This window comes from Mustela erminea, chromosome 7 (genome assembly GCF_009829155.1).
Source record: "Mustela erminea isolate mMusErm1 chromosome 7, mMusErm1.Pri, whole genome shotgun sequence".
In the NCBI taxonomy this organism is placed as follows: Eukaryota; Metazoa; Chordata; class Mammalia; order Carnivora; family Mustelidae; genus Mustela; species Mustela erminea.
Window position 1 is genome coordinate 3940934 of NC_045620.1, and position 141811 is coordinate 4082744.

General features: G+C 49.6%; 2 protein-coding genes, 1 long non-coding RNA gene and 1 pseudogene across 8 annotated transcripts; 1 reads left to right on the top strand and 3 right to left on the bottom strand.

Moving 5' to 3' along the window:
* Positions 1-38262: 38262 nt before the first annotated feature.
* LOC116594683 lies at positions 38263-39411 on the bottom strand (annotated as a pseudogene).
* A 7428-nt stretch (positions 39412-46839) lies between these two features.
* Positions 46840-101044, bottom strand: GNAS (GNAS complex locus). 6 transcript variants are annotated; one of them, XM_032350198.1, is made up of 13 exons: positions 98932-101044; positions 61293-61365; positions 58052-58096; positions 53675-53729; positions 53470-53589; positions 51753-51850; positions 48737-48791; positions 48553-48626; positions 48381-48439; positions 48155-48275; positions 47831-47961; positions 47461-47528; positions 46840-47240 (listed from the first exon to the last, which is right to left on the bottom strand). In XM_032350198.1, exons 1-13 carry the CDS (start codon positions 101027-101029, stop codon positions 47094-47096), a joined length of 3144 nt encoding a protein of 1047 aa, XP_032206089.1. In that variant the 5' UTR covers positions 101030-101044; the 3' UTR covers positions 46840-47093. The 6 variants fall into 6 exon arrangements, with proteins under 6 accessions (XP_032206089.1, XP_032206095.1, XP_032206092.1 ...); XM_032350204.1 differs by lacking the exon at positions 98932-101044 and adding an exon at positions 67690-67800; XM_032350201.1 differs by lacking the exon at positions 98932-101044 and adding an exon at positions 65127-65324.
* Positions 101045-103290: 2246 nt separating this feature from the next.
* LOC116594738 lies at positions 103291-112900 on the top strand. Its single transcript, XR_004287390.1, has 3 exons — positions 103291-103784; positions 105126-105304; positions 111947-112900. It is a non-coding gene; the product is annotated as an uncharacterized LOC116594738 (long non-coding RNA).
* Positions 112901-112918: 18 nt separating this feature from the next.
* Positions 112919-114104, bottom strand: LOC116594737 (neuroendocrine secretory protein 55). The gene has a single exon (XM_032350205.1). It carries the CDS (start codon positions 113679-113681, stop codon positions 112938-112940), a length of 744 nt encoding a protein of 247 aa, XP_032206096.1. The 5' UTR covers positions 113682-114104; the 3' UTR covers positions 112919-112937.
* Positions 114105-141811: the final 27707 nt, after the last annotated feature.

The window sequence follows — 141811 nt, forward strand, 5'->3', positions numbered from 1 at the left end:
TGTGTTGGGCTTTCTGTGCCGTCTTCTGCTGTGCTTACTTGTGAGGATGGAGTGGTGACTTCGAACGTCCTTGCAAAGCAGGCCACAGAGCAAGAGTCCCATTTTCTTCTTTTAAAAATTATTTCGCCCCTTCACTGCCTTTGCCTTTATCTGTGCATTTTACAGTCAGCTTGTCTATTTCTACAGAAATCTTTCTAGGATTTTTGATTGGAATCATACTGCACTTCTAGATCGATTTTTGGTGTAATTTACATCTTAACAATATGGAGTCTTCCGAACCATGAATACAAAGTATCTCGGCATCTACCTAGGCCTTATTTGATTTCTTTCATCGGTTTTTCATCTTTTTCAGCATGCAGGTTTTGCACATATTTTGTTAGATTTTAGCCTACACATTTCATTATTTTTTAGTGCCCTTGTAAATGGCATTTCAGAATCTTTCATTTTCTAACAGTTCATTGCTAGTGTATAGAAATGTAATCGATTGAATTGACATTGCATACTGTGACCTTGCTGAAAGCGCTTATTAGTTCTAGAAGCTTTTTACATTTTTTAAAAGAAGATTTTATTTATTTATTTGACAGAGGTTGCAAGTTGGCAGAGACTGGCAGAGAGGGGCGGTAGGGGAAGCAGGCTCCCTGCCAAGCAGAGAGCCCGATGCGGGGCTGGATCCCAGGACCCTGAGATCATGACCTGAGCTGAAGGCAGAGGCTTAACCCACTGAGCCACCCAGGCACCCCTGTTTTTTAATTTTTAAGTAGGCTGGAGGCTCAGTGTGGAGCCCAGGGCCAGGACTGAGCTCCCCACCCTGAGACCAAACCTGCAGCTGAGATCAAGTGTCCCACCCTTAACAGACTGAGCCACCCAGGGGACCCCTAGTTCTAAAAGCTTTTTAAAAGTAGGCTCTTGTATATTCCACATAGATAATCACGTCATCCTTGAATTGTTCTGTTCTTGATTATCAATCGATGTGACTTTTGTTTCTTATTCCCTTATCCCACTGGCTAGGGCCTCGGGTATGATGTTGAATAGAAGTGATGCGAGCAGACAGTCTTGCATTGTTCCTGCTGTTAGGAGAAAGCCTTCAGTTTTTCACAGTTCAGTACGATGTTAGCTGAAGGTTCTTTTGTAATTAAACTTTATCAGGGTGAGGACGTTCCTTCTATTCCTGTTTGTGGGAAGTTTTTATCATGAATTGTTGAAGTTCGTCAAATGCTTTTTTAGTTGTTTTTTTTCCTCTCTCTCTCTTTCTTTCTTGTATTGAGATATTCATGTGGCTTTTCTCCTTTGGTCTACTGATTCCATTAATTGGTTTTTGAATATTGAAACAATTTTGCATTTGCAGGATTACCTACTTTGTCATGATAGATTTTTCCTTTTATGTATTGCTGGATTCACCTTTCCAATATTTTGTTGACCATTTTTGTGTCTATGTTCATGAGAGATAATGACCTGAAGGTTATTTTTTCTTGTAATATTTACTTCAAATATGGATATTGGATAATGGCCTAAAAAAATGAGTTAGGAACTAATTTCTTTGCTTCAATTTTCTGGAAAATTTTGTGAGAATTTGTATTCTTCCTAAATGTTTGGTGGAATCCATCTCTGAAGCCATCCAGGTCTGGAGTTTTGTTTTTAAGATTTTAAACTACAAAATCAATTTCCTATTATCTCCAGGAATATCAGGATCATCTAGTTCCTCTTTGGTGAACTCAGGAAGTTTGTCTTTCGGAGGATTTTTCCATTTCATCAAATTTGTCAAATTTATAAGTATGCTGTTGTTTAAATATTACCTGATGCTTTTAATGTCTGAGATCTAGAAGTGTAAGTCTTTCATTCTTTCTTGATATTGGTCGTCTATAGCTTCTCTCTCTCTTTTCCCCCTTAATCGGTTTTGAGTAGGTGTCTTGCAGGGATGTGGGGACAGAAGGGCTTCGTGAAGGGGGAGGTTTATAAATTTTATTGATCTTTCTGAGGAATCAGTTTCTTTCTCTATAATTTTTCTGTTTTCATTCACTGATTTCTGCTTTCATCTTTATTTTTTGAAGTTTTTATTTATTTATGTGTTTGTCAGAGACAGAGAGCACAAGCAGGGGAGCGGCAGGCAGAGGGAGATGCAGACTCCCTGCTGAGCAAGGAGCCCAATGGGGGACTTGATCCCAGAACCTTGGGATCATGACCTGAGCTGAAGGCAGATGCTTGACTGACTGAGCCACCCAGGCACCGCTCTGCTTTTATCTTTATTACTTGCTTCTTTCTGCTTTGAGCTTAAGCTAATCTTCCAACTTTTTTTTTTTTAATATTTTATTTATTTGACGGAGGGAGAGCACAGGCAGGGGGAGTGGCAGAGGGAGAGGGAGAAGCAGACTCCTCACTGAGCAGAGACATCCCCCCCACCCACAAAGCCCAAGTTCCATCCCATGACCCCGGGATCATGACCTGAGCCAAAGGCAGATGTTTAACTGACTGAGCCACACAGGAGACCCCAATTTTTTAAGGTAGTAGCTCAGATCACTGAGTTGATACCTTCTGGGGTTTCTTGTTTTGTTTTTAGATTTTATTTATTTATTGGAAAGAGAGGAAGAGAGTGAGAGAAAGAGCACAAACAGGAGGGAGGGGGAGACGGAGAAGCAGACTCCCCGCTGAGCAGCGAGCCCAACGTGGGGCTCGATCCCGGGACCACGATCTGAGGTCAAGGCAGACACTTAAGTCACTGAGCCACCCAGGCGCCCCTGATAACTTTTTTTTCCTAGTATAAGTATTTAATGCTATATTTTTTTTTTCTCTAAGTACTGCTTTAGCTTCATCCTACAGATTTTGTGTTCATTTCATTTACTTCAAAATAGTTTTAATTGCCCTTGTGACTTTTCCTTGACCCGTGGGTTATTTAGAAGTGTGTTAATTTCCAAATAGTTGAGAATATTTCAGATGTCTTTTGTTCTTGGTTTTTTAGTTTAATTGTTTTGTGGTCAGAAAATATACTTTGTATGATCTAATTCTTTTCAATTTGGTGAGGCTTGCTTTATTTCCCAGAATACGGTCTAGCTTGGTCAATATCCCATGTGTTCTTAAAAAAAAAAAAAAAAAGCGCATTCCTCTGTGTAGTGTATCCATGCACTTGGGTGTCCTTCATTCAAAAGACGTTTTAATTGAGTTTTCTGCGTCTTGCCACTTGAAATGTTCCCACCAGTAAGGAATTACGATTGCCCAGTCATGTGACCACAGGAGCAAGCTTTCCTGTTTGGCACCCCCTTCGGTACCATACGATTGGAGGCAGGAGCCCTTGTTCCCCAAAGGCACTGGGGGTGCCAACCTGGCAAAAACAGTAAATATTACTGCCGTCCCCCTCCCCATGGCTTTTGTGGGTGCGTGCACAGACACAAGCTCAAAGTGCCCATGTGGACGATGTTATATCTCCTGCGTAACTCAAACATTTCCTTGGTTTTCCCGAACGAGAGAATGCGAGGTCGTGTCCAGTGAAAACGCAGCTCCCAGCCCGGGTCTCTGGTGAGCTCCATATGCATTTGGTAATGTCTGAATATCACTCCTGCTTCAGGAACCATGTGCTAGATGATGAACGAACACACTCCCAGCCCTCCAAGGATCTGTCGGTGCAGAAAAGCCATAGAAAAGGAGCCCGCAGCGCAGCCGTTACTGCTTGTCTTCGCGGTCTGCCAATAGGATGCTTTCTGCGAGCTGGTGTGTGAGGTGTCCGAGGGGACCCATTTATGTGAGGTGACTTTGCGGAAGGACTGGAAAGGGATAAAGGAGGACATCTGGTAGACGTGCCGGGTCAGAGGTGCTCACCAGGCACCGTGCGGGGTTTCTCCAGTAAGGAGAAAGGGGGGTTTCTGTGCTGTCCGAGAAACCACCCCATGAACCCCGTGCTCACTCACTGACATTTTGTGCAGTGGCTGCACTGTGCGCCCCGTGGGGATGTCCTAGGAGTCACCAGGCACACCCCTCCCAAGTGCCCAGTGATAAGGATGATCTGCGTTTTCCTCAGAGAGACAGTACTGCTTTTGATTGTGATTTTTGGAGGCAAGGGGAAGTTTCATCCTTTCCCTCTTGGCCTGTCAACCTGGTGCGACTCAGTACATACCTGTCTTAGTAAGCCAGCGAGGGGGTTCTGATGCTGAGGAGACCCCTGCCTGCTGCTTACACGGGAACAGAAAAGAGCCTTAGCATGGGCCTGATCACAAGCCCACTGATACCTGGAGCACATGACCTTCACCGCGAACGGCAGGTACTGGTAATGCTCAAGGTTCTTAGGATCCCAGTAGTGAGCACTGACTTAGAATAAACACCCGGAGGCCAGAGATTTGGGTGTGTCTGTTCTCCTAGGGCACATTTCTCTTTGGGGCCTGTGAGGAGGACCACCTACGTTGGCCTTGGTGCTTACCCAGATCTCACAGCTCCCTGGCGTCTACTTTATTCTTCTGGTCCAGAGACTCAGAGTCGATGGAGAGACTTGATGTTCAGAATAGGTTTAAGGCCTTGACTTTCTCGTGTCTTGATTGTGTTGATGTCCCAAAGCGAGGCCTGTTGTCCTCAGACCTGGGTCTATTTTAATTTATGAAGAAGAAAAAAGGCTCTTCTGTCACTTCAGTGCCTGAGACCCTTATAGTTAATTAACCACCACGAAAGCTCTCCGGGCTTCGCAGGGTTTTGTAGAATTGCATAACGCCTGCCTCGTTGCTTGTTAGGGTAACTGGAACCCGTAAGTAGAACCTGCTTCGGGCCGGTTAACTGCGGTCACCTTGGGACCAAGCTGCCTCTGGCTCTCCCCATCACCGCAGCAGCTGATCAGATCCCACTACCGCCCTCACTGCCCGCGCTTCCAGGCTGGGAGACCAGGTCCCTAGAGTCCAGCTTACAAGGCTGCCGTCTTCCTCACCAGCCCACTCCTCAAGGCGGAGGTAAATGTGGTCCTTCTGGGCCTAATGGGAGTACGAGACGGCCGGGTGGGGTGGGGGAGGGGTCCTGGTGCGTGGGAAGCCTTGGCTGGTTCCAATTCGGCATTCCTGTCTCCTGAAGTCTCTGAATTCTTTCCTCGATCTTTTGCCAAAGTGTTTCTGGCCTCTCCATTTCATTTTGCACAGAGCAGCGTTCAGAACGTTGGTCAAAACAGCAGACGGCTCCAGCAGCCGCGTGCGCCTCCTGGAAGATGCCCTTGAATCCATGACCTCATGCCCATGGGAACGTGACCCGCCGGCTCTTCCCTGCCCACGTTGCCGGAGGTCCGTGCTCCCAAACGCACCGAGTGTGTGCCCGTCGGTGTTGGCTCCTTCCGGCCGTTCTTCGAAGCTGGCGTTCTGTTCCCGCCCTGGTTCTGCCCTTCACTCGCGGAGCACGTGGAGTCTGGATTCTGGTTCCCAGCCCAGCCCGCCTGGGAGGGAGGAGGTGGGAGAGAAAGGATGCTCTTTCCCAGGAGGGGCAGGGTCTTCCCTTAGGGAGCGGAGGCCCCGCAGGGCTGGGGAGTCTCGGGCTGTGTCTGGGTCTCTTTATCCCGTTTCCAGCCCGTCCGCTCTTCTCTTTCCCCCGTTCCTGCAACTTCCAGGCAAGAGTACGAAGAGTCAGCAGTGGAAGGAGCGGTCTCGGACGGGCTTGGGTTTTAGGGGTTTGGGCCTCCTGATAGCCTATTCTGGAGTCTTTGAACACAGCTGTAGAAAGGCTCTCTGGTTTTATGCCCTTCCTGGAGGAAAGCGTTTTGGGATTTAACCAGCTGGAAGGTTGGTTCTCAGTGAACCGCACGGGCAAAAGCAACGCCTTGATTTCCGTGTTTCTGCGCTTCCTCTTCTCCCTTAAATTGGCTCCTGGATAAAGTTAAGGGGGAAAGGTGAGGTGTATGTACAGTCTGGTACCTTTTCTTTTGGAGACCTAGTTCTCACACCCTATAATTTACCCTTTTAAAGCATACAATTCTGCGGGTTTTCGTATACTCACAAGATTGAACCGTCATCGCCACAACTTAGTTTCGGAGCATTTTCATCATGTCCAAAAGCAGCCGTGTTCCCTTTAGCAGTCACTCCCCATTCCCTTCCACTGGCCCCCGACAACCACTAATTTACTTTCTGTCCCTGTGGATTTACCTGTTCTGGGCCCTTCATCTAAATGCCGTCACACAATGTGTTGCCTTATGTGACTGATTTTTTTTTTTTTTCACTTCGCCTTCACTGTGAAAATGTGTTCAAGATTTAGTCTTGTTGTGGCCCAGATCGGTCCTGCGTTCCTTTTGCTGGCTAAGTACTATTCCGTTGTGTGGATGGAACATATTTGTGAATGAACGTTGGCTTGGTTTACAGTTTGTCTATGAGCAGTAGTGCGGCTGTGAACAGTTGTGTGCAAACCTTTGTATGAACACGTTTTCATTTCTCTCGGGTATATGCTAGGGGTAGAATTGCTGGGTCATGTAGTAACTCTACGTTTAACTTTTCGAGGAACTGCCAGACTGTATTTTTTTTTTCAAGATTTTATTTATTTATTTGACAGAGATCACAAGTAGGCAGAGAGGCAGGCAGAGAGAGAGAGAGAGGAGGAAGCAGACTCCCTGCTGAGCAGAGAGCCCGATGCGGGACTCGATCCCAGGACCCTGAGATCATGATCTGAGCCGAAGGCAGCGGCTCAACTCACTGAGCCACCCAGGCGCCCTGCCAGACTGTTTCTTAAGTGGCCGCCCCATTTACTTTCCCATGAGCGATGTGAGCCGGTCCTGGGTCCTCCGAATCCTTGCCCATTTTTTATTATAGTCTCATTAGTGGGTATGATGTAGGGTATGTTATGTAAACATGAAGAGGAAAGAAGAGTCTAACTTCATGTGATTGCTTATTATTTTTACAGAATAGCTCTGAGACATTATATGCAAAACTAGCGGTGTGGGGGGGGGAATAGGGGCTCCTGGGAGTTGGGGGCATCAGGGGCGGGGGGCTGGATGGGAAGGAGATGTCCTACTCTGCTCCCTTCTCTGAGTCCTTCCGTTTCAGACATGTGGACGTGTTACTGAGACAACTAACTACATTCATTTCAACTTTCTTTTTTTTAATTATTTTATTAAATATTTTATTTACTTATTTGAGAGAAAGAACAAGCAGGGGGAGGGGCAGAGGGAGAGGGAAAAAGAGGGAGCCCGACATGGGGCTTGATCCTGGGACCCCGAGATCATGACCTGAGCCAAAGGCAGAAGCTTAACTATCTAAGCCGCCCCGGTGTCCCTAATTTGAACTTTAAAGGTATTAAAACATTTCTTGACTTAGAGCAGGGCTGAACAGCTCTGACCTGTGGACAGAATATGACCGGCCCCCTGTTTCCATGTGCCCGTGTGAGCTCATTTGTTTTTACATTTTGAAAATGGTTGAAAACAATGAAAGGAGGCTCTTTTGTAGCACATGAAAATTATTGGAAATTCAAATGTCAGTGTCCCCAAATAAGATCTTATGGGAACACAGCCGTGCTCGTTTGTGTACATAGTTCCTGTGGGTGTTTTCCTGCTTCCCTGGGGGGCGGGGACCCTGTGCGGTGCTTTCACCACCCCGCGCCCCCCAGAACATTCACGGTGCAGTGACACAGCCATAACCCAGCGGCTCTCTGAGTCTGCATCCTGTGAATTCCTTAGGCTTTCTTGCTTTATTTTTGTCAGTAAGCCCTCTGCACAACCTGGGGCTCAAACTCACAACCCCAAGATCAAGAGTGCACGCTCCACCAGTGGCGCCGGCCACATGCACCCCTACTGACATCTACCCCCCCAAATTACCAATGCATATCTTTGGTGTTAAAACAAGAAGGACAAGAGGGGACAAAGGTGAACTGTGAATGTCATGCTGGTAAGGCGTCACGGAGTGTGGACTGTGTTGCTCTCCAGTTACAGACCAAGACCTTGGTGGGGGGTGGGGGGTGGCGGGATGGCCCGCAGCTGCGTCACGGGGTCCGACATGTATCGCCCGGCCAAGCGTTCCTCAAAGTCTTCCCAATGCCCGGGAAAGAGATAGGCAGGAAAACCGGAAAAATGTAAAACCTTGTCATGGCAGAATTTCCTCCCGCACATAAAAAATAAAAGGATCTGCTACCAAAATAAATTATAAAGCGTCTCCTTTGTTAGCTGAGCAACAGAGCTGCTTATCACTGATGGCTTCATTAAATGGTGTTTGATTGCAACAGCTGAAAAGTGCGGCCGGGGGGGAAAAAGAACAAACAAGCTTGTTTAAGAAAATGAGCCCTGCATGGAGAATAGTTGCTGGGAGAATCAGGACACGGGGAGCGACGGCGGCTTCGAAACAAGGTAGAGGTTCCCACCGGGTCGTTGTTGAATCGAGGAGTCGATGCAAAGTTAGAAAGTGACCAAAGAATGAGCGTCTATGAATAGTCGGTGAGAATACCTTTAAGGATGTTCAAGAGAGGGCACCTGGATAGCTCAGTTGGTTAAGCATCTGGCTCTTGATCTCAGCTTAAGTCTTGACCACAAGGTTGTGAATTCAAGCCCCACACTGGGCTCCACACCCAGCATGAAGTGGGGGGCTGGTGATAAAGACTTGCGAAAACACAATTCAGCGCTATGAAGTTGGGTTAAGGGTGGCGGGTTACGGGTTGGGTTACGGCACGCGTGGAGTAGCAATTGGCTGAGCCGAACATATGCGCGAGGCTTGTAGACCTGGAAGGTGTCGAGACCTGTGGTCAGGTACAGGTGTATTTGTTTGTAGGTACTTGGAAGAAAATCTTGGAATCTGTCCTGTTTTATTGAACCCGTAGCGTCAATGGTGAACTTCATTTGGTCTTGTAGGGACAAATGTAGACCAATGATGTTCTGTCAGAAAGACAGGAGGAAGAGTCTGACTTGGCCTCACACAGAAACTTGAAGGCCCATCTGTGGGGACATGTTCTCGAGATGTTTTGAGCTTAGGGCCAGGACTGAAGTTTTCCCGAGCTGAAAGAACCTCCTTCAGCTTCTACTATGATACGTTGAGTGACTTTGGAAATTGCATTTTGCTGTGGACTTGAAAATGTTATTTAATGAGTTCAGACTAATGTTAGCAGGCAATACGGTGCTTCTATGCAAAACTTCTATTGTGGGAAAGTCTTTTCCACTTGGCTTATAGCGTAGGAGTCTCAGGGAATGTCAAGCAGCTCTGGGTGCTTCCCATGCTGTCAAAAGTTGAAATAAGAAGGAAGAGCCCAAAAAAAAAAGAAAAAAAAAAAAAAAGAAGGAAGAGCCCATTCCCGTAAAGACCTGCGGTGCCTTAATGCTTTGAGCTCGCACTACATTTCAAGCAGCGTTTCTTAGAACTTGATGCGAGCTCAGAGGAAATCTAATATTTCAAAATCCACTTAACTGTGCAACAGAGAAGTTTCCACACAGTTGCCAACTGGAAGTGATTAATCTGTTATGGAATGACATGCTAAAAGACAAATACCAAGAGAAGAACCTGGTAGAATTTTGTAATCACCTCATACGTGATGAATTTGCTCAATTAAGATCACAGGCTTATGGACTGATGCCAGTCTTGGCAGCGCCTGTCTGTGCAGAGAGGCATTTTCAAAGGTGAAGCACACAAAATCTCATTGCAGTAAGAGACAAGAGCTTCTGTGATCGGCTTTGATTCCAGCGGACACTCACTTTGACCACCCGTTCAACGAATGCGAGTCCAAGTGTTGGGCTCACCAGGGTTAGTGAAGGGTATTCTGTTCTTCTCCTGAGTAGACCTATATAATAAAAAATTTATATTATTATATTTTTAACTTCCTTGATTAAACATCTTCAAAGTTTATTTCCTCTCTTGCTATCAAAATGCCCACATTACTGAGTTTCCCCGTTCTTTTGCAGAGTCGGCAATATTTACTATCCGGTGTTTTCTTCAAAGCTTCCCTGTTGGGGGCATCTAGGTGGCTCAGTCTGTTAAGCGTCCGACTCTTGACTTTGGCTCAGGTTGTGATCTCAGAGTCATGAGATCGAGCCCAGTGTTGACTCTGCTCTGGATGTGGGGTCTACGTGGGAGTCTCTCTCTCTCTCTCCCTTTACCCCTCCCCCTCACCAAAAAAAGCCTGCAAGTTAGACTGATGAACTTAAGAGGTATGTGGGACATTTTCCATGATAGACCATATATTAAGCCACAAATAAGGCCTCAAAAGATTTAAAAAGATAGATATCATACAAAATACCTTCTCCAACCACAATGGGATGAAGTTCGAAGTCAGTAACGGAAGGAAAACTGGAAAATGCACAGATTTGTGCAAATTAAACAACACTCTTCACGAGTGGCTGAAAGAAGAAATCCTATAGGAAATTAAAATATTTAGAGATAAGTGAAAACAGAAACACAACAGACCCAAGTGTATGGGGTTGCAGTTGAAAGCAGTGCTAATGAGGAAATTTATAGCTACAAACACAGTAAAAAACAAGAAAGATCTCACATCAGCAACCTAAATTTACAACTTGAAGAGCGAAAAAGGAGAGAACACCAAACGCAAGGCTTGGCAGAAAGAAAATAAACATGAGAGCCGGGGCGCGGGCCTGGGTAGCTCAGGTCCTGGGATCAAGCCCTGAGTGAGGATCCCTGCTCAGTGGGGAGTCTGCTTCTCCCTCTCCCTCTGCCTCTCCTCCCCGCTTGTGCTCTCTCTAGCGTCGATGAATAAGGTCTTTTTAAAAAACAAAAATTAAAAGCTTAGGGCAGAGATAAAATAGAGAAGAGGAAAACAGGAGAGAAAACGAACGAAACCAGAAGTTGATCCTTTGAAAAATCCCCCAAACTGGCAAACGTGGAGCCATGTGAACTAAGAAGAGAGAAGACTCAAATTACTAAAATTGGAAATGAAAGTGGGGCCGTTTCTACCGATTCTACAGGTATAGACGGAGTATAAGAGATGACGGTGAAAAACCGGACGCCGACCAATTGGATCAGCCAGATGAAGTGGACACATTCCCAGAAAGTTCAAACCTAACGAGACGGAATCATGGGGTAGAAGATCTGGATAGACACCACCAGTAAAGAGACCGAGTCAGGAATCACTAATCTCCCCAGAAAGAAAAGGCCTGGACCCAGCGGCTTCATTGCTGGATTCTACCAGATGCTAAACGGAGAACCAATACCAGTCCTTTTCAGGTGTTTCCAGACGAGTGAAGCAGAGAAAACACTTCCTAACTCGTTTCTTCCACGCCCGACAGTGTTTTTTATCTTTTATTTTTTTAGAAGGTTTATTTTAGAGCGAGGGAGAGACAGAGCACAAGCAGGGCGAGAGGCAGAGAAGCAGACTCCCTGCTGAGTCCAGAGCCGGACGCGGGGCCTGAAACCGTGACCCTGAGATCATGACCTGAGCCAAAATCAACAGTTGGACTTTCAACCGGTAAAGACGTCCAGGCGCCCCAAAAAGGTGTTTTTTATTAAAGCACAGGGACAGGACCTGTGGGCAGAAAGAGCTGCCCTGGGACTGTGAGGAGTGATTGGTTTTTCTGAGTCTACCATGACTCTGATACCAAAGCCCGGTAAAGATGCTACAGTCAAATGAAGCTACACACCGATGTAACACCCACAGCAACAGAACGAAGGGAGGGAAACCCCACATGATTATTGCAGCTGATGCAGAAAAAGCATTGGAAAATTCAATACCTTTTCATGACAAAAACACTCAACACACTAGGAAGGAAACTACCTCCCCTAAAAGCCATCTGTGAAGACCTCAGGGAACCTCATAGTCAATGATGAAAAACTGAAAAATTTCCTCTTAAGCAGGCCTGGGGGATGCAGTTGGTTAAGTGTCTGCCTTGGGCTCAGGTCATGATCCCAGGGTCCTGGGATAGAGTCCTTCATTGGGCTCCCTGCTCAGCGGGGAGTCTGCTTTTCCCTCCCCCTGCTGCTCCCCCTGCTTGAGCTTCCTCTTTCTGACAAATAAATAAATAAAATCTTTAAAAAGTAAGAAATAAAATTTCCTCTAAGATCAGGAAGAAGGGAAGGGTGGATGCCACACTCCCCACTTCTGTTCAACATTGTACGGTAAATTCTAGCCAGAGTAATTAGGCAAGAAAAAGAAAAGGCATCCAAATTGGAAAGGAAAAAGTATAATTGTCTCTGTTGCCAGATGATGTGATCTCCTAGATAGAAAAACCTGAAGATCTCTCTATCTCTCTCTCTCTCTCTCTCTGTCTCTCTCTCACACACACACACACACACACACACACACACACAATTAGAATGTTAGAACTATTGATTAAACTCAGCAAAGTAGCAGGACACAAAGTCAATATGAAAGTGAACTATATTTATATCCAAAAACAATGGGCAACTGCAAAGGAAATTACAAAAGCAATTTCATTTATAATGGCATAAAAAATAATTAAAAAAAGAATGTAATCAAGAAGGTGAGAGATGCATAGTGAAAATTACAGAGTATTGCTGAAAAGGAATTAAAGGAGACACCCGTGTGCGGGAACAAATGCTACTGTCACAGAAGACATAATATTGCTAAGATGTCCACACTACCCAAAGCTATTGACAGATTCAGTGTAATCCCTACCAAAATCACATTTAAAAATCCTGTGTTTTACAGAATAGGAAAGCCCCATCCTAAAATTCATATGGGATCCCAAAAACCCTGAATAACCAAAACAATTCTGAAAAAGAACCAAAGAACAGCTGAAGGACTTAAATGTCTTGATTTCAAGCCACATTACAAAGCTCCAGTAGTCAAAATATTGTCGTACCAATGTAAGGACAGACAGACAGACCAGTGGAACAGAATAAAGAGGCATGGAATAAACCCTTGCATGTGTGGTCCAGTGATGCTTGACAAGAGGGGCTAAGGCCATTTGGTTGGGAAAGTATAGTCTTTTCAATAAATGATACTAGGAAAACTATGTAGCCCCATGCAAAAGAATGAAGTTAGATCCTTACCAAACACTATCTACAAAAATTTACCCCAGGTGGATGAAAGATCTACCTATAACACTTAAAACTATAAAAACCTTGGAAGAAAACAGGGCAAGAACTTCACAACATTAAATCTGGCAGTGATTTTTTGGGATATAGCCCCAAACACACAGGCAACAAAAGAAAAAAAAAAAACACGGAAAAATTAGATTCCCTGAAAATTTAATGATTTTGTTAATCAAGACAGTATCAACGGAGTAAAAAGGTAACCTCCAGAATGGGAGAAAATATCTGAATATCAGTAAGGGATGAATATCTAGAACATTGAGAGAGCTCCTGAAGATGACAAATCAAACAACCCCTTTTTAAAAATGGATAAAAGACCTTATTAGACATTTCTCCAAAAACGATACACTAATGGCCAATATGCCTGTGAAGGGTGCGCTGCCTCACTCATCATTAGGAAAAGCAAATTAAAGCTGCCATGAGATAGCACCTTACGCCCATCAGGATGGCAACTATGAAAAGAAAGAATAAGAACTAGTGTTGGCAAAGGTGTGGAGAACTTGGAACCCTCGTGCACTATTGGTGGGAAGGCACACTGCTCCAGCCACCGTGGAAAACAGGATGGCGGTTCCTCAAACAATTAAAAATAAAACTACCAAATGATCTATAATTCCGTTTCTGGATACATGTCCATAGAAATGAAAGCAGGATCCTGGGGTGTATATTTCTACACCCCATTTGTACCTAAAGTATTCATAGCAGCTAAAACCTGGAGGCAACCCAAGAGTCCCTCAATGGGAATGATATATACATACAATGGAATATTAGCACGAAAAAGGAAATTCTGACACAGGCTACAGCATGGATAAGCCTGAAGGGTATTAGGCTAAGTGAACTAAGCTAGTTGCAAAAAGACAAATACTGTATGAGTCAGTGTAGACAAAAGTCAGAGTTGGACAGTAGAAAGGTGGGTGCCAGGGGTTAGGGAGAAAGGTAAATGGAGAGTTATGGTTTAAAGAGCATAGAGTTTTTTAAAAAAAGAGTTTATTTGAGAGAGAAGAGAGCATGAGCAGAGGGGAGAGGCAGAGGGTCATGGAGACTCCCTTCTAAACAGGGACCTTGACATGAGGTTCCATCCCAGTACCCCAAGGACCACCCCAAGGTTCCATCCCAGGAGCCTGAGCGGAAGGCAGATGCCTAACTGGCTGAGCCACCCAGGAGTCCCTTGTTTTGTTTCTTACGTAAGCTCCATGCCCATGTGGAGCCCAACACGGGGCTTGAACTCATCATGACCCTGAGATCAAGACCCTGAGATCAGGACCTGAGCTGAGATCGGGAGTCAGTTGTTTAATTGATGGAACCCCCCAGGCGCCCTTAGAGCTTCGGTTTGCAAAGATAAGAATTACGGGGACAGACGGCCGTGAAGGTTGCACCGCATTTGGGAGTATTTAATACCCCCAAACAGCATGCTTAAAACTAGCCGAGACAGGGGCGCCTGGGTGGCTCAGTGGGTTAAGCCGCTGCCTTCGGCTCAGGTCATGATCTCAGGGTCCTGGGATCGAGCCTCACATCGGGCTCTCTGCTCAGCAGGGAGCCTGCTTCCCTCTCTCTCTCTCTCTCTCTCTCTCTGCCTGCCTCTCCATCTACTTGTGATCTCTGTCTGTCAAATAAATAAAATCTTAAAAAAAAAAAAAAAAAAAAAACTAGCCGAGACAGTAGAAGAGGAGGGGAGAGGGAGCAGGATTTGCTTGGTGGGCCTGAGAGCTACTTGCTGTGCCTTCTACATGCGCGCGCGGCCTCTGCTCTCCTTTCCCTGGGCTTGTCCGTCTGACATTTGGAAATCCAGTCAACCCTAGAACAGCAAGGCTTTGCACCGTGCAGGTCCACTTACCCGTGGGTTGGTTATTTTTTTTTTTTTTTTCAGTAAATGCAATAAATGTCTTTTCCTCTTGTTATGATTTTCTTAATAACATTTTCTTTTCTCAACCTGACTTTCTTGTGAGGCTATTATATGATACGTATCACATACAGAATACGTGTGGACTCTGTTCTTTGTAAGGCTCCCAGGCAACAGGCTCTTTGTAGTTAAGCTTTGCAGGGAGTCAAAAGTTAGAGGCAGATTTTTTTTTTTTACATTAAATAGGCAGATTTTTGACTGTATTGTTTGAGAGTCAACAGTAATCACCCTGAGTCCTCTTTCAGAATAAGGTCTTTAATTCCTTTGAAAAAGATGTTAATATGATACTAAATAGATTAGAATTAATGTTGATAATAAGATTAGAAACAGAAACATAATTGGCCACAGATGGAAGATGTTGGAGGATGAACAAGTTATTCTGAACACTACGAAATCAAGACACTTACTAGTCTCTATCTACCTGCCTGTCCTATGCACACTGTATATTTGGGTAACCAAATAGTAGATGAGAGAAGATTTCTTTTTTAAAAAATTTATTTATTTATAATATATAATATAATATATAATTCATATATAATAATATATAATATTATATACAATATATTGTGTATAATATATATTATGTATATGACATATATATAATATAATGAGAGAGAGAGAGAGAGGGAGCAAGAGAGAGAGAAAGTGAGCACAAGCAGGGTGAGGGGCAGAGGGAGAAGCAGGCTTCCTGCCGAGCGGGGGGCCCAGTGTGAGGCTCTGTCCCAGAACCCCGGGATCATGAACTGAGCCAAAGGCAGATACTTAACTGAGCCACCCAGGTGCCTGGAAGTTTCTTTTCAAAGAAACATTCCAGCTAATATATGGGAAAGGAATGTTATTATTAGTTTTTGACCATATCACAGCCGCTGATGACTAGGAATTGGACAATGTATAATGGTGTGTATCCATAATTATGGTATCAGAGTAGTTTCTCTGCCCTCAGAATCCGCTGCGTTCCACTTACTGGTCGCTCCCCCAGCGATGCCTGGCAACCACTGATTTTTTTTTTTTTAACTGTCTCCATAGTTTTGCCTTGTCCAGAATGCCATATAGTTGGAGTCACACAATATGTAGCCTTTTGGCTTAGTTATAAGCATTTCTGTTTCCCTTGTCTTTTTATAGCTTGATAGCTTATTTCTTTTTAGCACCGAATAATATTTCATTGTCTGGGTGGACCACAGTTTATTTACATATTCACCCGGTGAAGAATGTCTCAGATGCTTCCAGCACTTGTCCACTATGTGTAAAGCTGCTATGAAGATTTGTGTACGGATTTTGGGGTAGACAGAAGTTTTCACCTCCTTTGTTAAATACCAAGGAGTGTGACGGGGGGATCGTATAGTAAGAGTAGGTTTCATTTTGGAGGAAACAGGCCAACCGTGCTGCAGAAAGCTGCACCATTTTGCTTTCCCGTCTGGCTGTGGACTGCAGGGCCTTGCCTTCCGGTGTGCGTTTGCCTGACCACGGAGGACACGGAGCATCTCTCCGTGTGCTCATCTGCCGTCTGCACATCTCTGCTGAGGTCTTAAGCCCAATTTTTATTATTTTTTTTTCTTATTGTTGAGTTTTAAGGGTTCTTGGTATATTCTGGATAACAGCCCATTATCAGATGTGTTCTTTTGGTGTTTTGATGTGTTTTTTAAGGATTTTACTTATTTATTCATGAGAGACAGAGAGAGAGGGGCAGAGGGAGAAGCAGGCCCCCCACAGAGCTGGGAGCCCAATGAGGGACTCAATCCCAGGACCCCAAGATCATGACCCAACGGCAGACGTGTAACTGACAGAGCCACCCAGGTGCCCCCAGATGTCTTTTTTTTTTTTAATATTTTATTTATTTATTTGACAGAGAGAGCTCACAAGTAGACAGAGAGGCAAGTGGGCAGGTTGGCGGGGAGAAGTTGCCTCCCCACTGAGCAGAGAGCATGATGTGGGGCTCGATCCCAGGACCCTGGGATCATGATCTGAGCCGAAAGTGGAGGCTTTAACCCACTGAGCCACTCAGGCGCCCCCAGACGTGTCTTTTGAAGACATTTTCTCCTGTCCTGTCTTGTCTTCTCATTCTAATGCCACTTTTAATTTTAGTCAAGTGCAGCTTATCAGTTCTTTCTTTCATGGATCATGTCTTTGGTCTTTTACCTAAAACTGCATCCGCATTTTACAGTTTCACAGTTTCTTGTTTTACGTTAAGATCTGTGATCCATTTTGAGTCCGTTTTTGTGGAGGTGTAATGTCTGTGTCTAGATTCATTTTTTTCTACATGTGGATGTCCAGTCGTTCTAGCATCATTGGTTGAATAAACTGTCTTTACTCCTTTGTCTTGCCTTTGCTCTTCTGGCAAAGATTTTTTTTTTTTACTATATTGATGTGGGTCTACTTCTCAGCTTCCTCTTTGTCTCTGTGTTTGCCACTACTCCCCCGTCTTGGTTACTGTAGCTTCATAGCAAGTCTCAAGGTCATGCAACACCAGCCCTCCAACTTTGGTCTTCACCTTTAATACAGGCTTGGCTCTTCTGGGTCTTTCGCCCCTCCACATAAATTTCGGAATTCGTTTGTTGATACCCGTGAAATAATGGCTGAGGTTCTGATTCAGACCGCAACAAATGGAGACCAAGTGGGGAGCAACGGACCATCTGACAATACGGAGTCTTTCTGTTCATGAACATGGAGATCTCTCCATTTATGTCGTTCTTTGATTCTGACCGCCAAGAGTTCTGTAGTTCTCCTCATACAGACCTTGGACATATTTTGTTAAATTTATACCTAAGTATTTTATTGTGGAGTACTAATGTAAATGGTATTGCGTGCGTGTGTGCGTGCGTGCGTGCGTGTGCGTGATGTTCCACTCATTCATTGCTGGTATACAGGAAAAGCAATTTACTTTTGTATTTTAAAATTGTATCCTGCAGGGGCACCTGGGTGGCTCAGTTGATCAAACATCTGCCTTCAGCTCAGGTCATGATCCCTGGGTCCTGGGATCCAGCCCCACACCAGGCTCCCTGCTGAGCGAGGGAATCTACTTCTCCCTCTCCCTCTGCCTTCTGCTCCCCCTGCTTGTGCTCGTTCTCTCCCCCTTTGTCAAATAAATAAAATCTTAAAATAAAATAATAATTGTATGCTACAAACTTGCTATGATTACTTATTACCTCTCAGAGGTCCCCCCACCCGCCCATTCTTTTGGATTTCCTACAGGCATGATCATATCATCTGCAAACAAAGACAATTTTATGTCTTCCTTCCCAATCTATATACATTTTATTTCCTTTTCTCATCTTACTGCATTAACTGGAAATTCCAGTACAGTGTTGAAAAGCAGTGGTGAGAGGGGCCATCCCTCCCTTGGACTCAATCTTACTGGAAAAGCTTTGAGTTTCTTGCCGTTCAGTATAAGGTCAGCTGTGGGAGGGGAGTGCTGCTGATATTCTTTATAGAGTTGAGGAAATTCTTACTAAGAGTGTTTATCATGAATAGGTATTGGATTTTGACAAATGCCTCTTCTGCATCTGTTAATATAATCATGTGGTTTTTCTTTTTTAGCCTATTGATGTGATGCAACACAGTAATTGATTTTCAAATGATGAGCCAACCTCTCTTGCACTCCTGGGATAAATCCCCTGGGGTCATTGTGTCTAATTCTTTTTATCCATCATTGGATTCCTATGCTATTTTTAATATTTGACCTAGAGTTTGCACCGGGCAATTACAACTAATCCAAATCTACTTTCAAATAACGCTATGCTATTATACCGTGTCTAATAGGAAAAAATTCCTTATTCTTTCCTCCCATTCTCGTATTTCTGATGCCACTCATCTCACTCATACATAACCCTGCATAAGTACGTGTGTGTACATTAGCATACAGAATTGAATACATTGTTGCTGTTACTATTTTGAACAAAGTATTACTGGTGAGATTTATTAAAAGCATAAAGTTAGGGGCGCCTGGGTGGCTCAGTGGGTTAAAGCCTCTGCCTTTGGCTCAGGTCATGATCCCAGGGTCCTGGGATCGAGCCCCGCATCGGGCTCTCTGCTCAGCAGGGAGCCTGCTTCCCTTCCTCTCTCTCTGCCTGCCTCTCTGCCTACTTGTGATCTCTGTCTGTCAAATAAATAAATAAAATCTCAAAAAAAAAAAAAAGTATAAAGTTAATGGGGTGCCCGAGTGGCTCAGTTGTTAAACATCTGCCTTCGGCTCGAGTCATGATCCCGGGGTCCTGGGATAGAGCCCCACATCGGGCTCCCTGCTCAGTGGGAAGCCTGCTTCTCCCTCTCCCACTCCCCCTGCTTGTGTTCCCTCTCTCTCTATCTTTCTCTCTGTCAAATAAATAAATAAAATCTTTTTTTAAAAAAGAATATAAGTTTTAAAAAAATAAAAATTTTATTTCATCTTCACTTCTCCTACTCTGATGCTTTACCTTCCCTCGAGTCGATCTGGTTTTTGACTACATTATATTTCCTCTCCCTAAAGAACTTTTAACATTTCTTCAAGGCAGATCTACGAGCAACGAATTTCCTCAATATTTGCCTGAGAAGATCTTTATTTCTCCTTCACAAGGTAGAAAATTGTAGATTGGCAGGGATTTTTTCCTCTCAACAATTTGTAAATTTTCATTTTAGTGTCTTCTTGCTTGTGTGGTTTCTGAGGAGAAGTCCAATATAATTCTCATCTTTATCCTCTATAGGTGAGGTGGGTTTTCCCCACCTCTAGCTCCTTTAAGGCCATTTTTCTCTTCATCTTTGATTTTCTGTAGTTTGAAACGAAATGCCTAAGTGTAGTTTTGTTTGCTTAGTGTTTATCCTTCTCCATGTTCTCAACGCTTCCCGAATGTGTGGTTTTCCGTCTGACATTAATCTGGCAGACTTCTCAGTCACTATTGCTTCAAGTGTTTTTTCTGATTCTTCCCCTCTTCTCCGTCTGGAATTCCCATCACACATAGGTCACACTCTTAGTTCTCTTTGGTTTTCCACTTTTGAGGATTCTGTTGAGATGTCCTCGAGCACAGAGCCTCTGTCCTCAGTCAGGCCCAGTCACTTAGGAAGCCCATCAAAGTCATTCTTTGTTGCTTGAGCCCTAGCATTTCTTTTGGCTCTTCCTTAGGATTTCCATCTCTCTGTCACACTGTGCACCTGTTCTTGATCTGTTAGCGCCCATAGCACGGACGTGAGTCGGAGGCTTCGTGGGTCAGGGTTCAGACCCCCACAATAAAGCAAATATTGCAATAACACAAGTGAAATGAATTCTTTGGCTTCCCAGCACATATATAAAAGATATTTATACTACATTGTATTCTATTCAGTGTGCACTAGCATTATGTCTAAGAAAAAAGCAATTCATGGACCTTAATTTAACTACTTCATACTAAAAATGCTGACCATACTATGATCTTTCAGCAAGTTGCGATCATAGATAATCCTAGCAAATATAATAATAATGAAAAAGCTCAGAATATTGCAAGAGTTACCAACAAGGAACACGGAGACCTAAAGAGAGCAAATGTTGTTGGAAAAATGGTGCTGACAATGGTGCTTGCTCAATGAAGGATGGCCGTAAAATTTCAATGCATGGGGAAACGAAAAAACCCGCAGTATCTGAAAAGTGTAAGAAAACCAGGTATACCTGCATATTTTCATAAAATTTTCAATTATAAATTTCCAGTCTGATAGTTGCTACATCCCTGCTGTGTCAGATTCTGATGCTCTGTCTCTTCCAATGGTGTGGTAGGTTTGGTTGTCTTTTTTCTCTCAAGAGCCACACATGATGTCCTGGGTGCAGAGAGTGCTGTAAATCAGCCTTTGGTAATATGGTGGTGAGGGTTAGAGTTGGTGGGGGAACGTGCTATGGCCCATCATTGCCTTTGGTCTTTCAGTGAGCTTACATCTCTGGACTGGGACCTTCTGGTTGTTTCTCCAATGGCGGGGGACAGAATGGCTATAATGGGCTACCTTGGGGTATTTGCCTTCCCCAGGTCGGTTGACTCTGGGGATCTACTTTTCTCTAGGGCAGGCCTTGTTCAGAACAGGTTGACCTGGGGTGTTTAGAAATGAGATTTTTCTCAGATATTTATTATGGGAAACTGGCTAAGCTCCTGCCGTTAAATCTCACCATACTGGGGGGACCTCTCCAGAACTGGGTTTTTACCTGGGGGGCGTTGTCAGGCTCAGGTCAGAATTTCCTCCCCAAGCCGGTTCCCCCTGTGGTGGTTCTCCCGTGGCCCCTGCATTTGCTTGCCCGTCTCTCCAGCCTGAGGGCAGCACTTGGCCCCATGTCCTGCCTCTTCGAGACCCAAGAAGAGTTCTTGCTCAACTTTCTCCTGGGTGTTAGGATGCAACGGCGATTTCCGAGCTCCTTGGATATGGTGGACCAGGAAACTAGCCCACACGACGCTCTCTCTCAGATAAATTCCTAGAAGTGGATGCGCTGACTGTGCAACCCATGATGATTTCCCTCCTTCTCCCTCGCCTTCGAGGTCCATCACGAAAGTATTCCCTTGCTGGCGCCCTAATTCCATTGCCCCGTCTTCCTTTCAGTGCATACGGTCCTAACCCTTGGTGTCCATTCCTGTGTGCCTACATCTGTGTGCCTATGGCTTGCAGAGAAAAAAAAAGCACCCAACAGGTTAACCTGTTTCCTAGAAATCCCTCATCACCAACATCAGCCAAATGGTTTGTCCTTATATCCTGCTTCTTCCTTCCGGTCAACGCATTCTCCCTCTCTCTGCAAAGATGTTTCGGACTTTCTATTTCCCTCACCAAATCTCTGACTTCCCCACACTCCAACCAGTCACCTTCCACTGCAGAGAGACCCTCACGTGGCGGCCTGGGGCCCCTCTGCCCCAGCTTCCCCGCTCTGCGCACATGGCTAGCGTCCCACTGGTGCCCGCGGCCCTCTCCACTATGCCTCTCGGGAGCTTCACGTGAAGGATCCACCCTCCTTCAGCAGCAGATTCAGTGTCTCCTTCTCTAAGTAATATTTCCCCCTTCATCACTGAAACATACTCAGCTGCAGCTTAAGCATTAACCCAGTGAAACAGAAACCATCTTCCCTTGACCTCACCTCCTTTGGTCACTACCCCAGTTTTCTCCTCTGCTGGACAGACCACCTGTCCCAGTTACTATGACTGCACACGAATGACTCCCCCAGCCCGAGTGACATTTACTATTCTAGTGGTTTCTTTGGCTCAGGAATTCAGAAATTCAGACAGAACACAGTGGGGATGACTTATTTCTGCTCTGTAGCCTCTGAGTCCCGCTGGTTGTCCCCCGGGCTGGTGTTCCTCAAAGCCTTGTTGACTCACACGGCGGCGGACAGTTGGCTTCTGCCGGGGACCTTGGAGGCCTCTCCACATGGTCTCTTCATGGACCACTTTGGGCTTCTGGAGTCCAAAGATGCAAGTACTCCTGAAAAGAACCAGAGTCCAAGTCCTGAAGTCAGAAAGACGGGGGTGCCCAGGGCTGGAGAGAGAGGGCGGAAAGGGGAGTCCGTGTTTCCTGGGGTCACAGCTTCGGTTTCGCGGGTTGACAAGAGCTCTGGAGATGGGTTGCATGAGTGTGAATGTACTTAATACTACCGAAAGGCACCGTGGAAAGTGGTCAAAACGACAAGTTTCATGTTACGTGTATTTGACCATAACTCAAGAGAGAGAACCCGAGAGAAACTGTGTCCTTTCACGGCCCAGACTCCCCAACCCCACAGCACCGCAGCCTCTGTTCTCCGTTGATCAGAGAAGTCACAGGCGCACCCAAGTTCAGGGGCTTGGGGATGGGCTCCCTCTCCTGAGGAGGAAAAGAAGGTTCTGGAAGAGTATGCGGAATGGAAGGTGTTGCTGTGGCGTTTGTGGAAACACAGGCCGCCACACGCTCCATGCCCTCGGCCCCCACGAATCTCTTTTCCCTCCTGGCTGGCTTCAGCTGTGCAGCTGCTCATGGGAACGCCATGGGAACGTGATTTCCACGTTGATAAATCAACTAGATTGTTTTATTGTGATGTATGGAAACATTCCACCATCTTTAAAAGTAGAGTAGCATAAAGAGCCGCCCGGCATCACCCAACTTCAGTGAGTACCGAGCTTGGCAAAGCGGGTCTCCTTGCTTTCCACCACCCTCCGCCCAGTGATTCTGTTGAAAAGCTCATCTCTCTTGACCCCCCAGCAGCACTGGACGGAGTAGCCTCTCCCTCTGCCTGAAACGTTGGCTTCCCGTGGCTTCCCGGGCACAGATAGCCTCGGTTCCCCTGTCCTGGCAGCCTTTCTGTGTCAGCGCCTTTCTGTATCGTCGTCTCTCTGAAAGCGCCCCATGGGGAAGGACTTCCGTGCACGGCCTGGGCCTTCTTCTCGGTCACCTGTCCCTGCCACGCCCTCGGTGTCCATTACCACCCACGTGCATGTGACTCCTGGGGCCGAGACCAGCCCCTCCATGCCAGCATCCATCTATTCCTTCTCCGGAGCCCCGGCTTCTAGCTGGCCATCAGGCTGCCCAGGGAAAGGCCACTGTCCCCAGTCTCTCTCTCAGCGAGGAGCACCGTTCGACAAAGTGGCAGCCACTGGGAGGCGAGGGGAAAGGACCTGTGGGAACTCAGGGTGGTGTCTTCACAGAAGGAGCGCAGCCGCTCCTTTCTCTTTGCCCCGCCCCCATGCTTGGAGGCTGCCATGGTGATGGGCCTTGGGGACCCCTGTGGATGAGAGCCACCACCCGGAAGCAGCCTGGACTCTGGGACACCCGCTCTGGCTCCTGCATGGGGCAGAGACGAAGCGCTACCCTGCTGGGCTCCTGTCCCTCCAGCCCGCGGCAAGAAGCCAGACTTACATCCTAACTATCCTGTTTCATCGATTCTCAGATGCAACTTTGTTTTTTGGGTTTTTGTTTTTATTGTTTTAATTTAGTGTTAGGTTTGTGGATTTTCTTTAAGATTTTATTTATTTATTTATTTGACAGATCAAAAGCAGGCAGAGAGGCAGGCAGAGAGAGAGGGGGAAGCGGGCTCCCCAGTGAGCGAGATCCTGATGCAGGGCTCTATCCCAGGACCCTGGGATCCTGACCTGAGCCAAAGGCAGAGGCTTAACCCACTGAGCCACCCAGGCGCCCCTCTTGTCCACTGGATTTTAACATTCACCTTTCCCCATAGGATGTAGACTCCAAGTGGGGACTGTGTCTGCTCGTTCACACGTTTACTCCATCGCTGGGAGTAATGTCCAGCGTGCACTGAGCCCTCCGGCAATTATTTGCTGAATGAACCAATAACTCTCTCTGATACGTTGAACCAAACTTTCTTCTCAAAAGGTCAGACCAACTGACACTCCAAACGACCATGACGTCTGACCATGCTGATTTCTCTACTGGGAATTCACAGTCTTTTAAAATGTTTATTAGTCGCGTTTTTCATCCGTGGGGTGCACGTCCATTGTCCTACTTTCTCAGAATTGCTCGTGTCATTTTTTTTTTTTTCAGACTTCCATCGAGGTGGCCATCCTGTGTTAATCTCTAAGAGCTCTTTGGCATAAAGAGGTACCAAATGTTTGGTCTGACGTGCAGGTTACAAGTGCCCCCCGTCATGTGTCATTAGTCCTCCGATCTTGCTTGTAGAGATTCTGGTTGGTTTGTTTTGTTTTTGTGCTGTGGAAGCTCAGTATGCTTCGGTGTTTTTATTTATGACATTTAATTTTAGTGTCATGGTTGGAAACGCATTTGCCAAGGCTCCGGTGCTTTCAGTCACCAGTACTTTTTGCCATCTCTTGAATGGTCTCTTTTTTCCCCCTTAAGTGGTAGTCCCTACAGAATACATCTTGACATCAGGAACGAGGTAGAAATCTGGCATTTCTGGGTTCTGCCTGTCGTTGTATTTTCTCTCTCTCACCCCAGTGGAGCAACTTCTCACCGTGCCTGGAGGTGGGCTGAGCCCATCTCCTACCCCTGCTTGAGCCAGGTCTGAGCAGTCAGACGACTCCGGCTCTCTGGCCACAGCGATTGGTCCAGGGAAGGGCACGTGATATAGGTCGAGCCAATCAGAATTTTTCCCTACATCTTTTTTCTTCCCTAAGGATGGAGGAAAGAACCACTTTCCTTAAGCTGCTGTTGTTAAGGTACGATGCGTGTTTGGTTATTGGAGGCTGCCCTGTGCACGCTGGGGAGAGCTGCTGGGAGATGGAAGGAATGACGGAGATCCGATGACATTATCTGAGCACCTAGATCCACCTGGCCTGCTTCCCACAGGACTCTTGAGTTACTGGAACCAATATGTTACCCCCCACCCCCCAATAAAGCAAAAAAGCCTCCACTGAGTTTCTGTTACTTGCAATCAAAAGCATCCTGGAGGGCGCCTGGGTGGCTCAGTGTGTTAAGCCTCTACCTTCGGCTCAGGTCATGACCCCAGAGTCTTGGGATCGAGCCCCGTGTCAGACTTTCTGCTCAGCAGGGAGTCTGCTTCCCTTCCTCTCTCTCTGCCTGCCTCTCTGCCTCCTTGTGATCTCTGTCTGTCAAATAAATAAATAAAATCTTTAAAAAAAAAAAAAAGCATCCTGGATGTCTGACCTTACTTTTTACATCAACAGGAATCTAGGGATCATCTGTTGCTTTGCCCAAAAGAGCATCCGACCCGTCCTCTCCACCTCCCCCACCCCGCCCCCTCCCACGTGTTCTAGGAAAGTTTCTTCATCTGTTCCTGCTTTGTGATTTAAACAGAAGCTGTCATTTTACAGACCCACCTTCCCAGCCACTTTTTATTTAAATTCAATTTAATTAACATATAGTACATTATTAGTTTCAGAGTAAAGTTTAGTGCTTTATCACTTGCATGCAACACCCAGTGCTCATGCCATCATGTTTCCCCTCATGCCCATTCTTCCAGTTACCCCCCCACCCTCTTCCCTCCAGCAACCCTCAGTTTGTTTCCTATACTTGAGAGTCTCTTATGCCTCCCTCTCAGTTCTCATCTTATTTTTCCTTATGATATTTATCTTTCTTTGACTGACTTATTTTGCTCAGCATAATACCCTCTAGTTCCATCCACATCATTGCAAATGGTAAGATTTCATTCTTTTTGATGGCTGCATAGTATTCCATCATAGTCATACACACACACACACACACACACACACACACCACATATTCTTAATTTTTTTTTAAAGATTTTATTTATTTGATACAGAGAGAGCGCAGGAGAGCACAAGCAGGGAGAGTGTCAGAGGGAGAGAGAGAAGCAGGTTCCCTGGTGAGGAGGGAGGCTGACATGGGGCTTGATCCCAGGACTCCAGGATCACGATCTGAGCCAAAGGCAGATGCTTAACCAACCAAGCTACCCAGGCGCCCTACACTGCATCTTTTTTATTCATTCATCTACCAGTGGACATCTGGGCTCTTTCCATAGTTTGGCTATTGTGGACATTGCTGCTATAAACATTGGGGTGCAGGATCCCCTATGAATCACTATGTTTGTATTCTTAGGATAAATACCGAGTAGTGAAAATTCTGGGTCATAGGGTAGCTCTATTTTTAACTTTTTGAGGATCCTCCATCCCAGTCACCTTTGATTGGCCCAGGAATATCTCCTGATTTAAGCTTGGCTGATCTTTCTTTCTTGAGATTTCCCTCCCCCAAAGAGTTGGGAGATGAGATACAGTCCATTAAAATAGATAACCTTGTAGGGGAACAGGAATATATCCATATTCATATTAGTCTACATCTAAAAGACACTAAATGACACAAAGCAAAAATCTCTACAAGCAACTGTTGAAAATCAGTAGGAAAATATAGACACCCTAATAGAAAAAAAAATGAACAAGCAACTTACAGAAGAAGAAATCTACGCATACGAAGAAATACTTAAACTCATTAGATATCAGAGAACTACAATTTAGAGCAATAATTGCTATCATTTTACACCTATTTGGCAAAATTTTAAAAACTCATTATTGTCAAACATTGGCAAGATGGGTGAATACATGCCCTTTTGTGCCGGCTTGGAGCATACACCGGAGCAGCCACTCTGGAGAACGATCTGGTGCTCTTAGTGAAATTGAATACACACCCACCTGTCCAGAAATCCCACTCCTGGGTGATGTTCAAAGCAATGGTCCAGGGGCCCGCGGGGGACATACACAGGATTGCTCATCATACCATCGTCTGGGGGGCAGGGAGATGAAGGCAACGTGAGGGTGTTTGATCCTCACTGCGACGGTCCTATTCCAACCCCTCCTATCGTTGTGTGGTAGGACTGGACTTCCCTGCCGTGGACGGTTAGCCAGAAGCCCGTGACATGCTCTGGCCATCAGATATGGGCAGAAGGTAGGGGTCTCACTGCCAGATGACGATCAAGTCAGGGCATGCTTTGCCACATCCTTTTTTTCTGTGGCATGGCACCGGCAGCCATCGAGATGAGGCACGGATCGCTGGGTGGTTACAGTGAGCAAGGCCCTCTTGCCAAACTCTAGCGGACAGGGAGCATGAGTGAGAAAGAAGCCTTCGTGACTTTAAGCCATTTCTGTGTGGGGCAGTCTGTGGTGCGCACACTGACTGCTGCAGTGGCCACATGTGGACATCGGAAGTGGCGACAGAGGCACATACGGAGCGCGCAGACTCAGAGCGTCTGGGTGGGGGAAAACTGAACGAGACCTACATCATGATACCTCTTATGTCAATTAAAAATAAGGTGCCTCAAAAAACTCCTGCATTCTTTCCAAGAACGCATACACACAAAAGGATACCTCAAATGTACTAGAATTGCCATTGATGGTGGGAAAGGAAATGAAGCTCAAGGGGATAAATAAATCAATGAAACTTGTGACCGTTTCCCATGGCCAGGCCAGAGGTCTGGGGATGACCATGAACTCTTTTCCTGAGGTCCAGTAAAAGGAAAAAATTCCCCCCCTGCCAGGATCCCCTCCCTGGAAGCATCTAATCATACTGGTTGACTATTATCCTGCTAGGGAGTTTCTAGTTACATAATATATAATCTGGTGTAGTATAAGTTCTCTATAATTGAATATGTAATATATCACCTTTTTCCTGTATCATTACATGAAATATACAAATATATGCCATAAAATAAGCATATAACTCACTATTAATCTACAATAAAATTTATAATCTATGGCATAGCAATTATATATAATTTAATATATATTTCCCATGTATGTATAAGAAATAGATACGGAATAACATATATATGTTATGAAGAATTCACTCTATCCCGCAGTATGGCACGAATAGTATCCAAAGTCTCTTACAATTGATAAGAGTATTAAAAACTATCCGACAGATCCTGGCCCATCACCAGCACCCATCAGGTGTGAAGACTTCCTGTTAACCATGGCATGTGTGTGAGTACCGACGTATGAAACAGTACCCACGTGCGGTACGTACCCCGTCAGTGCTGGCTTTTATCCTCGCGGAACACATGTGTGAGTGGCACAGTGGGGACGGGGCTGGCACTCAGAAAGGGTTAAATTCAGGTACAATGCACACAGAGGCTCTTCTCTGGGGTTTTCCAAAGCCAGCCGATCGTATCATCCACAGGTAATGACAAGGTTTACATTCTACTTTCGCAGGTTTTTGATTCCAGTAGTAATGATTGATTTTTTTTTTTTTTTTTTTTGTCGTCTCATTGTGCTGGAAGTGTGACCAGAACTTCCAGAGTGAAATTTAGTAGTAGCGATGGGCACAGGCACTGTTGTCCTTGTTCCTGACTTCAAGGACGTTGAGAGTATCGCGGACCGTTGGTCCCATGTCCGCTTGGCAGACACACATGTGATGTCAGGAAGTGTCCTTTTTTTACTGTTCTGCCCCGGGCTTAGAAAACCACCAGGAAGGGACCCAGAGGTTTCAAGTCCCCTTTGAACCCTTACGGAGCAGTGCCATGTGCCTTCTCCTTGGACCCGGTAACGTGGAGAATCACGTTGGCCGATTTTGCGGGGCTCGTGCCCTGCCTTCCTGCGGTCCCCCTCCGGCTGCCGTCTGGATGCTGTTTGCTGTGACGGGGTTCTTCTCTCCCTCTGTGAAGTGTGTCAAGCACCAGGGTCAGAAAACAAAGCATCAGTATCGTTTCAGGAAGAACCAAATGAACAAGAAGCAGTCCTAACAGGACAACCCTCTTCGGAATGTCGCCCCGCTGCGAGCCAGCTTTGACAAAACCACGGTGGCCGTGGAAAGACAAGGGGTCAGAAAGGGTCAGAAGGGCTTGTTCTGGGAGCAGGGCCCGAAGCCGGGTGTCAGAACTCATCTGAGTTTAAACACTTCTGCTGAGGGTTTGGGTTCAGAAGACACACTGAATTGTATCTGAAAAAGCTCTTGCCTTGGTCGGATGTGTCAATGACGTAGTTCTGTGTCCAAACTTAAAATTCCCGATTGAAGAAGAAGTAGGTGATGTATAAGTTGAATTTTCATATAAGGCAGGTAGGTGTAAAGCAAGAAACAGAAAACCTGGGTTTTTGTTTTCTTGGTTTTCTCTTCCTCCTTTCCTCTGTTCCTTCCATCCTTTTGTTCTTCCTTCCACACAGAAAGAAGTACAAGACTCTGAGCGTTTACTTTCAACACATCAGCGCGTTTCACTGAGGGCTGAACCTTGATCGAGGGAACTCCTACTGTCACAGGCACACCGGGGGACTCCGATGGTTTCTGTACTAGTGTTACTACTTAATAAAAGTAAGAGCCTTAAGGCAAGTGATAAGCTACTATTACAAATTCAATTTATCGCTAAAACTATTACAAGAATATTTGAACTCTATATGAAGATAATGGAAATGTTTATAGTCGTGGATGGAAGCAATTTTAGGATTCTACATGGGGTAATTTTTCAGTTGGCTCGCACCATAAGCTATAATTTTATGGGTAAAGGTTTAATGCTTTGTTATCATACACTGTCATTTTGAATTTAACCTGTAGGACCTGCTGATTTTTAGATTTTCACTTACTAATTGAGGAAAGTCCTCTTCCTTTTTGTGAAATGTATTCATCTCTATGTTGGATTCTTGTTCCCGGAGACACAGAAGAGTCATTCCAGCTATTCCAGTGGCGATGATCCCCCTCTGTGTGAAGGCAAGAAAACCTGAATTTTTCCTTAAAACTTGGTGTTCGAGGGGCACCTGGATGGCTCAGTGGGTTAAAGCCTCTGACTTTGGCTCATGTCATGACCTCAGGGTCCTGGGATCGAGCCCCACATCGGGCTCTCTGCTCAGCAGGGAGCCTGCTGCCCCCTCTCTCTCTGCCTGCCTCTCTGCCTACTTGTGATCTCTGTCAAATAAATACATAAAATATTAAAAAACAAAACAAAACAAAAAACCTTGGTGTTCGAGCACTCTGGTTTCTTCCTTATCTGGCACCATTTTTCTTTAGGGATTCTTCTTCTTCGATCTACATCTTTTTATGGCCAATGTGTTTGAGATGTGGTACTTAAAAAGTTTTCAGTTCGAAACTAGGAAAGAAATTGTAACACCAAATTACCCAAATGGAACTACATCGAAGCGTTCCTCAAACCCTAGGAGCCCAAGACATTTCACACTTGAAAGGCATCGGAAAAATGTTTTCATTGTGGACACTACCAACAAAGGCTACTTCATAATTGGGAAAGACAAAACAGAGAGAGAAATATTGGATAATTGCGGATTTACCAAATACACTGTGATTTTTAATTTTTTTTTTTTTTGCAGTGTGACTTCTTTTTTTGATGGGTCTTCAGATGTTTGCTAAGCACTATTAAATTAGAAAACCCTAAGAACATAGTCTAGAATGCCCGAGCTGGCCAGTTATTACAATGTCCAGGGATCCCCAGTTTGCTGGTGATCTATAAAATTCTAAAGCAAGGACCAGGCAATCAGGGAGTGAATGATGAGAAAACACAAAAACATTCTTAGCCTTTGTCTGAGGGGCTGTTTGGCAATCCCAACCCCATGTACAATTATCCGTTGCTTGAAGTCCTTTTTCACTGAAACCCAATTTAATGGAGACTCCCTCTTTCCTCTGAGTTTCCCTACCTCGGGGAACAGGGTCACAGTATTTTTTTTCCTTGACTGTTTCTTTCCTTTTGGAAAAAAAGTGAGGAAACGATTCTCGTCTCCGGCTCGTGGATCCTCCTTTCCAGCAGCTGATTTCGGTTTTTTCAGACTTGGATTTCATCCCTGAAGCAGCAACAAGTGTGTAGAACAGTCTAGGCAGGCGGGGGTCGGGGAGGTCCTATGCTCACCTCTGCAGTTTCAAGAGAGCCTCTTGATGAGCTCACTCAACGCACCGGGAAGTCGATGGAAATGGCCTCCTGATGCTCCAGGGGGTTCGTTCTACTACTCTGCTTCTGATAGCGGAGTCTTCCCATCATTCACCCTCTTCCTGTCCCCACCCTCAGGTCCACCTGGCCAGGCCGAACTCTTCACTTTTGGTTGGTGTTTCCGTAGAACCTTGCTTTGGAAAGGAAAGACCTGGCAGGCAGGGCCAGAAATCCCCAGGGAGCGTCGTGGAAGTCCTGAATTATAAGCACTCGTTCGTGTCTCAGAATGTGTGCTTTGGTGGTGTGGACTGCACCGGGGTCCTTCCTCAGGGCTGTGCCCCATGCCTCAGCTCCTGCCTCTTCTCACATTTCCAGTCTCAGGCCAATGTCACCTCCTGAGATAGACCTTCCTTGATCACAACTTCTGCAGCGATGCCACTGGCACCACATCCCATTGTTGTAGATGGAGCTTGTAATGCTCTGAGTTACTTTGGTAATTTCTTCTCTTCTTCTTCTTTTTTTTTTTTTTAAGATTTTATTTATTTGACAGAGAGAGAGTAGGCAGAAAGTCAGGCAGAGAGAGGAGGAAGCAGCCTCCCCACTGAGCAGCGAGCCCGATGCGGGGCTCCATCCCAAGACCCTAGGAACATGATCTGAGCCAAAGGCAGAGGCTTTAACCCACTGAGCCACCCAGGCGCCCCTACTTTGATGATTTCTTAGGTTAACACTTCACTGTCTTAGTCTCCCTCTAGAACACGAGGGCTCTCCTGCGCTCTTCGTAGCTGTCCCTTTGGTGCCCAGCACAGCGCTTATGGCGTCGTGAGTGTCCCGGTGACTAGTTACTGAGTGGGTAGAATAGTCTATGCGATGACAAAAAAGTGAAAACATTCAGATTTCATTTTTTAAGTTTTCATTTAAACTCCAGTTAGCTAACCTACACGTGCACAACACAGACATGCAGCGCTTCCATCCGTCACCCGGTGCTCGTCGCGACAAGGACCACCTTCATCCCATGCCCCTCCCGTCGCCACCACCCCCTGCCCGCCCCTCTGGGGACCAGCAGCGAGTTCTCTACGGTGAAGAGTCTGTTTTTTGGTTTGCTTCTCTTTCTTTTCTTCCCCTTTGCTTATTTGTTTTCTTTCCTAAGTTCCATATGTGAATGAAATCACATGGTATCTGTCTTTCTCTGACTTGTCTCACTTAGCATAATACTCTCTAGCCCCATCCACGTCATTGTAAGTGGGGAGATTTCATTCTTTTTGATGGCCAAGTAGTGTTCCCATATATACATATATATATATATCTCCCATCTTGTTTATGTGATTGATTAATATAATATAATATAATATATATCACCACCTCTGTGTCCAATATATAATGTTATATAATATAATATAATATAATATAGTATAGTATAGTATAACATTATATACAATATATATCTCCATCTCTATGTCCATCTATCACTGGACACGGGCTGCTTCCATACTTTGGCTGTTACAAATAATGCTGCAATAAACATAGGGGCGCATGTATCCCTTTAAATAACTGTGGGTTTTTGAAGGTTTATTTATTTATTTGAGAGAGAGAGAGAGCAGGCAAGCAGGGTGGGGAGGGACAGAGGGAGAATCTCAAGCAGACTCCGTGCTGAGCACAGAGCCCAATGCAGGGCTCGGTCTCATGCATTCCTGTTTTTGTATCTTTGAGTGAATACCCAGTAGTGCGATTGCTGGGTCACAAGGTAGCTCTATTTTTAACTTTTTGAGGACCCTCCGTGCTGTTTTCCACAGTGGCTGCACCAGCTTGCATTCCCACCAACAGTGCACACGAGTTCCCTTTTCTCTGCATCCTCGCCAACACTTGTTTCTTGTGTTTGTAAAATAGAGAAAAAATCACTCTTAACAGATGAATGCAGAGAAACTACCAGAACACCATGTTGATAAAAGACTAACCCCAAACTGTATACATCAACAGTCCTCTCCATCCCGCTTCACTTGGCCTCATGGCAATGAAATCATGTTTTGGAAATAAATGTGCTTGCCTCCCAGCGGGGACATGGTGCCCAAAGACAGGGGCCACATCCGCCTTGGTGACCACCACGCAGGTTAGCTCTCATGCGACGGAGGCACTCACCAGATCGGTGATGAGAAGACGGTTCTCCTAAAGAGCTGCCAGTGCGCTGCATCGCCAGGTTTATTTCCAATCGAGCCATTTGGGGTGTTTTTTAAAAAATTCAATGGGGCGCCTGGCTGACTCTGTTCTTGGAGCGTGTGACTCTTGGCCTCGGGTACATGAGTTAGACTCCCGTGATCCTCGTAGAGATGACTCAAGGAAAGAACAAAATTATAAATAAAAAACAAAATAAAGTAAAATTAAGTGTCTTGGGCCAGAGTTTAAAATCATAGACTCTGGGGCCTGACGACCTGGATTTGAATTCCGACTCAGCCACTTTTGGCTGTGTGAGTGTAAACCAAGGAAATTGCATGGCTTTCTCCTCGATGTCTTCATCTGTGAGGCAAGGATGATGACAGAGCCCCTTGCATTATCTTTGGCAAAGCACCTCGTTATACCAGAGTCAAGCGGGTAGGAGCGCTTGGTGATGCTCTGTGTCACGCCCCACGGACGGGGTCATGCGATGTCTATTTGTAATTATCTGCCCTGATCAGCCGTAACATAAAAAGGTCTAAAAATTTTAATCTTGCAATTCAGGGTTCTTCTTTTTAAATTTTTAGTTAAAAAGTCAAGCAAGACGGGGCTGAAATGCACAGCCCAGTGAGGGTAGTTACCAGGGCTCCACTGGATGTCTGAAAGTTACGAAGAGAGTAGCTCTTCAAAGTGGTCACTTCAAGAAAGAAAAAAGGTTTCTTTTTTCTAACTAAACTGATTGTGGTGACCATCTGGGAATACATATGTGCATCAGATCATTCCATTGTGCACCTGAGACTACTAAGATGTTATGTCGATTACACCTCAATGAAAACATTAGCGCAGCAGGATGAACCCCCTTGGACACATCACTCCATTTCAGCAAAGACCAACTCACACCAGTGTCCTGTCTCTGTTCCGTGGCTATGTTGATGCTGGGTCTGCAGGGCTGCCCATACTCCTTTCCTCCCCACTCCCTGCTCAGTGACGTCCCACTGGGAGTTGAACTGAACTGGGATGCGCACATTCACATCCTGGAAACGGGCAAATAAGGCAAATCAGGGCTCCCCTCCCCCCACCTCTGAGCTAGAGAGCCTGCTCTTGGGCCATTAAGAGCACAGCCTTGCTGGGACTGCCACGTGTCCCTCCGCCCAGCTGGTTTACTTGGGAACGTCCCATTATGTTTCAGTGGGTACACCTAAAACATGAGAATTCTTTAAAAAACATAATTCCCTGTCAAAGTTCACACAACTTTTTAAAATATTGTTGAATACCACTTACTGCTTCAGTTTCCCTGATAATTTTATGATTTTTTAAAAAAATAGTTGGTTTGAGGGTAGCTGGGAGGCTCCTGGTGAAGGGTTTGCCTTCTGTGGGGAGTCTGCTTTTCCCTCTCCCTGCCCCCCTACCCCTGCTCTCTCTCTCTCTCAAATAAATAAAACCTTAAAAAAAAAAATAGTTGGTTTGTTCAAACCAGAATTCCAAATGGGTCCATACTATGAGGATGCCATCAGAAAAATCTAAAATGTGGAAAACTCTATGGGACAAAGAACCTGGTTCCTTCAACAGGGAAATCGTAAGGGGGGCTTACACTTGACAAATTAAACGAGACACGTAAGCAGGATACAGCGCGGTACCCTCTCCAGCAAGTGGTCTCTTGCATCTTCTAAAAGCTTTACTGTTTTACTTGCCACACGTTATCGACCCCCCTCCCCATCTTTATTGAGGTATAATTGACCATTTAAGAGTATATATTTAAAACAAACACAAAAACAGAAGAATATATATTTGATGGTATAGCTTGGTGTTTGGATACATGTCTGCTTGTGAAACAGTCATCATAGCTGGATTAGTCCGCATACCCGTCGCCTCACTCGGAACCACTCTCCCCTTCGTGGCCAGAACATTCACCACCTGCTCTCTCAGCAAATTTCAAGTATGCAACGCACTGTTAACCGCGGTCACGTGGCTGTGCTTTAGATCTGCAGAACGTATTCGTATAACCGGAGCTTTACCTCTGACCCACATTTCCCCTTTCCCCTTCCTCCGAGCACCTGGTAACCACCTTTCTCCCTGCCTCTATGAGCCTACTTTAGATTCCACGTATGAGGTCGGTCATGCAATGTTTTTCCTTCTGTTTCAAGCTTATTTCACTTGGCATAATGTCGTCCAGATTCATCTGTATTATCCTAAGTGGCAGGATTTCCTTCTGTGTTAAGACTGAATAATATTCCAGTGTGTGCGTGCGTGTGTGTGTGTGTGTGTGTCTGCAGCATTTTCTTTGTCCATTCATCTATAGACAGGTTGTTCCCTTAGCTTAGCTGTTGCGAATAATGCTGCACTGAACACAGGAGAGCAAATATCTCTTCAAGGTATTGACTGTGTTTCTCTTGGTTCTATACCCAGAAGTGGGTTCACGGGATCGTGAGTTTGTTCTGTTTTCATTTTTGAGGAACCTATGGAAAACCTTTGTTTTCCATAGCAGCAGAACCAATGTACATTCCTATCAGCAGTGTGCAAGAGTTTTCTATTAATCACATCCTCTCCAATACTTGTCTCTTGCCTTTATGCCGGTGGCCATTCTAGTAGGTGCAAGGTGATACCTCATGGTAGTTTGGGTTTGCATGTCCCTGGTGATGAGTGATGTTGAGCACCTTTTACGTACCTGTTGGTCATCTGTAGGTCTTCTTTTGAGAAATACCTATTCAGGCCCTTTGTCCATGTTATAATTGAGTTATTGGTTTCTTTTGGATGTATATTTTGGGTATTAACCCCTTCTCAGATATATGGCTTATTATGCATATATTCTTCCATTCCACAGATTGCCTTTCACTCTGTTCGTTGTTCCTGTTGCCATGCAGAAGGCTTCTGGTTTGATTTTGGTAACCCCTTGTCTACGTTTTGCTGTTGTTGCATGTGCTTTTGGTGACATCTAAAAAATCATTGTCCAAACCAATGAAGGAGCTTTTCCTTATGTTTTCTTTTCTTCCTTCCTTCCTTCTTTTTTTCTTTCCCCTTCCTTCCTTCCTTCTTTCCTTTCTTTCTTTCTTTCTCCCTCTCTCTCTTTCTTTCTTTCTTTCTTTCTTTCTTTCTTTCTTTCTTTCTTTCTTTCTTTCTTTCTTTCTTTCTTTCCTTCTTTCAGTAGTCTTCACACCCAGAACAAAACCCAAAGCAGAACTTGAACTCACAACTCTGAGATCAAAACCTGAGGTAAAATCAAGAGTCGGATACTCAACTGACTGAACCACCGATGTACCTCTCTCCTATGTTATCTTCTCTTAGTGTTATGGTTTCGGGTCTTACATTTACATCTTCAATCCATTTTGACTTGATTTGTGTGTATGGTGTGAGATAAGGGTCCAGTTTCATCCTTCTGTTGAAGATATCCAATGTTCCCTATATCTTTTCCCTCATTAGTATTTTTGTCAAAAATCAATTGACTATAGATGTGTGGATTTGGGGGGGCTCTCTATTCCATTCCATTGATCTATATCTCCATTCTTAGGCTAGTACCATACTGTTTTGATTACTATAGCTTTGCAATATATTTTGAATTACATTTCAGTGTGATGCCTCTAGCTTTGTTCCTCTTATTCAAGATGGCTTTGATCATTTGGGGTCTTTTGTTTCATAATAATGTTAAAATCTTTTTCTATTTCTGTAAAAAATATCTTGGGGATTTTGATAGAGATTACATTGAATTTATAGATAATTTTGGGTATTATGGACATTTTATCAACATTAATTTTTCCAATCCATGAACATGGGATATCTTTCCATTCATCCAAGTCTTCTTTAATTTCCTCCATTTTATAATTTCAGCCTGTCAGTCTTTTACCTCTTTGGTTAAGTTTATACATAAGTATTTTATTCTTTTTGTTGCTGTTGTGAATGGGATTGGTTTTCCTTTTCTTTCTTTTCTTTTATCTTCTCTTCTTTCCTTGTCTTTTTTCCCCAAGGTAACATTTTTAATACCCAACTTTTTAAACATAAGGTAAAACGATCTTATACAGGCAACCCCTGGAAATTTTTTTTTACAGATCTAATTTATTTATTTGACAGACAGAGATCACAAGTAGGCAGAGAGGCAGGCAGTGAGGGAGAGAAGAAGAAGCAGGCTCCCTGCTGAGCAGAGAGCCCGATGCAGGGTTTGATCCCAGGACCCTGAGATCATGACCTGAGCTAAAGGCAGAGGCTTTAACCCACTGAGCCACCCAGGTGCCCCCCACCCGGGAATTTTTTAAATTTTCATGGCAATTACACTGGCATGGATCATATTCAGTATTTACTGTATAAATGAGTTAATTAAAAAAAAGTCAAAAACAAAGTTAAAGTTAAGAACCAATATATCTTTGAAAAGCTTCTGATGTTAATTTCCTTCTGGACAAATAAGTGGGAAGAGCCGTCAGTGTAACTCTATTTTAATTTTAGTCTCTATCTTTAAAATGGCCTAAAAGTTCTTAGAACATAGAAAAACTAAATTTTAATGCATTTGTAATAGCTTAACAATTTATGTGCCTTATTAGGATCTTCTAATGGAATGTTTTGAAACCAATCATAATTTGCTGGAAGGATAAATCAGATAAATCAGAAAAAGAAAACATATTTTTGAATAGTATATTACAATATTCTAGACAAAAGGAATTATTGACTAGTCATAATTACCAAACGCAACAGACTGAGAAATTAAATCCTCTGGTTGGCACCTTTAAGTATTTTGTCAGACATGAAGAATGTTTCTATCAATGACGTTCCTCTCCCGTGGCTCCTGGGTGGCTCAGTCGGTTGAGCATCTGCCTTCAGCTCAGGTCGGGATGCCAGGGGTCGGGATCCAGCCCCTCCGGGGTTCCTGCTCAGGGGGGAGCCTGCTTCTCCCTCTCTCTGCCTTACTTCACCCCCTGCCACTCCCAGCTCTTGCTCACTTTCTCTATCTCAAATAAATAAATAAAATCTTTAAAAAGAAATAGCATACATCTCCCCACAAATTCAATTTTATTTTAAACAAGAAAACAGTTCTTTCTCTCCAGATTTTTATGTTTATCCGCGCAAAGCAAAACAAAGCAGTCTCAGTAGAAACAGTTTATTACAATGTTATTTTAGAAAGGTTTATTCCTCAAAATGGACTAAAAGAAGTCCAGATTGTGAGAACGATCAACCTCAGCGGCCTCTGTGTCCAACTCAGCCTCTGCATGGCTTTCCAAGGGAGCGTCAAGAGAGGCCAGTGCCTCGTTCATGTCATTTGCAAAAGTTTCTCGTGATGCATTGTCATCCTGAACATTTAGATTTTTAATAGCTTCTTTCCTGTTTGTTCCCCAACACCTATGTTCTCTTCCTAGCAGCCTTTCTCTATGCACACTTGTTTTGATTTGCAGTGTAGAAAATGTCCTTCATTTGTTCCTCGCTGACACTAGGAGTGTTTTTCAGGGGATCCAGGAAAACCCCACCTGGTGTCTCTCTCCGACTAGCATTCATTATGGAAAGACAAGCATTTTCCTCAACTTCGGCAGTTCCCATCAGAAGTTCAGTTGCCTTTTTGTTCCCAATTAACCTTACCACTTGTGCTATCAGATCTTCCTCTAAAAAGATCTGCATCCTGAAAGAAACTTCCTACAACCTGAAAGAAATTTCATGAGCCAGTTCCTGCTGGGAATCGTCCTCTGTGATCTGCTACCAGCCTTTAGGGTTCATTTCTATTCTGTCCTTGGCCTGTCTTTAACAGGTCAGTTCTGGATGCGATGACCTCACCCACTTTCCTCTTCCTTAGTTCCCACTCTTTTGCCACCGAGCCTATATTCATCTAGGGCTTTGTCTAATGCCGTTGTATGTTCCTGAGATTTCCTCTAGCAAGCAAATGACAGTTGGTCTCCCATTGTCTGCTTCTGTCAATAGCGCCCTCCATTCCCAGAATACCAAGTTCAGTGGCCACTGCACCTTGATTCTATTCTTGTAGCTCAGCACCCCATATGTTGTTAACCTTCTCCAGGAACAGGTGGTTTCTTGCTACTCTGGTTTGGAAGGAGAGTTAAAACTTTTCTGTTGCTTGCAATTCCAAAGAGAGCTATTATCATCAGTATCCGAAAAACTCTCTTCCCTTGAATCCACACTTTTAACAGTTCGATAATGTGATGCCAGCGTTGCTGTACCCTGGAAGGGCCTCCGTGCTGTCCCCACCTAGTGTTTTCGGTCCCTGCAGCCGCCTATCAGTGGAGGCCACTGTCATGTCAGAATCCGAGTCGGAAAGCTCCTGTCCTGTCACCAGCCTCCTGCGCCATCTTCCCACGGCCTGGGTTGTTTTCTTAACCTCCCGTTTGGATCGTTTGTTGTTGTGGCTTATTTTTATACGTTGGTTTTTTAATTTTGCAACTTGATTGGATTCATGTATTAGTTCTAAGAGCTGTTGGTGAGCCTTCAGAGTGTCCTGGGTGTATGATCATGGTCATCTGCAAACAGAGATAATTTTACTTCTTCCTCTCCAATTTAGTTGACTTCTATTTCTTTTTCTTGTCTAATTGTTCTGGCTACAAATTCCAGTACTACGTTGAACAGAAGTGGCAAGAGTTAGCATCCTTGCCTTGTACTGGATCTTAGAGGAAAAGCTTTCAGGTTTTCCCCATCGATTTTGGTATTAGCTGTGGATTTTTTTCCCCACTGGCCTTTATTAGTTGATGAAAGTTCCTTCTATACCTATTTTGTTGAGAGTTTTTATCATGAGTGGATATTGAGCTTTGTCAAATGTTTTTCTGCATCAACTGAGATGATCATGTACGTTCTATCCTTTGTTTTGTTAATGTGTTTTACCATATTGATTGATTTGCCAATGTTGAGCCATCTTGGCATCTTAGGGTTAAATCCCTCTGGGTCATGGTGTATGATCTTTAATGTGCTATTAAATTTTGTTAGTATTTTATCAAGGATTTTTGCATCTGTGTTTATCAAGGATGTTGGCCTATGGTTTTCTTTTCTTGTGGTCCCTTTATTTGGCTTTGGTGTCAGGTTGGTACTGGCCTCATAATATGAGTTTGGAAGTGTTCCCTCTTTTTCTATTATTTTGGAAGAGTTTAAGAAGAATTGGTATTAATTCTTCTTTGAATGTTTGACAGAATTCACTTATGAAGCCATCTGGTCATGGGCTTTTCTTTGTTGGCAGGGTTTTGATTACAAATATAATCTCCTTTTGTTCAGTGTTGCTAGATTGTATGTTTCTAAGAATTTATCTACTTCTTCTAGGTTATCCAATTTGTTGGCATTTAATTGTTCATAATATTCCCTTATCCTTTTTATTTCTGAAGCATCTGTTGTAATGTCTCCTCTTTCATCTCTGATTTTAAAAATTTGAGACTTCGCTCTCTTTTTTAAAAAAGATTTTATTTTTAAGCAATCTCTACACCCAGTGTGGGACTCGAGTCCATGACCCCAAGATCAAGAGTCACAAGCTCCACCAACTGAGCCAGGCAGGCACCCTGAGTCTGCTCTCTTTTTTACTTAGGCTAGCTAAGGGTTTCTTGATTTTGTTTATCTTCTCAAAATACCAACTTGTAGGTTTTTTTTTTTCCCTATTGTTTTTCTATTTCATATATGTCTGCCTGAATCTTTATTATTTCCTCTCTTTTACTAGCTTTATGCTTAGTTTGTTCTTTTCTAGTGCTTTGAGATACAAAGTCAGGTTGTTTATTTGAGATCTTTCCTCTTTTTTTGTTGTAGGTGTTTATTCCCTCTCAGTACTGCTTTTGCTGCATCCTTTAGGTTTTGGTAAGTTGTATTTTCATTTTTGTTTGTCTCAAGATACTTTAAAAATTTCTTTTAATTTTCTCTTTGACCCAATAGTCATTTAAGAATGTATTGTTTAGTTTCCACATATTTGAATTTTTTCATTTCTTACTGTTATTGATTTCTAGTTTTATTTTATTTTGGATGGCAAAGACACTTGGAATAATTTTGATCTTCTTAAATTTGTTAAAACTTGCTTTATGACTTAACATTAATGTATCCTATTTCTGCTGAGAAGAAAGTTCTGTATCTATCTGTTAGGTCCACTTGGTTTATAGTACTGTTCAACTCAGCTGTTTATTGATTTTTCAGATGGCCAGATGTTCTATCCATTATTGAAAGGCTATTGATTTTTCATGTTGATCTCATAAACTTGTTCTTGACTAAATTCTTATTTTTAGTAATTATTTTTCTGTGGATTTAGTGGGGGAAATCATGATAGGTATATCATTTTCAGTGCAAGATAAAAGTTTTACTTTTTCCTTTCAAATTCTCAGGCCTCTAATTGCTTTCTTTTGTCTAATTGAATTGGTGTATATTTCCAATACAATAATAAACTGTGTTGATAGGACATCCTTGTCCTTTCTGTTTCTTGATCCTGACATTAATGGGAAACTTTTAGAGGTTTCTCATTAGGAAAAATGTTGGTTTGGGGAGAAAAAATTTGTATACCTATTTAACATATCTATATTAATTGATTACTTTATCATCAGTTATTAGTATAACTAATCTATAATTAAGTTATGAGTTATTACTATAACTAAAATTTAAATACATTTATAGTTAAGTATATTTAATATACTTATAATTAATATATGTAATATACTTGTAATGAATATATATATAATTTACATATAAAACATATAGGAAAGTACATTTTAGATATATATGCGTATATAGACAGTGTACTTTATATATTATATATAGTATACATACAGTCATTAAGAAAGCACCCATTAATTATTGTCTTATTGGATTTCCAAAATACAAATGGACATTAAATTTTGCAAATATTACTATTGTGCTAGTATTGAACCAACCTTGAATTCATAGAATAAATCTCATGTAGGCATGTTGTAGTATTTTTTAAATGTAATATTGAACTGTGTTTGCTTGTATTTTAAAATTTTCACCCTGATATTATAAGCGAGATTGGCCCATAATTTTATTCTTGGATGCAATCTTTGGCACATTTTTTTTTTTTTAAGATTTTATTTATTTGACAGAGAGAGAGTAGGCAGAGAGGCAGGCAGAGAGAGAGGAGGAAGTAGGCTCCCTGCTGAGCCCGATGCAGGGCTTGATCCCAGGACCCTGAGATCATCACCTGAGCCAAAGTCAGACGCTTTAACCCACTGAGCCACCCAGGCACCCTAATCTTTGGCACATTTTAAAATCAATGTTACATTATACCTGCTTTAAAAAAACAAATTTGAAATTTTCCTTTGGTTATACTCTGGAATAGTTTAAGTAGTATTGGAATTATTTGATCTTTAAAGGTTTAGTAGAATTTTCTGTAAAAGTACTGTGTCTAGTGCCGTCTTCCTTTCTCTCATTTAAAAAAACTTTTTTTGAAGTATAGTATACAGACTGAAATCTGAATGAATTATGGATTTATAACCCAATGAATTTTCTAAAATGAATCTGTTTAATCAGCATTTAGGTCAAGAAACAGCCACTCCATAAGCCTCCCTCATATCTCCTCCCATTTCCTAGCTTCCCACTCCAACAAGAGTCCGAATTCATCTTGTCGTGGTGGTCACTATGGTGATGTGAGGGTTCCCCCACCCCGACCCATGGTAATTTGATTTGCTTCGATTTTTTTTTTTTTTTTTTGCCTCCACAGGGTCAGCACTGGATAGATCTTTCTAGATGTTCCTTCAAGGTCTGTGCAACAGAAAATTATAAATCCTTCTGTGTGTGTGTGTGAGTGTGTGCATGTTTGTGTGTGTGATAGTGTTATTAAACCTACATTTTTCTGTCTGTCCAGCTAGTTATCTAGGCATCGAAGTATTTATCTTGCTATCTAGGTATCTGTGTCTTTCACGTGGTTGAGAAGATGGAAGGGTGGCTGCAGAGCGTTTGCATTCCTGATCAAAGAGACAGTCGCTGGGCTGCCTTGCCCTCTCCTCTCTGCCTTGGGCTAAGATGTGATACCATCTCACAACGAAGAGAATGAAGCCAAGAGACTTGTTGGAGCCCAGCTATTGATGAACTGCTTAAGAAACCCTAGGAGCCACTTGGAGAATTCCTCAGGATTCCGGTGAAGTGAGTTACGAGCCTCTGTCTGTGTCACGCCAAGTCAAGGCTCTGTCCCGTGCAGCTGAGCACATTCCTAACTGATAGAACACGTTAGACAAAACCAGAAAACTTCAGCTGTTCACAGTATATGTGCGTTTAAACACAGGAAAATTATCACAGACACACCAAATCCCTAACTCTATTTCTAGGAACCTGGGCAGCAATTATCAAATTAAGTGCTTACCGCAGTGGCCTTTTTAGTGTAGCCATTGTTTATAAGCATAATGGGCATAAATTATTCACCATGTTTCAGATATCACTTTTTAAAAATTCTGGATCATGGGGCACCACTTGGGTACGTCAATAGGCTTCATCCTCAAAGGGTTTCAAAGGGATTAAATGAGATAATTCCACAAAAGGGCCTAGGACAGCCCCTATCACATGTTAAAATAGTCCATAAATATTAAGTATAATGTTTTAATAATCAATAAAAAAATATTGACGTTAGCCGCTCACATCTCCTTCTCATCTTTTGCTTTCCCTTAAGAAAAGTCACCTCCCCTGGGAGGCCCTCCCTGACTCTTCTATGTAGCGTGGAGTCCCTCCCCAAATATCTCCCATTCCCCCATTGCCCCATTTTTTTTTTTTTTTTTTGCTTGGAGACCTTGTCGCCATCTGCAATTCTTTTGATTATTTATTTGGTAAGTGTATGTCTCCCGTGATAGAATATAAGTCCCATGAGAGCAAAACTTTCAGTAGCTGGCTGAGTCCTGCACACTCTACATTCGTTGCATGCAAAGATGGCCAGTCGTGTCCAAGGCCATTAAAATAGAATGCCACTTGACACCCACGGGTTTTGCAGAGGTGGCCATTTTGGGGGGGTACAATTTTGCCCATCTTTAAATAAAAATGAAAGTAGATAAAGATTCTGCTCAATTCTAGACCCTCCTCATACTAGACTTTATTGGGGGAGCTTAGTGGTTTATTATTATTATTTTTATTTATTCTCTAAAAGGTCAACACATAGTAATATATGGTCTATACACCTTTAGAAAGTGTGGCATAAGTTGTTACCTTTAGAAAAATGTTTTGCATTCAGACAGAGAGGTAAAATTCAGCTGAAATTTTAAAAACTAATGGCTACTGGTAATCCAAGATTTAGATGAAATTCCTCATAGTTTTTTGGCTTTCTGAAGATCCCAGAATTTAGATTTTAAAGTAGCCCTATACAAGTTATGTTTGGGACCAGGCCAGAGGGAAAATAGAAATGGGAATGCTTACAATAGAAGGGATAAGTCCTAAGGAACAGAAGGAACCCTCAAACACATTTGAGTGCCTGGAGGTGGCCCCAAGCAACCCTCTGAACTGGTGGGGGGGCAGGAGTATGTTCAATGACCCTCCCTGCTCCACCACGACCCCAGCCACCCCACCCACCCCACCCACCCCACCACAACTGGCTCCCAAATCCAGAAGAACCCTGCAGGACTTCCCCTCGGGGTCAGAGGTCGTGGAATCCTGACAACTGGCATCCTGGGAAGAACAACAGGAGACCTTTCCCTGTTTGTTCTGAGTCTTCCAGAAGGACAATATGGTGTGGTGGTCAGGCAGTGGTCTTTGGCTACCTGACTTTGAAGCCCGTTTTCCCCTTTACCAGCCTTGTCTCTTACCCCTCTCTAGGCCTGAGTTGACTCATTGGTAAAATGGTGTTGATGGCCGAGTGGTCTCACTGGGTAGTGGTAGGCACATAACAGCTGCTGGGTAACTGTGACCCTCCTTCTGGAGGTTACTGTGAAGTCTGCCAGTTTTGACTGGCAAGGGGCAGGGGTGGGGGTGTTCTGGGGTATCATTTTCTTGGTGTAACTTCTCTAGGGCCTGAGAATTTGTTCCCTAATTGTGATGGAGATGTAGCTAGTGCTGTGGTAATCACCTGTGGATTCTTCAGAGAAGGTTCCAGAATTTCTATGTAGGGGGGGGCATGCAGGCAGCCATCTTGGAAGAGCTGGTCATTCGGGTGGGCTGGTCTTGATAGCTGGTACCCAGGTTTTAATTAGCTGTTTATTTGGAGTACTTTGGAGGATTATGAGGACTGGTGGGCTGGTCTTTTGGCTATATTTGCATAATAAGCACTTACGTAGATTGATGTTAATTGGGGGGTGCTTTGGAGGGTTGTTTTGCAACAAAACCTACAGAGCACGCCCTCCATTTTTATGTGGACTGAGTATTGATGGGGAAAGGTATTTGCTACTTTTTCTGCCCTCATTGGGGCTTATTTTGCTCACCTCTGGGGAGCTATACTAGAGGATTAATTTGGCTGGGATTAATTTTATCTGGAAACTAGACCCGTAAGTGGATTTGGGGGCTGAATTACAGAATCCACCTAATGTTTCATTCAGCCACTTTCAGAGGCTGCAGTGGTTGATGCTGAAGACAAGCTGGTCTCTTTCTCCCCCGTCTCCGGGAAGCCAACTCAGGGGTGACCACAAGCTTAAGGTACGACCCTGAGGATGAAGATCAGGGAGTCCAATTGGACCTCAACCCCAAGCTATAGTTCACTACAGCTTTTAGAGGAGTTTCATGTGGGGCCTACAATGCTGACCACGCCCCCAACCCCCCCCCATGAGTTTATAGTGCATTTCATTAGGAGACTCCCCATTTCCCCCCCCCCCGTTATTTGTATTTTTTTTTCAGGTGAATGGTGTCTTCATGAATTCTGCATTTTTATTATTTATTTTTATGAGCACTTTATTAGGGAAATCAACCCTTTGTTATAGATTTTTACCCCATCTCCACCCCATTCATATTTTGTTTCATGTAATCTTTTAACTTTCTATAGCCCACCCCAACCCCATGGCTTGTGCAGGTTAGATCATATAGAAGAGGCCTTGTGTGAATCAGTATTTTAATTGTTAAAATAGCCATTTTCAAGTACTTTTTTGTATTTAAACATGTGATCGATCCACATGAAATTCCTTTGTGTATGGAGTGAGGTAGGGATCCAGTTTAAGTTTATCCCCAGATGTTTAGCCATCTGTTTCAAAACTATTTGATAGCTCTTGTTCAGTTTTGACACCCCCCCCCCAGCTCTGAGGGTAACAGACAAAATTCTGAGATACTTATTATACAATGTGATGATGTGATAAAGGTCTACATTATACACCATTTGTTGAGTAACCCCACTTCTCCACTTTTGAAACACTGCATTCCTGAAATCCAACCCCCCCCATATCCTAAAGCAAGAAGAGAGCCCCAAACCTAACACCTATTTTGGGGGGAGATTCTAGGTTAAAACAGGCACACTGTGATGACCTATATAAGGTAAGTTGGTAGAATGGATAGGGTGCCAACAACAAATTCAGAAGTCTTTATGTGGGTTAATGCTTTCCTATGGAGCGTGGGCTTAGGCAAAGGACAGGGGTAGACTTTTGAATTATCTGCAAATTGTTTCCAGACACACAAATTATGGGGACCTGTCACTTCAACATGGGGCTTCCCAACTTCTGCGGCATTCCAAACCATGAACAACGTGTGTGTGCTCGAAGCCGCAAGTAATTCACAGGACTCACGTCCTTTGCTCACATTTAATTTTTATTTTGATTTTTTTAATGCTGCACAAGACAATATTTATTTCATTTATTTCTTTTATTTCATTTATTTCTTTTATTTCATTATTTCTGTTTGCTGCTGTTATTTTTTTTTACTGAAAGAGAGAGGGAACTTTTGTGGCCTTTTTATCTTTTTCTTTTTCTCTGTAGGCCGCCTTAAGCTTTCTAAATTTGGAATATTTAAGCAAGCGGAAGGGAAAAGAGGGTTTCGCAAAATCACTTGGGGGGAAAAGGAAAGGTTGCGTTGTTAATCATGCCCTATGGTGGGTGATCAACTGCGTGTACAATTACGTTTCACTCTTAATTAATTGTGCTTAAGGCTTTAATTAAATTTGGGCGTTCCCTTCTTAGAGCAGCTCATACTGACGGAGGTGCATGCGCTGAATGATGTCACGGCAGTCATTGAACACACGGCGGATGTTCTCGGTGTCCACGGCGCAAGTGAAGTGGGGGTAGCAGTAGTGGCGCCCATCTCCACTAGCAGTGCTGATTCTCTGTGGGACAGACACAAGGAAACAGAGTCAGCGCCGCCTCTCCAGCATCCTCGGCGGGGAAGCCGCCAAGGACGAGCCCACCAGCTCCTGAGGTTACATCAAAGCTAAAATTCTCACCGGCTCCCAGTGCAGTAGCATGGAGACAGCGAAGAGCTGAATCCCCAAATGTTTAAGAGAAAAAGAACCAGCCAACAGAGGATGGAAGATAGTTCCTACTCACCAGAAATTCGTCACGGATGAAGTACTTGGCCCGGGTCACGCGTGGGTCCTCTCCGGGCTCGGGAGTAGCTACAAGGAACAGAAATATTTTGGTGAGGTCATTAAAAGGTAAGAGCAGAGCCAGGGAGTTAGCTGGGCCCCCTCACTTAGACGCGGCAGGGCAGGGAGTTCTTGCTTCCCTGCAGACCCTTCCAGTCTGCCGGCGGGAGGAAGGGCGATTTCATTCTGAGAGGCTGTTCATTTAGAGGCTGTGCAACTCCCCCACACGAAGAACCTCCCGGAATGGAAGCCTGTGGCGCAGTCGTGGATATACAGGCCCAGGGAGCGAAGAACGGAAACGGGCCGATGCAACGGCAGAAGCCCCCACGTACCGTCCTCAGGAGTAGTGTAGCGAGCAAATTCTGGAAAGTAGTCCTCAATCTTCGATTTTCCAGCAAGGACTTTCTCCGCGAGCAGGTCTTGCTTGTTGAGGAACAGAATCACGGAGATGGTGCGCAGCCATCTAGCAGGGAGGAAGGTGAGGTGAGTGTCCAGGAAGAGAAGACATTCTTTCTGCAAGGGGTCTCATGTGCTTGCAAAGGCTCTTTTTAAGAAGAGCGCAAGTACAGGGCCTCGGGTCGGTCCCAGGACCCCTGTGTGTGTGTTGGGGGGGGCTGGGGGGGACTGGCAGGAAGCCAGGGGGATGCCCCACCGACCTGTTGTTCCAGATGCTTTTGAAGAGGTTCAGGGCCTCCTGCAGGCGGTTGGTCTGGTTGTCCTCCCGAATGACCATGTTGTAGCTGCTGCTGGCCACCACGAAGATAATGGCAGTCACATCTGCGGCACAAGGAAGCAAAAGCAATGCATGTCAGAGGTGACCACGGCCCTCACCGAGTCAGAGCAAAACGTGCTTACAGAGAAGAGGCGGCTGCGGCTCCGTACCATTGAAGCACTGGATCCACTTGCGGCGCTCGTCGCGCTGGCCGCCCACGTCAAACATGCTGTAGGAGACAGAGGACACGGGTCACTCCCAGCGGCTAACCCCTTCCAGCACTCTGCCGGTGGGAACTGAAGGAAACCAGTCTCTATCTTAAGAAGAGAACTGTTCACTTACTGGAAGTTGACTTTGTCCACCTGGAACTTGGTCTCAAAGATTCCAGAAGTCAGGACGCGGCAGCGAAGCAGATCCTAAAACAAGATCTCAGTCAATGGCTCTCACCCAAACCCACTGGAGGCAAAAGTCTTGAGTGGCTTGGAAAGGGGGCTGCGAGTCCCTGACTGTGAGAACGTTTGCGTACCTGATCGCTGGGCACATAGTCAGCCTGCTTGATGACATCAATCTTGTCCAGGAAGCTGGGAGGAACGAAACACACGCACAGGTGTTCAAAGAGCTCATGCCAATTTGCCCCCATTCCTGTCTCCCTACAAAGCTGAGCTCGATGGAAATGACAGTGTCAAAGTTATATGGCGTTTAGTCAGCAGGAGTTTTGCCTGTGTTGGTTACATTTAGGACTTAGAGCCTAAGCTTTAGAAAGGTCAGTGTGAGTAGCACTTCAGGTAAGCGTGTTTGGCGGACAAGGAGATGCGGAACCAGGAAGCAGGCATGGGCTCTCGAGGCCCCTGGCATACAGGTACAGCGCAGGTCTCAGGGGGTGGGGGACCCCCCCCCCACCAGGCCTACCTGATCTGGTGTCATCTGAAAGTGACTATTAAAAATTTAAAAGTTGTGTGCCTTTGACTAAAATGGCAAGTGATTTAAAAATTCTGTATTTCCACCCCATTCCTTTTTCTTTCTTTCTTTCTTTTTTTTTAAAGTAAAAGGACACACTTAAAAGCAAGGATTTTCCCCTCAAGGGACTTGTGAAAATGAGATTGTTTGAATTACTCAGAATGGGTAACCCTTCCTCCTACTTTTTAAGAATCTCACTTATTAAAAGAGAACAAAAGAGGTTGTCACGAAGGGGCCCTTTCTGGCCTAACCACACCGAGCAGGAAACAAACACAAAGTTCCCTTCCGTTCTGTTTGGTCCATGAAATAGAACCCTCCAGATAGGAGGCTCTGAGTTTTTGTTTTTTTTTAAAATCCCCCAGCCACGCAGGTTAGGGATCCTCCTATGGCTGGGCTCCTGCACAAGAGAGGGGCCGGGGGCCTGAGACACCATCCTCCACCGTGAGGAAGGTTCCCTCCAGAGCTGGCCATGACCTTCCCAAAGCAAGGAGGACCTCCCTGGGGGTGCTGGGCAGGACGCACCATTAGGAAAATGAACTTTGGAAAGACTGGGGTCATTTAATTAATATGGAAAGTGAATATTAAAACTGGGGTGGGGGGAGTTTTTCCTGGGGCAGGGAGTTTGGAAGGATTTCAAAACTGAAAAAGAAAAATCACTAAGGGAGAAGAGTCTAGTTTGAAGAAATTCTGAAGTCGTCCCCCCCCCCCCTTCCTCTTGACCAGTTTAGAGAGTTAGTCTGGCTTAGAGGATACACTAACTTGCCCAATCAGTCCCACATTACAGCACCGGGCCAGAAATAGCTCCCCAACCGCCCTGGCCGCCAGCGCGTTGCCATGGCAACAGAACCACAGTTCTATAAATAGACCAGCCGCACCAAATCTTGTGAGAGAGACATCTGGAGCCGGGCCAGCCAAACCCGGCTCCACAAATAAAAATAGGCAGCGTAAGAAATGGGCAAGACACCAGTATGGCAACTTCACCATCAAGGCCGGCGGCCGGAAGCGCGCTGGGGGGTGCGCGGGGCGGGGCCGCCGCGGTCGGACCGCCCGGAGAGGCCATTTTAAAAAGTTGTAAACTGTGTTCTTGCCCACCCCCCCCCCGCCCCCCAGCAAGTTTCCTTAAAACTTTCCATGAACTGTGCAAAGGCTGCCATTTGCAGATAAAGTTGCAGGAGCAACTTATAAATGGTGTGAAATTAAAAAAAAAAAAAACCCCAAACCAAAACAAGACCCAACCCCAGAAAGCTGCTCAATTACGGTTCCTGACATTGTCACACCCGCCCCCTCCTAATCTGTACCTGTACTTCTGACTTGGGTCCAAGATACAAAACGCAAACAATTCCAGGATTTCCATTTGTTTTGAGTTACTATAATTAGCACTTCCAGCTTTTCGTTCAAACTTTTGAGAAAATCAGGGACTTTGCTGCAGAAGTGGTAGGGGGTTGGGGTCCCCGGGACTGGCCAGGGGGGGCTGTTTTTCTGCTCCTTGGGAAAATGCAGGCCCGGGGGTGTGCGGTGCCCGAGGACACAGCCCGGCCGGCTGCGGGAGGTGCTGTCCTGCAGACTTCCTACCCCGAGGGGGTAAGGGCAGGTGCCCGGACCCGCCATTCTCAGAGAACAGGAGTGGAGGGAACTTGCTGTTTGTTTGCTGTTACCTCCCCCCCCCCCATTTATTCCACAGTATTCACAATAAATCCCACCAGTTTGGGGCTCCTGAGCCACTCAACAGTAGCTTTTTAGCCAGCCAGGAACCCTGGTCGTGAGGACTTGATATTTTCTATAGCAAAGTCGCTTCTGAGTTTCAGCGACCTCCAGAAGGAAAGCTGGAATGTCGCCAACATCCATCACCCCCCCCCCCCCCACCCAACCACCACCAAGTCATAAGACATCCCAAGTTTTCACTGAGACCACTTAGCAGGTAAACCAAGGCTGCCTTCAGAAACAATTTCTCTAGGGCTCTGATCAGCCTATCTTTGACTCCAGCAGGTGCAGTGGGACGGAACTTGTAGTATGCTGTTGGCTCCCCACGAGGGGAAGCATCCTGGACGTACAGCCCGGTGAATAAAGGCAGGACATGGAACTCAACAAAACCTAACTAGAGAGGAAGAGCATCCAGTAACCTTGGGCCCTGGCACCTAGTGTCGTCACCTACCTGATGGCAGAGATGCCAAGGCAATTCTCAGCTACCAAGGAGAGGGTGGGGTAGGGTTTTGTGCTGGCCATTTTGGTTAGGTTTTTACATGACAGCAATAAAATAAAATATTTTTAACATTATTCAAAGCTTGAGAGCTGCCCCATCTTCCTAAAAGCTTGCAGGTCAATCCAATTAATTTCCCTCAAGCTAATTAATTATGCACATCACTTTACTGCAAGTAATTATCATTTTGCTCTAACAGGCATTAATTGTTTATATAAAATAATGTCACTGCACTAAAAAAGTGCAATTAAGGGCTTTCTGAAACAAATGAATCAGACCAGAACTTTCTAAGTGCAGATGGGACTATGAGCGGAAGCCCTCAAGCTCGACGGAGATGTCTAGTGTCTTCTACGTTTGTGCCTGTGCTGTGTGCGGGGCGGTTACTCACTACTGGGCACAGTCGATGAGCTGGTACTCGTTGGAGCGCTCGTAGCAGGCGCGCACTCCTTCATCCTCCCACAGAGCCTTGGCGTGCTCGTAGAACTCCTGCAAGGGACCACGGGAGAGGACACACATGAGCTGGAGCCCAGGCAGCCACGCTGTCCCTACAACCCAGACGCCACAGTTCGCTGTGACCAGCGCAAGTGGCATTCCCACTTGTGAGCCACATTAATGACTTTGTGCTCAAAAGAACTTTCATCCAATTTGTGAAACGTAATTAAAAGCCAAAGTAATTAATTCCTGCTGTTCTCTTATGGTGAATTAACGGGTTTTGGGTAGTGTTCCTCCTATGTGTTTTGTTTTTGGGGTTTTTTTTTTGGGGGGGGGGGGGGGGGGGGGGTGGTACTGGAGGGCCAGGACAGAGTGAACTACTGAATCATTTTGTTTCTCCACACAATTACTTTTCCAGGAAAGATATACATTAATCTGCATTAGAATACGCCAAGGAATGATTCAGTGTTGTGAAAACACGGTATTTCGTTTGTAAGATGTGCTGGGATGAAATTTCCCTTCCAGGAAAATTTGAATTTTACCCAAAAAATATGATGGTTAGGAATTGCTGGCGAATCGGACCTTGTCAGTGCCTGTCCCTTGGGAAGGGTCACAGTAGGGAGAAACAAAGGAGCAGAGACCCTCTGTTGTCCTAAATTGCAGGAGGTTATAAGTCACATCTCATCTGAATATACAAACATTTTTAATTACATGGGGGCAACCTCCCCTTCCGAGGAAAGACAAAGTTTTTCTTCAGATGTGAATTCAGCAAGAGAAGGATTACAGGCAGGTAGGGACACAAGGCTCAGCTATCAGCTCCACTAACAGAAGGTTCCTGTTTGGTGCATTTTCAACCCGCTGCCATTTTCTCTTTTATCAGAAATATACATTATGTATAGCATGCTGATGGCTTGAATTTTGTTTTCAAACAAATGCTTTAAAAAAAAAAAAATTCACCTAGCCCTACTTATTAATACTGCTTCCCTGCTAGTAGAAGTTTGCAGCCAAGCCCACTTAAAATACAAACACAAATTCCCAGGAAAGCCTGACAAAAGGCCACAATAACTCATTGTTCTAACTGTAGACAAGTCTTTTCCTTCTGGGCCTTATAAACTTGTGCATCTTTCCACCTTGTTTCCCATTCCTCTCTCAGAAATCACTCTTCCCCTACAACGGGGTCAAAATGTATATACATTTGGAAACGGGCAGTTTTATGTCACCTAAAAATAGTTGTTTATGGGACAAAGAATCTTCGTAAACAGGGTCCCGCACGCCAAGGAGGACGCCCAGGAGAAAATCTCCAAGTTATAATTTAGGTTCAAGTCCTTTCTTTTAACTTGGGTCAGCCAAAGACGGGGACGAGGGAATAATTAAGGCTGCGACACAACTCGTGCCGATTTCCCTCACGAAGATTTACAATCTACTAAGGCAAGGATTAAAGTGGGGTGTTTACTTGGGGGGATGGGTGAGCCAAGATGGACAAGGGGTGATCCAAGTTTGCTCACCCATCTTGAGCAAAAACCCTACTGATTATTAAGGTTTGGGTTTGGCACATTAAGGACCCTAGTGGAATTCATCTATTCTCAAAGTGTGGCTGACACAGGTGACCAGTGGCCAGAACGCATCTAGGGGCCAGGGTTGGGGGGTAAGGACAACCCAAGAGCTTAGCTTACAGGAGGGAAATCGAAGTCAGGCACGTTCATCACGCTCAGAATATAGTCCACTCTGAACTGGTTCTCAGGGTTGGCCAGCTCCACGGGGGGCACGAGGTTGCTCATGGCGGCCACGATGGTCTGAAAAGGAGTTAGCAAAGCAGTCAGGGGGACAGCATTGCCTGAGGTGGGGGCTAAGAGAAGAGAAAGGACCCAAACAACGTACTTCGATCGCCTCCTTCAGGTTGTTTTTGATGTCCTGCACTTTGGTCGCCTTCTCACTACAGTGGGATTGAAAAGAGAGAGATCATATGGCATCATACTGACCGACAGGGTCTCTTTAGTCAAGACAGTCCAACTAAAAGCATAGTATTCTGTTCTTGCAAGAGCGGTGGGTTCGAATCCCTGCGGACTGGAGGCTCCTGAATGAGGGCGGTTTCAAATGATGACCTCTCAGGACACGCCCGATTGGGGCCGATCAGTGAATTGGCATCAAGATAAGGACCACGTCTACTGTACCAGAAGTCAGACCTAGTTCATGGGCTGTTCCATTTCGTGAAGGTCCCACTGCATGTCAACGCTTCCTAAAAGGTTTCTACTGGCCCTTATCAATACCCGTGTGTGTGTGTGTGTGTGTGTGTGTGTGTGTATTGGGGGGGGTGTGGGGGGTATTAGGTCAATCATATTGGGGAGGAGAAAAAATTCCATGGTTCCACTTGGGGCTTACTGGGTTGGTATACAGAGGACCAGTGAATGCAGTGGTGTTAGGACACATTTTAAGGCTTTGAGGCCATTTTTATTAAGTCACAGTGTCAGCCACTCAGCTAGCAGCAATGACGTTTCTAGGTGATGTCACTATACAGTGATCCCTCAATGTGAATAGGGATGAAATAAGATTATGCCCCCGGGAGTCTTTATGAGCTGGGACTTGCGTGCTGGGGGCCGGGAGAGGGGCACCGGTTAGGTAGAAGTCAGAAGTTTAAATGCCTTTTAATTATGACTCGAACCCAAGTCATGGAAGATCTTCAGAGTCACTGGGGCCACAGGTAATGACCACACCCTCTGGTTGGGGCGGGGCAGGGGGCACGGATGGAATACTTGCTCCGATCCCATGGATAATGGGTACCGGATAATGGGTACCGATCAGGTGTTTTTCAGCAGCTGTCGTTCATTAGAGACACGACCAAAGAAGATTCTCTAGAGTTTGTGTCTTCAGGGGATGAAAAAGACCTCTTGCTTGGGGTAAATCTTATCACACCTATTGCCTCAACCTTGTGGTTTTGGGTGGGGGGAGTGGAGCCCGTGTGCAGGACACACCTACTGTGCTTTAGGCCCTGGGACAGGACGGCAGCGTCACGTGGAAAGAGGGTGCCGCCCCCTCACAGAGGAAACTTAAGGCTCAGAGGAAAAGTGAGTCACGGACGCAGGAGGGACAGAGCCCATCTTTTTCTTGCTATGTAGGATTTTTAAAGGCAATCTCAGGATTCCTAATTTTTGCAGCTTCCACTTGGTTGATTGACCAAGAGTCCTGGAACGGAGGGAGGTAGCGATCAAGCTGGGGACCCCTCAGGAGTGGGGGAAACACAGAGAAGGGGGGTGTTAGTGGCTGGCGCAGGCCAGCAGGAAGGTCAGAGGAGGGGAGAGCGCGGGGTGCAGGCTCAGGTGCTCGCCTGTCAAACCCCGGCCCCCCGGCCAGATCCCGGGCCTGAGTTTTCCCCAGAATTGTGGCAGCTAATGCTTCCTGCCCGGTTCAGTCTTATCAAAAGATCTGCACGCTGATGTGAGGAAGGAGTGCCCCTGACACCGACTTCACTGCGTCCCTAACCCAGCAGTGGCCCTCTTTCTGGGGAACCAGCCTCGAAGAAACGAGACTGCTTTTCCTACCAGAGTAAGAAGCTAGTTCAGAAGTATTCCCAGCGGGGGAGGGGCGGTAGGTTTGGGGGTATGTGGTGGCGGGGGGAGTAGTTTGTGGCACCAGGAACCCCCTCAGGGCCACTTCAAAGTGCTAGAAGTCAGGAGAGCTTGAACAGACATGATGGCAAGAGGTGTCCTGCAAACCATGGGTGGTATCTGCACCCTGATCGGAAGTCCAGCTCTGTGCCACCCCCCCTCCCCGGCCAACTCTTTGTGCAGCCACCCTACAATGAAAAGGGACCAAGAGAGCCCTGACCCTTCTGTGGGACTTTTCTACATTGTACGTGCACCACTGAGACTCATTTCTGAAATTAGGAACCATGTCCAGAGTCAGGGCTGGAGTCCCAATCAGTTCCTCAGACAGGAGCAAGTTCGTAAAGGACGCGTTTGCCCCTAACGTTCCCTCACGGGACTCAAATCTACCTAAAACCCCACAGGACAAATCTATCTCCATTCATTAAAAACAGGCTCCATTTCCATGGTAATGAGAGCCATTAACCTTCAGTTTCAAGGTCCTACAGTAGTTAAAATTAGAGATGTCGGGGTATTAAATACCCAAATGTACGTACACCAAGAGGAAAGAACTTCCAGAAACTAGGTTCTTTCATTCAGTTTGATATTTTGGTCTAAGTAGTAGTATGATAATTGGAAAACTTCCAGTCTTAAATACGGATATTTTGAGAACGTGTTCAGTATTCATCTACGTATGTGAATAGGTGTGGGAGTATATCAAGTATAAAACAGCTAAAATAGAAATCTAAAATCTAATTCGGGTGTGTAATACTAAAACATAAAATTCTTCCATTGAAGCAATTACTATGTAGATGGAGATATTATACTGGGGCTGGCAAGTTTATCATCATTTTTACTATCGCTTAATGAATTTAACATTGATTGTGAAATTCAGAGAAAATCCCTCGGATGTCTCTCAACTACTTAACAAAGCCAAATTATGTACCAACTACTACAATCTGGGCTGACTAAAATATCGGGGCTGGGGGCTAGAAGTGCTTTTAGCACACGGCCCCCTTCCCCCTCTCCCCGATGTAAATAAAGCCTACGGTCTGGGTCTGAATTTTAAGAGCCCCTCCTCTCCCCCCCAATCAGCTGTCTACGTGGTTGCTGGGGTGGGGTGGGGGGTGCTGCATTGTACCAAGGGTCTTTTTCGGTCCTATACCTTATCTTTGTGCTTTTATGGGAAAGGACAGACAAAAGAAGGAAGACAGAAGACAGACGCAAGATACCGGGATTGCTGAGACATGCAGAGAATTTTTATTTATCACATATGTTAATTCTTCTATTTACTTGCAGAACAGAGTCACAGAGAGAAGTGCAGGCAAGGTATTAGTAGGGTTCAAGGGTCTAGCACAGCTTCTAGTACACAGGAGGTGGTTCGGTAAGGGCTTGTCATAGTCCTCAAATGCCAACTTTTGGTACAGTAAACTGTCAGTCACTTCTACGGAGATGCCTTTTTTGGACTACTAGTAAACTACATTTTTGCCAATTAAGGATTTCATTCCACATTTTTTTTTTTTTGCGTGTTTTTTTGTAATTTTTTGTATTTTTTTTGTATTTTTTAATCTTTTGAGGTTAGGTGGTGGGGCCCCCTCCCCCTCCCCCCCACAACAGAATAGTATTCTTATTAGAAGTTCCTAAGACCAGGCAATTCCAGCATGCAAAGTGTGATAGGACATAGCCGGGAAGATGAGAAACTGTAGCCATCATCTAGGGATAATATATTCTAAAAGAAACAGATGAACAAACATGTGTAAGTTACTTTGTCCCCCGACCCCAGGATCCTTTGCCCCACCCCACCCCGCCACCGAAGCTACTTCTTTGAGATGCCCTAGGCTAGGTCAGTGGGCTCTGCGTGTTCTCATGGGAACAGCGGCGTCGGCGCTGCATGCTCAATGTGCAAGCGGGCCTCCGGCGGCTACCTGGCATGCGGGTGCGTGTCAGCGTGTAATGGGGAGCGGGATGTAGGAAGTGCAGAAAAACAAAATTGATAATGAATGCAGGGAAAAAAGCGGATGCCATCGTGAACTTCCTATCCACTAGCTAATACAATATGCATCCAATTAAAAATACACTCGAAAATTTTAAAAAGATCAGAGGCTTGGAGATCATTCTTAACTATGACCTCCCGCAAGGTGCTGAGGCACTTTTTTTTTTTTTTCCCCTCCTTCTCCAAGTTACAGACAGTGCAGCACCATGTATTTTGATAAGGGGAAAAGATTTTCTCTACCCCCACCCCCACCAAAGTCTGAAATTTTAAAATCAGACCAAGCACTGGGTGGAGGGGAATATAGCAGATAGCTTGGAAAACAAGTTGCCAATTCGAATGGACAGCTGGGGTAGGGGTAGGGGCTGGGGAAAACAGAAACCATATGGGGGGGGGGGTCAATACTTGAAATCCTCAACTGATCGTCTAAAGCTGACGTCTGTAACTTTTCCCCAGCTGGATTTAGTTAACGTGTAAAGGATGGCTCCCAAAAATTATGTTTTGCACTACACTTGCTCGAAAATGTTGAGAGACTGCGGAGGGGTCCCGTGCAAACAGATAGCAAGATGGCTGATGGCCCTGAAATGAGTTCTGCTTCCTCCCCGGGGGCTCGGCCCTCAGTTTCCCAGTATGATCTTCATGTCTGTTTGTTTGTTAAAAAGTTTTTCTGTTTTCGAATGTGCCTACCCATCGCTGTTGCTCCTGGCAGCCTGCGGATCCTCTTCGCCGCCCCTTTTAAAGAGAGATTGAAAGCTCACCTAATCTGCAAGGCACCGCAATTTCCCAAAAACCCCACAAGCCTCTCTACATTCCTCAGCACACGGCCGCCATCCTCCCGTTCCGTCCTGGTCGCCTTTCTGGCTAAGCTGGAAGGTCTACGGAGACGGCAGGCCGTGGAGGGAGCGCCACACTCCGCCACTGAATTAGCCGAGCCCTCTGGAGACTCTCCCGTCGGGTATACAGAAGGGACGGATAATTATTTTCTTGTGCTTTCACTAAATGTACATGCATCAGGGAGATAAAGCCGTGATTTATCTCACAATTCTTTGGAGAATATAGCAGCGCGTTAAGGCTCCCGGGTTCTCCCAGAGCTCCGTCTTTACCATGTTGTATCTGAACACACAAAGGCCCAGACACGGGTGATTTTTGCCCATGATTTCCTGGTGCAGGACTAATGTCCTCCCTGCTTGCGGTCGGGGAAACGATGTATGACGTGTGTTTTCTTTGTATGTAACTGTTCCCAATAAACTGTCATCAATTAAAACTGTGTGCACCGTGAGGCAGCGTGGGGGGTGGGGGGTGGGGGGTGGGGGAGGAAAAAAAAAAAAGGGAAAAAACCCTACTTAAACCCCACTTTTCCTAAATGGTAGGAATTCCTCCTTGGAAGTGGGAAGGGCAGGACGGCTAAGCGTTCTACGTGGTTTTGTAATTGATTAGCTTATTAGCTCAACCAATATTAATGGCACTTTTTTCTGCTGATACTAAAGGTAAGAAGTTAGCTTTGAGTTAGGAAAATCGGCACTTGACCTCTGTATTTCTCAAGGTCAGATTAATATTACACCTCACTCTACAAATGTAATCGGCACGGCAGTCTGCGGATAGTTAAGGCAAATTTAATAGCTCAGCCCAGCCCTGACAAAGCGCACATTTACAGGAGTGAGGAGGAAAGGCCCTGCACCGCGCAGACACCCTTTAGTGGACGGAAGTCACCGTGCCTTCACAGGGAATTCCTAGTGAAGAAGGTGACCGCTTCTGTTGCAATACCGCACTGAGGAAAAAGAAAAAAGGAGGCTCACTTGAAGGAGACAAAAATAAGGTTTCTAGACTCACACGAATTCCCCTGTATGTCACTTCCACAGGCTAAATTTAACACCCTGAGAGATTACCTATGGCTTCCTCTACGAGGCAGGCGAACTGGGAATGTCGCTTCCTCTTTTTAAAAAGAAAATAGAAAAGAGAAGTTCTGGTTTAAATGCCTCGTGTGCATTACAGACTGGCTCGCCAAGGGAGGAGAATCCTTTCTCTAAAAATTAAAAAACTGTAGGGCCGTCTGGAGAGTGATAAAACCTTAAGTCAACTGCTCCAAGGCTGTCCTACCTTCTGCTAGACTCGAGCTAAGGTAAACAGCGGCGGCCGCATCCTTTTAAAAATGCTCGCCATGTCCAGTTTTAATCAAAATATTTATCTAGAGGGTACATGGTCAAATTATTTTTGCTTAACTAGATCATGAAGAAGCACGCCCCACCCAGCAAGTTATGGGGGGAGTAATTATGCAAGATTGGTCTTTAAATTACAAATTATAAATTCACATAGCTCAAAGTCGATTTCTGGCTTTTTGTTTATCAACTGTTGGCAATCTCTGGGAATACAGTTTTATTGAAGGGTGTGTCAGGAATTAAGAATTTCAGAATTGCTTTGTGACAAGTGAAAGTGAGTAGTTAATTAGCCACACGTATGTGCGTCTATTGATAACTCACTGAGCCACTCCTAAAATTGGTAAAATAGCCCATCCTAAGGATGAGCTATTTATGAGCACATGAATTTGTGCTTAAAGAAAGCATCCTAAACTGAAACACCCATTTATTTGTACGCATGACATCATCCTCAGCCCTGATTATCTGACCAAAGAAATTCTAGAATGTTCCATGAAGAGCTGCCTTCAAGTGCAGTCCTGTTACCTCTGAAAGGTGAGAAAATTCATCTTTGTGTCCCCAGTGCTTGGTGCATAGTAGGCATCTGGAAATGGCTCTTTACTGGTTTGTTTTGTGGGGTTCTGGTGCCTAACAGAGGCCATGCGGCCTTGACTCAATGCACCCCTTGGAAAGAGAAGGTGATGCAACGGGAGAAGCAAGTTTTCAGCTGAATCCAGGTTTAGGGAAGGGAATGGGATTGCTAACCAGCTAGTAACTGTTAACTAGTACCTTCAGGTGTTTACAATCCAGTGTGGCCAACGGCCATCACCCCAGAGAAAGCCGAGGCTGGTAGATTTAGCAGTTTTCTGTTTCACAAGTGGGCGGGGGGGGGGGGGGTGGCATTTGGGGTCTGGGGAGAAAAGCGAATGCCCTGATTATGTTCAACGCTCCCCTCTATTTGCATTCTTCATGGCGTACAGAACCCACATTTCTCTTCCATCCCTAGTACACGCACACTCTCTTTTAATCTTTATTCTCAATGCGGTATCGTCCCCTTGTCCTCAAACAAGATGCCTGCAAGGACTTTTCAAAGGCAAAAATGCCCCTTGACCTGGCCGGAAGTACCTAACTCCCAGTCTCCATCACTTAAATGCCTCCTTTTTCTTTAGGCAAGACTACTGATTTTTAGAAAGGGAAACCGTGATTTGCCCATAATATTAATTCCAAAGAGGGTGGTGGTGGTGGAGGGCATGAGGAATTATTAACAGGGGCTGCTGCCTCTTTCCAACTTTGTTTTTCGTGAGAACATTACTAAAACAGTGTTTTTCCCCCTAACAGTTTCAAACACCCTGCATTGGTGCATTGCGCTGACATCTGCAGGGTGGGGCGGGGGGGCTTCTCTGCAGCGGTCAGGTTGCCTGCAAAGTGGTGGCCACGGCAGGTGTCGGCCATGTTCGAGACCCACTGCACCAAAATCTGCGGGCAGGTCTGCGGCAGACGTGCCATGGGGCCAACCAGGTGCTATTTTCCTGGTGTGTATAGGGGGGAATGGCGGGGGGGGGGGGTGTATTTTTATAATTCCGGTGCTTTATTATTACTATTCTTATTTATTGCTGCACCAAAGATTAAAAGGGGGGGGGGATTCTCAAAGAGCTCTTCCCTGGATTTTCTATTATGCAGGCTGAAAAAATTAAGTGGAAATCAGCTGCCCAGCCCCCAAAATCTACCTAAACTTCCTAAAGATTAGTATACAACGTGTTACTTTTCCTGTGCCCGTGCACAGAGTTGACACTTACTCTCCATTAAACCCATTAACATGCAGGATCCTCATTTGCTTCACAATGGTGCTTTTACCAGATTCTCCGGCACCTAGAAAATGAAAGTAAGTGTGAGGTTATGAAGGAGGTATTTGACACACACTGGGCACGGAAGGGGACTGCTGTCTGCCACAGAAGCAGTGCGCAGAAAACACACACAACAACACATCTGCAATTTTCCTTGACATTTCGACGCAGAGAAAACAAAACACATGTCCAACTCGGTCTACCTGCGGCATTCACCACCACAGTCGCGAGAATTAAAGGGTTTCATGTTTTCAGGGTCCCCCCCCCCTGGGTTGTGTTAGAATCTGTGGGGTGGGGAAGCCAGGGGGCAAAGAGAAGGAAGGTCGCAATTTTGTCATTTGAGGGGGAGAAAATCGAAGTTAAAACTGAAACTGAATCCTCGGAATAGAGCACTGGCGGGTGAAACGCACATATCAACGGAGGCAGCCACAGAATTCACTGTTTGTCGGAGGTTTCATGGTTAAAATACCCAGGATTCACAAACAATGCCCAGACACCGCAGTCTCCTTCAGCTCACGGACTGACGCAGCATTTCCCTCCCGCAAATGCTCACAATGCAGCTTCTTTCCGGGTAGCTTTCTCTCCCCTTGGGCTACTCAAACATCAACCCTGACCCACAAGGTTACATGTGTCCTCTTTTCCCGCAAAGGGTATTTTCCTAAAGGTAAATGCTCTCTGGATACAACCACCATGTTGCGGGGGGAGACAGTGGGGGGGAGTGGGAGCCCATCAACTGTATGTCATCTTCTCGAAAAATCACATTTTAATATCAAATGTAATGCTTGAGAACAATCATAATCACATGTAGCAACAACTGTAAAAAGTATTAAAAGGACACGACTTTAATCAGGAGGGAAGATATTCCTGGGAGCTACTGAATTTTCAGATTCTTTAAGACCTTCTCAAAGTAAGAAGGAACACACGCCTCCATTTTAAATCACCTTTCATTTGTAAACATTTATTTTATGGAAAAAGCACATTTCCAACCAGCTAGAAGGAGGACTGCTATTTTTTCATTTTCTTTTTTGTAAATGTACACTCACTTCAACAAATACTCTTTGTGTGAAAAATTTTTTGCCCTCCTCCCACACAAACCTGTTTGGTTTTTTTTTTTTTTTTTTTTACCATTTTTCTCTGCCCCCCCCACCGCCACTTTTAATTTTATTAAATTGCTTTTGTTTTTACTGCCCAGAGAGCAAAGCATTCCTCCTTCTCTTGCCTTTTCACAAGGTTGTAATCAATATCTGTAAAAGTTAAAATTAGTTTCCACAGAAACATTGATTTCAAAGCAAACACTGTATCTTAATGAGCCCAACTCTAATAAGTTAAAATATTAAAGGCACTTTTCAGAGACTGCACACAGAGAATACATGACATTAATCAGAATCTCCAAATTCTTTCGTCAGAAGTGTTAAGATGTTTAACACCTCTCTCTAACAGACACAAACAGATCTGTGCCTCAGTTTCCACATTTATGAAATTAGAGAACTGGACTGAAAAACTACTGCAAGATCTTTTGTGGCACTGTAATTTACTCAATTTTTTGTCATTAAATTCAGATGCAGTTAAAAAGAGGATTTGGGGTATCATTAGGTTTCCTCTTTGGGGGGGCATTATTTGGTGAGAACCACCATTTAAAAATGCAGAATCTGTGGCACTGAGTGGGGCTTCAGACCCTCATGCCAGAGGCTATCAATAAATCATGATAAAATGTGGCCATATAAAGGAGGACACCTGGGGAAAATGAGCCCACAGGGATGCAAGGTGTGTTCAGAGTAACAGTCTCAATTAACTAGAGACTTTGTGATTACTGAGCAAAGGTGTTAGAAATTTAAGGCACCCTTAGTATCACATTTGCTTCAAATTAGTATTCAGGTAGCAAGATGGCATTCCTAGGAAAGATTCTAGACTTTTCCAGGCTTATACTTTGAAATCAAGTTATATGCATATTAATAATTCACATAGCATAATTCCACCTTTACAAGTTTTAGGCAAGACTTCAACGTATCATTTAATTACTGAAATTGCAAATGCATAAACACCAGACTTACTTCCACTTAATTAATAATTTTCTGCTTTACATAAATCTGGACCCAGGAGAACAAAGAGGTGACCCATCCAAAGAAAAGCAAACCAAACACCACCACAAAGGAAATTCAGCCTTTTACATTTTTATTCTTTATAATGAAGCTGTTTTGTTGAAATGTGACCATGAACTAGGTTTTAACCTAGCAAATTCACAAATTAACTCAGCCAAATTACTGAGGAAGTGGAAAACTTCCACACTAATTAATGCTTGTGTAATTCTTCTGGTCATTTCAACAATTTCTTTTATGCTTATGTTTTATTTTGTCCCTCCACCCCCCCTTAAGAAAAAAGGAGGAAAGGCCATCTCCTTATAGTTAACAATCCCCCCCCACCCCGCCTTTTTTAAATTTTTTGGCCAAAGAGGAAAAACCGCAATCAAGAGAAAACCCAAAACCAAACAACCAAATGTCACTTGACAAACAACTAATTAACGTCTTTTCATCTCCTTCCACCTGGAAAAAAGTCGTCTCCTTAAAGCGCTCTCAATGCCCCCCCCACCTTGAAAAGGACATAAAACAAAACAAAACAAAACAAAAAAACCCACGCCATTTCCAGACCAAGAAGCCATTTACAGACAAATGTCATTTTCCAGTTCTGATTTGTGAATGTCTTTTTTTTTTCTTTCACAAAGCAGTCTCAATGTGGCCGACTAACAGGAAAATGTGTGTGTGTGTGTGTGTGTGTGTGTGTGTTAATGGTTTGGTGGTGGGGTGTGGGGGGGGCTACAATTAATTCTCTCTGCTTTTCAAAAAGCCTGCATGTCTGGAAGGGGATAAAAAGGTCATACTGTAAAAATGACGTGTCATTTGGCTTCACTGGGCACTTAGCGTACTAACTCCATTTTTTCTGGTGGGGGGGGGGGTGTCTTATTTTATTTGATTCTCCTTGTCTTCCTTCCACGGCCCGACCCGGCCCGGGACACGTCTGCTCCGCGCACACAGTGTGTCCTGCCCGAAACGCACCGAGTCGCGCCCAGCGGCGGCCGCGCTCCCCCCCCCCCCACTCCGGCGCCACGACTCGCCCGCGCCCCCTCCCCCTCACTGCACCACCTTTACCACTCCGATCCCTTCCGAGGGGCTGATGTCACCCGCCCCCCCTCCATTCTCCTCGGCCACTTCCCCCGCCAAAGCCTCCCCTTGGCGAGGTCCCCTTGGCCACAGCGGCGCCCCCCCCGCGCGTCACCCCCTCTTCTCTGGCCCCTCTTTCTTCTCCCTCTCCCAACAAATCACACACCCCACGGAGGCGGGTCCCCCTCCCTCTGCCCGCCACCCCATTTCCTGTCCCCGAAACCCTCTTTTTGTCGCAGTCTCCCGAGCCCTGTGGGGCTCCCCCTCCCCCTCCCCAACAAGCACCCAAACCCCTGGCGTCGTGTAGGCCTCGCGGAAAACAGAGAGAAGAAAAAAAGAGCGAAGGGGAGGGCGAAAGAGAGAGAGAGACAGAGAACGGGCGGACCAGGGGAGGGGGCCCCGCGCCCGCGCCGCCGCGGCCCCCCGCCCCATTTTGAGCCCCCGCCCGGCCGAATCTGCGCCCCGGGGTCCCCCTTCCGGCCTCGCCCCCCAGAGACAGAGCCCGCGAGCGGGCGGCGGGCTCGGGAGCGCGCGCCCGGGGCGGGGGGCGGGCTCGGCGCGCGCGGCCTGCGGGGCGCCCCGAGGGGCCCCCGAGCCGGGCCGGGGCCGGCGCCCCCCGCCCCGCCCTTACCCAGCAGCAGCAGGCGGTGCGTGGCCCGGTAGACCTGCTTGTCCTTCTGCAGCTGCTTCTCGATCTTTTTGTTGGCCTCGCGCTGCGCCTTCTCCTCGTTGCGCTGGTCCTCGGTCTTACTGTTTCCGAGGCAGCCCATGGCGGCGGCGGCGGGGCGCGGGGCGCGGCCGGGCTGCGGCGGCGGCGGCGGGGCCGGGCGCGGGCGGCCTCACGCGGGCCGGGAGGGCCGGGACAGCGCCGGGCGGGCGGGCCGGGCGCGGGCTCGGCTCCTCGGGGAGGAGCGCGCGGGGCGGACTGCGGGCCGCGGGGCGCGCGGGGAAGGGAGGTTGGCGGTCGGACCGAGGGGAGCGCGGAGCTCCCCGCCCCTCGAGCCGAGGCCGAGGGGGCTGATGGCCGCCGCCGGGCCGAGGCGGACCAGAGCAGGAGCTGCGGGAGCTGCTGCCGCCGCTGCCGCCGCCGCCGCTCTTATTGCCTCGGCCCGGGCCCGCCGCCGCCCCGACCCAAAGCTTTGCAGCGGGCGGGGGGAGGCGGGGGGAGGAGGAGGAGGCGGCGGCGGCGAGGGGGGGTGGAAGGAGGAGGAGGAGGAGGAGGAGGAGGGATGAGGAGCAGCCGCGGCAGCGGCCGCGGCGGCGGGGAGGGCGGGAGCTGGCGGAGGGAGGCGCCCCCCTCCCGGGTGCCCGGGAAGGTAGGGGGGGGTCCCTCCGCCCGCGCCCGGCCCGGGACAGGACGGGACGGGGAGCCGCCCCCTCGCCCCCCTGACTCGGGCCCCACTCGGGCCCGGCCGCGGGGGGAGAGGGGGCGGCCCCGAGCCAGTGACGACCCCTCGCACGACGCCAACGCTCCACCCCCCGGGCCGCGTAGCCCTGCGGCCCCCGAGGCCGAGCGCCCCCCCCTCCCCTCCCGCGGGCGCCGCCGAGGGGCCGGGGTGGGCGGAAGGGGAGGGAGCGCGAGCCCGAGCCCGGACTTCGGAAAATTTTCGAAAAGAAGAGAGAGAGACACAGAGAGAGCCAGAGAGCAGGGAGAGTGTGGAAAAAGCGAGGCGAGCACGAACCAAAGGACAGAGCAACCGAAAAGGAAAATGTGTCCAAACACACACACAAATACTTAATAAAAATCCACACTACACAGCGATGGTGGTGTCTGGTGGTGGTGGCGGTGGCGGGGGGCGGGGGGCAGGGGGCGGACTAGATGAGCCGCTCGTCGCGCCCCCGGCGCCGGGCGCCATGGCCCGAGCCGAAGGCACCGCTGCCCCCGGAGCGCCCGCGGCCCCTGCGCTTGGCACGGCCGCCCAAGTAGGAGAAGAAGGCGCAGCCCAGGAACACTCGGAAGCAGCAGGTCGCCCCGAACACGAAGCCGCAGCCGCGGCCCTGCTCCGTGCGCTTCTGCAGCAGGAAGTTGAGCACCCACGAGGGGCTGCGCACCGAGAAGACCAGGAAGACCACGAGCGGCAGGTGGGCGCTCAGCGCGCCAGCCTTCAGCGGCCCGGGCCGCCACACGACGCCCCCCACGCGCGGCGCCGTGTAGTAGGCGTCGTCCTCGTCGCCCGAGTCCGTGTCCCACGCGGCCCAAGCCCTACTCGTGCCCCCGCCGCCGGCGCCCTCGCCGCCCCCGCCGGCGCCCTCCGCGGCGCCCTCGTCGTCGTCGGCGGCGGCGGCAGCGGCGGCGGCCTCCGGGCCGCGGGCCTCCTCCCGGGCTTCGGGCGCCTTCTTCTTCTTCTTCTGCATCTTCTCCAACTTCTTCCTCTCCTTCTCCTTCTTCTTCTCTTCTTTTCTTCTCTGCTCCAGCAGCTTCTTCTCCATCTTCCGCCGCTCCTTGTCGGTCAGGAACTTCTCGGGGGGCGCTTCCCGCGCCGTCTTCGGGGTCTTCTCGGCGTCCCCGCTCTTCCGCGGCGCGAGCGGCTCTGTCGGCTCGGCCAGCGCTGCAGCCGCCGCCGCAGCTTCGGCAGCCACCTCGGCCGCAGCCGCCGCCGTCTTCTTCTCGCTCTCCGCCGCTCGGGCTTTGATCTTCATGGCCATCTTCAGCATGGTGGCTCGGCCACTTCGGGGTGCCCGGCTCTCGCCTGGCCCGGGCGCCCTGCTTGCCCCCGGCCTCGGCCTGGCCGGACCCCGTGCGCCCCGTGTCGGGGGGAGTCGGCTGCGATCCCCGCCGCGCTGCCCCGGGGCCGCGGAGCGCGGCTGCCCGGGTTTCGGGCTGCTGGGCTGGCTGCCTAAGAGTTAGCGCCAAAAGAGGATGAGCAAACGAAAAAAGGGGTGAGAACAAACCAAAAAGCACCCAACAACAGCAAGAAACCAAAAAGCACCGAGAAATGTCAAACAACTCAAAAAAGAAAAGTGCAGAGGCGCGATGGCACGAGTTTGCTGTTACCCTCAGGCGCTCCTCGGTTTGGCTCTTGGGCACGCCAATGGAGAGGAGAAAAGAGAAAAGAGAGAATTGGGGGGTGCCCGGGAGGCACGGGGCAGGGCGGCAGCGCCGGGGCGCCCCTGCCCTGTCCCGGCCCCGGTGGCTCTTGCCCGCGCCGGGCGACTCGCACTTCCGCGGGAGGCCACGGTGCACCCGGACTTACATGTGAGTGAGGTGCACTCACACGCAAGGCAGTGCCTGCCTGCCTGCCGGCTGCCCGCCGCCGCCGCCGCCGCCGCCGCCGCCGCCGCCCCGCGCCGGGACAGGGGTTCGCTCCCGCCGGCGCCGCAGCCCCGAGCCGGAGAGCCAGCGAGCGAGCGAGCGCCGCGCCGGGCCAGCCACCTGACGCAGCCCGCTCCGCGGTGCCGACGCAACTGAGTGTCCCCGCCGAAGACGGCGCTCCTAAGCAGCCCGATGACGCCCCAGCCTCTTCAGAGGACGGACCCACAGCGGCGGCCCCTATAAACCGAAGGGGAAGCCGAAAAATCGGCCCGCCGGGGACGCGCCCAAACGGGCCGCCGCGCACGCAGGGGGTGCGGGCCATTGTGCGGGGGGCGCGGGAGTGGGTAGGGGGCGCCGGGGGCGCGCTGGCGAGGGGCGCGGGGCCGTCCAAGGCGGTGGGCGCCGGACCCCGCCTCCCAGACCTGCCTCCCAATTTTCGGTGAGTGGTGTAGCCCTGGGCGGCGTGCAAAGTGTGCGACGGCGGCGCTTTCACCCCCGCCGCGCCTCCTTACCTCCAGGTTCCCGGGCAGCGCACGCGGGGCCCGCCGCCCACCCCCCCTTCCCCGGCGGCGCGTGCCCGCGGAGGTAGGTGTCGGCAAGACAGATTAGTCGCGACGCCTGCGAGGGGTTTCGGAGCTGGCGGCGAGAGGCGCGACGCGAGCGCACAGCCGGCAGCGGCCGCGAGGAGCAGCGAGCGGGCGACGCGAGGGCCCGGCGCCGGCGGCCCAGGCTGTGGACTCGGTGCCCGCCGCGTCTTCCCAGGCGGGAGAGGTGGCCTGCCGGGCTGTCCTGGTTCTCCGTGGTCCGGCCTGGGCACCGCGGAAGCCTCTGGAACAGACGGGAAAGTAGTTTATTGAACATGCGTTTGTCCGAGAGTTGTTGAAAAACAAAACCAAACTCTGAAGGGTCCCCACACTAGGACGTGGAAGAGGGCACTGGGCGGAGGGCGGTGATGCCCAACTTCTCAAACTCCGAGGCGGCTCACTTTTCTGGGACCCCAGAGGGGTCCCGTGTGCCACCCGGGTTTCTGCCTGCGTGTCGTTCATTCATTCATTCATTCAATACACGTGGTCCCTGCGGCCCACCTGTGCCCTGGTGAGTCCCAGCCGTAGCCCAGGTGATCAGGCCAAGACCTGGCGACTGCCTTTGATGGGTGAACCCTGGTGGTCAAAGTGGTCGTGAGGTCTTTGCCACCTTTGACCTCATCTGACTCCTCCACAGTCCCTCACACTTCCGACGCCTCGGGATAGAGGGAGGAAGGAAGCCTGCTTGGAAATAGAAACACACCTGTCCCACCTGGGGGTATGAGGCGATGGATACTTCCAGAGGCCTCGAGCAAACTCGCATACAGTTCTGAGTTTTCTTTGAAAACAGACACTGGTAACCATTCAACAGAACGGCCGGCATCCCCTTTCCCAAAAGTAAGAAAAGCTGTGACAGATGGAGATGTCACATACTATTTTTCTTGGCCCCATCAAGTACACCTCTAACCCTGTTCTACAAGGCCTCTTTTTTAATGGATCTAAAAGACAACAGAGGGCAATTCAAAGTCACAAAAGAACACTGGGAATTAAGAACAGGAAGCAGAAGCCGAAGAGGCCAGACACCCACAACCTGCAGCTTCTGGTCGCCGAGGGCCTCCGACTTTCTCCAGAGCCTGTCCCTGCGCAAACCTAGCCAGGCCTTTATCACACTTCGGATTCTGGCCTCTCTTCCACACAAAAATACACCTTCCTTTGAAAAGAGCTCTAAAGAACTACTATTCTAGGTTGACACTTTTTACCTAACCCAGAACGGATAAAAATAGTGAGCTCCCTGACCCAAAGGGGGCCCGGCCGGTAAGCCACCTCGGCAGCATGGCCCTCGGAGCAAGGGTTCTGTGGCCGGCTCTTTGCACAGATCATGACTCGCAATCGCTCACCAACTAGATTAGAAACTCGTTGAAGACAAGGCCCCAGTTTTCTATCTTCCTATATTAAATAAAAACTTCTCGGTTGAATCTGATTCATTGATTGTCGTTTTCAAAAATTGGCGAAGACTTATAAGGAGGGGGAACAGGCCAGAAATTTCTGTTAAGCTCCATTTGTTCAAAAGCATCTTCCTTCCTGCTTCTAATGTGGCAAAACACCAACACACTGTATTTAAGAGGAACAAGGTAAATAGTAACCAGTACAACCTTGATACTTCTGTCAGTAGCTACACATTACTACAGTGGATATAATGTCCCCTCTCCTTATTTGGAAATCCTTGAGGTGGGTTACCATCCCCTCCCCCCTTTGGATAAACATCACACCTGAACTTTGAAAGGGGCGAAGTTGTCCCATGTCACAGAGACACATATTCCAGGCAAGGCACAATCGGGACTATTGTCCCGGAAATGTATTGAGCAAGGTCAGACTTGAGTTGTTCCAGCTTCTAACCTAGCAGGCCATCCTTCAGAGGATTTCACTTGTCTCTGTATGGCTTTCACCTATATGTCGTGATGACCACTGAGGGACAAATACAGCATTTACTTTGTAAACAGGTGACAGCAGGTGGAACCAAGGGTTTAAGGGTAAGCAGATGACACCAAGCACTCTGGAACACAAGCTCGTTTGTGGTCTGTTGGGCTTTCTGTTTTCACCCGACACAAACTGAAAGACGAGATTTTACTTAATTGGTGTGGTGAGCCGACACTGTCTAGAGTTTTCGGTCTAGCATTTGACCTGCCCAGGCCTTAAAAGTTTTAATTTTTAAAAAAGGCTTTCACATTTGGAGGCCACCATGCGTGACCTTTTCATTATGAATCAGTAATTTATTCTAATAGATCGCTGCCGTTTTAAGTACCTGGCTTTCGCTCTGAAAGTACAGAAATCCATTAGCATAATTCTTGGAACAGTTCAACTAGAGTTTTCTAATGGAAGGGGCCTCTCGTTTGGCTCAGGGAGAGATGTAAGTCGTGGAAACTTCAGGCTCCAGAAGGGGGCAGAGGGCCAGAATGTCCTGGGTATAAAATGTCTAGGGAGGGCACAGGTCCCTGGCTCAGGTGACCTGCTTCCTGCCAAAGCCAGCAAGCTGGGATAACACACCCTTAACCTAAAACACTAGGTCCCCTAATGATACAACTTGGTTAAAAACAGATGGTGTCACACACACTGCCCAGAGGGACTCGCAACAGTTCTTTCCAACACGACATTTTACGACAATGAGTCCACATGTCCGGGTTTGAATTGTGTGGTCTTGTAAGCTTCATATTTGTGGATGGATGTGTCTGAGTAAGAAGGCCTTGTCTGCTTTCAGAAGCAACAGACTCGCTACAGCTTGGAATCTTGAAAATATTGTTACACTTAATGATGTAATTCAGGTTTTGGACAAGGGTGTTCTTCCTGGTCTTTCATATGCTGGGGTCATGGAAAGAGCCCAGAGAAAATATAATAATATTTTAATAGCCTAGGAAACAATAAATAGGTTTCCACTGAAACAGAAACCCCAGCTATAAGATTTTAACAGTATTTAGTGCTTCCATGGTGTTTTCAAAGCACATTCTGCACTTTAAGTAGAATGACCAAAATTGTTGCAAATGAACGTGACCTGAAACCCGTGCTATATAGACTACGAGACCAAGAATTAACACCTAGTACATCCCTGGTAAAGAGATCCTATTACTTAGGACCATAAAGTTCTTAAAATCTAATATAGTGATTACCCGGGACATACATACATAAAACATAAATATAAATAAAAATATATATATATATTTTTTTTGTCCTATTCCCTAGTTAGTAACTTCAATCACAAAGTACTTCTAAACTTACATTCTACACTAAACACGATGTTCAAGTTAGGAAACCTTCATTTCAGATCTGAAGTCAAAGAATTAACTACATGCCGTATGAAATTTCCCTATTTAATTGCCATCAACTAATTTCAAAACAATTTGTTTCAAATTCAAAGCACAGCTGATCCAAATGGAATGTAGGAGCACCCTGGCCCATGTGTTTGGACCCAATTTCTCGGGCCAGTGCTGTGAGGGCCCATTCGCGCAGCCACTTGAAACAAGGGTGCACAATGTGAGGCAACCAGGACTTGGTGCCCCTTTACTGATCTTTCTTGAATCTGATGAGTGGGCACCACGTATGAGGGAAACTTTCTGGTGTCTGTGGATGCCCGGGTTCCAGGGCCCTGCGTGTCTTTCCTTCCTTACCACAACCCCAAGAGCCCCAGAGTGGGTAGGAGTAGACTTTTAACAAAGCCACCATCTACCTTAAAAGGGGGAAATAATCAAAAAGAGACTATGTGCTTAACTCCGTTCCCTTTAAAACTTAAACCTAAACAATACAATACACATGTTAGCCTTGACTTGAGACTCTCAACGGACAAACACTTTGGATTAGGGGCACAATGACATCATAGATCCATGGATCCACTTACTGGAGATCATAACTGGGTTTGAAGGAAAAAAAGCTATACAACTGTCACGGTCCTAAAGCAGGAAGATTAACTCTCATTAACGTAAAATATTTTTAACTCCTTTTGTGGGAAAAATGTTTCATGTGGGCTAAGGTAATAGCAAAACCTCTTGTTTAGAACTTTTAAGTTGGCCTTGAGGACGGAAACTCATCCAGGATGGGGGCTGGTGGAGGGAAGGCCAGCTAACTTCTATTTTCATTTACAGGGTGCCTTATTTAAATGACATTTTGATCCAACATCTTACTAAAAGAGTAACAACAGGGGAAAAAAACAAAACCCAAGTTGGCGCAATCAATAGAATGCTGAAGTCCTTGTAAGACCTCCTCAGATTAAAGCGGCCCTTTAATTGCTCTGATTTGAAAGATTTTAGTTTTTTTCCCCTGTTGCATTCAATTCTTCAAATTCAGCCCCCTATAATTAAGAGTTTAGAGAGTTAAACACTCCGGATTAATCAGGCAATAAATTTCCTTTCACTAAATGTTGCTGTGTGTACACACATATACACATGCAACAGCTTCTAGATACGAGTTTTACGTCCTGGGTTTTACTTTATTTACCCACTAACTCAATGTGGGTGATCATTTTCAAATAGCCTTTTGGTTAGTTACTAGCCTGTCTCCCATCCCCCAGAATCCGGCCAGGCAGGGGTGTCCTCTGCCTTCCTGGCCAGAGCCCCCTCCCTAGTCCCATTTCTATCTGCTGTTGGCAAACCCTGAGGGAAGCAATGCATGTGACATAACTAGTCACAAGCCTACTTCATCTAGACATGGATCTACCTTTTCATCTTTTTGTGTTTGCCCACACACGTTTAGACTGAAATAGAAAAATGTGGAATTACAGTGGGGCTTTACCTATTTCCCTGGGTCTTTGTTTTCAGGGGGAACAAACCATTGGAGGCACAAAGAGCGTGGCCCCCAGATGGGGAAGGCAGCCTCCTGCTTTCCACTGAGGTTCCACAGAAGCCTGAGCTCTCCTGGTTGTCCTGTCCCCCTGCCCTAAAAGCTCCATTCAGCCACCATTTGATGAAATTCAGGGTTTCCTGGGAGCCCTAAGGCTGCACTCCCCCCACTCCCCTGCCCTCAGCTGGCAGGATCAGCAGCGGGCACGACCCTGGCCAGCCTGTCAGGAATCCCACTCGACAGCAGCAGAACCCCACTGGTGCTGTGGCTTCTTCCTGAGGTCTTTGCAGACCTCTAGAAGTTAGGAGGAGAAAATCATCCAGCCTAAGCATCAAGCATTTTGCCACCAGTCTGGGGATCAGATGAAAAGGAGATGTTTCCATGAGCTCCAGACCTCAGCCGTAGCCACAGCCGCGTCTCAGGGTCTCTGCACGCTGCCCAGGACTGGGAAAGCTGCCTCTGCCGTTTTCTTGAACATTCCTGCCTCTCAGTTGCCTTAGTCTCTACTACCTTCTCAGATTACGGCTCCTTTTGTGTTAATTACACTGAAAAAATGGAAAGAATGTCGCTGACTTTACAAAGAACACAAAGCAGGGTTGCCTTAAAGCCTAAATAGAGCCAGTTTCTTTCAGAAGGCAGACAACTCAGCTTTCAAACGATCTGTACTACGTGGCTTAATTGTAGATGGCCAATTCATTTATTAAGACCTAGGTGACAGAAGGGCCCAGTGACTGAGAGGACAAATTAAAAATGTATGTTGCTTTTGGGGGCCCCTTACATACAATGAGAAGATCTGATTAATGATGAGCCCCCCCGCCCCCCCCACCAACCCCATCCCAGCGCTTATTTGTAAATCACGACTCGCCGGCCACAGTAGGCTAATGTAGTGACCAAGGGGACAGGGCAGAAACCAAAGCCGCAGCCAGGCAGAAAGCAGTACCTGTACTATGTAGGTAAAGACACACATGAAATGCAAGCCCAACTTCTCCCCCGCCCGGAGAAGGCTGTGGCTGCCCTCCACGATGGGAGAAGCCAGCTCCGGGAGAAACAGCCCTGGGAAGGATGAGCTACTCCTGCAAGCCAGACAAACAAACTATGGATAGTACCACCCCTCCTTCTCCGAAATCCTCTAAGGGTTAATAGGTGAACGGTAGCAGCTTGGAATGATTTATTTTTCTAAGGAACATTAAATACCGAATTGCTCATGCTGAAATAATACCACAGCTGTGACCCGTAGGGCTGAATTTTGGACACCGGCTCGAGTGACAGGTGGACTAGATGTATGCCCAGCTTGGCTGAAGTTGTGATGCCCCACTCAAATTCTGCTCCCCCTTACCCCCCGCCTAATTAATGGGTGGGGACTCTGGAGTGGGCCAGGAAAGCAAAGCATGTTTTGCCACAGGCACAGAAGACCATGTGTGCTCGGCTGTCAACAAAACGGCAGCCTCAGGGGAGAATGGAGGCATTGCTCCCTGAAAGTAAAAGGAGAAAATCCAGACAGACCCTGGAAGGTGGGGGAAAGACAAAGGTGGGAGCAGAGACAACGGATCGGGACCAAACCCTTCCAGGTTTTAAAGCAAACAGGTCTGTCCTATAATCGCCTCTTGGAGGATTTTAGCAATTGAAGCGAGCCCAGGATTCTAGGAAATGTGTCACCAAAATTGGTATTATTAGAGGAAGTGGCACAAAGCTAGAAAGGCAGTCTAATCTGTAACATACTAATTATAGCTGTTTTTATCCCAGGGTTGCAGTGACCTAACACCAAGATGGAAGATCTCTAGAAGACTAGCCCTTCACATATATAAGACACGAAGACCTTGGGGGTGGGCGTCATGGGGCAATGGCTTCACTGGGTCCCTTGGTCCTCTCTGGGGTGAGAAATCAGCAGTGACCCATGAAGGCAGCTGATTTTCGTGGGAACTTGGAATCAGTGAAAGAAGTCAAGTGAGAAGCCAAGACCAATCCTTGGGAGTTCTGGGGGCGATGTCAACAGGCTGGGAACAGGGCAGCTCTGAAATGTCCGTCTGGCCTGGGAAACTGGATGATGCCCACGGGGTGTCCTGGTCTACAGAGAGAAGGAAGAAGGCTAGGCTGTGTCTTGTCAAGCCAAGACGGATCCTACATAAGGCGTTCCTTGGTCGGTCCCACTGACTGCAAGGCCCTGGGTCCCTATCTTCCGGCAAGAATGGCAGCCAGCTGAGGGATGGAGGGCCAGCTCCAGAGGCTGCCACATCTCCCACTCTGGAGACTGGTTCCAGAAAGTTCCAGTAAGTGCTTCTCACTAAGATGACAGCTGAAGGTGTCGACCAATTTAAAGCTATGTTAGAAACATTTTTTGCTTTTTATTCTTAAAAGATAATCTCTGCCTTCTGAGTTCCAGGATTTCTTTAATAATTGGATACCTAGAGCTGCTTCCAAAGCACAACTATGAAAGAACTTGCAAAGGAAGTTGATACAAAACTTAATTGGGACCCAAAGACACAGATCTACAATAAATGGGGGTACTCCACTTACTTCCACCATTAGAAGCATCCCCAAGTCTAGGAAAACCTAACTGAGCCCAAATTCCTACCATGTTGTTATCAACTCAGGCCTCAGGGGGGCGCCCCAGAGCAGGGTAATTAAAAATCACGCTCAGCCTTTAAAAAAAGTGAGTTTCTTAGATGGCTTTCTTTTAATTAAGTCAGTAAGTACTGGAAATATATCATCTCAATGAGCTGCTACGCGTTGGCTGGATGCAAAATGTGAAAAAAAAAAAAAAAAAGAACTGTTGACTAACTAGCGTTATCCCCAAGGACACTTAACGCTTCAATCTTCAATATAAAATACCTTGATATTTCATTTTCCTTGCACATTCTTAAACGTGTTAAACAAATGTGTTTTCCCAGCCTGGCGTAGCTATGTATCTGCTAGACCTACCGAGGTTACGGAGGGCAGAGAGGGGAGTTCTGGAAAAAGGTGGAGGAGGACAATCCTGGAACGGAAGGAAGGAATTTTGCAACGAACAGCTAGTTTCTAAAATGGACGCCGAAGGCAGGAGATTTGGGGAGAAAAATATACACGTCCTTTCTACAACGTGCAAAGCAAAACAGCACGTCTCGCAAATGAAAAATTTTTTAAAAAGCTCCTCGCGGCACGCAGACCCCAGGGAAACAAATGAAAAAAATCACTCTAATTTATCGTAATGGAACCCTTGCTTAACCTTCCTCCCGATACCTGGTAATTCTGTGAAATCACTCAGCTGTCACTCTCTTCCTTTTAGGAACGTGACATTGATTTGTCTGGCAAAGACCCATTATTAGAATTCCGAGGTCTGCCTAATGGAGCTACTAATAAAATCTAAGTCATCACTTCTTGACCTTCCTCTCCTGAAATTCTTGGTATGGGGTAAATCGCTGAAAACACATTTCCCAGGTTCCGTAACTGTAACATAAAAATAAAGGATCAAGGCTGGGCGGTTTCGGAGGTCTGAGCACATCTAGGCTCTGCCCTGCCTGCGCCCCGGAGGAAAAGTAAGACGGGTCAGAGACAGCATCTGGGGGTAATATCAATGCTCTGCTTTGGGCTGAGCTGTTTGCACATAGACATGAAATGCACAAGACTGGAGGGCAGGAGGGAGGTGTGCCAAGGGAGCCCGGACCTCTCTCTTGCCTCCCTTCCTTACCCCCTTCCTCTTCCACCTGCCTGGCTGCTGACCGCATGGAAACAGCAGGAGAAATGTAGCCCGGAGAGTCGATACTGGCTATCCACATAGGAAAGAAAAAAAAAAAGAGAGAGAGAGAGAAAAGACTGATGATCTAGTTCTAGTTTTGGTGACTCTGAGATAAAAGGTGGTCGTGGTGGGGGTTTAATCAGCTTTTTCTGAGAACCTGAATCGTGGATATTTTTTCTTTTTCTGTAAAAGCTACAATTTCTCTTCCCTAGTTTTTACTGATGGGTCTGAGCTGGTTGTAACCTAAGACAGAACAAGGGCCGGTGGCTTTGGCTGCCTCTAAATTCTAAGATGGCTTCAGGCACCAGATGAATCTTGACCCTGCTGATGATGTTGCCAAGAGAGCCAAGCCGTAAAGATGTCTCTTGGCACCGTTCTGCCTCCCTGCGCCTGCCTGTAGGGACCCGCTTGCTACTTCATCCGCACCATCCCTCTGCAGACTTCTGGTGGCCACTGCAGAGAAAGCAAGAGACTCCAGCGTCTTGTTCATTGTCCTCCCTTCCCCATCCCTCAGAGCACAGCCTGGCTCCTACGTCTGTTCCCTCTGGTTCCAAAAAATAAGTTTATCTACGGCTTTGGGTCTGTGTTGGGGTGATGTCAGGGTAGGTGGCTGGATGAGCTGTTCTTCTGAAATATTCGGGCAAACTATCTCTCTCTGTAGACAAAACAACCAAATGCTTTTTCACGATTACATTTTGGACCAAATTGATGGGAGGCTTCGGTGGGAAGGAGACAAAAAACTCAAGTCAAGAAGGTCACCAGAACAGGAAATTTGTGGGCAACGAGAAGCAAGAGGAACAGCGGAAAGCATTACGTTTTTCTAGCAATGAAAATCTGAGTTTTCAGATGGTGTTAAATGACTCAAAATTTGCCAGAACAAAGCCATGGCAGAAAGAATGGATATTTTCAAAGGTTATATTGTTCCTATTTATTTGGCGATGCTGCTGCCCCAGACTGGCCTGAGCCCTCCTTTTTAGCACTGTATAAAATGTAAATGGTCTAAATTAAGAAGCCATCTAATCTTAACCAATATTAATTCTGACATGAAAAATGAGACCAATTCTCGAACAGGATTGTGACCACCGCTGCCTGGCAGTACCCGATCGCCTCACTGTGTTTCTCAAAGAACGGGGTATTTTCCGTTCTCCGAGGTGCCTTTTTCTTTCAAAAAGGGAATGCAGTCCTTATTCTGTCCTTATTCTGGCATCAGAAAGGCACCATCTCCTAAGGTGGTCGAGCCCTGACCGCACCCCCCCACACACTCTGCCAGCTTCTGTATCTTATTTGTCTGGTTTTTTTGTTCCTCCGAACTATAAAATCACTATAAAATAAAATACTCAAGTACCCTGAGAGTTGTAAGTCGGGATGTTGTCTTCCCATGTTTCTCCCTGCGGACGAACTGCCGGCTCCTAATATTATTTTCCAAGTGGAAAGGGAGGGGAAGGGGCTTAAGCCTATTTTCCTAATGTTTCCCCCTCAACCGATTCACTGAACTCCGCACAATCATGGAGCTCCCACCTCTGCAGCACGCAGAACTGCCGTGTATCTGGTTAGAGCAAGAATCTGCATCTCGGCTTGGCTCAGACGGGGAGACTGCAGCGGTTCCGGGGAACCGGGGAACGAGGCATCTCAGCCCAGCCTGCAGCCCGAACCGCAGCACCCCCCCCCCCCCAGGATTCTACAGATGTGGCATTCTGCTCATTAATCCCCTTGTTAAGTGCGAGAAATAAAGTGGTTTTAGTTGTAAATGTCCATAATTCATCTACCACAAAGCCCTAAGTCCCCGCTGTTTCATTAGCCGCTGCCCGTTAATAATCAAAAATTAGAAGTGTCTCCAGCAGCATGCCAATTTAGTGAGGGGAAGAAGGAGCCCCAGAAAAATCGCAAATTGTTCGGGGGAAGTTGCCACAGAGTGCTTCCTTGGAGGGAAATAATGCCCATCGGTGTTTAATTCAAGGCCGCGGGGCGCTCGGCAGCGGCGGCGACATCACTTTTAACAGAGACATTGTGTAATTCAGTTACACAAAAGCAGCCGAGATGAGCAGGTTCAAATCATGTCTCCTGCTCTGTGTAATTCCGTGCTGGAGGCTTTGGAAACAGCCGGCACTGTATGTTGCATGGCATGGAAGAGCCCTAAAACAGAGCAGGGAGGTGAAAGGGAGCAGCGAATCACGCCCCCTCCCAGGTCTGGGGTCTCCCCCTCGGCTCCCTGCATCCCTGCGGACCCCAAGCTAACCTGGACGCTTCCTGCCCTCTCTGGCTTACGTTCCCATTCACGGCAGCTAAGGCTCTCTTCAGCTGGGAGAGAGTCTAGTAGCCACTTCTGCATTTCTCTCTAAATGCTGCCAGACGGGGGTCCCAGGCCCCCGTCAGGGGTGGTACAAACACCCCCCTCCCCAGGCTTCCCGGGGGCCCGATGCCTAAGGTCAGGGCAGCGACCGCAGACAAGCCCAGGAGGGTTGCAGGGGGACAAGGGGATGCTTTTCCTGATGCTTGCCCTAGCTGAATGAGGTCTACCAACATCTGCCTCTCTGACCTTCTTCCTCCTCTAAAACATGGCCTCTGCCCATCAGAACCTCAGTGCCCTGCTCTCCCTGCAGCTCCGAGGCCCCTGGACGTCCATCTGGCTCAGGCACCTGAGTTTAAGGAAAAAAACATCATTTTCAACAACGGGCTGTGTGATCACTCGAAACCCCGCCGCCGCTTTCAAAGCCGGTGGAGCAGAACGCAGGCTGGCCTCCTCCTCGGGGTTAAAGTCCCCGCTCACCCCCACACCAGGGAAGGGAGAGGCCGACACGCAGCAGCTTGCTGACTTCTGTCCTGTGGGCCCTTCCGAGTCACACCGCACCCCTGGCGACTAACAGTGAGGCACGCCAGACCGAGCTGGGGCCGGGACCCCGGGCTGCCGTGGGGCGGGGCGGCTGGGCCGGGGGGGCCTCGCTCCCCCTCCCCGAGTATCCATCACCCTGGTGACGGGCGCGCTGCAGCTCGCGCCTCCTCCAGAGGTCCCTTCCCTTCCCCCGCCACAAGCCTCCTCTGTAAAAACCAAAAAACATCTTGTTCTTTCATCATAATTAAAGTGCTGTCAGGGAAAATGGCACGGCTGATTTTTGCTGCAGTTGAAATGACCCTCTCGTTCCACTTCTCTCATTTGCTAAAGTGGTCCTTTCTCCGCCTGAAATCAGGCCCTTTGGGGATGGAAATTTTAGCTGGAAGCAGAGAGTTCTAAGCAGAATCCTAACCTTGAGAGGGTTGGGGGCAGGGGGTGGGTGCGGAAATCAATGTTTCCAGCGGCCTCTCTCTGCGGCAAGGTGCGGGCGAAGCCGTGTCCACGGGCAGGACTGGTGGCGACAGCCACCTCCGGGCTCGGCTCCACACACGGCCCCTAATTACCAGTCATTGTCAGGGTGCACAATTCAGCCGCATGGGGAGGCCGATGCTCCCCGTGGACTTAGCAGAGGGGCAGGAGGAAGCCGTTGGGAGGAACTCAATAGGTTCTGGAACCGGGAAGATAAAATCCGAATGCCGTTCACGCTCCCAGGGCGAGCGTGACTGTGTATGTAATACCGGCAGCGGCCTGCGTGTTTGTGTTTGAAATAAAGCTCACACTTACACGCATAATAAAATGCCCTCCTGTCCCCCTGCCGAGCATGGCCGAACCACTGGGGGACACCCCCCACCACCATCAGGGACACTGCAGCGTTTCAGGCTCCTGTCCTGGCCATGGCATCGCCTCTTGTTTTGTGCAAACATCACCGCAATCCCCTTGGCCACCGCAGAACTTTCTGCAAAGAGCCTTGCCGGCGGGGCGCGCATCAACGTTTGAAGAAAACAAAGGGCAGAAAAGAGGAAAAAACCGGGAAGGAAAGCAAAAAGAAGAAAGAGGGAGCCCACCGCCCTGAGCAGCACCGAGCTCTGCCGCAGGAATCTCTGACATATGTTCAAATACGCATCATGTGAGGAATCATAATATTCATCCTAGCCTTCCACTGCGTGCGTTCCAAGGAAACTCGTATGTCAGGAGCTTTCAAAATTAGCTTAATTTCCTTTTCCTAAAGATCACACATCTTGGAAAGGCCCCTTCTGAGTTACACTGGGGAGCTTAATTGGCAGGCTTGCGGGTTTCTGGGAGGGTATGCTAATACCGAGCGAGTCAAAATGGCAATCCAGGCCTCCCTCAATTGAATCATTAGCTGTTAATGCAGCTCTAAGTACCTGGAAGCGAAGGTGTGAAATCCACTGAGTGTCACTAAGCACCCGGTCCTCCCGGGGCTGCGACGCAGGGCAGTTGGGGGCTGTTTATGTAACATCCGGGCAGCAAGACCGCTCGGCCGCTGGGTTATTGCCGGCCTGGCCTCCCACCTCCTCCCTCCTTCCCCCCCACCACCCCCGACATGGGTTTTTTTTTCTTTTTTAAAAAAAGCAAAGCAACCATCTAGCACTCGAGCCCGTCATTTCCTGACTGTTCTGTGTGTCATCACTGAGGACGCTGGAGGAAAACATGGGGCTTGTTATTATCGACCCGAGCCGGAATGAGTCAGGCACCTGAAGGCTTCAATCTGGACCTGACTTGGCCACTCAGATGCCCACCCACGACCCCCCACTGCCAAGCGGAAGCCGGGAAGGCACCCTGATAGCACCTGGAGAACTGGGGGAGGGGAGGGAGGGACCCCAAGTCCTGCAGGGTCACAAGGGAAAAAAGCCGATTCCATGAATTCGCTGCACTGGAGGGGGGGGTGTGGGGCAGGGAGAATGGGGGGGGAGCCTGGGACAGGGGGTGGGGAGGGGAGTCCTCTGCTCAGTTGCCCCCTCCCCTATCCTTTCCCTAGGCCTCCAGTTAGAATTCCGACCGTTAAAAATGTGACTCCCCGCCTTTTTGTTTTCCACCGGCCTCGCCGAGCTCTTTATTAAAATGCAAATTTCCCTTAAGGGCAGCCCTGTAAGCCTTCGCCAGCTAATGGGATTAACTGAACCGAACACAGCCACCTGCGGGGAGGTAAGGGGGCCCGAGGTCAAGTCTCCGCTTCTCAAATAAGCCGGAGGCTCATCTCAGAGGGCCCAGCACACGAAACACAGGAACCCCTGTTTCAGATCTCTTTCAAGGGGACTCTGAAGCCAGGGCTCGAGTCCCAGCTGGGGGAGCACCTGCTCACTGCCTTCTCGTAGCCTTCATGCCTCATCTCTGCCCATCATTTCTCTGGGGGTGGACCACACTTGACTCGTGCCCTGGTAAGGTGGTGGGCTGGACAGGGCAACAGCAGGCCAGCGCAGGAAAGCGACGGCCCGTGAACTCCTGCATTTACAGAGCTGGCGACTTGTCACAAGGGATGCTTTCAAAGTAACCTGGGCGACTGATTTTTCTGAGCGGGCAAGCAAGCTTCGGCTGGAGTCCTGCAACGGATTTTCAGTCACACTGATGGCTCCGGCTGCCTCTCGGGTGCAAAGCGTTCAATGTTACAAACAGCGGGGGCCGAAACTCAACTCTGTGAATCTGAACTTTACTCCTGGAACAAAGACCAGTCCCTGTCATCTCGAGTTGCTGCCGTTCAGTCCTCCACGCAAAAGCGTGTCCCTGGTCTTACAGCTAAAAGCAAAGAATCTCTATCTGTAGACACACATGAAAAAACTGTGTTTTTATAAAAAGATCCGGTAGGTGCTGAGCATTACAGGAGGCCTACAGGTAAGATGCTCTTCCAAGAGTAACGCACAGATGAAAGCATTTGTTAAGGGAAAGCAGGAAATTAGTTCTGGAATTTGAGGTGTGTTTTCTTTCTACAGTGACTGGGAACTAACTGTACTACTTGCATACAGAATCTATCTGCATCAGAGAACAGGGAAAAGAGGCCCGAGCTCAGGGGCTAAGATGGAGGCTGCAGCTAAGATGGAGGGCAGTTCAGGGCCCAAAATGGAGGTCTAGAGCTAAGATGGAGGGCAGCTCAGGGCCTAAGATGGAGGATGCAGCTAAGATGGAGGGCAGCTCAGGGCCCAAAATGGAGGTCTAGAGCTAAGATGGAGGGCAGCTCAGGGCCTAAGATGGAGGATGCAGCTAAGATGGAGGGCAGCTCAGGGCCCAAAATGGAGGTCTAGAGCTAAGATGGAGGGCAGCTCAGGGCCTAAGATGGAGGATGCAGCTAAGATGGAGGGCAGCTCAGGGCCCAAAATGGAGGTCTAGAGCTAAGATGGAGGGCAGCTCAGGGCCTAAGATGGAGGCTGCAGCTAAGATGGAGGGCAGCTCAGGAGGTAAGATGGAGGCTTGAAACTAAGATGGAGACCTGCAGCTAAAATAAAGGACAGCCTAGAAGCTGAGATAAAAGCACTCTGCCTCCACCAGGACCTCTGGTAGCAAACTACGAGCACTTCCCCATCCCACCCTCAGAACAGGAATCCCACAAAAGATTCTAAGATTGGGTGGAAGAATTTAAGCCCATCCCCTGACAGTGTTCTGAGTCCTAGATCCCCGGCAGCACCGCCTGGCTCCAGACAGACCAGAGGGGAGAGGGCAGTTGTTTACACCAGCCCTGGCCAGGCCTCTGCAGGCCCCTGGGTTACACCACAGGAGAAAGGGCTCTTGGAGTCCCAGAGAGGAAGCCTTGTCACCCCACTACAACGGGGCTCCATCCCGGCCCACTGACAAAGTTGCGGCCTCAGACTGACATGGAAATCCACATGGTTGTACCTGTCCAACATGGACATGCCATTGTTTGCTCTGACCCAGGTCGTTCTGGCGGGTTCTCTGTGACTTAACGATTAGGGTGCAATGATTTCATGGAAGCCCTGATTTGGCTTGCCCCACCAGCTTGGAGAAGTGTAGAAAGGTTTCTGAAGTCAGTTTTTTTGACCGTCTTTCCATCTGCTCTGAGCTGTTCTCTCTCTCTGCCCTATTTCATTCCTCAGCAGAGACTTCCTGGGTTCGTTCTGATCGTAAGACCATCAAAGGAAGCCGCCAGTCTTATACCTTTGTCTTCCCCATGGGGAAGGGCACATATTAGGCACTCGATACGTGGACAGTGAACACGTCAATGAATGAATAAATGAATGAAAAAGGCCAAGTGAAGGCAGACTCACCGACCCGGCAAGGATTTCATCCTTCTGAGAGGCTTGGCAGACACACTGACGGCTACCGCAAGCTAAGAGATGCTACTAAAAAGGCAAAAAAGGAAACAAAGCTATTTGGACATTCAATTTAACACCCCAATTAGGAAAAAACTTATCAGTGAGGGAAAATGGGTACATATGTACCAAGAACCAGGCCATATTCCATGCTCTTTGCCAAGTTGGACATAACTCTGCATATGAGGTAAACCTCAGATCTGCCAATAGTCAAGAATTTGAAAAATTAATTTGTGACAACTGTTTTCATTTGGAACCGTGATTTTCCTCTGCCAGGCGTGTCATTTTATGCTAAATTCCCATTAAACACTTCCCAGCTACCTTTCCCTTTCTCTGAAGAACAACCACGACACCCTGTCCCCCTCAAGAATTCCTTAATGTCACAGAAGGCCCGTTTTATAAACATAGCTGTGGTGAGTCTCTTCTCTTGGCCAGGGGGACAGCCGCTGTTGCCCCCCACCCCACCTCTGGCCCCTAACTGACCATTTGCTAAGTCTCGGAGCAATACAAATTTAGGTCAAATCAATTAGTAACACATTTCTAACTCTTGGCACTTGGGAAGAGTGAGGACTTTTCCTCATGGAAAGAAGCTAAGCCTTGAGAGCAAACTGAAGTGCGCCGAACCCAGCAAACCCCCTTCTGCCTCTGTGGGCTGTGCTTTTTTCAACAAACAAACCAACAAGGGCAAAAATTTGGGAGAACCGGGGTCTCACCACAACAAATTAGGACAAGACTTTGATTTTTTTTTTTTTTCCCTTTTCACTGGGTTAATGAATAAAAGCTCAGGACAGAGAGGCAGCTGACGAAATATTTTCCCCACTAACTCCAGGAAGCTGAAGGTCTGCTCTGCTGTGTTGTTCCTCGTTGGAGCCCGAGAGATTTTCATCTGGGTGTGCTGGTCGCTCTCCACCCGCCAGCACAAAGTCATCAATCTTGTGTCTCCTCCCGCAGAAGCCTGCCCCCCCTTCTTCCTCGCTGAATAGAACGTCTCCCCTCTCTAATGAACATACCCAGGAGAATAAAACTTGTTTTTCCAAAAGGGGGGTGGTGGGGGCAGAAGAAAGGAAGGAAGGGAGGAAGGAAGAACAAAAAAGAAAACAATGCCTATATTGGGTCTGGCCGGAGCCAAATTCTCGAGGACACCAACCTGTAAACTTCTAAGGGTTTCCTCAACATCTGAGATGTATACGTAACGTACAGGGTGTTTGCTTTTAACTTTAGGATTGCCTTTGTTTTGCTTTGAGTAATTATCGAATCAAAGAACTCACGAAGACTGGATTTTTTTGAAGGATGAAAAGATCCACTGGGTGCCAGATTTCTTAAAGCAAAACTGCCCCACTGAGTGGGGCAAGGCATAGGAAACCGGCTTGGGAAATCGGGTTGTGCTAGAAGGGGCTTAATGACTGATTTCAAAAGAAGAGTCCAGAAATCGAACAATCACTGCAGGACTGGGAGAATAATGTGGGGCGGCATAAAGGGCCCACTGTGGGTGAGAGAAGGCAGTGGTCAGAACTCGGGCTCGCTCTCTGGCATGCGCTCCCAGGTTCCCAGGCCCTGCCCTACTCAGTGGGCTCCTGGCACCAACATCGGGTGGAGGACGATACCTCCCCGTCCCAGCCCTCAGCTGTGCTGGAAGCTCCCGGGAGCCTGGCAGCCCTCCAAGGGCCTGTGGCCACTGCCTTGACTTGCAACCTGATCCTCCTCCTCCTCCCTTGCCGACTGGAAGTTCCCACAGGGCAGGCACTCTGTCTTAGAGTTAAATTTACCCAAAGTGCCTTTTCTTTCTCTTTTTAAGACTTTCACTTGGTCTTGGTGTTTACGTCTTCACTGCCTTCTGCGCCTTCTTTCCTTCTGTCTCTCTTTCAACAATAAAGACCTGGCTAAGGGAAGTTGGTTTTAACTTTGGGGTGGGGGGGATCGTTCTCAAGCACTCGGGCATTTCAAAAGCTCGGAGTAAAAACAAAGGAACGGGATTCAGTTTTCTTTTCCCCTTTTCCCACCCCAGTGGGAGGACAGAGCAAGCAGACGTGGAAGGCACAATGGAGGATGTGGGAAAACCTCTAAGGAAGTGTGCGTGTGCGTGTGCGTGTGTGTGTTGGGGGGTGGGGGACAAGCACAGAGTAGTTTGTATGCTGTGGTTCATTCCCTCTTTAGAAACATCCATACATCTGGCCGAAGAACAGGAGATAAGGAGATGTAAAATCAGGGCAGGATAAGGGTGGGGTAGGGGGATTTCCTGTCATACTATAAAGTCATTTTAACAACCTTCTGGAAGAAAAGGGGAAAGGGAAAGGGGCCAGGGAAAGTATGGGGCTCAGATTCCCAGTCCTGTGGGCAACCTGAGTGGGGAGTTTGGTCACATGTGGGAGGGTCCGAGGTCCCCTGTCAGGAAAAGGGGTGTCTGTGTGCGTGTATGTGTTGGGGGGCTGGGGACACAGGCAAAGAAACCCATCAAATGAAAAGACAGAAGGCCCCCCGGGCCCTTAATGCACAGAATGGCAGGAATGGTGTCAGAACTAACCCTCCTAGGGAACCAGGACAAAAGGAGACCCCAACCTAAGATATCCCTGAAAGGTGGGGTTTTTTTCCGTTTGCACTTCCACATTCCATCTAGAGAATTCTAAGTGATCCCACTTCCTGCGAGCGGGTAAAGCCATTTTGAGCTCTCTGCTGACCTCTGGTGGGAGAGGAGCTCTTCGGGTCCCCAAAAGGTGTTCTGAACAGGGGCAGCCCACCTGTCCTGTTCCCCAGTACCCCCCAAAATCCTGAGTAACACCCCCGGGGCTGCCATGGTCACGTGCCTTGGCCAAGGTTCAGGGCTGGAAGTTGGGAGGTGTGGGGAGAAAAAAAGAGCAAGAAAAGCTTTCAAGAAGCCCCAGAAGATTACGGGCTTAAGACAGGAATGTCGGAATAAACTTTGCTAACTTAAAAGAATTTTAATAGCAGGGTGGGGGAAGCTTTTGCCTGAAACTAACACATTTTATTCATTTCTTTGGACTCTTCAACTATAAAAGAGGAGACCATATCTAGGAATGGTGTGTGGAAGATAAGTTCTGCTGGAAAGGAATGAATTCCCATTGTAGGGATCAGTAGGGCCTCCCATGAGAAGCTCACAGATGGATGACCTCAAGACTTATGATGAGGTGGAAAGAAATGGCCAGAGGGTGCCTATTCTTTTTAGAACCAAGGAACATGGCCCCAGACGTTGTCAGCACTAGCTTCCCCTCCACAGAAACTTGGCCTAAAGAAGGCAGGGGTGGCCTGCCCCACATCCTGAGGGGAAAGGTGGCGGGGGCAGGGCGGTGGTGTCCCACCCACAGGCACAGAAGCCTCTTTCTTCATCAGCAAGAGTGTCTTCAGTGCACTGTGGGTTTGTGGCACTGAGGAGTAGAGAAGGGTGGAAAGGGGAAAAAACTAAAGTTAGCCCTGAAATCTCAGAGACCCTGACAAACCCAAGGATGCCCTTGTAAGTAGGGAAAAAAAAAACAAAAACAAAAAACCAAACCAAAGCAAAACCATAGGAATTCATCCTCAGCTAGCACCTTCTCTCCTAAGAAAGCACTGAGCTTCCATCCCAAATTCTACTCCCTCATCTCCTTGTATCTTCCCATATTGTCTGAAATGCTAACTCCTCCAGGAAGGCTCCTTGGGTTTCCCTGGTAGAAAAGGGACCTCTGCCCACTTGTGAACCTCTTTTCTAGCCCTTGACTGGGGTGGGAAAGATGCACCACTCACCTCTCCTTCTTGCAAGCATTTCCCAGAAGTGGGTATTCAAAAATTATTATTTACCCAAGGACAACAAATAGATCTAAAATTTCCTCTACAGTCCGCCATTTTGAAAAGGACCCCTTCAAGGTTGCTTGTGGGGGTGGGGGGGGGCAGCGTACCTGTGCTAACCGAACTTTGAGAACTAAAGTTTTAAAATGAGGAGGACATCCCTCTCATTTTTCAGATGAGGGAAACTGGGTCCCAGGACATTTGCCCAAGGTCCCAGAGATGGTTCCCAGAACCATGGCGCGTACCTGGGTTAGGAATTTGGAGGTCACTGTGATTGTGTTTTTCTGCCCTGGCTCAGGTCTTCAGAGCCACTAGTTAAAAGTGACAGGATTTGTCCCCAGAAACCAACTGTTCAACTGAAAATCTTTAAAACTATCCCCGAGGCCTTGGGGGTGGAGCCTGTGTCCCTGAGAAAGGGGATTAGGGGAGGGGGATGCCCAGTGGTGCCTCGGGCGCAGCCAGGGAGTTTCGCAGAGGCAGGCTCCCAACAGTAAGAGCCGAGCGCCATCTGCCAGCCAGCCTGGAGCAGTCTTGCTTTATTTCACTCTTTTCATTTCCCAGCCCCAAACAGTTGGGGAATCCCACCTCTTTCCCTAAAAACAAGCTATCTCCTGAGCCAAAGTCCCCCTAAAATAAGAATATAATTGTTTAAAAAAATCTCAAAATTGAGGGGAAAGAAAAGGAAAGCCAGAAGGGAATAAAAATTCCCTAGGAGGCTGATTTCTGCCCCCACTTCTGAGCTGTGCGGACCTCTGCGGGGACAGGAAAGCCCTGATGGTCTTCTCCTTGACTTCTTCCTGCAGCATGAAAGTTCAACTCCCAGTTTGGAGCCTGCCTTCACATCTGAAGTCAACCCCCCACTCTCACCTCAGGGGAATCATGGTTTTAGGGCCAGAAAGAAAAAGAAAAATGAGTTCTCCTGTCACCTGTCAACTTAAGTCTCAGGATAAGACATCTACCAGGGTTTTGATGTGCTCTACCCAGAATTCTTTTCTCAAGCCCTGCCCCACCTTGCCATCTGGGGTCATTCATTACCTCTTCATACCTCAGGTTGGACAAAGAGATACCGCGGGGCTTTCTCTTGAACCACCCAACAAATTTAAGTCTCTCCCTTGACCATGGTGGGACCCCAGGACTACTCCTGCAGAATCATCACAAAATGAAGGCTTGTCAACACTTCTAAGAATCAAACTTTGGCCTTTTCTGGATATTACTTGGCAAATTCATGGGATCCTTGAATAGAGCCCTAGAAACCACAAATGTTCCAGGAATGAGAATCTCCCACTAACCCCTAAACCAGTGCTGTCTTTCCACTGTCCTAGGAACCCCCAGGAAAGTTGGGGATCCTCTGCCCACCCCTCCCCCATCATATCAGACTCTCTCCCCCATCAGGGCAATGTGGGAAGACAGCAAGGAATCATCACCATTAGCGCATTCCATGCCAAACTACCCCACTAGGAACGATTTCCTAAGAGTGCTCCAGAATGACTGGATCCCATCAGGAAAATTTCCAAAGATTCCCACTTGGAAAGGGGAACCTTCCTTCAAGTGTCCATCTTAAAACCAGCCCTGGCCATTTGTGAAACAAAATGATCTAATATGCTTCCTTTTTAGCAGCAAGAAGGAAGAAATGAAAGCACACGCAAATGTTTAATTATAAATAGCTATTAGTTTTCTGGCAACCAAACTTTAAAAAAATTTTCCCCCTCATGTCTGGCATCTGTTTTTGGGTTCTGTCTGGAGTCTTCTAAGTATTTCCTTGGAAGGATGTTGTACTTGGTCTCAGGCAAAATGTCAAAATCAACATTCAAAAAACACGCCTTGGGTAATTTCGAGGATTCTGCAGTAAGGATGTGTTAGTTAGGGGCACTGCACTCAGCTAAAGTCGAAACAGATTAAAAAATAGTATTTTTTAAAAATTTACATATCCGATGTGCACTTTATCGAACTAGTAATCACTTTCTACCCCTCACCCTAAAGTAATCCTAATAGCAAAAGCAAAAGTGTTTAAATTCATATAGATGGCTGTGGGTGGAAACTAGTTTATTCTCTTAATTTTTCTTTTCCTTCTAGATTTTGTGATTAACTTAAAGATCACAAATTCCAAACGCTTTAAGAAAAAAAAAAAAACTTCACTTACGTATCTTATACGGAGAATGTATAAGATCTAACAGCTCTAGCAGAAGACCAGATAGGGACGAAAATATAAATATGTTGGGCTTAAAATACAATAAAGAAGCAATGACGTCTTCTATAACGATTAACTGGGGGAGAGGCTGTTTAGGTGCAAGGGCTGGGGGGCGGGTCAGGCCACGGTTTAAAAATGAAATCATGATTTAGTCTTGTTATGATTATTACAAGAGATGCTGGTTACAGACTCTGCCCTCGGATGGAGGAGGGGGTGTTGACAATCTTACCCAAGACCAAGTACAAGACTCTTGATCGGGGAATGTCCTTGGATCATGACTTCTACTGGCACAACTATGTTTTATTTCCCAAAGATCTTATTTTACCTTTCTCAGGTAGTCATTGAGAGGCATTCCTTCCATGGGCGCCCACCAGCCCACAAGGTCACTTCCTGCCTTGAAATACCAGTTGCTAAAGGTTACGAGTCACTTGCATGCAGTTGGGTTGGCCCCTGTGGCCCTGGGACTCAGGTGACCCCGCTAAGAGCCTACATCCTTGTGTGTGTGCAGACACTACCAATTAAAGGCTCCATTACTGTTTTGTGGGATTCGTGCAAAGTAGGGCCCAGCCATCCCAGTGCGGCTGTATTTATAGCCACCTGAGTCCTAGCCCGATTAGCCTGGCATCCTACTCTCCACGGCAGAATGACTTAATTTAGTACACACCAGACAGAGGGAGAATCCGCAGCCTGCTACAAAGGCTCCTAAAAGAACCTCTAAGTGGTAGAGACGATCATGTAAGGGTTAAAATCTATTTAAGCCTTGATTTATCTTGGCCCATTGATTAGCTATGAGACTGACTTCGTTAATCAGAGTCTGAGACCAATTCATTACTTACTTCCCTGGGATAATTCCCTTTTCTATTCTATTTAGGGTCATCTGGGTCACCTTCTTTTCCACAATTTTTCAAAAATTACTTCTACCCAAGAATGCAGGGTCACCACCACAGTGGCAAACATTTCTGACTGGTCCTTAGTAACTGGAGTCAGGAACCTTCTCTCTGAAGGTATCTTTTCTTTTAAGGGGCTCAAGTTACGACACGTGTGATCTCTACCTTTCGCAGAATTTGATATTGATGTGTTAGGGCAGTATGTTATCAACAGGGATGATGCTGTCCCCCAGGGGACACAGTTCTGATTGTCACACTGTGTAGGTACCTAGTGGTGGTGGTGGTGCGTGTGTGTGTGTGTGTGTGTGTGTGTGTGAGAGAGAGAGAGAGAGAGAGAGAGAGAGAGAGTTGGAGGGACAGAGATGGGGAGAGAGAGAGAGGGAGTTGGAGGAGAAAGAGATGGGCATCCAATAGGCAGAGGTCAGCGATGCTGCTAGACATCCTTTAGAGCCCATATGACAAAGTATCAGTAGACCTATTATGGAGGACCCTTGTGTTAGATATGGCCCCCTATAATCCCACCACCTAGCCAACAGGGAGATGTCACCACTTAAAAAAAAAAAAAAAGAGGCCGGGTCTGACTAAAGCTTCGGGGCCTATAGATTGTGGGCTCTGTCCTGGCGTGGGGGTGCAAGTGGAGCAGGACCCTCCCCACCCCTGCTCCCTGGGCCCTTCCCCTCTGATTTAATCACAGATACGACACCTTTTTTCTGCCTTACGCTGTCTCACCATCTAGTGGCCAACCTGAAGTAACAACTTACCTTCACCATCTCTGGGCCCCACTACAGTCAGTCACCCTCAAATCCACACTTGTGGGGGGCCATGGGTGGGAGGACCCCAGAGTGACAGATTTGATGTTCTCACTGTGTTCCTTACACATCTTGTAGGCCTATGGGACCCACAGAGTCAGAAGCTGTCAGGAATTAAGATGGCCACTTTCCACGATGTGAGAAGCCCAAGAAGGCCAGAAAAACTCAAGGGACTGATACAAATGAGGTTTCACTTTTTATAAACAAGGACCTCACAGGCGTTTGCTTAAGTCCTTTGGACACTAAGGAATTACCACAGACGAGAAGACTGAAGGGGACATGCTCACATGGTCCCAGGGAATTAAGTGCCCAGACTCTTCCCAAGTGACACCATCAACTCTCTGTCACTTTCAATTGGACCCATTCTGCAGAAACAGGCCTTCTCGGCCCGGACTCTAGCATTGCCACCTGACTTCAGTTTGGGCATTAACTAGGATGAGCGTTAGACCTTCTTTCCAAAAATCCTACAAACTTACCTGAACGCAGGTTCCCTGTTTAAAAAAAAAAAAAATCCCCTCATAGTCATCTGCACACTAGTCATTGGTCTGACGAAAGGAAAAACTGTTCTATTTAATAATTAGGAACGAGGAGGGAGGTGACAGAATCTGTTGACTGGGAGAGGCGAGAGCTGTGTCAGTCAAGTGCCTCTAGGCACCCCTGGCCTCCCTGGGAGAGCCGCTGCTGTCTAGTGGGGACGGATCACAGCGCTCCTTTGGAAGTGGGTACACGAGATCTTTCTTCCCATTATCAGCTCATTAAAGGCAGTTTAAGGTACTTACTCTGTCCCACACACCAAATGTGTGTGACAATGTCGGAAACGCTGACTCATAAGTCTGGGATCAGATAACAATTTATACACCTCTCTCCTCACCCCAAACTGAATCATTAAGAAGCATTTAGTAAGATCTAATGTTCAAGTTAGCATGTGGGCAGAGCTCCACAAGTCTAAGGCTCCCAAAGTCTCCTGAGGTTTAACAAATTACCCTGTAGTTCAACTTGGGGTTTTCCCTCTAAGTGAGTACAACAGAAGCACACTCCCTTCGTTTTAGTGACTCTGTCACAGATCTGTTCCCGTGGTCCAGCCCCCAGTTCCTGCCCCGGCCACAACTGGCTCTGGTAATTCTAACGTGGAAAGGGGGCACCGTGTGCTCACTGCCTGTCCGAGACCCAACTGACCATGAGAGGATCAACAATCATTAAACATCAAACATTGCTTTTTCTTGTTGTTCTTACCTCATTCTTGGAGGGCTCATCTTCAGTTCCCACTGGCTGGACTGCTTCACCGTCTGGCTGCTGGGAAGGGAAACTAAAGACAACTTTTTTTTTTTTTTTTGCATGTACAGTAAACATAGAACAATTTGCGCTCAGGTCCCTGGGTTCAACCACGGTACAGAGTTGGTTTACAGACTGGAGGATAATATAAATAATAAAAAGAGAAGGAGGTAGAGGGGGTGGAGGATAGGAAAGGGGGGTGGGGGAAACTTTTCTAGGACAAGTAAAAACAAGGTCTCTCTCCTCATCTTCTCTTGGCCACGTCACTCCCCTGAGAGGGGCTTCGCACAAACATAAATTTGGCACGGTGTCCTCTGTCTGCTGTTAGAGCTGACCCTTATCTACATAGTATGTACGAAGAGTGTACTCTGAAACGTAGAGAAAGAACGGGTGCCTAGTACTTTGAGAATTTACAAGTTAACAGTCTCATGGGGAATACAGAAAACAAAGAAACACAAACCCCACATTCTTACTTGGAGCACGGAGACAAAAGTCTAAGAGAGTTTCTAGAAACAATGGTAACCAGATTTTGGACCCGGGCCTGTGCCAGATACAGGGTTGAGGATTTCTAGAGGGTAACTTCACTTCTGGCCCTCTTTTTAGAGGAATTGTGGAAAAACGAAGTCTCTTTCTCTGATTCTTCTGGAAATGCCCCTCCTCGCCCTCATTCAGAGGCTTCCTGGCCTGGCCCTATGGTAGTTTTTATCTGGAGCCTCCCACCTGTCCCTTTCACTTTTAGAAAGGCTGCTGAGGATTTGCTGATCCTCCAGCAGGACTCTCCAAGACAGACAGAAACTGGCTGATTCCCCACCCTCCCTAAAGAGGTCAAGGTCTCACGCCCAGGGTGACCACAGGCCAGGCCAGGAACCTGAGGCGATAAAACCCCTTTCCAGTCTAATTCAAGGAAATTTGTCAAGGAGGATGTCAGCAGAGGCATAGTCTCAGAGTCCTTGTTGTTGGGGGACACCAGGGCTGGAGAGGGCTAATTATTAGACTGACTAATGCTTGAGGGTTTCACCTGGGGGATGGCGGCAACCTTGTCCTATCTATTGGCCCAGCCCTTCCTATGTTGAAAATTGTGAATCTTCCTGAGAAATTTGATTCTGAAATGGACAAGCGGCTTGTTAATTTCACATTCCACTAGGAACCCCAGGAGGCACAAGATGGAGGTTTGGAAAGAACCCCTTTGCCACCCGCTCAAGAAATCAAGAAGTGTGGAAACCAATTTTAATGCTACTGAATGAAAGGCTATTTCTGTGTCTTCTGAAAGTTACTTTATGTAGAAGCATTGGGGTGCCACGGTTTTGCTAGGGGTGACAGTGAGTTCTATTTGGTAGGGAAACTGACTCTGGAAAATAGCAGAGGCGTGACAGCATGAGGAATTTCAAATCTAGACAATCAGACTACCTTCTCTTTAAAAATACACCTTTTTCTTTTTTTTTTTTTGCTTAATACCAACGTTCCTGCATAAAATCAAAGGTGATTTCTAAGACTATGCGCTAACTCTTGCTAAGCTAAGGAGGAATTAAGCCCCAACAAAAAGTAAGGAATACTTTAAAAAAAAAATCATTATGAAGAATATCAAAACATGAGTGATTTTAATAGGGTTACTAGATCCAGGCCGGGATTTTAAGCCGTCTCCTCCTCTAACACTGCAAGTATAGGGAGCCAGGCACTGAAGCCCACTTTTTAGTATTATTGTCAATTATTATTATTATTATTATTATTATTACTATTATTATTTTAGTGGAACACTGAGTAAGGAAAGGTTTAGACCCCACTGAAGAAAACCACAGAGGTTCCCTAAAGGAAACCTGCAGCTGAAAAAGAACAAAACCCAATAAACAAACTAAGACTACAGCGTTGGCAGATGAGTTCAAGCAAATGTGGAAACCAAATATCCCCCTAGCCATGACAGGTTATGTCAGAAACGGGGGGCTCACGCGTTAGGTATGCTCAATGGACATTTCTAACCGCAGATCGGCTGGGTCTGGCTGTCCTTCAGAAAGCAGAAGATGGCGAGACGCCCGTCACTTGACAAGGGATTTGAAGAGCACGCAGCACACTCACCATCATGCGTTACACTTAAATAATGCTTTGTGGCCCATTACCACATTTTCTGTTAAGCACGGTCTTATCTGAGTTAGAAACTTTTGATTCCTTCACTTACCTCGAAGTCTTTGAGCAAAAGTCCCTGACATTTAATCTCTGAGCTCTCGGTTTATTTGCCTATGACATGGGGTTCTACCACATTTTTATTGCCCAAGGCTGTTTCAAAGGACAAATGTGACTTAGATGAAAGGCTTTTAAAACTACAATAAGAATGTGGTATCATTATGCGTGATCATTACTATTACTGGTTACTATACCTGAAGGCAGTGAGGCCATCCCTTTCAAGTCAGGAGGGGGTGAGCAAAAAGCCCAGGGACCCCACTTTTCTTTGCCTAATACCAATTTCCCATGATAGACATAATGTGGGAAAATTATAAAAATGAACCTACTTGTATAGAAAACATTTTTTTTTTTTTGAGAGAAATCTATGGGAAATTGGATTTTAAAAGGCAGGGAAGAATTTCGGCCTTCAAGAGGCATAAAATACTACTGGGGGAACAGAGAGGGAAAATCATAAAAGTCTCTCTTAATTCTAAAGATTTGGTGGCCTGATAAGCTATGCCTTTCCCACTGCACCACAAAGCTCAGTGGAGGCATTCTGAATATGGAAAAAATTGCTGTACTAAAGAAGAATTAGGAAAAAAAAAAGCGCCTCTTCTGCATGATGGAATGCAATGCATCACTATTGTACCTGGTGGCATAAATAAATTATCATACAATTAATTGCAATTCACTGTATAAATAAAGTATCATGGCAAGCTGGCCATTATTATCTATAGCATTTGCCTGCACAGTTTTAATAAAATGTAGCAGATACTAAAAAATTCCAATCTGCCTGCCCCCGCAAGTCTTAAAAAAAAAGGGGGGGGGGAGAATCATACCCAAATTGGGTTTCCAAAAACATGGAAACAGTCTATTCTTGAACAGAAAAAGGCTTCATCTCTTACAAATTCTAGAATTTTAGTCATGTTATTGATTACCTATCTATCTCCTTAAAAAAAAATTCCCTATAATGTGGTTAAACTGGGCAATAAAAATGGAAACAGCACACACACACACACACACACACACACACACACAGCTGTAAAGCAACAGATGAGCATGCATGTCACAAATTGGTGACCATATGAAAGGATGTTCTTTTGACCTGCATTTTCAGTGGTAGAAATATATGGATGTCTTGTTTTGTGTCAGAAGCGGACTGTTAGCTGGAGGTCTTGTCCTAACTGTAAGTCCTCATTCTTCTCCCCCCCCTCCCCGTCAGTAGCTCAGACCGCTACCTTCCTTGTCACTTTGCCAAATGAAGGCTGGTCGGAAATGAACCGTTTTCCCAAACCGCATTACGGCAGCAGGTAATGCTGGCTGTCCTAACTCAGGCTCGTGTCTCAGATGCCTGGGTTTTGGTCTTCTTGACCAGAGACTCCCTGAGACTCCCTGAGAGCAGAATCAGGGCAACTGCAGGATGACCCCAGCAAATTTCCTTTTATTGAGGTTAATTTTGCACTCTGTATAGAAAACAAGGGTGAGCAAGGTAAACTTCTAGTATTCTCAAGGCTTGGCCCCAGTCATGGACTGACAGTTTGTTGCAGGGTGGGCATAATCTGTGGTTTAAGTCCCCAGTCCTGATTTAAGTGGACGGTGCTTTCCAAAACCACCCACCCCCCAGAATAGAGGACCCGAGACACGGCAAAGAAGACTAGTGGAGATCTGCTGGGAAAGCCTCATGTCCCAAATGAGACAACAGAGACTCCAGCAAGTAAGGGACACTGCCAACTAGGGGGCGAGTGGACACTGTCACCTGCCTGTATTCCTGTCTGTATCCATTTGTGTCCCTTCCCCATCAGAGGTCAGCATTCTAGAACTAAGCTCAGAATATTGAAATGGGACTGTTATGGCAAAAGCAGTTCCCTGCAGGAAAACAGTGCATTGTCATCTAAGGCTCTGGCTATAGTAGGGTTGGGACATCCCAAATTTAAAACTGCTTCCCTTCTATACGTGATTAGGAAAGCGATGACGTCATTATTTCCCCGGGTGGGTGTCACTAAAACGAGCGCCATGTTTTAAACTGATTTGTGAAAGACACACATGTCACAGAAGCCAAAGGTTATTGTCCATAATGTCATTACTAAAAAGCATCACACATTATAAAATATTTAGCGAAAAAATGTAGCCCAGCTTTAGAAATTGTGATCTTTAAATCCCTTGAAAGGTTTTAGAGAGTAAAATAAAGAAATTAAGATTGTGGAGGTTCACTTTTGAAATTTTCATTCAAGCCACACATTTAGACTCTTGTTAATTGCTGCTTTGATGGACTGTGGCACAAGGAGCCAAAGCCTCGGATGGGAGCCAAGGCCAGGCTGGAGGAGGAGCAGTGGGGGGAGTGGGAAGGGCCAGAGAGGCAGGGAGATGGAGAGAAGGAGGGGCTGGGTGGGTGGGGGGAGAGAGTCCTAGAGGGGCCAGAGGACACCTAAAGGTGGGAAAGATGAAGACAGAAGGAGGGAAGGTGGAGGGCCGCCAAACGTACCAGATGTGGTTATGAACACAAGACCATTTTAATTTCTTGGTATCCCAAGTCCATTCGAAGAGGATCTTACCTTTGATCCTCTCTGCCCCAGCTAAAGCTGCTTGAAAAGATTCACATGCAAACATTTACATGTTTCACAAGTCATGGTCAACAGTTTTACCACATTTCGTCCATATACTTAAAATACACTGGAAACATTTTTAAAAATTTTTTTATTTTAATTGCATTTCGAAGACAAGACAGCATTCCACTCCCAACGCATAACAGTCTTTTTAAACCAAGCCCCTCCTACTGTACTCTTTGTAAAAGAGGAAATGATTGGCTTACCTCGGGCTCTTCCCTAGGAAAAAAATTATTTCATATTTTTTAAACACAGCCACGCCCACCCTCTTGGAACCAGCCCCGTGTAGGTTTGGATCCAGACCTGCCTGTAGCAGATTAAGAGGGTTTTTTCCCCCCTCCTCCCACCATCCCCCCACCAGGTGAGCTGAGTGTGTGCAGAATACTGAACGCATGTGTGTAGCCCCGACGCCCCAGATACCTGAGTGTCTGGTTTTTCAGCCGTAAAGGCGGGAGGGTTTGGCGAACGAATGAGAAGTGAGGAAACGCTTAGCGCAAAGGGAAAAAAGAGAGAAAGACATACAGAAAAAAGGTTATGGAGGCCAGCGAGAGGCGGCCCCCTCTCCCCCGCGCCAGCAGCCCAACACACTCCCCGAGATGTCCCACCACCTTCTCCTCCGCATTTTTCGCGCTGCCCGCTGCAGAGCGCCCGCGCACAGGTACCACCAGAGTGTGCAAAACACGGAAAGTTTTTGCCCGCGCCATGGCGCAAAACACAAGACAGCCCGTTCCCCAGTACGAGTACACAGTCGGCGGGTAATCTGGGGGTGCCAGGGATGCGAATTGGGGGACACTTGAGCATATCATGCACAGGCGGACACAATATGGACACCAACACACACCAACGACAAGCTGTCTGAGTCCAAGCAGCAGTGCCAGGCGAGGCGGGGGCGCACCTTCCCCAACGACCCCAGCCCACCACGGCCCCAACCGGCCTAGCCTGGGGAACCCCGGGGCCCCTCCCCGGCAGTTCCTGGCTCACCTGAAGCCCCCTTCTTTCTTGCCGGCCCCCACCCCAGGACTGGGGGCATCTTACGGTCGCTGACGCTGGCTTGTCCAGCCGGAAACGACCCTCAGTGTTGCTCGGCACCACTTTTCTCCCTGGAGGGCATATACTTCGACCACCCAAGCCCAACCGAGGCCCCCTCCCGCTCCCAGGGCAAAGTTAGGGCCCCTCACTGGAACTTTCTAGCAGTCTCTTCCCACCTCGGCCTGGACCCCCTCCTCCCGCCGCCAGGCCCTGAGCTCCACCGGGCAGCCCTGCCACCCCCTCCCGGGGTCCCCCGGCGGCCCTGCTCCCCGCGGGCAGAGTCCGCCGCATTACCTAGAAGCAGCAGGCGGTGCGTACACATGTACCCCATCTTTTCCTCCTGGAGTTGTTTGTCGATGAGCTTGCTGCGTTTCTTCTCTGCGCGCTTCTGGGCGCGCTTCTCCAGGGCTTCCTTGCGCATCTGTCTGCGCTTCTCCGCCAGAGGAATCTTCTTGACCTTGGGGCTGTGCGAGGCTTTGGGCTGGGGGCTCTCAGATCGGCCGAAGCAGCCCCCGAAGGCCTGCATGAGGAAGTTGCGGAGCAAGTTGCGCCGGGGCTTTCGGCGGCGGCGATTTCGCCGGGGCTGCAGCCAGCGGCGGCATCCGGAGGTCCCATCGTCGGACTCATCGCTGCTGTGGTCGTCGCTGCTGACCGACCCCTCGTCGTCGTCGCGGCTGCGGCCAGACCTGCCCCGCCAGGCAAATGCGCGAGTAGGCTGCGGAGTAGGCGGATCGGCAGCCTGGATCTCGGGGCTGGGGGGTCTAAGGAAGCGGAGCTTGGGTCGGGCTCCAGACGCAGGGGCGGCAGGGGCTGCCCGGGCGGCAGGAGCAGCTGCCCCGGCGGCTGGAGCGGCTGGGGCGGCTGGGGCGGCTGGAGCGGCTGGGGCGGCTGGAGCGGCTGGAGCGGTTGGAGCGGCTGGAGCGTCAGGGGCGGCTGGGGCGGCTGGAGCGGCTGGGGCTGCCCCGGCGGCTGGAGCGTCAGGGGCGGCTGGGGCTGCCCCGGCGGCGGGAGCGTCAGGGGCGGCTGGGGCTGCCCCGGCGGCGGGAGCGTCAGGGGCGGCTGGGGCTGCCCCGGCGGCGGGAGCGTCAGGGGCGGCTGGGGCTGCCCCGGCGGCGGGAGCGTCAGGGGCGGCAGGAGCGGCTGCCCCGGCGGCTGGAGTGTCAGGGGCAGCCGCGGCTGCCCCGGCGGCTGGAGCAGCAGGCTTGGCCCCGGCGTCCGGGGCTCCGTCCCCCGGAGAGGGGACTTTTCCTCCTTCCGCAGCAGCTGCGGCTGAGCCTCCTTCCATCTCGGCTGCTTCTCCCTCAACTGGGGGTCTCTCTCCCTCTGCTCGCTCTCTCTTAACTGGGGCTCGGGAGACCTCGATGGGCGGGCCGTCAAGCGCGATTGGGGGGCTGTCCATGTTGACGGGAGCGTCGTCGACCCCAACGGGGGCGCTACCAATCTCGAGCGGGGGTCCGGAGATCTCCATCGGGGGGCTGTCGCCCGCGAAGTGTGGAGGAGATCTGACAGCCTCTCGGGATGGGCTGCCGATGGCGGCTGGGACCCAGAGGGGGGGCTCGTTCGCGGCGGGAGCGAGGCGGACCGCACTCGAGACCGCAGCTGCCGCGGACTGGCCGCCGCTGCCGCCGCCGCCGCCGCCAACGCCGTCGATTTGTGGGATAGCTCGGGGGAGCCCAGGGGGTGGGCTGTCGTCCCCAAAGGCTGCTCCATCAAACTCAAATGGCATAGCCTCCTCAGGGGGAGGGCTGCGGTCTCCTCCAAAGCCTGCGTTTGCAGGTCTGAGAGCTTGGGGCTCCTGGGGAGGCGTGCTAAAGACCCCCGCACCTGGGCCTCCTGGAGCGAGGTCTGAGACCTGCAGGAGAGGCTGGCTGCCACCTCCCTGGGCAGGCTGCTCAAACTCAAAGGGCATGGCTTCCTCGGGTGGAGGGCTGTAGCCTCCCAGGCCCGGTCTGGCATCACCGAAGGCTCCGGGCTCCTTGAGCGCTGGGCCAAAGACCTCCAGGCCTGAACGGGCCCCAGCGGTGTCTCCAGGCTGCTCCGGGGTAGGCCAGAAGCCTCCTGAGCAGGGCTGCTCGACCTCGAAGGGCATGGCTTCCTCAGGAGGTGGGCTGTAGCCTCCATGGGCTCCTGCTTCTTCGATGGCCTCTCCCACGTTCTGAAAGTTGGGCCTGGAGACCTCTGGGGGTCCACAGGCCTCGCCTTCAATCTCGATGGGGACGGGCTCGCTGTGAGGCGGTTCGGTCTCCATCTCTTCGGCTGCGCCAGGCCCAGGACTGGGGGCAGCTGCCCCTGGGGCCTCCAAAGATGGTTGCTCGGGCTGTTCCCCGAGTTCAAGGGGGATATCGCGTTGTCCTGACATATTATTGCCGTCGAGGCAGTTGCGCACGCCCATAACACGGTGGCGGACTCTTAAAATAAACTTGGGGCCCCGTAAGACGGAGCACCCAACCGAACTAGGGTGAAGAAAAAAATTTCCAAAAAATTCAAAGTACTAGCTAGAAAGTTCTCCAACCTCACTTTCCAACCCTCTCGAGGTCAGGGGGTTCAGGGCCTCAAACCCAAGACGGTGGCGGAAGCAACTCTATTGTTGCTGGTGGAGTCTTGGCTCCTTCCTGGCCACGTTTTATCCCCTCAGGCTGCCCCCTGGCCCCCCCTTTGGCCTGCCCTTGTCCCCTCCTCTCGCTCTCTGCTCCAGGCCAGCCCCGCCTGCTTGGATCTGAGGAGCGTGCCGATTCGGTCCGAAAATCGCTGGTAGTGCTCGCTGTCTGCCGCCAGAGGACGCCGGCCCCGGTGCCCAGGCGGCTCCGGGAGCCGGATCCTGGCGCCGGTAGCCCCGGACTTTGGGTAAGGGGGCTGATGAGCGCAGGCCTCGCAGGGATGTTTTGGCTCCTTCCACTCCTCTCCCTGACTGATTTGGAGTCTTTCTCCTCTCTTATTATCCCCTGGCCAGAGAGAGAGAGCTCTCCTGCGTTGCGGGACACGTGACGCAAGACGTGGGCCCCGGGCAGCTTGAGCGCAGGAGCTGAAACCCTCCCTCCTGGACCCAAATGACTCTCCTCGGGGGGGAGGGGGGAACTGCAGGAGGGTTTCATCACCCCAGGATACCCCTGAGCCGCGGCCCCCGGACCCGGTCAGCCTCCCACCTTAAGCTCCAAGTCCGGAGTGCAAGGGTTCGGGCGCGTGGGAAGGGGGCGCGGGCGCGCGCGGGGATGCGACAGGTGGTCGTGAGCCCACCGGCGGAGCGGACAGGAGGCGAGGGGCGAGGGGCTGCCGCGTGTGCGCACATAATTTGTTTTTAAAATGCCTTGAGGTACTTTCCGCCGCTTCTGCAGCTTTTGTTTGCCGGCTCGCGGAGACCGGCTCCCGTAAAGCACTTCAGTGGTCCCCATCCCCACCACACTCCGGGGGTCCTCGCCGTAGCCTAGAGTGGCGCAGGCAAGGGTTGCCCCCCTTTATGTGGATAATGATGCAGGGGAATTAAGAGGGTCTTCGGCACGTTCCATGGAGACCCTCTAAGTGTAGTTGCCGCGGCACTGAACGCGGGTTGGGGGGGGGACACACACAGAGACCCCGTCCAGCGCAGGCCTCAGAGTTCCGGGGGTCTTACTGTTCTGGGGACGGGCTAAGGGGATTTCAGTTGGGATTTATGGTCGGCTTGGCGCGGTCTCAAGAGACTGGACAACCCTGTGCGCGCTGAAACCAAAGACAGACACCGTGCCGCGCTGGCGGCAGCCGCTAAAATGTGCCGCTTTTCCGCCTCTGGTGCCGGCTGCCGGGGGTCGGTCAGCCGCTCCAGGTCCTCTCCAGCCCCTCAGCAGCCCCCTCCCAGCCCCTCTCCTCTCGCCGTGGGTATCCCAGAGCAGCGGCTTCACTTTTCCACTGCTAACTCCCTCAGAGGCGGCACTGAGCCCGGCCACAAGTCCCGCGGTCGCCTGGCTGCGCTCCTGTCGCCGAAGCTCGTGGGGGCTTAGAACCGGCTGGGGAAAATACCCGCACCGCCCGGGTGGGCTGGGTGCGTGCACGCGCACCGCTCTGGGTCTGGGGTCTGGAGTCTGGAGTCTGCGGAGGGATTTGAGCCGCGGGAAAAAAAATTGCTGCTTGCGGGTCACGTACGACCCGGGACGTGGCCATGAGGTCTGTCTCGCCAGCGGGCGACGCGGACCTGCAAGCCACCTTTAGGTGCAAGGCATCCGGGCATGAGCCAGGTGGTCGCTTGGCGCGCGGGCGCGAGAGAGGGCACGATGAGTGTTAGGAGGGGTGGGCTGCGGGGGGCGGGAGCGGGAGCGCCGCTTGGATCGCTGTGTCTGCGAGCCGCAGGCGGGCGAACGACGCACCGCTCAATCTCGTTAGGTCGAACGCTTCCCTCTTAGAACGACGGGACCACAGCCACGGCGCATCCCGGCCCCGCATCCACCATCCACGTGGCCTTGCTGCAGAGGAGAGCTGACAAAGTCGGACTCTGGGCAACGCGGGGGGCCCCCCAAAGGCATATCATGTCAGGTGTAGGGGTCTACACCCTTGGAAATGCCACCACTGAACTTTGGCTCAAACTTTGTCCAACTATGCCCACACGTGACGGCCCAACCCTTTAAGCATCCACTGAATGGGCCAACTGGGTCGCGACCGTCAACCCACTCCCCTCCGACCCCAGCGCTGGGTCAGCCATTGGGCTGGGGTCACGCCAATCAAGGTTGCCTGGCGAATGAGCGGGGGGCTTCGGACCGGAAACCGGATATGAATGGGAGGTCCAACAGGGGGCGCCGCGTTGGAACGCCCTAAGAGGTTGTGCTCCTGGGGTGGTTGGAAGCGGCCGGTGGGCCGGCGTATGGCGGCCAGGCCTGGGAAGCCACGAGGCTGCCTGGCGCCGTGGGGTCACTCTTCCTGAAGCCACAAGTCACCAAGGCTGGAAGGGAAGGTCGGGGGCTGCCAGGGGCCAACCTTAGGTATCGCTGGGGGCGGTGGGCAAACCCACCCGACCGAGGGGACCGCCGCTGAGGACAGGCGAGGAGGAAGAAAATGTCTGGGGCCTGGCGGTAGAGAGCCAGGCCCCGAGGAGAGACAGGGCTCGCTGCCCCGATGCAGAGGAGCAGTCCCAGACGGCTGAGGAGTTGAGGCCCCAGGGATGCTGCGCCCTGCCGAGCTAGAAGGTCAGTAGACATTGGGGTCTGGAGCCCCAGAAGGATGGTTTCTCCCCTCCGCTTGGACTCTGTCCCCAAGCACTGTCGATCCAGGAATGGGTGCACGGCCTCTTTTTCTGACATCCTCATGGGCCTGTGGGACCCCTTTGTTCAACACTCTTGGGTATCTCGGTCCTTTGCCTGGAGAGCACAACTACTGAGGGGATAAAGGCTGAGCAGACACCAGTCCTCCAGCCTCAAGGATGAGGGTCATAAAAAGGAAAGCAAAGACCTCTTCTGGGGCTGGGGGCCCCTGCGAGTCTTGATGGGGACAATGGCGTTTCAGAGGGGCCTGCATGGGAGGGTAGGGTGCCTGCCTACCAGTGGGGGGGGATGGGAGGAATGGGAGATGTGGGCCTACCCTGAACAAGACCCCGTAGGGGGAAGCAAGGGACACCATGTGGAGTCTCAGAGGGGCAGGGAGAGTGAAAGTGGTACAGACTGGGGTAGGACCTCTCGGGGGTAGCTGGAAACTAAAGGGCAAGCACTTTTGAGGTTGTTTTGGTAGGAAATAGAGCAGATGTTGAATGTTTTTGGTCCTGCAAGTAGGGTCTGAGCCTGGTTTTAGGGAAACATGGAGGCCATGTGGGGGGATGGTCCCGATGGAGAGAATACCGGAAGCTGTGGCTGGTCATGACCTCTAAGGCAGCAGGAAGGCTGACGGAAGGGACTCCAGAGGGATCCCCAAGGGCCCTTTCTAGCACAGAAGGTGGAGAAGCCAAAGTCTGAAGTTCAGAAGGAAGGTAAAGACCTAAGTTCAAAGAGACAGCCGTCCTTATAGGGTATGAAATGACTGATCAGAGACCACCCTCGAGGGGAAGAATATGTTTGGTGATAGAATCTTGAACACTTGGAGCGCCGGAGAGGAAAAGGAAAGATGTCTCAGGACAGTGGGCTCGGAAGGGACTGGTGGGGATATGCAGGAGGGGAGAATCAGAGACGCTCAGAGCACCCAATGGAGATTATGGCTTTTTAGCCTCTGCACTGTTCACATCAGGGCCCGCTGACTCTCTGCTGTGGATTGTCCTGGGCACCGTAGGGCGTTAGCAGCATCCCTGGCCTCTACCCACTAGATGCCAGTAGCAGCCCCTTAGTTGTAGCAACCGAAAATGTAGACTTTGCCAAATGTCCTCTGGGGGGCAAAATCGCCCCCGGATGAAACCACTGCTGTTGGCTGAGAAAGGACCCTTAGACCTGAGTAGGAATTACCTTAATTTAAAGGTAAATGAAAACTGGGAAGAAGAAAAGCCCACAGTTTAACTCCAGTGTTCCCCATTTTTATCTGTTCTGTTTTTTTTTCTTTTTCTGTAGGGATTGGCCACCAGAGTCTGAAAACCCCAGATCACTTATGTGAAGGGGTTCAAAGCTGAAACCGTCATGGAACAGAGTGGGATGAGACACCTCAGAAGTGAGGCCAGATGTTTGAGGAACTGGCTGACACGGGAGGCAGCTGATGTGCCCAGCCCCAGGGACCCGAGGAGCCTGGTGCGGTAAGCGGTGGGGGCGGCCGCGGCCGCGGGTGGGCTGACTGGGGCCACTGTGGTTGGTGGGGCTGTCTGGTGAGCCTTCTGGCTCAAGACAGAAATGTGGCCTTGCCCTGGATGGAGCTGGCCAGCTACACGTGGTGGTGGGCAGCCGAGTCCAGACTGCTAGTTCTGGATGGATTTCTTGACTCAGGGAAAGAGGTCACTATCTGATAGGAATGAGCAGGAACAAGGAAGGAAAGCTGGTAAATGAATTCACACAGATCACAAAGAGGAAGGCAAGAGAGGCTCATCCTGGTGCCTGAGAGAACAGGGAGCTGGGGCGAAGGACAGAAGCTGTGTGCCAGGGTCTGGGCCCTGTTCCCGCAGGGCGTGCGGTACGCGAGTGTGTATCCATCAGAGAAGGAAAGGCTTGGCTATCAACATCCCAGCGAAGGGTTCTGGGAAGTGGTGTATCCTCAGCTACTTAAAAAGACAGATTTTCTACACTCGATGAATTAAGGAAGGAACAGCAAACACCGCTCACGTTTCAGTTAAACTGCATTTCGGAGGCAAGTCAGCCTGTTCACAGGGCCCAGGTCCCTCGGATGGAGTAATGGGTGGGCAAGCGAGCAGCCCCCAGCGGGAAGAACGCATCCTTCACTGCCGCCTCTCTGGGCAGCACCGCTGGCATCTGCAAGGACCGGGTCCCCTTCCTGGGCGACCCCATGTGGCGCCCTAGGCTTCCCACACTCAGTCTTCCTGCTCTGGTTGACACCTCCCCGCTGGCACAAGGGGGATTCTTATCTTATAAGTTCGGATGCTTATATTGGGGGATTCTGACTCGTTGCCAAAAGCACAAGCACGTCCAGGTTTTGAGGAGCTGCCTGTCAACTTTCCTTCTTAGTTCGTCCCTGTATCCGTGAAAGGGAAAGCAGAGCAGACAGGGAAGGAGGTGCTTGAGAGGGAAAGGAGCAGAAACTAAGAATAAGATCCTTTGTCAGCGGTGGGATTTCCTCCTAGCTTACGGCTTGGGGCTGGGGGTGGGGTGGCGCTTGCAGAAGAGTGGTCTCTGAGGCCCACCTCCGTCCCTGTTGTCAGTGGCTTTCTTTCCAGTGAGGAAAAGGAGAATCTTTTCGCCGGTGGTGAGGGAAAAAAAAAAAAAAAGCAGAAAGGAGAAAACCTGGGGAAGAGAATTGAGGCACCTATTCCATTTCTCAGCCTCCCAGTGACAAATGCTTTTTGAGTGCTGACTGAGTAGCCATAAGACTTTGAAGCTGCTCAGTTAATTACTGTTCAATTAAGACTTGCTGGGCCCACCCTTTACCTCCCGCATCTCCTCTGCCAGCTGTGGCCGGTGGAGGCAGCAGCAGCCTGCTGTCTGCTGAAGGGTCTGCGTGACCAGGCTGCTCCGACAAATGCCAGCTCGAGAGAAAATGCCTCAAATGGAGGTTAGGAGCAGGTGCAGGGCTGATATTAAAGATAGTCGGAACCAGACTTAGGAGAAGACTCGATGGGCTCAGATTAAAAAGCCCTGAGCTGGAGCCGCAGGGGCCAAGGGTCTCCTGTCAGCAATTCAGAGCCCCTCGTTCAGCTCAAGAGCTAAACTCCGCAGCCCTCGACTTGGAAGGGCTCCCCGTCTCTGCTGCAGCCAGACACACGACTGTCCTCGGACCACCCGTGCTGGTACGGCGGGTCCACACGTTCTGGCAGTCACCTGAACTGGGCTCCTTTTCCGGGCTCGGTCATGATGCAGCAGAGAGGGGAGGGGAGGGGAGAAGTGGTCATTCCAGAAGAGATGAACAGTGCCCCGGGCAGGGAGGCTAAGAGAGGGGTAAAAGTGGGGGCTGGGAGGTCATGAGGGAAGCCCTGAGGTAAATTTGGCTTTAGTGGAAGCTCTGTCTAAAAAACGTCAGTAACCACGGTGGGGATTCCAGGCCCTGTGATTCGACTGTAAGGGGAATGGCGTATTTCCTGTTTGTGCCTGGCCTCCATTTCCCAGAGCCCATCAGAATGGAGATAGCAGTGGAAGCCAGGGTGCTCAGAACCGACTCTTGCCTGGGGGGAGGAGAAACGGGTCATCTTCAGCTGGTGGCAGTCCTCAGCCAGTTAGAGACGTGGGGCCTCTCCCTGAGCCAAAATCCAAGATTCAGCATTTGAACTCAAAAACAAGATTTCCTGGGTTTTAAATCTTTTTCATTTGGTCAAAACAATTGAGGCATGAGTACAAAAACCCCACCGCACCTAGAAAATTGAAATTTCTGGCCAGGTCTGTAGAGCCCCTCTGAGGGAAAGTGACCCTCCTCTTGCCTCTGCGCAGTCCCAGGGGCGGGGGCGGGTCCTCCACCATTAGGTGTGGCTCTTAGAAGTGCTCTTCCTGACCTTGCTTCCGCGGCCACCAGACTGTTGAAGACAGCGGTAAAGTCTCTCCTTACTTCTTCCTCCAACTCTTCCTACCCCTATGGATGGGCTCTGTGACTCCCTATCTCCAAATCTTACCTTCTGTTCCTTCCCTAGTGTTCTTGTCATTGTCTTCCAGGTTGTTCTGTGATCCCCGGTCCCAAACCTTCCTGCACATATGGACACCCCTTTCCATCTGTACACACAGCTTAGTGGTACCCCAGCGTTTCTGATAGCTGCGGCCCCTGTTAATTTGCAGCATGCTCACCCTAAAATAAGCTCATAGAATAAAAATAGGCCAGGTCCACAGGCGAAGCCAGGAAGGCAGCCTCCCCAATTCTACCTTGCAGCAGGGACTTTGCTGACGGGGGTGGGGGTGGGGTGGGGGGGGTGCTGTGGCGCCAGCTCCTCTTGGATGTCCTGCCGTGACTGGCTGAGCCCTGTCAACAGGTGACTGGCTCTGCACTGCAGACTCTTGGCCTTGGAGAGAACTAAGTCACTAGGCTGTTCCCTCTGGCTCCTCTTGCTCTGACTTAGCTGGGTACCAGCACCAGGATCAGTGCCAGGGATGGGGAGTGGGGTGTGTGAGAAAAAAAGGGGAGTGGAACCAAACATTAGTAAAATAAAAAACAAAAATGGGATGTCAAATCATTAATTTGACTTTTTTTTTTTTTTTTTTTTAAACATTGTGTTGTTATCCCAGGCATTTGCAACAAGGGAAGATTGGTTTAGGGGGAAATGCAAAAAACAAACAAACAAAAAACCCCAAAACACCTTAGTTATTAGAAGGCCTTGCAATATAGAAACAGACACCCAATAGATCTCTCTAACTGTGGTATTAAAATTGCATGGGAGAGGAGCAATTAAGGGGAAAAAAAAGTCTGAAAAAGCTCCCAGGAGGGAAGGATAATAACAAACACCAAGGCAGAGGAGACCAGGTTATCCTAACTAGCTGCAGCCTCTGAGCCATGTTTGTGGGCTGGGCCTAACCAGGACACTCCTAAGTGCTACCGAAGACTGTATCCAACACCCGTGGTCAGCTGGCCGGCGCTGCTGCCCGCTGCTCTCTCCCAGAGCCTTGGCATCAGCAGGCTGCCGTGTGCTCAGTGTGGGGCTGGCCGTGGGCCGCCCACTCCCACTCGCAAAAGCTTGTTTCCACACACAAAGATCAGGGAGCAGGTGAGGAGAGCAGCACACAGCAGACAACCGCCTCGAGTGCTCTGAAGGACGGCCCCCTTTTCCCCTCAGGCCAGTAACAAGACACTGGGGTTCTTCTGTATTCTCTAACTTGCCTTTTTAAACCTTTTTTTTTTTTTTTTTTTTTTTTGCCACCCATTCAAAAACAGACTGGATAAAATCAGAATCAGAGCAACACAAAACAGATTTCTTCACAACTGATGCTTTTTATTTGATCGGTCTTGCACATTTCTTGGCCCCAATAGAGTTAAAATCGTGGATAGAGTCAAATTGGGCAACCCTGGGCTTCCATGAACCTGCAGTGCATTTGGAGCTGAAGGGGACGCTAGGAACACACTACATTTTCCACGTGAAGAAACCAAGGGAGGCAATGAGGTGCTGGGTCTGACCCAAGGCCGCTGGGTGGGACTAGGCCTAGAAGATTCTTAGGTCCATCCCTGGGGTGTCCCGATTTAGGAAACAGCCGTTAGCATAAAAACCCTGCAGTGCAGACAAGGAATTCCATCCCTCATCCTGGAACATGGGGATTAAAGATGTAATTTGAGGATTTCATCCCCTTTGCTGGGAGGCTTCTAAGAGAAGGGCGGCCTTGTGCTGCCCTATGACGTCACTCAGCTCTGGAAACTCAATTTGATTTTAGTGATTTGTTTTTTGTTATAGGTCACCTTTCTGTTAAGATACATACTTTCCCCAATACCATGGTTTCTGCTCAGTTTCCCCTCAACAGTCTCCTTCTGGGTAAGGAGCAGTGATGACACGGGTAAATTAAGTAAGATCCACTCAGGTAGTTAAAACAAAGGAAAAGAGCTCATTCTTACCCACACCGAATTTTCAGCTTCCTCGTGAGATCTTCTGTCCCAGCTGCTAAAAGTGAGGGCTAATAGAGTAAAGGGTTGTGAGGAGTTCTGGGGGTGCTGGTGGGGGGGGGGGAGCTCTAGCCCATTAAAGAAACATCCTCTTAAAACAGTTCCAAACTGTAAAATTCCCAGTTCTTGAATTCTGATAAACATAAGTTTTGTTTGCCAAACTTCAGAAGTAAACCTACGCCAGCTGGTTGACAGCACACACTATCTGAACACTGCTATGACTTTCCAAGTCAAAAAAATTGAGTTACAAGAGGGTCTTTGTCCAAGAAAAAGCACATTTCCAGTAAGTAAATGATTGATGTAGTAAAGGAAAACCCTAAATGCCAGAGCGCACCATCCCCTTTAACCAGCGCTATTCCCTCCTCCCTATCCGTGTGAGATACACAACCAGCTAGTAATTACTTCTGGGGGCAACTAGAAGGTCTGGGTTTTCTGGGCGAATTTCCTCACCAGACACACCCCACCCAAATTGAAAGGGCAAGTGATCCCATTCAAATGCTAACCCCAATTTAGCAGGGTGAAACAAAGGGCCAGTTTGGAGACTAGGGAGTTGGGAATGCTCAGCAGAATTTGCCAGAAATGCCTGGGGTGGGGGTTGGAGGGAGGCACGGAGCACCAGTGTCTCAGGTAGAAAGAGGGTCTGAAGTGTCTCCACAGCAAAACCCCTTCCTCGGGTGGGTGCGGAGCGCCTCCTAGGAGTTCCACATATTCCTCAGTAGTTCTGTGTAGTCCCTAATGGCTTTTCCACCCTGGAATGGGGCGGAGGGGAGGGTTTGGGGGGGGGGGAGGTGGGGAGGGAACCTAGTGGGGGAGGGGCTGTGTGGGTGGGCAACAGACTTTCACAGTCAAAGGCAGTTTATACAGAAGAGTGTGTCTGAAAGAGGGCAAACTACTTGTGTGTTCCTACATGGGGGCCACCCCCTCTCCAGTAATGAGGTGGGTGTAGTGCTCACAATTAAGAAAGCAAGCCTCCCGATATGCAGGCTTCTGGTTAAAAACAGACCAAGACTGGCCTGAAAAGTGTGTGCTTAGGCACTGAGGACTTCTTTAAACACTTATTTATTCTTCCTGCAACAAAGCAACATGCTAATTTCTCTAATGAAAAACCTCGCTCTGCAGGAAAAGGGGGTCCCCAGACTACCCAGTGTGGGAAGAGGACTCCCAACACCACCAAATCAAGCCAACCCAAACCCTGGCTTCTGTTGCACACTCACTAGACACATTTTACTCGGTGAACTCAGGCTGCTAAGACATTACCAGAGGAAAAACAACACTTAATGCCACAGAAAGGAACAGCATCTCTGCTGACATAGAGCAGAAATTGCAACTTTGGGGAGCTCATCTCACTTAGGCAATCTCACACATTAAGCCAAAGGCAGGGCACGCCTGGCCCTTCTGCAGGTCCTCGGCAGCCTCCAGCCTTCGGACACCTGCCCGCTGCCCACGGAAGCCCCCTGCTCACAAGAGCCTTCCCAGCACTTCCTAGTTAAGACCATAAACCTGACCAACAGTCATTAGTCAGCGCCGCAGCCGGCAGAACTGTGTTCCAGGGTGCCGAGGCGCCCTTCGTAGGGGAGAGACAGGGAAGGGAGACGATGGACAGTGTTCTTTCTGTCTTCCCTTTTTCTTAAGAGTCTATAAACCCGACCGATCTTTTCATTTGAAGCCTCAGAACGCTTCGCCCCCCCCTTCCGCCCCCAACTTCATGATCATCAGACTAGCTCAAACCGGCGCAAATCAAGACGCGCGCGCACCAAGAACAAATCAGTTTCCATATTGGATGAGGTTTTGTAACATATATTTCACTTCTCAGTCTTTCTCCAGGGTTGGCGAGTAAGGCACACTTTATGCTCCGAAGATGCGTTACCGGACTGCAGCCGTTTTTGTCCTCTGGCAACAGGGTGGTTTCACCTCCCGGTTACAGATTCCAAACTTAGCTCCACCCGAGCTGAAAATGGCGGGTGCGCCGCCTCCCCTCCCCGAGGCTGCCCAAGCCGCCGGCCCCTGCCCCCTTTCGACCGACCCAAGGACGCAAGTCCCATCAGACACCTTTCCCCGGCTCGGCGGAGCCGCGCTCTTTGGGGACTCACTGTAGAATATCCTGATGAGAGACGCGATCCCCTCTCCAGCCCCGTTTCTTGTGTCGCTTTATCTTTCCGCTCGGCACTGCCTTGCGGCCCTCTTAACCCCACTCTTCCATCCCCAGGGTCTTGCGCAGACAGCCCCAGACCTCTCCGGCCAAGCTGCACCCAGCCCCGTCGCCAGATCAACTGCGCCAAAACCTTAGCGATGCCCCGACGTGACCAAGCTCGTGCCACCAACTCTGGGAGCCGGTAGGGGTACCCCCTAAGACCCCGTACCTTCTCTGCCAGCCCTCCAAGTACGCGTAACTCGTGGGGAACCGCCGGCCAGCCTGGAGAGGTCGGCTCTGGAGCGCGCGGGCAGGTGCGCACGCTCTTTGCGGCGCGCTTGGCCCCGTGCGCGCCCGGAGGCGAGTGGCGGCGGCCAGGACTGGCGCACAGGGGCGGGGAGCCCTGGCGCCGAGGTCCCACGGCTCCAAATTGGCAGCGTTAGGACCTGGGCTCCGGGCTCCCAGCGCCTTAAAGCGCCGCGCGCGACTTTTCCCGGAGCCGGCAGTCTCCGGACTTCTCGCCCAATCCCAGTGTGATTACTTTTCGCACATTGCAACAGTGTCGCTACAGCGCGGCCGCTCTCGCACGGTGAAAGTTGGCGCGTGCACTTAAGAACTACGTTTCGGGCGCCCGCCAAGGCCAGCTGGTTTGAGACTAGTGTTTAAGAGGAAAAAAAGCATGTAAAACAAGTGACTTACCCGTGCCTTTGGGTGTGCAGCTCGAAACCTGGGGCGCGCCGGGGGTTCAGTCGCGCGTCCTGGACACCAGCGCGGAGACCTCAGGCTGTCTCCAGCGGGGCGCGCGGAGCGCCCCGCCGTCCAACAAGCCTTTGGCCACCTGGGCGCTGCCGGCGTCCTCCCAGCGTCCTGGGGAGCCTCCCCCGGCTCGCCCTGGCCCCCAGCCTCCCCGCTCAGGCTAGCTGAGCCCACTGGCCTCCCGCATTCCTCCTAACCTGCCTTTCCTTCTCCCTCCCTCCCTCCCGCGGCTCCCACACCGACCCCGGTTTGGCGGCGGGCAACTAACCTGAATCAAAGAAAACAAGGAGAATCTGGACGGCGTCCTCCATTAGTGACGCCGGATGGGGATGGGTCCCCTTTTGGAAGGGGACTCCGGGGATGGGTCGCGGCGGGTGGGCTTCTTCGGCTTGCAGCGGCGCTGCTGCTTCTTCTCCTTTGGCTCCTCGGATTCTTCGGGGTCCCTCGGATCCTTGTCCTCGGGCTCGGGCTCGGGCTCCTCCCCCTGTCTGGGGTTCTGGGGCTCCTGAGTGCTGGGCTGCGCGCGACTCGGGGAGGCGTCGGGGCTCCGCAATCTCAGAGCGTTCAGACGCTCGGTGAGAGATTGGCCAAAGGTGGTGTGCTTTGGCACCACGGGGCCGCGCTCGTCTTCTGGCTCGGTCTCGGGCTCAGTGGCGGGGGCGGTCTCAGGCTCGGTCTCGAAGTCGGTCTCGGATTCGATTTCAGACTCGGTCTCGGTCTCGGTCTCAGATTCGTAGTCAAACTCTTCCTCGTACTCTAGGCACTCGGGGAGGGACAGCTCGAGGTCTCCCTCTTCGTGCTCGTGGTCAGATTCGGGGGGCTCGGGGAATACCTGAGCGGCGGAGCGGTGGTGGGCGTTAAGGAAGCTCCGGCGCTGCTGGGCGGCCGCGCGCTGCTGGGCGCGGGCGTTGGAGGTGGCAAGGGCGCGGAGGAGCGCGATGGAGCAGGAGAGCCAGAGGAGCGCGGTGGCTGCCCGGCGGCCGATGGGTGGGCACAGATCGTTGTAGTTGTGGCGAGCTCGGCGCCACTGCTGAGCCCGGGACCTACGATCCATTCTCTTAGGCGCACACCGAGAAGACCACCCGCCCTCTGGCTCTGCAGAGAGCGGCTCCGATGCGCATTGGCTGCTAGAGCCGAAAAAGGTGCACCCCACGAGGTGAGAAGCTGGGTCCGGAGGTCCCAGCCCCACCTCGGTGTGAGGGGAAAAGGGGAAGCACCTACCTCCCTGACCACTCAACTTTCTAAAGCTCCGCGCCCCTGCTTGCCTGTCCGAGTAAGAAGAAGGGGTGGGGAAAAAAGGAGGAAAAGTCTCCCTCCGCCTCGGCTCCTCTCTCTAAGTCTCAGACTCTGCAGTCTAAGACCCGGGAGAGGTGCCTCCGCTGGTCCTCTCGCCTGGGAGAGGAAAGAGGAGACTGAGGTGGGGAGGGACGCGGCGGAGAGGTTCTGCAAAGTTGCGCGCCCGGACTTCTGCCGGGCATGTGCAGTACGGAGGCGGGGGCGCCTCCCCGCGAGCTGCGCGGTGGCGCCGAGCCCGTGGCGCAGACCCTAGTGGGCCGGCAGGTGGCAGGAGGGAACCTTGTTTGAAAGGATTTGGGCGAAGCGAGGGGCGGGGGGTCTGGCGGGTGCCAAGGACCAAAACAAGTGCGCGAGCTAGCCACAGGTTAGGGTACTTGGGCAGCTGGGCATGGTTCTCCATGGGGTCCATACCCCTCCCCAACTCCTGGGTAATCGGTAAAATGCAGCTAAAAACCAGACCGCAAAATTGCAGATACTCGGCGGAACAAAACGAGGGGTCTGTGCATGGGTATTAGTGATCAGCCCCGGGCGATTTCCAAGGGCTTAATAGTTTGACGATGGTAACCTCAGGCAGTCATTAATCATGAAACCACCTTTGGCTGATCTGTTAATAGTGACTGTAATTAGAGCGTTTCCAAAAAGTACCCCTCTACCCGCCCCCTGCTCCGTCATCTCAATTGGCTAATTACCTCATGGACAAATAAGCGTCTTTTCCAGGAGGATCCCCACAGACAGGGTGATGGTTTTTGCAAGTCCACAACCCGTCAGTGCACTGCCAAGCCATAAACTCGCGCCCAGGACATGTGCTGGAAAGACGCCTCGGATTAGCTGGAACCACCGGTTCAGGGGAGTCTTTGCTGCGCGGACGTTCAGTGCGTACAGCCCCGTTCTCTGCCTCTGTGGGGCGCTGCAGGCCGGCTCGCTATCCAGGCATTCTTACGGGGTACCCCTTGGAGCTCTTTCATTTCATACACGGATAGGTTTTCAACAAAGCTAATTCATTGAGGGGATGTTTATTGAGTGCCTAGTGCGTGCCAAGCTCTGTTCCAGGTGCTGAAGGTAAAGTTAAAAAGGAAAAAAAACAACAACCCGCAACATTAAGAAAAGCCTGTTGAAAGCTAATCTGCTGTTAATTAGAGCATTAAATCACTCAGAATCCCCCCTTGCCCACCAGTATTTAATCCACCTTGAACTCGCCATGAGAAAACTATTGGGTCAATCAGAGCATTGAAGTTAGGTGTTGTAGCTAGACACCCCTCGACTTGGAGGCCAGAAGGTTGGAGGAAATTCATACATCTCTTTCTCAGCCCTGGAAAATCAAGTGAGCTCCATGTCCCCCTGAAGGGGGATCCCTGGGTGGTCTTTGCTCGGAAAAGTGTGCCCCTTGGGGAGCTCTTGTGTTCCATCTGTAACCAGAGTGCTGTTTCTGGTTGTGCGTGATGCCTTCCTGGTTAAAGTACTGGGTGCCTCTTTCCTCAAAGCGGCGGCAAGTTCAAGGGTAATGTGATTCAGAGCCACACCATCTTCCTAGAGTCCTCGGACGTGTCAACAAAGTTGCTCCACTTGGGACGCATGGGTTTTTCTGTATTTGGTTTTGGTTTGGGTCTTTGAGTCAATATGGGGGAATATTGGAGAGGCATGACCTCTTATAATTCTACTTTCCCTTTTGAGGTCGTCCACCAGGCTTTCCCTCCTGGTACTCCCTTCTTGGTGGCTAATGAGTCACGTGCCTGCAGCTGCCACTCAGCATAGTGGAGCTGGTCCTCATGACTTCAACACCATGCCCACGTATAGCGGTCACATCCCGAGTGTAGACCTTAGCAAGCTTCTAGCAACCAACCGCCTTTGCCGTGTTGAGGGTTTTTTTTTGTTTCTGCATCTTGGCTGTGGACGTTCTTGAATGTTCTTGGCTTCTTGGCTGTGTCCATCTTTTGTCTTGTGTTCTTTGAGTTCCTTTGCAGTATTAAAATACTGATGGGTCTAATAAAGTAGAATTGATTTGGCAAACCCCATAAAAGGACAAGTGTCTGTTTTCTAGTATTGCCCGACTTGTTGCAGAGACACTGAGAGGGTTTTACTATATCACAAGTGCCTGCTTCCAGTCATCACGGGGATATTAGTATGGGACACTGAACGGGCTGTTTGCAGCTGTGCATCTCAAATCCTTATCTCTCTCAGCCCCCATCCAGGAGGAACATCTCTAAAGGTTTTGCCCGCATCGACCCCCCTGCTTTATTTCTTTCAATTAGCACAGCCCCACCAACGCTGCGTGGAACATAAAGACATTGGTGGTTCAGGTGATTTTTCAAGGCACACTGGGAAAAAAAATCAGGACTATGTGGGTGCTGGTGAATGCCCTTTCGATGGAGACGAACACCGGCTCTCAGCAACGAAGTGGATTATGATTCTTGAGTGTTCGTAAGAAAGCGCTTGGTTTTGCAGAAGGAGTGCTTTATGCTTATAATGGAGATGGCAGCCCTGAGCTGATCCGCTAATATAGATACACTGAGATTGCCTGCATTATTAACAAATGTGCATTACATAATATGTATTTTTGGACTAGATTCTGCATTAGTAATGCACTTTCTTTGCAAGATGCATTTTAATCAGCAAATGAACGTTTAACAAAACACTGCATCTTAGAGCCCTAGTCCTGTAGAGTTACAAATACATTCTGGTGCCCATTCCACGCAGGCTCCGGGAGGAGCAGCAGGACCACGCGGAAATACTGCTCTGTCTCGCACTTAGGGCCGAGGTCGAGCAAATGGATCTGTGCAGAAAATGCTGTTTAAAATGCATTACGTGCACGACTTTAAAAAGTGCTTGCTGCTCAGTGAATTTCAAAAAGCAGCAAGCGGGTGATGATCAACCTCAGGTTGTTAGCGGCGGAGGAGCAAGGGGCTCTGTCTGTCTGCCGGTCAGTAAAGTGTGGCCTTGTGTCACCTTCGGGCTCCGCCGGAGGGAGGCTCCGGAACCTGTTGGACGGGAAAGTGGGGTTCCCGTTCATCAGAGCATCATACAATAAGGTTCTGATTGGGATGAATTGTGGAGAATTTTGTCTTCAGGCCCTTCAAGGATTGTCCTGTGGAACAGGCAGTGAGATGTATTTTACGTGGCTCCAGAGGGCAAGATTCTAACCTATGGGTAGTAGTTACAACAGGCAGATTTCAGCTCAACCCAAGGAAGAACATTCTAGCAATTAGGGCTCTGAAATGGAATGGCTGTCAGGAGGCAGTTGGCTCTTTGTCAGAAGCGGTGTTAAATCAAAGGACAGATGAGCACATACTGGAGATGTTTTCCGTGGGACTCATGAGCTGGGCAGAGCTGGAACTCGATGCGCGCCAAAATTCTTTTCAACTCGGATCCCGATGCCGTGAGAGGCATTTGGAGACCTTGGAAGAGGGGCTGGGGGCTCTACTGATGGACGTGCCCTTCCGACTCTGCTTCTATTTTAGAAGCATTTGAAAGTGCAGGCGGCTCAGTGACAGGAAGGAATGTTCGGGTGGCAGTTTCAGGACATGAGCAAACAGGTGTATGCCTAGGGAACTGGCGGGGCTGGGGTGCGTGGCTTTCCTAATCGGGCTCCGAGGCGCTTTCCTCCACGGCTTTCTTTTTCTTTTCTTTTTTTTTTTTTTTTAAAGATTTTATTTATTTTATTTGACAGAGATTACAAGTAGGCAGAGAGGCAGGCGGGGGGGGGGGGTAGCAGGCTCCCTGCTGAGCAGAGAGCCCGATGCGGGACTCGATCCCAGGACCCTGGGATCATGACCTGAGCCGAAGGCAGAGGCTTTAACCCACTGAGCCACCCAGGCGCCCCACCTCCACGGCTTTCTTGTTGGAGCAAAGAAAATCGTCAAATCTGTCTGTTCATTCTGTTTGTCCTCTGCCTCCCCTCCCAGAAATTAGGAATGAACTTGGCTGTTTGGCAATAGGGAGTCAAGTGACTTTCTGTGAGCGAGACGCTATCCTGGACCCTGGGGGGCTGCAGGGTGGTCACTGAGTCACTGAGAACGTACCACAGCTCGCCCTCCAACGTGTGTGTCAGAGTAAGGTGCCCCCAGATTCGAAAAAGCAGACTGCCAACAGTGCCGAATGATACAGACTGCCGGCAGTGCCGAATGATAAGCCGCGCGCGAGGCCCCCGAGCTGCCAAGGGCAGCGGGTGACTGCGCACAAGCAGAGGGGAAGCCCATCTGCTGGGTTTCAAAAAGGTGGTCCCCCCGCTCCCCAGGTCAAACTTTTGAGATTTTCTTGCTTTTTAAAAGTTCAGGATTGCTTCCCATCTCATCTATTCCGGTGAGCCCATCGTGTACATGGCCTGTGCTGGGTGCTCGGGGAGAGACCGAGATGAATCACGCTGAGTTCTCAAAAGGCTTGACAGTTGTCATGGGTCCCACAGACACCAGCAGAGTTTCCAAGGGGAGAGGCGAGATAAAAGATTGGTTCTCCTCTGCCAGGTGAATGGGTATAATCATTCTTGAATGTAATTTTTTGGACAGTTATTGGAAAGGACTGTTTTTTCAGGATGGAGAGCTTTTCAAACTTTCTTTTGGGTAGAAATGAATTCAGGGAGTTTGAAGTATTCCCCACCCCTGACTGTGGCAATCAGCCAGAAAATCTCACCCCCACTGAGAATTTGGCATTGCCTGAACCCCCCAGGAGGTCTGGGCGCAGTATGGAAGCACGTGGCTCATTTCTCCGGGGCGCTATTTCACTCTTGCTCAGACAGCACTGAAAGCAGTCGGCTCTGACCAGTGGCAGTAGTGACAACCCCAAGCTCCCGGTTTTGTGGTTTGGGGGGAATGCCATCCAGAGCTAAGGCAAATGATGGGGTGAAATAATCTTTTTGACACGGCTGTATTCTGCCCAGGCCATCGCTGGGATTATAATGCTCTATTCGTGTCCTTGGTTTTTAAGCGGAGACAGGATCAGAAGTGAACCAGCTTCCCGTGTACAGAGCTGTTAGGAGTTGTCCTCTCAGGAATGGCCTTTCTCTCCCTGGGGTTTGTGCCTTCCCAGGGTTGGCCCATCCATCAGCAGCCACTTACCTCTCCACCTGCCTGCCCGCCTCTACCACGGGCACTCTCTGGGCTCCTCAGCCAACAGGGAATGTCTAGAAGCCCCTCAGTTAGGCAGAGTTTAAGCCTAGGTACCCGGGGCCCTTGTCGGGCGCGGTGCCGCCTTTTCTCCACTTCAGCTCTAGCTGTTGGCTTTCGTGTGGCCCCTGCTTTACACTCTGGACTCTGGCCGTGGGCTTGGCTTTATCCTGTAGAAATCGGGACTGCGTTCTGTCCATCTGCCTGCCCCCAGCTTACGCTTCAGCATGCCTGGCTCTTCCCCACGGCCAGCTGAGACAGCGGCGTCCCAGAGTGTCCACAGTCCAGGTGATGCCAGTGTCCGATGTCCCCGCCCCCATGCACACCAGCTTCCTCCTGTAGCTGGTGGGCTGCTTGTCGCAGAGGACTCCCCTCCGGGATTTAGCTACTTTCCTGCTCTCCACATCATCCCACCCTTACTGCTGGCTACCAGCACCGACAGAGAGCCTCAGAGTTGTTTTTCTCCCGTCTGCTGCGAATCTGACTCACCCCTGCAGATCCGGAGGGGGGAGTGAGCGAGCGAGCCACGCGCCCAAAGGGGAGAAACTCTTAGCAGTGTCATGGTTCAGGCACACGCTCATAGAAACCCTTTCAGCTCGAGCTCTTCAAAATATGATTAGACCAATTTTACATGTCTAGTCACTGAGGCTCTGGTAGATTGGGACTGTTTCTATATGTGCAAAGTGAAGTGGGGAATTGGGGCAATTATCTTCAGGCAAATGGCTCTGGGCTCTGTAATCAGTCGGTCCTGGTAACGGGGGAATCAGCCTCATTCACTGTAGCACTGCTTTGAGTTAAAGAGGATTCTAGGTATTTGTTATTTGATCTGGGCTTTGTTTTTCCAAAAGGCAGTCTGGGGAAGCTGCATCCCATGCTGCACAGGTGTGAGGGTGTGTGGCTCCCTTGGCAGCAGGACACTGCTGACCAGTCGGATGTGGGGGACAGTGACATGGGTCTGTACGTGAGCTGCAATTCAACTGACCACGTCTGTTTCTGGTGGAGGCGGCTCTGGGTTCGCCTCTCTTTTTTCTCCTCCTTCCTTCCTTCCTTGTGCCTAAGGATCTTGAGACATGGGCCGGGGGGTCGACAGGGTCGTCTCTGTGCCGGGACCATCCAGATTCCAACAGGGCTCACGGATGGACATGAACTGCGCATGCTTTATAAAAGTAGGAGAGTAGCACAACAGAAATGAACAAAATCAGAAATGAAATGAGATGAAATTCATGAAATGAAATTTCAGAAATGAAAACTCGTCACCAGCTGGCCGTGGCTTTTCCCTCTTCCACTCATTGTTTTGGCTAAACATCACTGTAAATTGTGGATTTTTCCCTTAGCTGGTCTAGAAATGTGCTCACGAAACAGCCATCACTTCCCTGTCTTCACTCAGGGAGCAGGAGAAGACTCGGATTTTTCCAAAGCACAGAGGGCTGTTTTGGTTTGAGGCAAGTACAGACTAGAACAATCCTTGCCATTAGGAAGCCAACCAGTGGATAACCAGGGTCGCATGGGGCCTGCCGGGGGACCCTGGGCACAAGATCCTGGCTAGGGAGCCCAGATGGAAGATTCTTGCCCGTCCATTTCCCATATCTCCCTCACCCACACTCGTGCCCAGAGTCCGGGGGCGAGAGGACCCGATCAATAAGCACCCAGCAAGAAAGTGGTGGGCTGGAGCTGGCCGTGGGAGTATGCTGAGGAGGCACGAGGGGTTTCGTGTAGACCCTCGGAAGTCTTCGTCTCTGTCACGCTGAAATTTCCTTGCTTAATTGGCCAAACCCAAAACTTCCTTTCCACATTTGAGATAAGAGGGTTTTGCAAAACATCTAGCCAGACTATTGTGGGATAATGTGGCTTGTGTTTTTTTTTAATTACCGATAGCTACTTTTTCCTGCTCCGTTTGTTAAACTGTAGCATCTTTCTCTAGTGTTTTACTGTGATTAGTTGACAGCCTTTATGATCACTGTTTCATACTGTGTTTTAAGATCTGCTGGGGCACATGCCTTCTTACAGGATATGATCTCAGAACCCTCTGATAGTTTTGCCCATTTATTTTCCTATAGAATTTACGAATCATTTTTATAAAGTTCTGTAATGACCTTGGTGATACTTTGATTGGAATTGCATTCAATCTATAAATTAAGTTGGGAAATACTGTCATCTTCCTTGTGTTTAGCCTTAAGCCCCAGTATGATCTCACTCTTCATTTCCTTGAGTTTCCACCTCTCCCATTAAGGATTTGTGTTTTCGTTATATAATTCTCATATATCATATGTAGAGTTTGAAATGTGAAAATAGATCGTGTGTTTCCCAAGTATTGTTACTTTTGTTGCTATTGTGAATGGGCTGTCTTTTTTCATTATATTTGCAGGCTGTTTATTATGTGTTTATGGGAATGGTATTGATTTTGTGCATTTTTCTCATAGTTTGCGACTTCTAGAATTGCTTGGTTTATGAGGCAACCAGCAGGCTGCTTAAGCAGTGAAGGTTGCAGAGAATTTTGTAGAAGGGATTCCTGCGTAAGAGAGAGAGGCAAATTAAGTCAGCTGTCGCCAAATGCCAATCCACAGTGAATGGAGAAAAATTAAAGACGATGTGGTGGGCTTGTCACCAGGCTCAAGTTATTCAGAGAAGGGACAAAGGGATGATTCTTTTTTTTTTTTTTAAGACTTTATTTTTAAGTGGTCTCTACTCCCAACATGAGGCTCAAACTTAACAGCCCCGAGATTAAGAGTTGCGCTGTCCACCGACCAAGCCAGCTGGGCGCCCTGGGCACTCTTCCCGATCACAGAACCTACAGAAACTTCCCTCCTGTTAGCCTGTCAGCGGCACCTCTTTCTGAATCGCAGCAGATAGTAATTAGAGATTTTTCTTTTAAGGTTGTAGAGAGATAAGAATTTTGTTTTTATTCCATTAAAAAAAATGATTTTAGGGGCGCCTAGGTGGCTCAGTCGTTAAGTGTCTGCTTTCAGCTCAGGTCATGATCCCGGGGTCCTGGGATCGAAGCCCATATTGGGCTCCCTGCTCAGTGGGGAGCCTGCTTCTCCCTCTCCCTCTGTCCCTCCCCCGGCTTGTGTTCCCTCTCTTGCTGTCTTTCTCTGTGTCAAATAAATAAATAAAATCTTAAAAAATAAAATAAAATGATTTTACTTCTATTAAAAAAAAAAAAGAAAAGAAAAACAAGTTGGCAACCCGAGCTTGGCATCTCACACTTCTTTTGAAAGTGTGACATTGTCTGGAGTCTCTAAATCAGGAACTTCTACCTCACATCTTCTTGAGTGGTACAGTTTGTGATATTGGGTAATTCTGGGCCTCTCTTTATTTGAAAAGAAGTTTGGTTTATTCCTTAGTGTTCTGCTTAGTCTTCTGTGTTCTTCCGGTTAGCTGTGTCAGTTCATTAGACCGATGTTTTATGTCTTCTCTCAACTTCTCGTCTTTTTACCCTCCCGTATGCCTCGCCGTGCTCTCTGGCAGCACGCAGCAGAGAAGAGCCCTTAACTCCTTTACTACACAGGGGAATGGGATGGAGGCATCCTCATTGTGTTTTCCTTCTCATAATGTCCTTTCCCTGGCAGTACTTAGGTGGCTTGTAAGGGGAAACAAGATGGCGTCTCTTGGGACCGACTCAGTAGTCAGCCTGAGAAGGGTGAGAGGTGAGAAGCCCAAGTTGGGACCAGACGGGCCTGGGTGTGCGTCTTGCATCCCTCTGTTTCGTAGCTGTAGTGGCGTTACCTGTCTGGATTTCTGTCTCCTCCAGTGCAAAAAAAGTTCTTTCTATGGTCCAAAAAACTCTGCCTTTCAGGGTTATGGAAAAGATCAAATGACGTAAGAAATAGAAAGTGCCTAGCAAGGATCTAGAACAGGCAAACTCTGAACTAGTAGTTTGACTGATGGTAGCTGTCAGTGATGGTGATTGTGATGATGGTGATGATGGTGGTAGTGATGACGGTGATGATAATGGTGGCGGTGATGGTAGTGATGACGATGGTGGTGGTGGTGATGGTGGTGGTGGTGATGGTGATGACAGTGGTGGTGATGGTGGTGGTGACGGTGATGACCGTGGTGGTGGTGATGGTGGTGATGATAGTGATGATGGTGGTGGTGATGGTGGTGATGATGGTGGTGTTAATGATGTTGGTGATGATGTTGTTGGTGATGTGTTAGTGATGACAGTGGTGGCGGTTACAGTGGTGGTGGTGGTGATAGTGAGGACGGTGGTAATGGTGGTGATGATGGTAATGATGTGTAGGTGAAGATAACGGTGACAGCAGTGATGGTGATGGGTTTTGGCTATATAAATTGCCAGTTCTCTCTTAGTGGCTTCTTGATGAAGATCTTAGAAGCCATGGTTTGATGTACAGAAGTACACAGAGCTCCTGCTGTGGGCCATGCACTGTGCTAGGCACCAGGAATATGTTGGTGAGTGAGTTGGTGATCAGACCCCGTCTCTCCACTCAGTGCATTCTGTGGGGGCTCTGGAAATAATGAGTCATCACATTAAGGAGAGTCTCATTACCATCCAAGCTAAGGGCACTGGAAAAGAACCTTTTTTCTGAGCATCCAGCAGAGGAAGCTGCCCTCGATTTAGGCATGTCAGGGAATACTTGCCTTGGAAAGTGATATGTGCACACTTGAGCTGTGAACTAAAGGATAGGCGTGTGGCGGGCAGCGGGGGTGGCGCAGTTCCCAGCGCAGGAAGAGCGTGTCCGCGGGCCCTCTGCTGGAAGGGACCGAATGCATTAGTGGAACTGGCAGAGGGTCAGCAGAGTCTGGGGTACAGAGTGAAAGGAGTCGGTGGGCTGACCCAGGGCTGCTCTATAGGGCCTCTGTGGGGACAAAATGCAACCTTGTGTCTTGAACGCCCTCAGGACAGTGGGGAGCCGTTGTCCTGGGGGCTGGCAGGTGCCACCATCGAGCTGTTGAACAAATCCCTCTGGCCATGGGCAAGGGGGTAGAATTTGAAGGGAAGTCAGAGATGACGGGAGTAGTTGGGTCTCGGGCAGGTAGTTCTAGAAATACCTGAGACTGGTGGCAGTGAGAATGGCCTTGAGAGGCATCTGGGCTGTCGAGGAGCGGGGCTTGGTGGCAGCATGGACTCGGGGAATGGGCCGTGTGGAGGAGGGAAGTCCTTCGCTTTCACTGAACTGCAGAAGGGGTGGGGGTGGAGAGGGCACACGGGCGGCGGGCAGACCTTGACTTCTGCCAAGTTGAGGAGGGGGGTGACGTCTGTTGCTAACTCGCTGAGTGAGACGCTCCTTGCACGACCCGTGAGAAGGAATCCACAAGGCAGAAGGGTGGTGGGAGGGGGCCTGTGGCCCAGTGGAGGGGTTCTGGTGGCAGCTTTTCAGGAAAGGCCCCCCAAGCTGAGTTTCCAGTCAGAGTCGTTGTGGACTGAAGGGACTGGAGAAGGAGTCCTCGCCGCTCCGGGTTCAGCGGAGGAGCCTGGGGCTCCAAGATGGGGAGGTCTGTTGGTTTGGGGCAGAAGTCCTCGGGGACAGGAAATTCCGATCCTACTTGAGTCCCTTCACCCCACACCGAACGCGGGTCTTCATGGAGAGAGGGAAGGTGCACTGAGGGCTCAGACGTCGGCCCACCGGGTATCAGATCTATTTTTTGTCAACCTCCGAACGGGCAGCTCACAGCTTCACATTCTTTTCTTCATCACTTTAGAACTGACATTCTGCCGGCTCCTTAGTAAAGAAGGAGCAAATTAAGAGCTGGCTGGAGGTGGTTTGAAAGCTGGATATAGAACTATACCATGCCCTCAGCCCTGGCAGGGTCCCACGGCAGCCAGGAGGGACCTGGGCGAGGTTAAAGCTAAGAGCATCTGGTGACACTCTTTTTCTACCGGTTATTCAAAAATCCAGCCAAGACCCAAAGTGCTGGTTATTGTTTAAAACTGGTCCCCAGGACATGGAGATTAGGTAGAAGAAAGGCAAACCCATTTTCTCAAGCCCCTTGTTTAAGATGCCTGCTCTCTGAAACCTGTGATGACTCAGCGGCTTCGATCTTTTACTTAAAAATAAAAAAAAAAATGCAGCGTTTAATTATGTGTGGCATCCGTGAATTGGATACACTACATGAAAAGCCAGTAAAAAAAAATAAAAGAAAAAGAAAAAGTCTGCTTTAATGGCCCTCCAACAGCCACAGTCTCCATAGCCCACCTCTCAAAGTCTGAGGCTACCAACTTCGCACAGAATGACCCGTTTTCATAGAAAAACGTCTCCTTCCTTCCTTCCTTCCTTCTGGGCTCCATGTCCAGGGTGGAGCTCAACGCGGGGCTTGAATCCATGCCCTGAGATCAAGACCTGAGCTGAGATCAAGGGTCTGATGTTTAACCGACAGAGCCACGCATGTGACCCCAAAAAATCGTCTTTTTTTTTTTTTTTTTTTTTAACATGGTAGTGTTGTGTCACTTTGCAACCTTGTTACCTGGCAGCGTTATCTTGGAGACTCTTATGTGTTGGTTCACCTAAGATCTCCTTTGTTCTTTTCAATTGTCACCCCATCATCTGTGGCCCCAGCAGAAGACTGTCCGTAGTCTTTTCCCTACCGATGTACCTTCTGGCTGTTTCTGCTTGGTCCCCTGTCCTGGCACACACGTCTGGTATGCATTTACAAGGGTTTGTCCGGGGTCAGTCTTGAGTGAGGTCACAGGGAGACACAGCGCTTTGACTCAATTGCCCTTCAGTACAGGGCTACCGGTCTGTCCCCCAGGCAATGTGTGTCCCACCTTCTCACACTGCCTGGTTGCTCCGGCCAAGAGCGCAGGGCACCAGTGGTGTGTCCAGACCCCTGCGAGTTGGGAGTCAGGCCCCAGCGCTGTTTCCCTGAGGGGCATGACCTTGGCTCTGACCAGTCAGCAAGAAACGTTCAACTTTAGTGAAATACATTTCTGAGACTTGCCACAAAGGGGGGTCGGGGGAGGCCTCGCCAAGAGAAATTAGACCAGAGGCAGGCGGACGGGCTCTGCACTATTTCTTCAAGTTCTTATGAAGAGCACTGAGCCTTTTGAGACACAGCATTGGCGACCGGCTCTTGCTGGTGCCTCCTGGAGAACTCGGAGCGGTGGTCAGATCTTCTGATCCCTCCGAACCCTCACGTTAGACCCCCTCTCCTAATCCCCCATCTAGACGTTTTAAGTTGGGAGTGGCCACAATCGAAAAGAATGCTCTCCAGCCTGAGACTGGGGACCGTGTTGCCGGCGCTCCTGCCCACCCTGCTCCTTGCAGACATGGACGGGTTAGTCACGGTGTCTAACCAGGGTCACTGGATGATTTGTCACCCAGCTGGGATGGTTTTGAGTGTGAAAGGCCGCGTTAACTGGAGGGGATTCTGGGATGGTAGGGGTAAAGTAGGGCTTTCTTGCAGACTGGGTTGTATGGGTGTCGTAGCTCTTCCTTGATAGTAACATGAACTTACTAATAATATAACATTGGAATTGAGTTTATAAAGAAAATTAGTGAAATAAGATGATTAGCATTACTGTTATTTTTAGCATCTTTAAAAGAGCAGCTTCCCGTCTCTGACTAGTTTTAGAATAGACTTCTGTCTGAAGAGAGAAGGGTCCGCCCCTAGGAGCCCTGGTTAAATTGGGTGAGCGTCTGCTGAGAGGGGAGATGTGCCCACCTGTGCTTCTGGAGCCACTGTGGAAGCTTGAAGAAAAGAAACTGAGGAAACTTGGGAGAACGAGAAGAGCAACTTTCTCGGAGACCTTCCTAGGGGTTCCTGCACTAGAGAGTTGAGGTGCATGACCACCGGCTGTCGGGGACTTCCCTCAGCATCAGTGCGAGGTTGCAGGGCTCCTCCCCTTCTCATGCACACCATGCTGTGGGGCCAGCGCACCCTTTCCAGCAGAATTGAGATTTTTGCTCAAACTTAAGTTATTTCCATACTAACTAGATGATTTTTGCCATATTCCCACACTATGGTGGTACTTAGTGGTTTTCTTTAAATCAACTTGCTGTATTTATGTAAATGAATTTAGTTTGAAAGAAAATTATACTATTGTTACTTGGCCTCTGGCTAAGAATTTTTTAAATACACAAGAAAATAAATGCATAGCTCTTAAAATGGACAGTGTTGGCCCTTGGCCCCTTGGGCGCCATCTTGGTTGGGTGCAGCGCTGTCCTCCCCGCAACAGACGTGAGGGGCTATGTCTGTTCACCCCCCTAGGAAAGTACTCATCTGGACCCTAGAAAAGATGTCCTGACAGGTGGTCTTCCCGGGCTGTGTAGCGTATTCTCGTTTCCCAAACCAACAGATAACTTACCATCAAGGGGGACACATTCGATTTTGACCCGGGGCCTAGTGAGGCAACTCGTAGCTGAGGAGTGCTGGGAAGGATTCTGGTTCCAACCACCTGAAGCCTGGTGAGTTTGCACAGGACTAAATTACTTGGGGGATATTTTCTTTCCATGACATTTGCCTTCTAATAATAAATCGACAGATGTAGTTGTCTCGATCTGCCTTTACCATGACATTTGCCGTCACTTCACATGTTTTTGTTTGCAGACGCAGCCAAGAAACAGGCTTCTCGGTGAGGCTTTAACCCGTGCCCTTGGCCCCCGGCAGAGCTCTGTCCCAGACAACAGGAGCGTGAGCTCGGCCACCTTCTACTTCCTGCTGGCACATCTTGCGTGGCCCGCCCACTCCCCCTGTGAGCAGAGGACTCTCTTCTCGTGCCGGTTTTTTCTAGGGATTGGGGTGGGGGGAGGTGGATCTTTCTCCCATTATGTGCTTGATTCTTGACTGGATGCCAGAAAATGCCAGAAAAGAGCCCGTGCCTAAAAATACACCTTCAGAAGTGTGGTAGGATATGCTCCTCATACAGGTCAGAAGCCGACAAAAGGAAGCCAATATATGCAGAATAGAAGGAACATGTTCACAGAAAGCACCTGATAAATTAGAGTTTTGTTACTCTGTTACTCTGGCGGAGAAGGTGGGTGAGGGCAGGAGAGAAAGGCATTCTAGCACTTGAAGTGACCGTCTGTGTCTTACTTGGGTTGGCTCGTTGTGTATTTTTAAATACTAAATTTAAAAAGTATGTGTTGAGGCTGTCTCCATGGGCCAGTGGAGTGGGACAGTTGAAACAAATCCGGGCATTTGGGGAAGGGACCCGTCGTGCTGTGGCCAAAGGAGTGGTTTCCAAGCTGGGCTGTTGCTGTCCTGACGCCCACCTGTCTGTCTGTTGTACAAATCGAGAAGTGCCCAGAAGAGCTCCTAGCATATGCTAGGTTCTTAGTAATTGGTTGATTTTTTTTTCACGTGTATATTATGAGTATTTTGAATATTGAATTCCAATTTTGTTGAATTTTTGTTGGATCTTTTTTCACATATGTAAGTTTAAACTTGTCGTTCTGGAAGTTTCCTGGCACACTGAGGTGGAGATGAGACCCTGGGGCCCCAACACAGCCATATAGCCCATTAGCGCTTGCTCCTTCTTCGGGTGTCTTTTTTTAAGGTATGTCCCAGAAATCATACCACTTTAAGCCGCTCTTTCTGGGGTCTTTTGGGGGGTCCGTTGAAGTCACCCTCTTCCCCACAAGGAGAGCGAGTCAGGTGAGACACTTAGTCACCGTGCAGGTGTGGGGCACCCTCGCCGGGGGAGTAGTCCCTAACCCCTGGGAGCCTTAGAAGTCTCCCCAAGCCACTGCCCATCTTCTGGGTCCCTTCTTAAAAGCTGCCAGATGGATGGCGGGAGGTTTTCCTCATTCCCAAAACAACGTAGAGACATTTTCAGTGGCCAGGCGGATTTCAGCTATGCTCCTTCTAGAAGAATGCACATTTGGAGGGTACAGAGCCCAGATCGGCGTGAGGTCAGTTGTCACTGTCCGTGGGGAAGGATTTTGCCGTGGCCAGCTGCTGGGCCTCTTGGCGCTGTATTAAGAGCAGGGTTGTGGGGCCCAGTGGGGTCGGAAGACAGGGAGAGGGGAGGGACAGCTGTGGCGGACATCACACCACGCTCCAGGCATGTGCTCCCCGTCACGGGCACACAGGTGGCCCACACCCTGCCCTGCCGCTCAGAGCCCCCCAGGGCCGTGCCTGTCTTCTCCTTGTAGGGGCAGGAATGGGCTCAAGTAGACGGCACACTTGACGAAGGAGCCAAATTAAGATTGGCGTGATTGGGATAGAGGGTTCGGGTGGCCCAGTGTTCTGGGTCAACTTACGCTTTTACTGGAAGCATGTGCGGGCCGAATGAGGCAGTGGTATTTCAACAGCTGGGGGTATTGGGTTCTATATGCCAAGGCTGGACAGATATTTTTAAATGTCACAGGCCAAATGGAAGCTCAGTTGGCAGCAGGATAGAGGGGCAGGGGGATTTGGAGGACACTGCACTGCCATGGCTAGATATGGTCAGGAGAGCTGGGGAGGATTAGTGCCTGGAAAGAGGCCCAGCGTGTGAAGTTGAGTGACGAGCTCGCGGGAGGGTCATCCGAGTAAGCGGTGGGCACCGGCGGCGGGGGCCGGGGCAGATGGAAATGTGGGACAACGCCAAGGACGAGTCTAGAGTGGAGGGGTCGGCAGGGTTGAGCCCCCTTGCTCACGGGAACAGGCCGCGGGATAAACCTTTGGGTTAAGGTCCCCGGGTTTGGCGTCTAGCAGAGCGGAGCGCCAACCTCAGCACCCCTCTGTCTGCCCCGCACCCTCGGGGCAACTTATTTATCAGCGAGTTGGTTTCCCGACTTCCGAGGAAGGGGACCTGGGGTCCGGGAGGATTAAATGAGACCAGCAGCACCGGCCGCTGAGCAGCAAGTCCCGAAACGGTGGCCGCTGTTCTTGCTGGCAGAAACCCGTCTGGGGGAAGCCACCATCATGCAGTGGGGCTGGCGGCTGCCCTCCAGGGCGACCCCACCCAGAAACAGGTTGCGTTTCAACCGCACAGATTCGCTTCTTTAAGTGTAAGTTATGATAGCTGCCAGTGTTTAGATTTTAGGAGATATTACCAGAACTTTTGGAGAGTGGACTTCTCCTGGCCCACACTCCGGAGCCTCTAGCTGCCCGGGCCCTGTCCGCAGGCAGCCGTCGCCGAGGGGGGGCTGCCCCCTGTCGGCGAGCTGCAGACCGCCACCGCACCTGCCGCCATCTGGCCCCGTCACTCATCTCGGAGCAGGGCCTGGCCTCTGCAGGCATTTGCACTTGCTCTCTGTGCAGTGAAGTGGACCTATTATTATCTCAGGAGGGGCGAGGGCTGTCAGAATTAGCCACCGAATTGCTGGCTGGGGCCTCCTTGACTTTGCTGTGACATTGGTCTTGGGAGACCTGGGCTCATGGAAGAGCACCGAGTGGCCTGGCCTGGGAAGGGGGAACGAAGGACGGGGCCAACGAGCTTTTGCGAGGGCCTTTGCCAGGTCCCTGGGGGCCGCTTGGCTGCCTGTTTCCCTCCCTGTGGCCCCCCGGTAACCTGAATAGAAGCACAGCGTGGTTTTAGGGCAGTTTCTGCGGCGATGCCGACCTCTGGACTGCTCTGGGCCTCTCAGCCGCAGCATGGGGCTTGGGGAGGCCAGGGCGGGTCTGGATCCTGGAGGCGGCTTCTCAGCCTGGGGGAAGAAGACAGGAGGGCTGGACGGGTCTGCTCAGGGGGCTTCTGGGGCCCTTGCCTGGGGGCAGGCACCCCTCGAATTGATGCCTGTGGCTGTGCAGAGCCCCTTGCTTGTCCAGGCCCCTGGGGAGAACCCACGGTCCCAGTGGCGCAGCTGGGCCCTCAGAGCCGCCTGTGTGAGGGCTTGGGAGACCCCTCCTCCTTGGAAGAACCGTGTCCAATGCGGCAGAGACACTCGGTAGGGTTGGCTGTTTACACACGATCAGCCTGAAACTTGGAGAAGCTCTTCCTCCTGGTTGGTTTGCTCCTTTATTGGATGTCTCATGGTGCCCCCCATATCCGAAGCATGAGGGAAATGCATTCTTTCATTTAATATTCACAGCGACTTTACAGGGAAACTGTATGGGTCTTGGGGAGGCCAGGGTGCGTCTGGATCCTGGAGATGGATCACCTGTGCAAGGCCGTGCAGCTGGCCGGTGGGACGGTGGGGGAGTCGGGATTGGGACTCCAGAGCCCGCCTTCCAAACCGCTGTCTTTGAATGCGGCTTGGAGATGGGGTGTGGGCCAGCCTCTGGGGAGGAGTCTGAGGTGATGCTTGGCCTGAGTCAGGAGCGTGGGCATGTCGCAAGCTGGGGGAGGGCCTGGCGTGGGAAGAGCAGGCCATGGGCTCTAGGGACAAAGGGAGGCCATCCTGGCTGCGGGAGTGAGAGGGAGGGGGGCGGGGCTGGACTCGGGCCATGGAAGCCCTGAGGGGTCTAAGCCATGGTCTGAACCCACATCCTCTAGTGCCCTCGCTGCTACCATGAGGAAGGGGGATTGCCAGAGGCAGGAGGAGTGGCTGGGAGAGGAAGGGTCCAGAGGAGGCCTGGTGGGACCCGTTAGTGGTGATGATGAGTATGTGTGAGATGCTCTTGCCTCTGGATGTGCTAAAGGTCAAAGGTCACCCTGATGTGATGGGTGTGAGCCCGGTGGACTGAGCGGGTCTGCTTCCTGAGGTGTTCCCGTCTTCGGGAAGGATGCTTTCCCTCTGAGACCTCTTTCTTGACAGTGTAGAGGAGGGTCTCTGGAACTTCTGGAATGTTCATTCGCCTGTGGTCAGAGCTTGTTCCTTCCAGCCTGGAGCAGTTATGTCGTCAGGATGGGGTGGCCGTGGAGAGCTGACCTCGGTGGGATGTGACTGTTAGGAAGACCAGCCAAGCACGGCCGGGCCGAGGGCAGACCCCTGACACCCCCCAGTGCCTTCCCTCACACCTGCACTTCTGGAGGGAGCAGTAGGACTTACCGATGCGGTGTCCTGAGTCTTCCCCTTTGAACTTTCTGATAGGTGAGGACGGCGATCCTTGAGAGGTCAGTGCCTGAAGCCGCTCTTCACAGCCCTGCTTCAAACAGTCAGCCTGGTGGGGTGTGTGGGTGGCCACTGCTCACTGTGGGTACACCACAAAGAGGTCTTCTGGACAGCCCCAGGTTCTCTTGGAGCCCTGTGCTTCCTCTTCCTCTCTTTGGGTGACGGGTGTTCCTGGGGGCTCGGACCGAGGCACAAAGTGCCCCAGTCCCTCACCACTAGATGGCGCAGCTGCAGTAACGCTGTCGCCGGTGCTCTCTGTGCCCCCTTCCTCAGGAGAGCCCGTGGGGTCCCCTGGTCCCCAGTTCTTCTGGTCCCCGTGGCCTGGGGTGCCTCTTGGAGCTGCTCTGGACCTGGCCATGTGGTCTTGGGGAAGTGATGGCACCTGCATGGGTTTCCTTGTCTGGAATGACAGCTGGGTGCAGGGTGATGGGTTTCCCTCGGTGCAACCGTTCAGTGGTCAAGGATGCCAGGAATCCAACTGCCCCATCTCTTCTTGGGTTCCCCAGCCTCTGCCTCTGCTCTGCAAGATCAGCAGGCCTGCCATAGTTCTGTCTCCTTCCTCTGGCCAACCAGAAAGATTTCGAAGGTTTCTGTGACCTTGCCTCCGCGGGCTCTGCCCGAGGCTCTGGAGTCAGCTGTGGGCGGGTCATCTGTCCAAGATCACCCAAGAAGGCCTTGGAGATTGTGACTCCCGGCTGATTTCATTAACAGCCCATTCTCTCTCATCAGAAAAGGGGCCACATTTCCAAAACCATCGCTCCTTCTCTCTGAAATCAACACCAGACAACAGTCCACAGGTTGCCCATAAGTACTAGTTGCACTTGACGGCTGTTCTGGCCGTCGGGAGAAAGAGATCAAGTGCAAGAGCCAACCGCATGTGACCTTGGGTGGTTGTGGCGTGTGCGCACGTGTGTCCACCGTGTGTGCCCTGTCTACCCCTCCCCTTTTCCTCTTCCTTTCTGTCCAGGCATGTCTGCTCTCAGGTGTCCTTGGCACCTCGAGTGGCAGTGTCCCTTTGAAGCGCTGGCCCCGCCAAGCTGGGCTCACGGCACCTCCTTGATTTGACTCTCCGTGCTTCAGCCTCTTGTCAGTGGGACTTGACCCTTTGCTCCCTGGAGGGGAGGTTTGCTAAACACACGGATTCACGGAAACTAGGTCTGAGGAGGAGGAGACGGGTCTTCACCTTCTGCCAGAACCTGTTGTTCTTTTTTTTTTTTTTTAAAGATTTTATTTATTTGTCAGAGAGAGGGAGAGAGAGCGAGCACAGGCAGACAGAATGGCAGGCAGAGGCAGAGGGAGAAGCAGGCTCCCCGCCAAGCAAGGAGCCCGATGCGGGACTCGATCCCAGGACGCTGGGATCATGACCTGAGCCGAAGGCAGCTGCTTAACCAACTGAGCCACCCAGGCATCCCAGAACCTGTTGTTCTTAAAGGGCTTCAATGCCACGCTCTTTGCAGATGTCCGTGGGGAGTGGTCCTTTTGAGCTCTGAGCCCAGGCCCAGCATGGCGGCCCCCACAGACACCTCGGCAGAGATCGCTCTGGGTTCAGCCGGCTTCTGTCCAACGGCTTGATTACTTCACGGTGCAGCCGCACCCCCAAAGCCACCTGCAGTGAGGATTTACTGTGCCCGCGGCCCGCCAAGCCGCATCAGGTGAAAGCGGGAAACTCCAGACCATCTGCTGTTACAAAGAATTAATAACGGAACATCCACCGAGCAAACACTTTGTACTGCTGCATAATAAATGTGGAATGTGTGACCTCGGCGGACACGGCCCGCCTTTGTCTCCCCACTCCCTGCTCGGCTGGGGCGCCGGGCCGTGGACTCTGCTGCCTTCTGCACCCCGAGGAGAAGGCTGGAGCCTGGCCCTGGCTCGGGTTGCTTTCGTCATTTTCTCTCTCTTCTCTACGCCACGGCGAATGTTCCAGGCAGAACGTCCAGGCTCCTGTGGACGCTGCTCCTCTGCCGGTGCCGTCGGCCTGGGAGCTCCAGAGCCAGCTGTGCGGCCGTGCCGCGGAGGCGGTGGGCCCTGGAGGAGGCCCCGGGGGTGGGTGGGGGTCTCGGGGCAGCTGGTGGTCTTTCCCCACCACGAAGGACCAGCCTCCGACTTCTTTTAGCAGTGAGTGGACGGCTCCTTTATGATATGCAGCTTTTGTTCAGAATGAGGCCAGGTTTCGGGTCAGGCAGGGGGTCACAGACTCCTCTCCTGGGGCCCTGCCCGGAACAGCATCCTGGGCGTGCGGCCGCCGCTCAAATCGAGGCAGCCACAGAGGCGTCGGAGAGAAGCCATTGGAAGATGCACTGCCGGGGCCGGCGGCGCGTGAGGCTGGCCTGGAGTCGGGATGAAGTTCTTGCCCGTGGTGCTCGGAGCCTGCCGCCAAGACCCCGGTGAACCCATGTTCAAAGGCCGTTTCTTCAAAGGAGACAGCGCAGCCTTTGAACTGGGAAGGGGAACGGGCCGGAAGGCAGGTCTCTGTATGCGTGTTTGCCCGGGCTGCCCCGGGAGATGTGCGTGGACCCTGGGGGTGCAAAGAGGGGCCTTTGGTGCCCTGTGACATCTCCGTCCATTGGGGGCCACCCTAGGTCCCCATGAGGGACCAGGCTGGGAGGGGTTGCGTGAGGCACAGCCTGGTGTCAGGGTGATGATGAAGGGCTCTTCCGGAGGGCCCCCCCCAATCCTGTTGTGCCTGATTCAGAGGGTTGGGTGGAGGCTTTCCTGAAGGGCTCTGGGGAGCGCTGCACCCTCAGGCTGTGCCGTCGGAGGCGGGACACAGGGAACCTGACAAGGGGAAAGGCCTTGTCGTCCGCTACCCTGCGGAGACCCCCATTCCACCAGCGAGCCCCCCACGTGGTAGCCAGAGGCCACTGACCATACTGTTCTTCTAACCCCAGGCCTCCAGGGACTACCTGGTGCACAACCCGCCCCCCGAGCTTGGCCTTCCCCACCTGCATTGCCCCCAAGAGCCCCGGATGCTGTTTGGCCCAGAACTGCCTGAAGGCCTGCCCCCGGGCCTGCTCTCCCTCTCCTGGGGCTCTTCCTCACTCTCACTGCGGCCCTCATCATCTCTGTCCCTGTGCTGGGAACGTTGGCTGCCACCCCTTCTAGTCCCTGAGCTCACGGGATAAGGGCCAGAGCTGCCCTGAGGGTTATTAATGTTCTCTAGCTTGGACTTCTCCCATGGTGTGCAGTCGGCACCTAATAAATGTATGAGTTGAGTAGGGTAAATGTCTTTCCTTTTGTTCGTTCTCCACAGAGCCCTCCCTGCTCGCCTTGCACCCGTATCCCGGAGGCCAGCGGGGGACCATGGCTCCCTTGTCTCTGCTCTGTTTCCTCTGAGTTCCTGGTAGCTGCCCGCGGGGCTTCTCAGGAAGCGCGGTCTGGTCTGTGCCTTTGCCCCGGCCGAGCTGGTGAGCTCCCCCCACCCCCACCGCCAGTCCTCTGCTCTGACCACAGGTCGCGCTTCTCCTCCATGGCGCTCACCATCTCCTGGAACGTACTGGCCGGACGCCTGGCTTCCCCTGCGGCCGGAACCCCGGAGGGCGGGGCCTGCCCTTCTCACACACTCAGCACAGCACAGGCAGTGAGGGCGCAGAGTTGCCGGCTGGATGGACGGATGGACGGACCATCCGGAAGGATTCGGACAGTTGGGACATGAAAAAGGCAGCTGAGGGGCTCTCGCAGGTGCGGAGCGGCCTCGTGACAGTGCACAGCCCGCCTGGGGACGGGCGGCGGCCTCGAGTCTACCGAGCGCAGCTGCAAAGCGGAAGCTTCCTACTTCCTGTCAGAGAAACGCGTTTCCCAAACACATTCTCCTGTGAAGCTGCTGAACCCGTCCCATCATAGCAGCCTCATGCAGAGGGGGTGCGGAATTCTCTGGGCTTGAGGACACCCCCCGAGCTCGTCTGTGGACCTCGGCAGGGTCTGGTCTGGCTCGACATGCAGGGGGAGGGGGACTGAGGGGGACTGAGGGGCCTCTGGTGCCCGGCTCTGCCGGGAAGGTGCCAGGTCTACAGTGGCTTTGTGCTGGGCAGGTCGTCCTAGTTCTGCCAGCCAGGCCTGGGTGGCCCCCGCAGGCAGGGCACCAGGCAGGAAAGGGCCTGGCGAGTGAGACGAGGCCAATGAAGACCGGGGCATTGGCTGCCGACAGCACGTGTCCGTGGCTTTGGAGACCATGTTGGGGCTAAGGTGGGGGAGATAATGGGCCTCCTGGTCCAGTTCTGTGGCCAGGCACCCCAGCCCTCTCTGCTTCCGAGCGCGCCCCACCCCGGCAGTTGTAATGCCAACCGCCACCCACTGCTCTCGCCCGGAGCCTTTCCCCCGTCTCAGGAAAACAACGTGACTATCCTGGCCAAGGCCAACCTTCCTGCTTGTGGCTTCTGCCTGCCCTGGCCTCCTCCTCACCACCCGTTCAGCCATGGGCACACTAAAGGGGCAGGAATCCCTTCCACGAGGCGTTTCCTCCAGTGGGAGAGCAAGGTAGCGTGTTAGAAAGTGCTGGGTTCTGCGCACTTGCCCTCGCACTTGGGCGGAGCAGGAGGAGGAGTGGAGGGGAACCAGAAGACAGGCTGCAGATTTAAACAGGGGCCCCCAGGCTCCTTCCCGCCTGGATCTGGGCCCTGGGCTTCTCCACCTTCGGCACTGCTGCTGTTTGGGGCTGGACTGCTGTCCTGCATGCTGTGGGGTATCTGGCAGCGTGCCCTGGCCTCTACCCCGGAGGTCGGCAACCACCCTCTGCCTGTGGTAACAACCAAAGATGTCTCCAGATACTACCTGGCATCCTTTTGCAGGGGAATCCAGGCGCTACTGGAAGACTACGTTAGCTTACACAGGTTTTACCTTGACTTCATGAGAAGAAATGAAAGACAAAAAGATTTCACACATCACCTGACCGGGACTTGATCCTGCTGCCCCAGGGTAGCTGGGATGTAAAGAGAGCCTCTGCCCTCGCGTGGGTCCCGTGATCGAGGCTGTTTAACCTGAAGGCTGATCGACATGGCAGGAAGAGCTGTAGGTCAGTGTGCATCGTGGGCACCTGAGCACAGACAGATCTCTGAGCTCCACGCGGGGCCCTGGGAGGCTTTGGAGCCAGTGTGACCGCAGCAGCAGCACGCATGCCCCACCCTCAGACTGTGGTCCCTGAAGCCGCTATCCAACAGAAGGATCCAGGCTTCTTGTGAAAAGAGCTTATTCCTAAGCCGAGGCGAGGGGCGAGGAGCACGGCATTGTGGCAGAAGGTAAGGAAGAGCTCCAAAGCCTAAATGGGGGCCATGGCAGGCGGCACAGGTGCGCCCAAGAGTGCTCCTGGGGACCCAGAGTGGAACCGTCTGACTAACAAGCTAGCACTGGATTCTGACCGCCAAGTCTACACTTTCGTAAGTAACTGAACAAATGGAGAGATGTGTACAAGAGGCAGATGTCTTGCATGGAGAATTCCAAAGAATATATTACAGGATTTTGTGTCCCCTTAGTGCCTGCCGTTCTTGGTCACACGGGTTCGAAGAATGCAGAGGTAGACCAGATGGAGGGTGGTGGGCAGCAGAGCAAAGTTGACGGAGTGAGAGTGTAAAGCTCCTGGAGAGGGAAGGCGCTGGCGTGGGCAGTTCCCAGAGTTTCTAAGTTTAGGAGTTTTTACGAGCCTTTCTGCGGAACTATCTTAAACAGTCAGGGTGTGCCCAGTTGTGCCGAACGGGGCTTTGGTCACGTATCTGTCTACCTATTAGGTTCATGTCTACATGCTGATGGTCTTTTTCCTTTTTTGCTGACGTCAATGGGCTTGGGTCTTAACTGCCCCTTGCCTGTGATATTGACGGCTCCTTTTGTGGTTCATTGTCTTACTTTAGGGCGTTTTACAGAAGTCATTTCTGTAAAGGCTGCAAAACAGAATGTCCGTGCGGTCCCGTCCAAGTTGCAGAACAGGACGTCAGCGCTGTTTGATCTTAGCCGTCCTGACTCCATATTTCCTTGTTAGGGACCTTGGCCTGACTCCCTGACTGTCCAACTCACTCCTCACAAATTCGTCTAAGACCCGCTTAAGAAGTGGGGCCGTAACTACCCAGCCCTTCCGTCTGGGTACCGCTCTGGGACTTGTTTCCAGAGCGCAGCGTGCAGCCTGCGCGGAGGGGAACGCTGCACACAAGTGGGGGGCCAAGGTTCCCATCGCCAGCGACAGTCCGCGGAGAGCCCAGACCCAGACAGGATGTGATGAGGAGACCTTCATCATGTCGGTGAGCCCCCACCCCAAGCCCATCACCCCGAGCGCATCACCCTGATCCAAGAACGAACCAAACATCATCACGTCGGTGAGCCCTGCCCTGAACTCATTACCCTGATCCAAGAAGGAACCAAACATCGAGGACTTCCACCGAGGACCTACCAGCACTCCTCAAAATGGTCAAGGTCATCAAAAACAAGAGAAATCGGGGACGCTCAGCCAAGAGGATACCTGACAACTCCATGTAATGTGTCCTGGTTGAGATCCTGGAACAGAAAACAGTCACTTGGTGAAACCAGTGATAACCCGAGCAGCACACAGCACGGCATTCCGCTGGTAACGCACCGGTCCGGGCCCAGCACTGTGGCGAATGACTGCAGCGGCGCGAACCAGAAACTGGGTGCTGGGCACACAGAAACTGTACTATCTTGGTAACTCTTCTGTAAATCTAAAACTATTTTAAAATAAAAAGTTGAGTTAAAATCTAGGCATGTGTGGCCCAGCGTCATGACGACCAGAAACCAAGGCACCAGGCCTTCCTGGATGCCGCTCAGTGCCACAGAGAGAGCGAAGACCAGTGAGACTGCCCCCTGCCCCAACCCATGTGGGCTCCCGCTGCCCCCTCACCCTCCATCCTGATCTGTTTTCTGGCCACGACCCCCAGCATTGCATAGTGAACCCGCATATGGGCTTCCTCTTCTGCCCAAATGCAGGCTGCGCAGTGGGGGGTCCGCTCTACTCTGCCCGCTGGCACCCCCCACGTCCCGGGATGTTGGTGCCTGGCAGGTACACAGGTCAGGTAGCAGATAAAAGATAAGAGAGGACGGTCCCTTAAGTGGGGGTGACCGGCAGGAGGGAGGCAGTTGGGCTGGGTATGTGGCGTGGTAGGGCTCAGGCTGGGGCCACATTGCCAGTGGGCAGGTCCAAGGGGTGGTGCTGGGTCTGAGGTAGGGCACAGGAGGGCGGCCAGAGTTTCTGGCCCTGAAAGGGCTCGTGCTCCCTCTGTGGGCGCCCAGGACCTCTTGGAAAAGGCCCAGGCCTCCTTGGCTGGGACCGCCAGTTCCTGAGCCTCTGTGACCCCTTCGGGCCTGGCAGGCGCTGTCCCCATGGCCCTGAGTCCCTGTGGGGCGTGGCCTTCCCAGCTGCCAATGGTAGTTTGCACAAGTTGAAGAAAACCCAGAGTATGCTCCTGGCAGAAGGAGATCCAGAGCAGGCCCCCCTTTGCCCAGAAGTATCTCTCCATACCCCCCTGAGGACATTCTTCACTTTCTCAAAAGGCAGAATGTTCTCATCATCTGAGGTGAACTGGGACTGATGCCATCTTCTCAGAAAGAAAATGTGCCCGTGTCCTGGGCGTTGGCACCTGCCTGTGAATGGGGGCCATCTGTGGCCTATTCCTTCACGATGGGCTGTGAGGCCTGCAGTCCAGGCCAGGGCTGGGGGTGGGGGGGTCTGCCACCTGACCGAGGCTAGAGTGGCAGGGGTGGGACACGCCCCACTCGGGTTTCCTGCGGGCCAGCTTTCTTCTGGGAAGAGGTCGGAAAGGGCGGGGAAGGGGGAAGCAGAGGGGCCCCCACTGCCATCACCCATTCTTGGGGGCCAGCCGCTACCCATCCCTCGGTGCGGACAATCTGAGAAGATATCTGCACACTAACGCTGTATGCCCGGCCTTGTTCTGGGGGCCCAGGGACACAGAGCCGGACAGGATGGACATGGGCCTGTCCTTGTAGGGCCTGTGACCACGTGACTAACAGGCTCGGCCAGGAGAAGCAGGGAGGGCCACCTAGAGGAGGTGGCATGTACAGGGAGGTAGCAAGGTAGCTAGGCAGCAGGGAAGTGTGTGCCCAGGATGGGGTGGGGGGAATGCGTGGGAAGGCTTTGACCCTCAAGACTCCCTCAACCTCCACCCCGAGCTTGGATTTTACTGAGAGGGCCGCGGTGAGCCACTGAAGGATTCCAGACAGGGGGCAATCAGTCTGTATTTGGGAAAATTCCTTCGAAAAGCCTGGAGATGTAGGGGTAGGGAGGCTGTTGGAGTCACTCCTCAGTAGATGAGAGCTCCTTGATGGGGGTGCGGGGAGGCTGGCACAGGAGCCCAGGAGGCTGGGCACCCCAGGCCTATGCAGAGGAGGCCTCGGAAGACAGAACAGGCACAGCGGGGGAAGGGGCCATTTGGGGCAGGACGTGCAATAAGTTGGCATCTCCCCCTGGTCTTGAAGTCCCCTTTTATAAAACAAGGAAGCTTAGCTGGCTGTCGGCCACCTGCTTTCCAAACTTGGGAGTCCCAAACGCAGTGGGCGTGGGTCTGTGGCACCCAGAAGGGCTCGGACAGCAGCGCCCACCTGCCACCCCAAACTTTAGAAACCGCGGTGTGCAGTGCGGTCTCCTCTCTTTTTGATTAAACATTTAGCTGTGCTCAACCACAGCCCACGTCCACAGCCACCAGGTGCCCTTTCTGCATGGGTGACTCACCAGAATTAATGTTCATTTGATTTTTACTATAAATTATGCCTCACATAATTTCTCCGTTATGGGCGGAGGATGGCTCCTCGGGAAGGCTGGAGTGGGCCATTTGGTCACTCATGCCGGGGAGGCACTGAGTCATTCCTCCCACGCGCTGGCTGGTAGCGGACCGCCATCGCAGGTGGCTTAATGGACGTGTCTCCCAAGCCGCTAATGCGGTGCTCACCTCGGCCTCCAGGAGAGGAGGAGGGGGGCCGGCCGGGAGCGCTGAGATTCACGTACCACTTGAAGATGATGACTGGGATATTGAAGTTTAAAAAAATAAACTTTTAAAGATTGGGGGTCTTGGGCGCCTGGGTGGCTCAGTGGGTTAAGCCGCTGCCTTCGGCTCAGGTCATGATCCCAGGGTCCTGGGATCGAGTCCCGCATCGGGCTCTCTGCTCAGCAGGAAGCCTGCTTCCCTCTCTCTCTCTCTGCCTGGCTCTCCATCTATTGTGATTTCTCTCTGTCAAATAAATAAATAAAATCTTTAAAAAAAAAAAATAAAGATTGGGGGTCTTCCCTCCCACCTTTTCCTTCCTCTTGCCTGCCTGCCTTCAGATCCTCGTCAGCTGCGCTCAGCGTTGGGTAGAACACTGGCGATACAGTCGTGAACAAAATTAGGGCCTCAGCCATCAGGGCGCTTCTGGCCCAGTGGTTCTAACTGCATAATCACAGAAGCACAGGTCAACCCACCACCGTCCGATGACGCACAGCGGAGGGGCGGGTCGACTCCCAGAGGATGCGCTGTGGGGCGGAGATGTGATTGACAGGGAGGCTTTACCGGGCAAAGAGGCAGGGCTGCAGGTGCAAAGCCCTGGGGCAGCGAACCACAGGAGCGGGAGGGGCCCAAGGAAGTCTAGGAGACCTGAGGGAAACGGGGGTCCGAGGAGGGCCTGTGGGCCCTGGGAAGAACTGTGCTTGTCAGCCTAAGGCCAGGGGACTCACTGACGTTTTAAGGAGTGGAGATCATTTTAGGAAGCAATCGGAGGCTCTGCCATTCCTACTGAGATGGGTAAAGGGAGGATCCCTGCCATGCGGAGATGTGGCCCCAAATGGGCCAGTCCTGGACTTTGCATTTCAAGGACCCAGGGAGTGCATGCAGAGGTAGGGGGAGGGCGTGAATGGGGGCGGGGAGAGCAGGGACCCAGAGGCTTTGCACCGGCACTGAAACCATATGCTACTTTGTAAAAATCCG

Excerpts from the sequence above, each read along its gene's own strand:
- LOC116594737 (XM_032350205.1), bottom strand. The coding sequence starts at position 113,681 with ATGGATCGTAGGTCCCGGGCTCAGCAGTGGCGCCGAGCTCGCCACAAC.
- GNAS (XM_032350198.1), bottom strand. The coding sequence starts at position 101,029 with ATGGGCGTGCGCAACTGCCTCGACGGCAATAATATGTCAGGACAACGC. Across the intron at positions 61,366-98,931 it reads GCACCGCCTGCTGCTTCTAG|GTGCCGGAGAATCTGGTAAA; the intron begins GTAATGCGGCGG and ends TTCATTTTCTAG. Across the intron at positions 53,590-53,674 it reads ACCTGAAGGAGGCGATCGAA|ACCATCGTGGCCGCCATGAG; the intron begins GTACGTTGTTTG and ends ACTCCTTTTCAG.